This window comes from Pelecanus crispus, chromosome 9 (genome assembly GCF_030463565.1).
Source record: "Pelecanus crispus isolate bPelCri1 chromosome 9, bPelCri1.pri, whole genome shotgun sequence".
NCBI lineage: Eukaryota > Metazoa > Chordata > Aves > Pelecaniformes > Pelecanidae > Pelecanus > Pelecanus crispus.
Genome location: NC_134651.1, coordinates 944,924 through 1,088,178, shown reverse-complemented (window position 1 = coordinate 1,088,178; position 143,255 = coordinate 944,924). Strand labels below are relative to the sequence as shown.

At 52.5% G+C, this 143,255-nt stretch overlaps 1 protein-coding gene across 14 annotated transcripts; it reads right to left on the bottom strand.

Moving 5' to 3' along the window:
• Positions 1 to 26,737: 26,737 nt before the first annotated feature.
• Positions 26,738 to 142,335, bottom strand: MBNL1 (muscleblind like splicing regulator 1). 14 transcript variants are annotated; one of them, XM_075716243.1, is made up of 13 exons: positions 142,288 to 142,303; positions 112,909 to 113,927; positions 111,041 to 111,115; positions 89,230 to 89,235; positions 60,021 to 60,191; positions 52,119 to 52,319; positions 43,812 to 44,069; positions 42,715 to 42,768; positions 41,680 to 41,833; positions 35,900 to 35,935; positions 35,107 to 35,201; positions 31,725 to 31,799; positions 30,106 to 30,145 (listed from the first exon to the last, which is right to left on the bottom strand). In XM_075716243.1, exons 2-12 carry the CDS (start codon positions 113,080 to 113,082, stop codon positions 31,743 to 31,745), a joined length of 1,281 nt encoding a protein of 426 aa, XP_075572358.1. In that variant the 5' UTR covers positions 113,083 to 113,927; positions 142,288 to 142,303; the 3' UTR covers positions 30,106 to 30,145; positions 31,725 to 31,742. The 14 variants fall into 14 exon arrangements, with proteins under 14 accessions (XP_075572368.1, XP_075572366.1, XP_075572358.1 ...); XM_075716244.1 differs by lacking the exons at positions 89,230 to 89,235; positions 111,041 to 111,115 and having other exon boundaries at positions 142,288 to 142,302; XM_075716255.1 differs by lacking the exons at positions 89,230 to 89,235; positions 111,041 to 111,115; positions 112,909 to 113,927 and having other exon boundaries at positions 142,288 to 142,335.
• Between the last annotated feature and the right edge of the window lie 920 nt (positions 142,336 to 143,255).

The following is a 143,255-nucleotide window of genomic DNA, read 5'->3' as shown; positions in this document are numbered from 1 at the left end:
CCTCGCACCTGGCACACGCCTCGGGACGCGGTGCTGGTGCTGCCGGGAAGAGGCTTTGCAGCCAGGAGAAGCGGCGGTGCTGCTGACACGGCTGGGCTGGGTCTCGCCTGCCCCCTCCCCGGCGGCCACGGGACCCACGGGGATGAATCAGCCCCTGCCCTGCTTTCCAGCAGCCCGCGCAGCGATGGCGCACGGGGCGTGGGCAGGGGTTTGGCGAGGCCCCTCGTCCCCGGAGCCGCAGGGCTGCACGCCCGACTCCTCGCCGGGAGCACGGCCTGGCACAGCCACAGCACCGCGTCTGCAGGGCTTCTCCCAGCAGCATTGCCCTGCCCCAGAGGAACGAGTCCCTGCAAAGAGACTGCAAGTTTCTTCGACCAAATTCAGTTCCCCTGTGTCCTGGGTTCGGCTGGGAGAGTGTTAATTTTCTTCCTAGCAGCAGGCACAGTGCTGTGGTTTGGATTTAGGATGAGAAGAATGCTGATCACACGCTGATGGTTCAGTTGTTGCTCAGCACTGCTTATGCCAGGCAAGGACTTTGCAGCTTCCCCTGCTCTGCCAGGGGCACAAGGAGCTGGGAGGGGGCACAGCCAGGAGAGCTGACCCCAACTGCCCCAAGGGCCATTCCATACCATACGGCGTCATGGGCAGTATAGAAACTGGGGGGGTTGGCCGGGGAGCAGCGATCGCTGCTCAGGAACTGGCTGGGCATCGGTCGGCGGGTGGGGAGCAATTGCATTGGGCATCACTTGCTTTGGATATCATTATTATCATTATTATTATTATACTGTTACTATTATCATTACTGTTTTACTTTATTTCAATTATTAAACTGTCCTTATCTCAGCCCAGGAGTGTTTCTCACTCTCACTCCTCCGATTCTCTCCCCCATCCCACCGGGGCAGGGCAGTGAGCGACGGCTGCGTGGGGCTGAGCCGCTGCCTGGGGCTGAGCCCCGCCAGGTACAAACCCGCGACGCCCCTCCGCTCCGATGCACAAGCACCATCTGCAGGCCCCCGACCAAAGGACTTTGTGTGTAAGTGACGCAGAGACCAAATGACCTCGATTTTGAAAACAGGAGTTTCTTTTTCATGAGAAAGTAGTGTGTCTGGTAAAGATTGATGACAAGATAAAGGGGGGGGGGGGGGGGGGGGGGGGGGGCGAGAAAAAAGGCCAGATACGGATGCTTCCTTCACATCTCCCCGGAGAGGCATAGAAAGCATAAAACCTGCTTTTTTACAACTCTCTTGCAGGCAGCTTTTCACCGCCAAGCCCCTGCCGAGCTAACGGCCAGCGGGAGAGCCGGAGACAGCCCCGGGCTCCCGCCACGCACGCCGTGCAGAGCGGGGAAACCTTCCGGCAGGCGCCCTTTCCAGCCGGGATTCGCGTGAACTGGCTGCTTTACCCGAACGGCCACGCACCCCCCGTGCACCCCCAACCCACCCCCCCATGCACCCCCATGCACCCCCACGCACCTGGGTCGGTCACCAGCTCCCCCCCCGAGCCCCTGCCCCGCTGCTGCAGCTACCCTGCGTGCCAGATCCCAAACCAACGCGTTTAAACTTCATCCCCCTTTCCGTGCTTTTCTCTAGTGGATAAAAACTGATTTTTCTAATTTTTTTGTTTTTTTTTTTTTTAAAAGCACTGATTAATATTAAAGTGCACTCCTTAGGGGTTGTTTAAAAAAAGGCAGGGCCTTTGAAGCGGGGGGGGGGCGAACACTGAACTGCACCAAAGCACATAATTTAATTTATATTATCTTGTTTAAATTAATGCTGGGTTTTAAAAGGCTGTTTAAAATCAGGACAAAGAAATCACTGGCAATGTTAACTGTGCCACTTAGAGTAAATAGGCTTTTGCAGGGAAATGTAAAAATAAATACGCTGTTCTTCTAGCGGCCCCACTGATCATTTCATAATGAAAGCAGGCAGGCAGATGAATTTCCTTTCAGTGAAAACACACAGAAAAATGACAGGCTCGTGGTTATTCACTTTAGGTTTTGAAATGAAATTACGGCAATTATTTTGCTCTTCAGAACACAAAATGCAGAATTAATAAAATTCACCGAAGATGGATATTCGGTTATCCAGGTTTAGAGTTTTTTTTGTGGCTGGTGCTGAAGTGATAAACACAGATTCCTTCAGAGAGCCGTCTGCAGCAGTGCTGCCTGCTGGCAGGTCCCTGCTCGGGGCAGTTCTTGAGTTTTTGCTCCGCTCGGGAGCCCGGGGGCGAGGGGTTCCCCTGGGCCGGCCAGGCTGGGCGATGCTCCGCGCTCCAGATGCTCCCGTGCCCCCGGCAGCGCGCGCCACGCGCCAGGGCACCTTTCCCAATTACCGGAGCCGGGAGCGTCGGCGGGTGCCGGCGCGGGGAAAAGGGCCGAGCAGATTCCGCAGGGAGCACGGCGCAGCTCGGCGGGGCTCGCCCGGCTGCCGTGGGCTGCACAGCCCTGGCCTCTGCGCTGGCGGCTTGTTTACAGAAGCTTGCGGACAAACAGCGGAAAAGTTTGTAAACAAAAACCGCTCCGGTTCACAGAGAGCTTTTCCCAGGAAAGGCAGAGCAAAGCGTACGTGACTGGTGTTACCTGTAGTCCACAAACAACCAGAAATTGTTTAGATGAGAAATTTAAAGGGTGGAGCCCAGAGCATGGCTTCGTGTGCTCAGTGTGGGCTCAAAACTCCAAACCAAGCTATTTTTATTGGTCTCCTTCAAACTGCCGGCAGCGGTCCTGCTCATTAAAGCCACCAGCTGAAGGAAGCTGCCGGCCGAGTTACTGACCCTCAAACCATCCTTACGCTCAGCACGAGGGAGCGGGATTGCAACCTGCAGGTAAACATCCGCACGCACACGGGTGACGGTATGTGTTGCAAACCCACTCCGAGTGAATAACATGTGTTCATGTTCCACGGACTGAGGCTTCAGAAATCACGGCTCAAATAAACCAGAAATAATTACGATTCAAAAACCACCTCTCAGAGCAGACCCACCGCGGCGGCTGCGCCGCGGTTTCCTGCACGCCGCGGAGCCCAAGGACGAGATCACCGCCCCCGGTGCCAATGCCGTTAAAAGCTGACGAGCCCCAGGTCTGGCTTTCTCATCTGGATCATCTAACGATGGGAAGTGCCACTCGTGGGGTCCTGACCCTGACCGTGACCCTGCACAGGGCCATCGGCTTTGCCCCGCACCCTGGAGCGGGACCGCCGAGTCCTGCCCGCCCCGTCCCACAGGCAGCCCCGCAGCACCTCCATTTGAGGTGCATTAAGGGCACGATTTATTTTTCCAGCTCACGACTATACATTAGAAAACACACAGGTGAAGGTTTTTGAAAGTACTTTTCTGCTCATAATGGCGAGGTCATTTTTGTTTTGTTTTTTGAAAGCAACAAGCTACCATATGGCATGTATTAAAAGAAATGGAAAAAATGAACTTTGAAACAGTGAAATGCGTCGAAACTGGCTTATTCGAGTGCTTGCAGGAAAGCAGGTCCTTCGGCAGCAGCGTCCTCCAGCAGCCTCCCTGGGTTTTGTCCCTGGGGCCACAGAGGTCTTCAACACTTCCGCGCACGTCCAGACGTTGTACGAAGCAAGCATGGAGGCAGGCGATGATCGGGAAGGTCTGCAGGCTACAGCTTCCGAGCCTGGTCTGCGCCAGAGCCAGGAAAACACCTTTCCTGCAGAAATCAAACCTATGGAAGCGTGTCTCCATCCTGAAGCTCTGCCCGTAGGCGTGAGATGGTGCAGGCGCCCTGGGGACCGTCCCCTCGCCCCAGGACGTCCTTCCCCTCCTCGCCCCGTGTCCCAGCTGCTCCGGTGCACATCGCTCCGCGATGCCCCTCGTGCATGAGCGGAGCATTTTTGCAGGGGGGGGGACTAAATCACCCAAAGGAGACGAGGCAAATCCATAATGCCACCACCGTCTTTGAGTCCCACATGGCACAGCCTCTCCACCGCCCTTCAAACCAGCTGGCCGCTGCCGAAGCTGGGCTGGCACCGCTGCTGGCGGGGGCACCTCGGAGCCACCTCCACGTCCCGTGGGGATCTGCTCTGGGACTGGTTCTGCCAGTTCCACAGTTAAAATTTAAAGCGTTACAGAAGACTTCCTCCTATTTCCCTTTTACGGGGTATTGCTTTAAGGTTCACGCAGCCTTGCAGAAGGAGGTATTAGAACAGCACAAGCTAACATGTTTACAGCTTCACGTTTCAGTTTGAAAATGTGTTTTCTAAACTGACGGCTGTATATTTTCAGACCTTTCCAAAGCGCTTGTTTTTCTTTGTATAGCTTCTGCTTCATTATTCTAATTTAATAAAACCATAGCTAAGGCAGAGAGCCGACTCTTTCTGGCTAATGACAGACTTTGATTTGTTTGTACTCCTTGTTATAGATTTTTCCTAATTACAAGCATTTTTCAGAGGCAGTTGCAAAAATAAACGAGCAGCTGGTTTGAATGTGCAACCTATTATTGTATTTCCTAGAGCTGTGGAAAAAGTATTACATTCACAGTAGGATGGTTTTCAACAGAGGAGGGCAGAAAAGGCATTTTTCCAGTTGGGAGTCCATCTCACCTCCCTCCATCCCTGCAGTGTTACTGCTGAGAAAAAGCTGATTTTTCAGCTTTTCTGTATCCCTGGGGGTAGCCACCCAGCTCAGGGTGCAATGCGTGGGCTCTGCCCGGGACCCTCCATGGGGCAGCCAGGGCAGGGAGGAAGAGGAGCAACATCCCTGGGGTCTGGATGAGCACAGAAGGGACTGCAAACATAGCACAGAATCATAGAATCATAGAATCGTTTAGGTTGGAAAAGACCTTTAAGATCATCCAGTCCAACCATTAACCTACTCTACCAAGTCTACTCTAAGCCAATCAAGGGTAGACTAGACTAAACCATGTCCCGAATGTGCAGTAAGCCATGTGCAGTAGCCTTGCGTGGAAGATGCTTTTCAAAGCAAAGAAAAACACCCACAAAACAGGGCGACTAACTGCGGCGGCTTGAGCCCAGACGGAGAAGCGCACCCAGAGCCCGTGCGGCTCCCGTCTTCTCACGGCGCAGAGAACCCTTCGGCAGCTCGGCTGCTGCCAGGCCACCGGCACTGCCAACGCTGGCCACTCTCCACGCGGGCACCGGCCGCACCAGACCCCCCTCCCAGCTGGACCGCAAATGCAGCAGGTAGGGCCTGCCACGGCGGTACGTGGCAGCGCGCGGACGCCGTCCGAACGGGGGCTTCAGAAATCCACCCACCAAACAAAATACACGAGTCTCAGAGTTGGGTGCGGCGCGACCCAATTCATACGTAGCCATACAACAATTTCCCATTAAATGCTGATGGGAATATCTCCTGCGGTAAATGCAGACATTTTTTTTCCAAGCAGATGACGATATTAACTGCACAAATGTACATATTTCAAAGACGCATGTAAGCTCTTGCAATAAGCGAGCGAGTTTCTGGTTGTGGGCAGGACCATGCTGAAGCAGACCTTCCTTACCAAACACAGTCCTGCTGTTGCCAACCGCAGTTCGGGCCACTTCTTGTCATGCAGTTCATTAGAAATCACGCACATGTTATAAAACTGTATTGCTAAACGCCTGGTTAACTCATCCAAGTCAAAGTCCCTGCATGTTTGATTCGTTCTCCGAACAAAGACTGATTTTCCTATGAAAACAAACCACTACATGCTTCTCTTCAGCCCTTAGGCAAGAGGATTTCTGGAGGTGGTTTTGTTTTTTCTTTTTCCTTAAAAATAACATACTTGATTGGAGAAACCATTTTAAGACTCAAATCAAAAGAAAAATCGATTAGGAGCCTGTGTTCTTTACTAGGGCAAATCAGGAAAAAGTTGTATTTAAATCAAACAGTTCACATTTTCCCTTGTCAATGTGTTGTAGAAGGGCTACGACCCCAGAAAAGCCAGCCAACGCTTAGCAAGTCTGCCTTTTAGCTGCCCCATTTTTTGCAAAGCAGCAAAGAAACGCAGCAACGTGGTCACTGAGATAACGCTGTTGGAATTGCCCTGCTAACTCCTCGCTGCGTCACTGCTCGCTGTAGCAAGGTGCATTAGGTAGTAAATAGTTGGTCTGCATACCAAGGTGCAGAGAAAATGCTGACTATTACACAAGGGAAGGAACCGGACAGCCTTCCACGCGTGCATTGCAGCTATGCATCACCCATAGATTCGCAGCAAAACGCCCACCTGTCCGTCCCTCCCGACGCCCGCCGGTGCGGAGCTGCTCCGCACTTCAACGCTGAAGTGTCTCAGAAGTGTTGTCAAGTGGCGCTTCCCTTCGGTCCCTTGTCTGGAGGATGATTACGTTAAAAAGCCATTAAATGGGAACAATTAGGCGCTCCCGCTGGTACATATGTTGCTCGCTGCCCAGCCGGGGGTGATGCAGGGCAAAGCCGGGACCGGCGCAGGGCTGGGGTGCCACGAGAGCACGCGCTGGGCTGGCTCGCCCACGCCGCCCGCCCAGCTGGCAGGGAAATGGGGGAAGCACTCCAGTGCAGGGGGTGCAAAACCAGCTTTGGGTTTATGCAGCCTTCTGTATTCACATTGCATTTCAAATTGGGGTTTTTCCGGTTGAAATAAAACTCAAGGGCCTTTCTGCGAAGGTGCGTGTGCGTGCAGTCCTGTAGCGGTCGGAGGGAAAAGCGTAAGAGAAGCCGCCTCGGTGCGGGTGAGGAGCGGGCTGTGGCTTTAGGGCGACGCAGAGCCTGCAGACGTGATGCCAGGCGTGCGGGCGATACCAGTGTCCCCCCGTCCCCGGTCCCATGGGCTCGCCGGTGGCCCCGCGGGGTGGCCCCGGTGAAGAACGGCCGGGCTCGGTGGGCGGGAGGCCACTGCTCACGAAGCGGCTGGTCACCAGGAGCAATGCCATCGGGGGAAAGCAGCCGGTCACCAGGAGCAATGCCATCGGGGGAAAGCAGCCGGTCACCAGGAGCAATGCCATCGGGGGAAAGCAGCCGGGCGCAGGGACGGGCAGGGACCGAGGGCAGCGAGGGGCGCGGGCAGAGGCAGCGGCTGGGGCTGGCGGCGGGTGAATCTGCCTTTCGGGTCCACTTTTGTTCTGATGGGCAATAAAAAAAAGACGAGTTTTGCTGACCTGACCCTTCCCAGCAGGATCACATCGGCGTGGAAGCAAGGCTGCCAGCCCCACATGGGCCGGGTGCCGAGGGGGCTTTTCGGGAGGAGGGTGGTTTTTCATTATTCATGGGTTCTGCCGGCTGCCGGAAGCAGGGAGCATCAAGGTTTACTTTGCCAGGATCTGTGCCTCCTGCAGGCAAGGCTTCTTCCAAAAAAAAAAATCCTTCCGCTCCCGCGTCATGAATTTTTTAGCATGATTCATTTAAAAGAGGAATTAATTCCAGTGTGGTTGGCCATGCAGGGCTTTTCTAATAGAAAAGAGGAGGCAGGATTGCTCGTGGGAGGGCAGGGGGCTGCCGAAGGCGAGCCCGGCATCTGCCTCTGGCTGTGACCTGCTCTGACAGGGAACAAATCCCTTCACTTGCCCCTGCTTCAGCTTCCTAGCAAGTTAATGAGGATAATCAGAATTAACCGCCCTGGTAAAGCACTTGGAAATCTAGAAACGCAAAGGGTTGTAAAAGAGCAGAATCTATCGTCGAGGGGGATAACAGAACTTGAACATCCAACAGTTATTATTTATGACCCAGGAGTCAAAAGCTGCAAACGCAGAGTGGGATGCAGCGGTGGGTTTTCGCACCCAGCGCCCGTGCGGTGCGGGGCGAGTGGGCTCTCCGGCCACGGGGCACGAGCAGAGGGCGATGCTCACCACTCCTCAACCGGGAGCAATAAGGAGGAGTCAAAAAGAAGCAGAGGAAGAAAAAAAACCCTCCGAAGCCCAGTTTGAAAACAAGGGGACAGCGTTATCAGGCTCGTTCAAATCATCCCCATGCAGCGCTCCAGGCTTGGGGAAGAGTGGCTGGAAAGCTGCCTGGCCGAAAAGGACCTGGGGGTGTTGGTTGACAGCAGCTGAACATGAGCCAGCAGTGTGCCCAGGTGGCCAAGAAGGCCAACAGCATCCTGGCTTGTGTCAGGAATGGTGTGGCCAGCAGGAGCAGGGCAGGGATTGTGCCCCTGTACTCGGCGCTGGTGAGGCCGCACCTGGAATGCTGTGTCCAGTTTTGGGCCCCTCAGCACAAGAAGGACATTGGGGTGCTGGAGCGTGTCCAGAGAAGGGCAGCGGAGCTGGGGCAGGGTCTGGAGCACAGGGCTGGTGGGGAGCGGCTGAGGGAGCTGGGGGTGTTCAGCCTGGAGAAGAGGAGGCTGAGGGGAGACCTGATCGCTCTGCAGCTCCTGGCAGGAGGGGGCAGGGAGGGGGGTCGGGCTCTGCTCCCAAGGAACAGCGATGGGACGAGAGGAAATGGGCTCAAGCTGCGCCAGGGGAGGTTTAGGTTGGAAATTAGGAAAAATTTCTTCACGGAAAAGGTGGCCAAGCATTGGAACAGGCTGCCCAGAGAGGTGGGGGAGTCCCCATCCCTGGAGGGGTTCAAAAAACGGGCAGAGGTGGCACTTGGGGACATGGTTCAGTCTGGTCTACCCTTGACTGGTTTAGTGTGGGCTTGGTAGTGTAGGTTAATGGTTGGACTGGATGATCTTAAAGGGCTTTTCCAACTTACACGATTCTATGATTCTATGATCCTTGGCTGTCCTCAGAGAGTGTGTAGCCAAATTCTTCGTTTTTCTCCCTGGAGAGCACGCTCGGGTGCCAGCGCCTTTGCTGCTCGCGCTGGGAGGGCCGGGAGGAGCGAGGCGCAGGACGAGGGCTGCAGCGCCCGGCCGGCTGCTGAATCATTTCGAGACCGAGAAACCTCCTTGGCAGATCCAGCCGCAGGAGCATCCGGAGCCGGCCGGGCTGCCACGGCTCGCACCGGGCAGGAAACAGCTTTGACTCTATCTGGTGCCTTCTGCTGCTGCTGCAGCCTGACCGCAACTGCTTTTGGGTTATTTTTGCCTCTTTGAAATGGAAGAGCACCAAAGGAGGGCAGGAGAGGTCTCCTCCAGGGAGCCCTGTCTCTCCACAGCATCTCTGTTTTCTGTTCAAGCTGGCACCAAACAGCAACCCCTTGGGAAAAACTCCTCCGAAATTAGTGGAGGCCTTCAACACGGGATCAAAATAAACCCTCAGCAGTGCATTACACCAGTAAGCAGCACGTACTCAGGTGTGCGGTCACTCAATGTGCATCCCACAGCCCCCGATGGCTGATTTACCTCTCACTACAGCAGAGCAGGGCCCGATACGGGCACGCCAGCGCTGCAGCGCTCAGCCCGCTGCAAACGAGCTTTCCGCGAAGCCGGCTTGTAATTAGACCCCAGCCACCCCCCTCGCTCCACACACAGTCACCGAAGGGCGATGCTTGCAGCCCAGTTTGTGCCCAACGCCAGTTGGGAGTCCCGCGCCAGTGGGCTGCTCTCAACCTGGCTGCAGCAGCAGCATCACAGCGCATTTTAAACCTGGTTAAGGAGATGATTTTTCAGATGCAAATGCAGTGTTCAGACAGTGAGCCAGCCAAACAGACTCGACTCACTCTTCAGGCCAGCCGAGGAGCTCTTCTGTGTCTCCCCTCACGTCCCCAGCACCTCCAGGATCCTGACCGCTTCTCTGCTAACCATGCCCGTTCTGACGATGCATAATTAATGCTGGAAACTGCATTGCGTTACGCATATGAGCTCAGTCTGACCTGTCATTACAGCCAGGGGAAAACCAACCAGTTGGTGCTGCGGAAGCGGCAGCTCCCTCGCAGCAGCTGAAGTCAGAGGGGCGAGCCCAGCAAGGAGGTAAAGCAAAACCAGAGCCTGTGCCTCCTTCTGCTCTTTCATCTCCCTATTGTCCCAGGTAAAGGATTTTAATAGCATCCGTTTAGGGTTGTGGTTTGTTTGGTTTTGTTTTTTTTAAGCACATAGTTTTTATTATTTAAACAATAAAAAAAAAAAAAAGCTTGCGCTATTTGCACAACTGGCAACCACACCTGCAAATGCCCGTCCTTCGCAGTGATGTGAGAAATGTCGCTTGGGTTGTATAATTTGCAGTTCCCACAGTGCGGGAGCAAGTTTCTACGCTAATTCCCTTCGTGCCGCGGCCACTTTTTGTTTTCCCTCTGGCAGCTGCTGTCGCGCAGTGGGCCAGGACCCCCGAGCCCCGTGCCAGCAGGCGGGCTGAGGGGGGCCGGTGCTGACCCCTGGAGCACGGCTGCTGTCCCCTCCGCTGTCCCCAGCGGAGCCACGGGAGACACGGCGCGTCTGCCCGACCAGGAGGGAGCAGGGTCACAGGGCGCGGGGTGGGAGCAGGGGCACGGGGCGAGGGTTTGCCACGGCCCCAGGCGCTGCCAGGCAGCTTTCCCTTTCCATGCCTGCAGCCAGGCTTCCACAGGCGCTGCCCTCTCCTCCCGCCGGCCTCCCCGCGCCTTTCCCAGATATCACGGGGCTTAATTGATGCATTAGGAGTGAAGACCTAAAGTACACACGCTTTCCCAGTAAAGCTAATTTTGCACAAGCCATTAGGGGTTTAAGTGCCGGTGGACGATAACAAGACCGGAAGGTGCAGGGAGCAGCTGCTGCTCTCCTCGCTCGGGATGCCGGGATGCCTCGCAGCCGGCCAGGGCGAGGGCATGCGGGGTGGCTGGCCAGGCTCTGCTCCTGCCCTCACCCTGCCCCGCGGGATGGGATGGATGGGATGGGATGGGAGGGATAGGATGGGATGGGATGGGACAGGATGGATGGGATGGGACGAGATGGGATGGGACGGGATGGGATAGGATGGATGGGATGGGAGGAGATGGGATGGGATGGGATAGGAGGGATGGGACAGAATGGATGGGATGGGATAGGATGGATGGGACGGGATAGGATGGATGGGACAGGATGGATGGGACGGGACAGGAGGGATGGGACGGGACAGGAGGGATGGGACGGGAGGAGATGGATGGGATGGGACCAGCCCCCCCAGTCCCACGCAGCTCCTGGCCCCTCGCACGCCCAGCCCTTGCCAGCAGCAGGACTCCAGAGGCTGGGATCACCCCGGGGCTTCACAGGCAGGTCAAACAATTTTTACTGTTGCAAAATCCCACTTGGTTTTCAAAGGCTGAGAAAAGCAGGCTGTGAAGGCTGCTATGTCATTTGAACTTGCGGCTATTCATACCACAGCCTTTGTTGACACTTCTTATTTATAAATTTTCTTCCCTCCACAACACCCTTCGCTGCAGAAACAGATGTTCCACACAAATAGCTTTGCAAACAGAGTTCTATCTCTTAGGCTAAGTTATCTCACTGACCCCAGATACATGCCTGCTTAATAATTAATGACTGTTTTTAATTACTGGAATACTGTGCAGATTCCTCTGGTGCACCGAAGGAGGAAACCAGACCCGTGCTCGGCATTTTAATAGGAGTCAGCAGACAAGCGGAGCGGCCCGAGCGCGGGGGCAGAGCACGCTCGCCGAGATGCGCTCCCTGTTAGCTGGGCTAACACCCACTGGGAGGTCACACCTTCGAAGTTTTTAAAGTTTGCCACTTCCCACAATTCTGGGCATAGTTTCCAGCCATGGAAAACCAGCGGGCTGTTTATATAAGTCACCAATTTTCAGAGTCACCAAATGCTGTGATTTCCCAGCAGCAGCTTTGGTGGTGCTGGCTGGTGCCTGGCACCTCTGAGGACCATCACATACCTGCTGAAAATGCAAAATAGCGAAAGCGAGCCGCACCTGAAAATGCTTGCCCACGCAGAAAACCGGGGGCGTTTTTCTCCCTCTGTAAAGGGCTTGGACAGGTACATGGGACATGAGAACCCCGACACCTTTCGCCGGTCCCTGGCAGTTCTGCTGCAAAGACCCGTCACAGCTCACTGGCAAGATTAGAGCTGGTCCAAAAAATAAATAAATCGGTATTTCTGTTCCCTGGGAAATTTTGACATATTTTGAAATGAGCTGCGAATTTTTAACATTCATAGTTGCTACTCAGTATTTTGAGTCAAAATATTAATTTTTTCACATTGAATAGTGTTAAAACAAAAAAATGCTAGAGCATGGCTGCGTTTCAAGCTGTTAACAACATTTTACTCTGAAATGTTCCCATAAATAGGAGAGAGTGGATAAATTACTCCATAGGACTTCATAAAACTAACATAAACTCATGAACAAAACTAACAGGAAATGAAACTTCTCCTCACCAAAGCTTAATTGTACACCGATCTCCAAAGCTTTCCTTCTTTAAGCCTGTTTTTAAAAGATCTTTGAAAATTTTCATGTTTTATTTCTTTTTTTTTTTAAAAAAAAAAAGATCTGTGCAGTTTTGCAGAGTGACTGACAAGGAGTTTTCCTTGCTCATTGCATTTACTCCCCTGCTAGTTGCAGTCCCCGGCAAGCGATGGCAAACCTGGGGTTCAGCCTGGGGAGGGGAGAAAATAGTGGGGAAGGTAGCCCGGAGCCGTAACGCAGCTGTCCCGGCGGAGAGACCGTCCCCGTGCTTGAGGTAAAACGTTCACTAAGCAGCCACGAGAGTACCGAGCCCTCCGGCACCGTGGGTGGGGTGGTCCCTTGTCCTCCTCTGGTGAACGCATCGCATATTTTTATGTTATCGCAGTAACGTCTGCATCGGTTTAATGTCAAGCGCGCCGCAGGAACGCGGCTCTCGTGAACGCTCGGTGCCCGTTGTGCGGCCCCGCGTCGCGCCGCCGATGGCTACGTGCCGCCCCATCGCCCGCAGAGGCTCCGACCCTGCCCCTGGGTCCCCCCCCAGCAGCTGCCTGGGCTCTTTTGGGTTGGTTTGTTTGGTTGGTGGGGTTGGTTGTTTTTTTTTTTTAATGTTAACTTCCTCATTTGCCTGCAGTGGCAGTAAATCAAGCTCCTGTGCTGCTGTACTCCTCCCCCCACAAAAATCCAAACTATGGCCGGCGTAAGTCACCCCCGCACGCATCCTGCAGCCCGCGCCGGCCGGCCTCCTCTGGCCAGGGAAGCTAATCAGCTAATTAAGAGATAAGCTCGGCTCTCACAGCCTCTGTAACCCAGTGCATGTCTGACAAGGCAGCATTTAATTAAAACAAATCCCCGCGTGATTTGCAAACAATTTTTTTTTTTTTAATTACAGCGCATTGCCCATCAGAATATTTTTAATGACTTATAAAACACCGCGGCCACCTCCCAGCAGCTGGCGAAGCTCAGGGGTATGCGTTCGTTTTCTTACATCTTTTCTTTTACCCTGCAGAAACGGTCCAAGACCCATCTGAAGAAACAAGTGCCAACATGCCGTGGCGATGCCCGCGGAGGGACTCGGGCGTTACAAGAGCTGCTCGTGGGACCCGGTCCAGCACCGCTCGTCCCCGCTGTGGCCGGGGGGTACCGGGGGCACAGCGCTGCGCGCGGGGGGTCCGGGCGTGAGCACCCCGCTGGCTCCGTCCCAGCGCCGGGGCTGCACCCAAATCCCTGTTGCTGCAGGTTATGCACGGGCGGTAAAAGCCAGCGGCTTCCCTGTGGCCGTGGGTTCAACACTCTGCGTTTCAGCATGCGAGCCTTGCCCAGAGCGGAGCCGGGGGGCTGGCGGCGGCTCTGCGGCACGGCACGGCCACGCTGGAGCAGGTTCGGTAGGAGGACGCGCTCCCCTTATCAAAACCACCTTGACCCAATCACTGCAGCAAGTCTGGGAGGAAGAGAGGTGCGCGAAGCCAACACGCCTCAACTGCGACAAATAGGACAAAATACAAGCTCCAGCATGGTTTTAATGCTCATCTCCCCTTTTCTAGAGAGAAGGTGTGAACACAGCCGTATTTTAGCCCTAATTAAGCCAATCCCGACATATGCAGCGACGAGTGACCTGTGAGACAGGGCGGTGCGCTGCCGGTACGCGCTGTTCTCCAGGAACAATGACATTCGGGATGAAGTGGGAAGCCACCACGCTTGCGGGCAGGCTGCAGCCGTGCGGCACAGACGCTCCACGCCTGGCAGGGAGACAGCTGGGCCTCCTCCGGACTATTAAAAACGAGGGGATGACTCAGCCTCCCCCTCGAAGCGCGGCAGGAGCGGCGCGCGGAGGCGAACCACGTGGCTCCTGCCAGCCGGCGGCAGGCAGAGATGTCCCCATCAGGCACCTCTGGTCCACGGCTGTGGCTGGGGACCGCTGGTCCCCGGGGCTCCGAGCAGCATCCCAGGGGCGCTGGCGCCCGCGGCGCGGAGATGCGCTTGGCAGGCAGCGCGCCTCGCCGAAAGGCATTACCGACTTGGCAGGGGACGCCGCTTTCCAGACAAGAAGAGACACGAAGTTGTTGACACATTTCTTCCTGTTCCCATTCAAAACTGCATCGCAAGCGGTGCTGCGAGAAAGTCACGTGCCGGATTTAACAGATTTCTTCCCAGAATGAGTCTTCGGCTCAGAAGGGTAGGACATGAGGGATTAAAAAATTAATACAAAATTCTGAGAGGACTGTCGCAGCATGCTCAAAATAGGGTGCCAAATTCTTCACCGATTTCTGCCCTGTAGTAGCCTGAACTGGTGCCACTTGGAAAGCAAAAGACTGCAGTAGCAGTTTGGTTCGTGTAATTATTAATATCCACTCTATTGGGAACGTGTTTACAAATAAAGTGCAAGAAAACGTTGCCCATACATCACCAGCGGGTACCTTCAAACTGCAGCATTGCAAACCATCGCCAGGGACTGGGGAGGGGGGAAGAGGGGAGAAAAAAGGGAAAGGATTGGAAGCGTATCCCTTCCCCGCCATCCGTCCGTCTGTCCGGCGGCGTGCCGGAGGGACGCCGACCTGCCCGGCAGAGCGGGGTGCAGGCGCTGCCCTGCAGAAGCACGGCTGTGAGGTACCGGGGAAGGGGAGCGCCGCCAGTTACTGCAAGAGGGTGAAATGTAAAAATGCCAGAAAATAAATCGGGAAGCGGCGAGGCCTACATTTTAGCGCTGAATATGAAATGACGCAGCAGAGGTACGCGAAAAACAAGAGTTTGGTTCCGGCAGTTTCTGATGCTGGGCGCTGCCCGTGGGACATCGCCCCGTGCCTGCGTGTTGGGGCATCTCAAGGCATGGGGCCAGCCCTGTCCTGTCCCGTCCCATCCCGTCCTGTCCCATCCCGCCCCGGGGCGGCACGCGGCCCCGCTGCAGCCCCCGGCTCATGGGGGGCTCCTGGCCGGCAGCCGCAGCGTTAGCCTGGCAGCCATTTGGGGTGGGCAGGACCCCGGGCCGCGGCTCGGGCTGCGGGAGGGGAGCCGGTTGCAGCCCTGCAAGGCTGGGCAAAGCTGCCGGGGCGCTGGGCACAGCCCTGCCTGCCTTCTTGTGAAAAATGAGGGCTTTTGCCGGCGACTGTTGAGCAGGGAGAGAGATGCATGTGTGAACTAGCAGCTGGATTCGCTTTTGCTGTCCTGAAAGCAAAGCGAAGCCTGAATTCCTGAGAAGGAAAAACAGATTGGGAAACAGAAGATTGCCCAATTTACCTACCGGTGAGTCAGAAAGTGGCAAGCCTGGCATGTTTGCTCTCCGGCAGTGAGCGCTTTTTATTTGACTGGAGTACCCGAAGGCAGCCAGCAACTACCGGGGGGGACGCACCAAACCCCTCACTTTGCTGGCAGAGCACGTGCACGCCAGGCTCTGCGCTGGGCTGAGCCGTGCCGAAGGCAGAGATTTCCAAGGGAGCCGGGCTCGGTTTGGCAGCGGCTGCTGCGGCAGCACTGGCTGCATCCCGGCCAGCTGCCTGCCCGGGGCCGGAGAGCCGCGGCGCTGCCCATGCAGCAGCATCCTCGCCCCATGGTCCCCGAGACGCAGCCTGCCTGCGCGACACGGCCACCGCCGGGGAAGGGGACCGTCGTGGACGGCTGCGGTTATGGGGGCTCACAAGAATCGAAAGGCCCAGCATTTTCCTGACCAGTTCCAGCAACGACGGTGAACAACCGCTTTCAGCTTGCAGGGTCATTTTACTGTTGCAATTAATACATTTGTCACCGAGAGTGGGTATGCAGAAGCCTGCCTGCGACGACAGGCCAACGTCCGTGTTTGCCAACACCTAGTTATATGAGGTTCCTCCAAAGGAAAATAATCTGAGTAAATCTGAACACGTAGCTATTAAAGTTCAGTTACTGAGGCAGTGTCGGACACAGAAACTCCTTGAACCCGAGACACGAGTAGGAGCCCGGGTGGCAAGCACTCGCTGTAGCGTCTCGGGCAAGCCAGTGTAGCTAAGGTAAGGCACAGATCAGTGCTTGCCCTCATTTTTTCACGATGTTTAAGGCTATTAATGGACAGCACTCCTGCTTAGGCAGCTCTTCATGGGTCGTGGCCCCCCCGGCACTGCAGTACCCCCTTCCCATGCCCCCGGCACGGGGGGCTGCGCAGGAGCTGCCGGTGGCTCCCGGGGCGCTGGAAGGGAGGTTGGTGCAGCCCGGCTCCACCGACACACCAGCTCCTCCTGCCTCTCTGGCTCTGGGAAGCAAATGCCCTCGCTATTTTATCCTGCTTAAGATCAGCCGGGCGCCGTGCTGGTGCACACCAGGAGCAAGGGGCACCTCTTGGTAATTGCCCTACAAGAGCCGCACCTCTCAGCTGCACCACGCGACCCAGAGGTGCCCGAGCAGAGCGTGCTGTCCTGCCCGGCGGCATCCCCACGTCCCACCCGGCACCGCTGTCCTGCCTGGCGGCATCCCCACGTCCCACCCGGCACTGCTGTCCTGCCTGGTGGCATCCCCGTATCCCACCCAGCACCGCTGTCCTGCCCGCCAGCATCCCTGCATCCCACCCGGCAGTGTTGGCCTGCCCACTGGCATCCCCGTGTCCCACCCGGCACTGCTGTCCTGCCCACCGGCATCCCCACGTCCCACCCGGCACTGCTGTCCCACCCGGCACTGCTGTCCTGCCCGCCAGCCATCCCCGCATCCCACCCGGCACTGTTGTCCTGCCCACCGGCATCCCTGCATCCCACCCAGCACCGCTGTCCTGCTCGCTGGCATCCCCGCATCCCACCCGGCACTGTTGTCCTGCCCGCCAGCATCCCCGCATCCCACCCGGCAGTGTTGTCCTGCCCGGCGGCATCCCCGCGTCCCACCCAGCCCCCAGCCTGTCCTCCCTGCGTGCCCCGGTCCCCACGGCTCAGGGACACCCGGCTGCAGCGTGGCCAGAGTCCCCGAGAGCAGCTGCGGTTACTGACCGATGTCCCAGATGGGCACAGAACGCGAAAGAAAAATCCCAGTAAATTAATTCATATTTAAATCCTGGAGAAAAATGAGACTATCATCAGTAGCGTATTGCACTAATAAAAGACAGAGTTAAACTGAATGCCAAACTGGGGGATCACCCCTGGTCCTCCGGCAGCTCCTGGCTGCCTGCGCTGCCCGCGACGGCACATCCAACCCCAATTCTGCCAATGGGGTTTTTTGCTATGTCTGACCATGAAGACATGGGACAGTTCAGAATCACAGAATCATCGAATCGTTTAGGTTGGAAAAGACCTTTAAGATCATCCAGTCCAAGCATTAGCCCCTGGATGGCCTCCTGGAGCCCCTCAGGGGCTCAGCCAAGGCAGCAAAAGCTGCAAGACTGGAAAAAAGTGGAGACTGCATAAAAAAATTAAAAAATATCAACAGTTGAGATCGGGGGGGGGGGGGGGGGGGGGAAGAAAAAAAATTAAGGCCCCAAAAGTGTGGGAGGCTGAAAGGGGCAGGAGAAGGGCAAAAGGGGGTTGGGAAGGCCAGGAAAAAAGTGGAGGCCAAAAGGAGGTGGGAGGCCAGGAAAAACGGGGTGGGAAGCTGGGGAAAAAAGTTGAGGTCAAAGGGGGTGGGAGGCTGGGAAAAAAGTGGAGGCCAAGAGAGGTGTGGGAGGCCAGGGAAAAAGTGGGGGTCAAATGGGGTTGTGAGGGCAGAAATTGGGTTTAGCTGAAAGGAATGAGATGCTGGGAAAACCCACAAAGCCAGGACAGGCTGGGAGGGGAGCAGCAGAGATGGGCTGAGAAGCCGCGGGAGGCTGGGAAAAAGCCAAGTCTGAAAATTGCAGGGCTGGGGAGGCAACGGGAGTCCGGCGAGGGAGCGGAGGCTGCAGGGAGCGGGAGTCCGAAAGGGAGCGGAGGCTGCTGGAAGGCGCAGAGGATGCGCAGGGGCAGGTTTTGGGTCATGGGCATGCGGAGGGGAGGGAGGCTGGAGGAGGGACTGAGCGGTGATGGGAGGCTGAGAGGGGAGTTTTGGGAGAGGAGGGGGAGCCTGAATCTGTCCTTCATCTACGTGCAGACCCCCGCGCACCCCAGGTGCTGCCCCTCGCCCCCGGGCAGGGTCCCCGTTGCTGCCATCTTACTGCGACGCCGTCGCCAGCGTCGGGCACAGCGCAGCAGCCTCGCGCCGCAGCTGCCCGGCCGTCTTGCTCTCCAGCGGCACCAGAGCTTGGAGATGGGCTGTAAAACATTCCGGAAAATATTGTGGCCTCCATCTTATTTTGAAACCGTGACAGAGAAAGCCCACGTTTCTCTGCCCCGCTGCTCTGTGCTCGCACGTTGCATGGCTGCACACGCCGGTGGCAGAGCTCCAAGAGCTCGCAAGCTGCTGGGATGGGGGTGTCCCCGGCTGTGCCCTACAGCCACAAACGGGAGGGCTGACGGGGCCCCGCAGCAGCGCAGAAACCGCTTGAAACGCTGTAGTGCATGCCTTGGGATGGGGGTGCAGCTTCTCAGCAGCACCGAGCGTGTCCCTGTCCCGCTTCACTCACAGCGCCCGCGTGTCTCGGCGAGCAAATGGTTGCAAATCCCAGGACCGCTTCCCTGAGCCATGAAACGGCCCAAATCCTGCAGCAACCTCCCTCGCTGAGGCACCACCGGCCCCCACCAGCCCCCCGCAGCCCCTGACTGGGTCTATTTAGGGTGTCAAGAGCAGGAAGCTGTGCCAGGGAGGGAGGGAACAATTAAACTTTTTGCACTGCCTGCTCACAGGCTCAGGGACTGCAAACGGGGCACCAGCCCCAGTCAGCAGCTGGTTATCCAGAGCATTTGGTGAGGGGATGGCTCAGGACCTGGAGAAAACCCCCTTCTGCATGGGGACCAGAAGCCTGACCAGAGCTCCTTCCACACGTACCACGTCAGATGCCTGCCCAGAATTCCCTGTGCCCAAATGTGGGCCAGCTGCAACCCCAGACTCAGCCCGTGGTGGATCCACGTGTGGCTACAGAAGGGCTCGCGCTCCGTAAGGAGCATGAGCTGGGAAGCACACGCTCCCTGGAGCACAAGCACCAGAGACGCCCTGCCTGGGTTTTGCGCTACTACAGCTGAAATGATGGAGCTGCTCCGTTCGGTGCCTTGCAAGTTGCCGGCTCGGTCATTTAACTGGAGAACGGAGCTGTAGACACAGTTACAAACTCTGTGGTTTTAGGCCATCTTGGCTTGTCTGTTCAAAACCACTACGGACTGCTCCGCCTTCTCAAGCATGCAATAGGTACAAGGCGACAAACGTCATCTCAGCTGGTTTTGATGAAGTCCCTAATGTACGCACTTACTCCCCCCGACTACTCAAGTGATAAAATACCTCCCCGGCCCTTATCCAAGCAGTTTAAGTAGGCACGCTCAAGCCAAGCTCCAGAATTTTCTTTAAAAATAGTAAAGATCAAAGCGATTCCCTACAAAATACATCAGGCGTTAGCTGCAGCTCCGGGGGGTTTTCCAGGCAGTGGCCGAGCGGGAAGGCTGAAGAGCTTCCCGGTGGCTGCGTGCCTCCCAGCATCAGCCGGCGCTGCTTACAGAGCAAGAGGACAGATAAAGCTTTACATTATGGACCACACGCAATCAAAAAAACCCCAAACCCCAACCACGCAGTGCTTTATTTCCCTCTGCTCCATATGAAGCTGAAGTAGGAGAAGGACAGCTCTCAGCGCTGGGGTCATGGGGCAAACCCTGCCTTCTCTCCTCAAACAGCACCGCTCGGGGAACCTTCACCAGGCAGGGCTGGCTGGCGGCTCCGGGCACGCCTGCGTGCCCGCCGGGCCGGCACCGACACAGGCATCGTCACCCGCACCATCGCCTTCGCACCGCGGTGCCGGCACACGGCCTCCGCCGGCTGCCGAGCCAGCGTCTTCAGGTGCCGTCACCTTTCATTCCGCGCTGTCTCAAGGCTGAGGGCGAGCAGACGCTGGCCCGTGCACCCCCATGAGGCGCCGCCGAACTGCGGCTCTGCCGAGAGCACAGGGGTCTTGGAACAGGCTGCTCCAAGCTGCGTGCAAAGACCAACAGAGATGATTTAATTGCAGACTAAAGCCAAACTCCATTATAGCAACGCACAAACCAGGCGCCAGCTGAAGAGGTAGGCTATGTTCAGGCGTGCGTTACCATCCTGGTTTTCAGCGCTGCATACGGTGAATTCAATATAACCAATAACCCCCCCGACTTCCAACATGCCAGACCCCTGGAAGAGCAGCGGCCGCTCCAGCTGCAGCAGCGAGCGCACCAGCGGGGAAAAGCCTCTGGGGTTCGCTTGCAGCCGCGTAACCCCCTCCGCAGCACCGCGGCGAGGACCGGCGCTCCCGCCAGCCGGGCGCCCGCACGCACTGCGCTTTCTGGTTTAACTCGGCTGCGGCCTCCGCAGCGCCAGCAGAGCCCGGTGAACCGAATGCAAAGGGGTTTCTGAACCGAAGGGGATTTTGCAAAATCGCAGCTTAGCAGGGTCGCAGTGTTGTAGCGATGGAAATGGGTAAAACTCTGTTCTCTGACCAGCTTTCACAGCAAGGTTTTGTGCCCAAGGTGCTGCCGGCTTCGAAGCATGCGGGGATCGCCCGGCCAACTGATTTTGTGTTGCAGATAAAATGCGTAAAAGCGCAACACAGACCCAACGCTTGCACTTCGCTTTAGAGATGCACGCCCTGCAAACAGCTTGGAGTTGTTTTAGAGAATGGACACAGTTAGAGCGACTAATACCTGGTACTGGGAGAAATTAATACAGCAATGTAGCAGTGAGTGAAGCTAGGGAGGAATGCTGGCAGCTGCTCAGATACCCCCAGAACAATTTTATAGGGCAAGTTAGATTCTTGCTAATTCCCTCAAGCTCTCTTCCGTAAGTCGCTCCTTTTCACTCTGTAACTGTGCGTCTATTTTAGGATGAAATTTTCAATTCAGCACAGATGTTCAGAACTAGGTTTCAAGCAGTAACAATCTTTTCACATCATTTTCCTTTTTGCACTAGAAATTACAAACAGAGGAGGGAGCTGGAGCCAGCAGCAGCTGTCGGAGCCCGGGTAAAATGGCACGCTGGATGCGTGTGCCTCCTTTGCTTACAGCTGCCAATGCCGTGGGCCCTGTGACCACGGTCACAGACCCCTTCACCGTCGGGTGTCAGTGCCTCCTGCGTCCCTCCCATCCCAAACCCCACGTTCGGTAACGCGCTGCGAGGCGGGCTGCAACCGCTGGCACTGCGAGGAACGCATTGGACGCTGCACTGGCTGTCGTTCACCAGCTGCTCCTCCAGCCCGGCCGGGGAGCAGCCCATCTTCCCCGGCAGCGCAGCCGCACCCAGCCAGACACCAGAGAGGTTGATCCGTTTAGCACGTGCACAGGGACTAATTACGAAGGTGGCATTTTAAACACAGGAGTTATTTCACCACCAGAGCAGTTTTGCTGCAGGACGCGTGGTACGGGCGCGACAGCCCCGTGAGAAGCGGTGACCGGCTCCGCGCGCTGCAGCAGAAGCGCTCAAGGCCAGCGGTGCCGAGCACGCGGCAAACGGCAAGGACGAGGCACGGGCGGGTGGCTGCCCGCCGCCTCCTGCCCAGGCTCACGGCGCTGCCAGAGCTCAGACCTATTTCCACCCCAGCTGCCGCCTGCGCTGGGCTCGTGGATCAGGTCACCCCCCGGCTCGGCCCTCCTCGCCCCAGAGCATCGCCAAAATCATCCAAACCCAGCGCTCGGCCCCAGCGCCTGCCCGCCACGGGTGATGGTGCTGCATGGGGGGGGATGGCGCGGGGGCTGCAGCACCGCAAGGTGCTTGGGGTGACCCGGGGTGGGGGAAAAAATGCAAACCCGCAGTGCTGGGCTGGATGCACACCCCCCGCGCAGGCTGTTGCCACACTTTCTGACTGGCGGCAGAAACACCCCGTGAAATGAGATGCAGCACATCCCACAGACCAGGAGCACAGCGGCTGTCAGTGCCCGATGCTGCTTTTCATCCACCGCTAACGAGCGCGCGCTAGCTGAGAGAGCTCGGTGCCGAGCCAGGCTCTTCACGCTTCTCGGTCAGGATTTCAGCACCTCACGCTTCCACCGCGGCGGGTCCCATGCACGTGTGCCCATGGAGCAGCTGGAGCCGGCGGCACCCTGGGCTGTGGCACCGCTGCCGCTGCTCGGTGCCGAGCCAGCCCCCAACGCAGCCAGTGTTCAGCATGCCTCTGCCGAAACAGCCGGCGAGCAGCGGGGCGGCTCTGCTCGCGGCAGCAGAGCCAAGCATGCAGGCGGCGAGGGCAGGCGGCGAGGGCAGGCGGCGAGGGCAGGCGGCGAGGGCAGGCGGCGAGGGCAGGCATCGCTGCTCCCGGCTGCTCAGCGCGTGCGGGAAGAGGAGGGAAGGGACAAGCACATCCCCTCCAAAGCCGCCCGGGCTCCGTGCCCTGAGACTGCACGAAGGAACCACCCTGGGCAGGTCCACCGGGATTTGCCAGACCCACACATGAACACCGAGGCAGACTCCACGCTCAGGCGAGCACCGGGAGATTTTCTTCTCTGTGCTGATGGCAAGATGTGGTGCCTGACCCGCGGTGAGCGTGCTATCGGCACAACACCAAAGTCTATTTTTAGCCTGAGCAAGGCAAGCAGCTCGGCCGAGACTTGCCTGCTCAGCGGTGGTCAGCCTGTCGCTCCAGGAGTTTCCCCCATGACACCGCACCCTACTAATGGTAGCAATAGATGCACGGTTCATTTTGTGGCTTAGGGCTCTTAAAAACCAGCTGTACTTGAGAGGAAGGTAGAAAGCAGCAACTTCCACTGCTGACCTTTTCCTGGACCAGAGGTACGCATTTAGAAGAGAAAAAACGAGACGTGGGTGGAAAAGGCAATTAGCAGCACTGCTTTACAGAAGGGTTTGTGCTGGTTTTCTTAAACATCATTTTGCAAAGCCCCTGCAGAGTGTCACGGCCGGGAGGCAGCCGTGGCTGCGCCAGCCCAGCTGCAAAGCTGCTCCCGCGGCTGCGTGCCCGGCCCTGCGCGACACGCTGCGCTCCCTGCTGTGCTGCCCGCGGTGAGTGTAGCCCCAAATACCGTGTGCTCCGTACACAGCTGGGGCTGGATAACCGGCACATCCAGGCAAGGATGGCTTGGGATTAATAACAGCACCGACAGAAGAGCAGAGTAAAAACCGTTCCTTTATAACTGGATCCTTTCTCTGGTGCAGATGCTGCTCTCCAGCATGAGCATCCCACCCCCTTCCCGGCATCTCACCAGCACCCCACGGCTCAGGTGTCCGCACTCAGCCCTGCAATTTCGTTCCCGGTCCCCCAGCCCGGGGGACAGGGTGGGCTCGCTCTCCCGAGCGCTCACACACATCCCGCGTCCTCGGGAAGTGCCGTGAGTGCCTCCCACTGCCGCAGCAGCTGAGGGCACGTGAAAACAGTCGAAGCGGTTTTGCTCTCTCCGCCCCGCAAAGCCAAGGGTCCGCACCGTGCCCGGGGCACCCGCATCCCACCCCTCACAGGGTGCCTGCCAGGGAGGGACCCCGCTCCCGTCGCCCCAAGGGGTGCTGAACGCGCGGTGCTGTGCCACGTGCTGTTTGCGCTCGGAAGAGCATAACCCGTCTTTTCCCATCCCATAATTGCCACTCTCCTCTTGCCAGTATTTAATTGAATGGTTCCCTGTTGGTGCCAGGTAACTGCCCATACACACCGCGACGAGCTTGCTAAATTCCTGCGAGGGGTGAAAGACTCCAAACTGGCTATTCTTAGGTACTGAGAACGCGTACGGGACGAACGCTGTCCAGCTGTACCCCCGGTGTGCTCTCGGGGTGCTTAGGAGTAACTGCACTTTTATTTCCAGTGCATTCCTGAAACATCGTCGTGACCCGTTTCCTCCTGTGGTTTATTAGCACAGGGGTAATGCACCTTCTAACGGCTCCACCGACTCCATGAAAAACAGCACGCTGACTTCGCTACCTGCTTTCAGTTTGTTCCTCGACTCGATTCGAACAAGAGAGACTTTTCCACCTCCCCCAGCCCTGGGTGCCGCAGGCAGCGGGCACCCAGCGCAGGGCACCCTGCTGCAAACGCCGCGGTGCTCGGGTCTCCTCCGGCACACGGCACAGCTCCTTCAGCAGCCGGAGCTTTTGCAGAAGCACCACGAAGCACCGTCGGGTACCGCGGCTCCCACCAGCCATCCCACCCCCCCGGGGCACCAGCCAGCGACACGCAGCGAGAAATAACCAGCGGAAGCAGCTGCGCGTGAGCTGCTCTGGGGCCTTTGAGCCATGCCTTTCCATCGGCCGACAGCTCTGCGCAGCAGCAAACTGGAAAGCGCTTTGGGGGGGGGTGCACTCACGCCGCAGGCAGGTCCCCCCACGGAAGAGCCCCACCACCTCGGGCAGGGCAGCTGCAGGAGGTCCAGCCCCTCTTAACTCCTTAAAAGCAGCATCAAGGGCCCGTTACCATCCTGCGCTCTCATCACTCGCTCTCAGAGCCACCGAAGGCACAAGCCCAAGGGGAATCCCATGGCCCCGCCGCCCCAGCGCCGTCGGCCAGCAGGCAGGCGAGCTGGGCTGGACCTCGGCCAGGCTGAGCCGGCGAGGAGACCCCAGCCAGCGCGGCGCGAGCACCAGGGCAAGGTCTCCCTGCGTGCCCGTGTCCCCCCGCAGCTGCGGATGAGCTGTCTCCCGGAGGATCTACCCCCCCCCCCCCAGGCACCCCAAGCCATGCCCACCCAGCCACCAGCTCCTACCTGCGCACCCAGAGGCCCCCAGCTCCCTCCTGCAGCCACAGCTCCCTCCAGCCCGGCTCCCTCCAGCCCTTCACCCCCAGCTGCTCCCCATCACGCCCACCTCCACCCGGCCCCGGGGCTGCTCAGCATCACCGCAGGCACCTGTGCAATTCTCCAAACCCGCTTTCCCCGCAGCACGGGGGCCGCAGGAGCCGACGCCGCGACGGGTCGCTGCAGCCCACGGCACAGCGCGGTGGCACGGTGGGCACGCAGGCTGAGCCGTGCCGCTCTCCCCGGCCCCGTGTCTTGCTGCGCATCCCTGGGCGCTGCCGGCGGGCAGAGCCGTGCCCGGCCCGGGGCCTCTCCCCAGCGCCAAGGCCGCGCTGGCAGCCAGCGCCGGGCACCGAGGCGCTGCGTGGTGCCGCTGCCGGCACCGCGGAAAGTGGCGTGACCCACTGTTTGGGCGGGAAATAGGCTTTCTTTTTATTACAACTAATACCTGGATGCAAAAGGCGCTCAGAATTATTCTGCTTCCTTCTTCTGGCGCCATTCCCCGCTCTCACGACAAATCACACAAAGGCAATTAAAACTCCTTTTCAGGTTCCTGCTCCTCCTTCCCCAAGGGCTGCGAATCCTCATTTCAGAAAGCTTCCCAGCTGCCGACGCACGTGGATCCCTTTGAACAAAATTCTTTTATTGGGTTTTAACAAGTTACCCTGTTACTGCTCCTGCAGCTGTCACCATCCCAGCCCCGGCCGGCGAGGTGCCACGGCTGCCCGGGCCGCCGGCGTGGCTTTGCAGGAGCTCCTTCTCGCGGCTCTCCCCAGCATCGGAGCGGTTCCGTGTTCTCAGCTCCCCGGCAAGGGCCCCGCCGCGGGCAGAGCTGCTGCTCGGTACCCGCTCACGGGGGCTGCGGCCCCAGCCCCCCGGCACCGCCCGGGCGCGACGGGACAGACCCAGCCCGGCTGCGGCGGAGGGTCCTGCGTGACACCGGCCCCTGCCCCACTTTGCTTTTGGGAGCGCTAACCGAGAGCAGCTGGCGGAGCCGATTAACCACAGGAACCTCCGCGGCCGCCTCCATTGGCTAGAGAGCAAAATAAAGCCGTGTTATTTTTGCTCACTCAGAACATTGGCACTGCTCGACACGTCGTTTTTTAACCCGGCAGCTAAATGGGGTGATAAATTAAAACGCTGGTGTCACCGCAAGTATCGTTGCGAACGCAGCGCGACTGAGCCGGGCGCTCGGCCGATGGGAGCGAGGCGTCCTCGCCTGCCGAGCTGGGAAATGAAATAAATGGAAGCGTCCTTTGATAGGCGAGCTCTTCTGGGAGGTCCCTCAGGCTGCGCAACAAACAGGAGACACCCGAAATCCTCGGGGAAAAAAGGGTTCCGGCGTGTTTCCTTCTCCGAATTAAGGCTGTGGTTTTTTTGGTTTTTTTTTTTTGCTCAGTAATTTGGGTTATCGGAGTGGTCTGTGCGGGACTAACCAACAGCAACGCGTGGAAACGGGGCTCCCTCTAACGTCGGCCGCCGCGGGGCTGCACCCATCCGCCGGCGGCACCGGGCAGGCAGATGCCGAGGGTCCCTTCTTGTACCTGCACCTCGGAAATATTGCCGCGAGAGCGCAGTCACAGCTCCGTCTGGATCCAGGGTACCCCGCTGCTTTGCATTTATCCTCTGGATGGAACAACAGCATCCCGTACACCCAGCAACCTTAACCCCTGTGCTGTGCATTTAACGTGCTGCGCGCTGCTGAAGGAAAAAACCCGATGCCAGGATATAGGCTTTCCCCCCCCCCAAATAAATTCTATCCCTTCAGCCAAGCAAGCATGCAGGTAAAACGAAAAACGTGTACAAAAGAAAGCGGTGCGATTTGGTTTTTTTTTTTTACCTGATATAGAAAAACATAATTAAGAAAGAGAATTTTTATTAGGGCAATTTCACTTTATTTTTTCCATACAGCAAGGTCAACTATAGCAGTAATAATAAAATAAGCATAAAAACAAATTGCAGCCCAGGACAGAGTACATAATTTGGAGCAACTACAAGCAAAAAGTAAGTCTGTGATTACATAATAGTAAAACCAAGCACATCTGTCCTTTCAGCAGATGAAAGTTGCGGGGTTGCAAATAAGTGCAACTTCTTAATTATTCAGTGTGAGTACTGGAGAGATCAGATCGCGTCACGGCCTAATCACGTTTTGCTTTCCCGCTCTGGCTTACCGAATGACAAGGTTTCTTGAACGCTTTCCATTAAACTGCTAAAATTTCCCGGGGTTTGGTTTGGTTTTTTTTTTCACCTGCTAAAAGAACAGGACCACTACAGCAATAAAAAATAATCACATAACAACTACAGCTACGGTGTGCTGTTTGGTTTGCCTGTTCATGATTTAACTCTTTTGTGAAAGTCAGTATTTGTTTTGAAGAATCTTTTTTGTGAACAACAAACCACTGAAATTGTCAGAAACTGGTTTGAATAGCATATATCTTTAATATATTTTTCTGATACTTTAAACATGCAGTAGTTTTTGAATAATGTACGGAATATTTGATCCATGATTTCACCTTGATGGTTTGAAGTACCTGCTTTTTTTTCTTTTTTTTTTTTTTTTTTTTCCTTTTTTTCTTGATTAATGATTTTCAGGCAGATTTGAACCAGTGGAGCTTTTGTCAGTCATGAGATCTCGGAAGGATGGCATATCTTTCCAGCTGAAAAAATCCTGGCAAACTACAAGCTGTCCACATAAAGCAAAGCAACTTTTTTGAAGGGGTATGGAGTGCTAACTCTGTGCCACTTTTGCAAGCAATTTTGTTCAGCCTGTCATTTTATTAGCCTTAACAAAACTCCTTGTAATTATAGACATTTTTATTCAAAATAAGATCTTACTATTATACAGGTTTCTCTCTTTTTTGACTATATACAGAAGTGCAAAAAGTCAACCTTCTCTCTATACGTTCCCACATGCTAAACTGCAGCATAATCAACCCTCAAGAGTTTGCACACACACACGATAATTCTTGTTACGTAAACTTTGAGTATTTGGATTATCAACAAAAAGTCCCTTGATCTATTGATTATGCAGCTTATTTATAACAAGGCCTGATATTCAGGGATTTCAAAAAATATTTAAACAATATTTTAACATTTGAAATGGATACAGTAGAAAATAAATTTTATTCTAATATCTAGGAACTAGATTTTCTCATAACAACTAATTACAAACAAAATAAATCATCAAAATATTACTCAATTGTCTGCCAGGATTGTTGCGATAGCAACAACTTAACTTCTTACTTAGCAATGATTATATAATTATAAGATATCCATATAAAAGATCTTTGTTCTTTTAATGAAAACTAGACAAGAACTAACAATGACTGACATTCTTACATTGTAATATTAAATCAGTAAAATATAAATCATTTCGTTAACAATAATACGAATACTCATATGACACTACATGTAAATTCAAAACTGAGTATGTTATGAAGAAAACTACTTTTTTTTTTGTATTTTGAAAAAGTCCTCAGTAATCTCTAATAAAACAAAATTCTATAAACTGAAATGGTATTCAACTGGTAATAGAAAATGAAAACAATCTAATAAATGTAAGAAATAAAAACTACACTTTTAACAAGAAAAAAATAAGTAATATTCTATAATGTTAAGTAACTACAATAACATGTGAAGTCACCTATACTTTCTTAACACGATTGAAATTACATTGGTATGGGTTTTAACCCGTAATGTAATAATCTAAGGCTTTAATAGATGTACAGTACAATCAGTAAAATCAACACATCATTCTTATACTATAAAGCATCTCTCTCAAGCATAAAAACTCGCAGTAAACTTGGAAGTATGGAGAGTTCTACAACCGAACTCGCGCTTCTTCCACTCCACGCTACGCTACCAGTGACCTGGCCCCCACTTCAGCACTTTGCTGAACAGAGCAAAAATATCCTTTACTAGCTGCAACATCCAAACCACAAAAAGGAATTCCTTTGGATGAATCCATTCTTAAAACTTGAATGCACATCTATTTTTTTGTTTTTATTTTGTAAAGGCTTTCTAAGGCTATAAGCAGTTAATCTGAACAAAAAAAATCACATATAAAACTCACCCGAGTATTTAACCCACCCAATTTCTACGCTAATTAACATCTCCATTTTTTCATATTTTGGTTTGTCATGCATCTGATGTCAGTGCTTCTTTCGTCTTTGTTTAGAGTCACCACGGAAAGCGTGACTTTGATGAAGTAAAAGTGAAACCCATCTCTGCAAAACATTTATAGTCCTTTTGACTTTCGACAGAGGCTATAAATAGAAGCAAAAGAAGTTCCTCAAACATTTGTTACTGTGTCTCAGAAATGGCTTTTCCCTTTCGTATATCATGTTATACAGTAAAATATGCGTAAATATTACACTACAATGCCTTAAAAGAGTTTATATATATGTCCAGTATGGGTTAATTTGTACGGCTAGAGTATCTTCCTTGTGCTGTCTACTGTTACTGTAAGGAATAGTTGGCCATTTCTGAGACAGCTTTGGTTTGAAACAGAATGGTGCCCTTTGACTGATTAGTACTAACAAAGTAAGTGAAAACGTGGTTCTGAAAATAACACTGCAGAAATAATACTCTAAACGGATGTACAGTCTATGGCACTTCATGAGAATCCTTAACAACATGGTATTTAAAGCCATTGATGTGCTTTAAAGTATACACAGTTGTGGTTTTGCTTGGCACATTCATCTCTGTCAGATACCTCTCTTACCACTTCTTACAATCTATTACATTAAAAATATTACTCTTAAACAAAAATTACTGTGCATGCACGCTCTCGTCTATAATGGCAATTTTAAATACAAGGTGCACCTTTGTTATTTGTAAACCTTGAAAGAAATAAACTTACTTTAAAAAATTATATCTTGGTCTACAGACGTACCAATACATAATAGATTTATGGTTACATCATCGTCTGTCTTTTCAAGGTGACATACATGATTATGTAGGAAAGAGACTACATATGCATATTCCAATCCATATGCATACTTCTGCTAGAAAAGAGAGACAATGTTGTAGTTTTTAGACAATAAGATCACCTCAGCACAAATATCAATTAAATGTACAAAGTATATAGGCAACAGTGTGCAGTGGGTTTCCAGGTTCTTGTTTCGTCTCGTTAACATGCAATGTGTGGGTGTCTTAACTGCTGAGGGAGTCTCCGAGTGTTGCTTGACGGTATATACATTATGGCGAATGAGCTTGTCCTCTTCTCAACCCAAACACACTGTCCTTTTCTCTTCAGTTATGATCTAGAAAGGAAAAAAGACAGCATTTTCAACACGGTCGTAACTCCTTGTTAGCGCCGCATCAGCCCAAACGCTGCATCTGCAACCGGGAAATCCGCCACCGAGTACCGGGGAAGCTTGCGCCCAAACCCCGCGGGATTCCCCTTCGGTAACGTTCCTGCCGCAGAGGTTCGCTTCGCGCCCGAACGCTGCAGCGATAAAAGCGCGCAGCACACTGGCCTCCCGCTGCTCCCAAGCCCCCGGCCGTGGGGTCAGGATTTGGGGGGCAGTTTGCAGAGCCCCGAGCCTGGGAGGCAGCTCCCCACGAAGCGCTGCGTGAGCGCTGCCCAGCAGCCCGGGGCCCCTCGCTCTTCCCAGGCCCCGCTGCCGCTGCCCTGCAAAACCTGGGAGCCCAAGCAGTATCCGAGAGGCACCTAAACACCCTTCGAAATCCGGGCCCTATGCTCCCAAGGTAATTCTTCTGGCTTAACTGCCCATCTAGCGTAGCTATTCCTCTGGTCTCTGTTGCCCATCACCTCTAGAGAGTGACTCCTCCTCCACCTCCGGACGGTCTCTAAGATGGGGACCCCACGGTCCCAGCTGACTGCGGAGGGACACCCGGTAGCAAGCTTAGGCTGCAGGCTCGAGGCATCCCACCTGAGTCACTGAAGCGGTGGAAAAATGTTTATGCTAAGCTGAAAGGAGGAACTGCTAGTATAAACCCACTGTGGCACGTCACTTAATCCTCACCCTAAGCAGTAAGTCCACCTTGGCCGAGCCACTCAATAAAAAACACAGCAGAAATGGAGCGCACGGGAGAGAAAGGTGACACAAACGACGTGCTGCGGGTGCTCTTGACGACAACAGGCAATTTAGCGACAGACTGGGAGCTACAGTTTACTCATAGGAAGATATAGGGGGAAAACCCTCCCAAGCTCAGGCACGCAAACCTAGGTTTTAAGCTTTGTGGGATGAAAGGTCAGGGTACGAAAAGCTGCCAGGCGCTGCCTGCAATCGCCGTTCACGCCCGCGCAACGCAGGCATGAACCGCGCCTGCACTGCGGGACCTCTCCTTGCCATGTCACCCGCGCCGGGGAAACACCGCACGGAACGCCTCGTACGCTGACAACCTGCGTTCAGGAGAAATCGGGCTTCAGCGGGGCAGACGACTCAACCTGCATTTTCAGAGATGCTGGCTTGCCAAATTTGGGGGTTTAAAATTAGTTCTTCCTAAAGGCAGCTTAACGTAACCACCACCCCCTAGACCTGGCTCACATGGGTGCTAGAGCCATCATCCTTTATAACCAAAGTGTAAAACTCTCGGTTGAGGCTCTCTGACTTTGCTATTCAGAAGTTTATCCATACGTCTCTGTCCCTTCTATATGTACAACCCCGTACTGGTCCAACACGCCAGCTAACGTGCTCACTGCTAACCGCGGGATCTCTGCTCAGAGCAGAGCGGCACGTCAGGAGTTCGGAGCCTCTTCCCCCGTACCTTATAGTTTTCTCAGAAAGAAAAGAAAAACATTCTGTCCCTGAAAAAGACAAATTACGCACACACAGAGGTAAGAAAACCGCAAGCGACAAGGCATCGGGAACTTACTGTTTGATGACAAAATGTCTACATCTGTGTAACATACTTGTGGCTAGTCAGATGTTCGGCAGATATTATGGGTATCTATAGGTAAAAAATGTAAACAATGAATAACATGTGCAATGAGCCCACCCAGAGACACAGCATTTTGCTACACAACATAAGTTTGGAAAAGTGAGGATCAGCTGTGAGTTGGTGGATTTTATATTGTAACTATAAGTTAAACTGAAGTGCTACAATAGCGACTTAAAACTGGAAAACATTGTGTTAAGTACTACTTGACAAATATAAATAAGTATTATTGGTTGTTTAGGAAACGAGAGAAGTTAAAATCTACAAAAGTCATGCAGTGCAGTAATTGAAAATAGCCCTTTTTGTTGGCCTACACAAAATCCTGTGCTTTCAGCGTATCATTTAAAATGGTAAATTCTACAGTGGCCTCGTTTCAGTCTGATTTTGTGAAATGTTCACTGCTTTCACTGTCTTGGTTTTTGAATGCCAAACCTAAGATGCCCCGAGCTTGATTTTCACGGCTGGTGAAAATCCACTGTGAGGAAGAGCTGCCTGCGCTTCCCACGGCCGCTGCGGGCATCACGGTGGGCCAGCTGAAAAGCTGGGACTCCCCGAAGCAGTGAAACAATTCTCAAAACGTTCGTCTGCGTAAACAGAATTCACTACAGGGCTCTCTTGAAGTGCCCCCTGAACTCAGCTCCCCATTTAAAGAAAAAGAATTAGAATCAGGGTAGATTACCAGCAGCGTAAATAACAAACTCGAATTCTGCATGCCCTCCCTGGGTGCCAGCCGCGCAGCGCCCTGCGCGCAGAGCACGGACCTCGCCGGGCCGGCGCTCGGGAAGGGACAGCACTAAAGCGCGCGGGTGCGGCAGGAACCGTGCCAGCCTTGCGTTACAGACCGGGCCACAACTCCGGCTGGAGGGAGCAGACAGATGCGCCCACCGACAGGGAAGCACGCTGGGGCATACGGCACAGAACTGATCCGTAGCATCGCAAACGGCTGCTGCGCTTGAAAAGACGCTTTCTCCTAGCGGATACTAAGGCTGCCCTGGTGATTCGCAGAGGGAAGGGAATGGGGAGCTTTCCTCTGAACTCAATCTTTTACAGCTCTTGCTGTTGGTTTTTCCACCCCTTGCGCCCTCTCCTCCCCTGGCAACTCCGCACAACGCTACAGCATTGCCAACTTGTACAGAAACGTGCTTCGAGCGTAATGAAGCTTCTCATACCATTTTTTCCTACTGCTGCAGGACAGGCTGCTGCACCCCACTGCGTAGAAGCATCAGGGATAGTGCTGTCGGAACATACCAAGGACCTTCAACACCAGTCAATGAAGATGAAGGGCCAGATCTTAAGACTTTTGGCATGCATGCACATTGCATCGTGTGGCATTAAATAATTTCAGCATTGCTCACATAGTATATACATATATTCATTATATATGTATATATTGAGGTTTGGCTGCAGTACTTTACTAAGTGTGTTATGAGGCTCCAGGGAGGATATGCATGAAATGATCAGATTCTACAACAGAAAGTTTCCCTGTAAGCTACCGGGGAAAGTGCGTGGTTATTTAGACAGATTATTTTAAAAAATAACGATGTTTTTCTGTGGCTTGGCTTGTTCTCACAGCTCTCTGGACTTACGGAGGATATAGAGACGTTTAAATTAATTGTATGGTGCAATAAATTACAATATTAAGAAACTTTGGGCATACAGGTGGTTGCTTGCTTAGGTGACGCGTATGCAGAGGTAGTCATAGCTATAAACGAGCTTTTCAAAATACAAAGCAATTCTTCTGCTGGTTTAAATCCGTGAGTGACACGGTCACTCAGCACACACTTCCCGAGAGCAGAAAGTGCTACGTGCTAAGCAGACTAACCTGAGTATGTTTTGGAACTGTAAAATATCCAGGTCCCTTTTGAGACTCGGGATGTGCACGCCTATGTAACACTGCAAGAGCGTAATTTTTGGAATAATCTTTTCGAGAGACCAGTAAGCAGACAGGTTAACAAAGAACGTACAGCTGGGCGCAGCACAAAATGGTAGTGCTCAGCAGGCAAAGGGGGAAAGGCTCAAAGCCAAAGACTCTGGACTGAATCCTGCGAGAGCCTGCGGCCCGTGGCTCCCTCGGGGCTCTGCAGGAGCCGGCGCCGGCGCCGGCCACCCCCGGCACAGAGGTGCGGGTGCGGCGGGTCACGGGCTGCACGGGTGTTGCTGCTTCACGTCCAGCTGCAGCTGCAACCCTGGCAACTTCGTGATGGGATCTGGGCCCCGTTTAGGGAGTCTAGCTAATGACCTAGGGAGCCGAGTGTCAGCTGAGCCTGCCTTAAAAACTGACATGTATCCGCAGAACTAATTTCACATACAGAACCACACCTGCAGAATGCTAAAGAAAATGTTTAGTTCCCTTTCCTAAAAGGCACACGCGTGATTCCCACTGAGTGGAGAGTGACACCTGCAGATTAGACCAGAACGGATGGTTTCATGACCTAAGGCAATTCTAACTTCCTAGCAAGTCTCAAAAAATCATTTGTTTTTGTAAGAGAAAGAAGAGGGTCTTTTAAAAGTTTTTACTGTTGGGCTTCCAGCCAGATGTACTACAGAAATCCGCATTTTTGACAACCCAGCTAGATAAAAACAACAGGCCATGTTCTGTCCTCTGGCGCAGCCCCTCTGGCCTCTGGCACTCATCTTTGGAGCACAGTTTCTAGCTTTTCGGGGAGGACTTCTAATCGCTTATTTAGTGCAGCATTATTCTTTTATTCCTGAAATACATCCAAACGTGGCAACAATCGGGGTAGCTATTTAGAAAGAAAACCAGATTCTAATGGACGTTTTCTTAATTGACGTCTGCCTACTGCAACAAGTAATCGGCCCCTTCCTAGCAGGATCGCAAGCTGAAACAAAGGTTTACAAGAAGCTTAAATGTTTTTGTTTTGCTCTTGGAAGAGGAGAGTCAGAACATGTTCAGACTGCTCAATTCAGGCTGTTAAAAGTCAGACCCTGCAAGCCCTCTGCACCAAGGTTTTCCTGGCTTTCACTGGAGTTCTGCGCTAAAAGGAACGGTCGGTTTCACGGAAATAGAAATAAATAATGGTGCCGTGTATTATCCCTTCTCTTTGCATCTCTGAGAGCAGAAATAAGCAGCACGGCCCATAAATGTTAAGACTGAGTCAGAAACTCTATTATCGATTATTTTTAGCACCAGAAATGGAACCGCAGCACCTTTTGAGCATGGATTAAGGCTTATTAAGCTGTGCTGCAGGTCTTAAGAGAGAATGTGTAGGCCAACAAGAGGCAAAATCAAAACCCCCATGCTCATTAAAAGCACCGATTTCAAGTTGTCTGTAAGGAACAAAGCTGTAAATTAGCAAACCTGGTTGGCTGTGGCTGTTGCAGCGAAGGGAACACTTGTGGCAGATGTTGTTGCTGCAGACACAGTGGCTGGCGTAGCACCGTGCACCATGGGAACTTTCGGAAGGAAAATCATATAAGCAAACACACAGAAGAGTGTAGCAGTATGGGAACCAGAGCGACATGTGGTAGGACAATTGAGCATGGTATTTATCACAGCAAAAAGCCCGAGACATCATTGCCAGCGCGTGACATGCAATCACAGTGCAAAGCAGGACAACATTCCAGGGAGAAAGAGGGGAGGGAAATGAAAGAGAAAAAAAGAGGAAAATGCTTGTTACCATCAAATCAAGAAAATCGACACAAACAAGCTTAACCATTTCAATACAAAAATCAACAGCAGAATTTTTAAATGCCCTTATATTTACAAATTGTTGTCTTTTAAGAAGTCAACCCAAATATTTACTGCGAACAAAAATTAATCTTGTTGAAGGACAGCATAGGTCTATGTGGCTATAGTAAGATACAGTCTTTATTTAACACAAGATAGTTTCTAAACACTGGAACTCATAGTCCAATCAAAATCCACCAAGGAACAATGTGCAATTCAAACAACGGCTATACAAAATTAACAACGTCCATGTGTCCGTGTCAATTAAATAAAACAATTGCATTTAATTGACAGGTGTTAGTGCAGGAGGCTAAGGGAGATGGATTGGCACGAGAGCTACAAGTTAAAATCTAGCAGTGGATTTTGAGGGTCCGTGAGCTGCACCACAGGTTTAAGATAATCAAGAAACAAAGCTGGCACCTACCAACACTTGTAGCGGGTGTCATGCACAATATTGAGCCTGCCCATCATGCATTGCAACAGGAAGGTGGATTTGGAAAGGGAAAAGAATTAAAACAACCCATCACACGTGTAATTAGAAAATTTCATTTGAACAAAGAAGAAAAATTGTTATTATGGGAACAGTGGCATGTAACTGTCAGCACAATCAAACCATACAATAGCACAGTGATCCATTAGAACCAGTCTTCAGTGAGGGGAAAGAGCCGATCGAACTGTGTGCTGGTATACCGTGTTCGCTTTTCTAGCACCGTGGCTTATTAGCGTGGCTAGGAAAAGTTTTAGCTGTATTTTAAAACTCTTTGAGTCTTAAATCTTTTTGCCTTTTGACATAAGCTTTGCAATGCTCTTTACCCTGGTCTCCTCGGACTAACACACTTTGAAGTTGCACCTGCCTGCAGGTACCTGGGGTCCCCCCCGCTAGGGAGCAGCCGGAGCGAGGGGCGCGCGCTGCTGTGCCCTGTCCCTGCAGCTGCTGGGCGAGCGCGGCGCAAGGCTTGCTCTGCCCGGGGAAGACAGATGAGAGGAGGCAAGCAAGGCGCTCCCTCGTGTGCAGCCTCTTCAGCCGGCGCCCGTCCCGGACGGGCTGGAGCGACGATTCCTCGCAGAGCGATGGCTTGATCTGTACTGTTTCATCACCCGCAGTCTGACTGCTCCAATATTTAGGAAATACAGAGGCAAAACCCGGGTGAATTTGGCATGCAGAACTTTTGTCACATCTGTACGACCCCTGTGAGCTGCCGGTGAAGTGGAAGCGATCCTGACTGTCCTCTGGTCTGTCTGCTGCGCATGCAGGTCAGAGGAGCGACTGAATAGCTCGAGTCTCCCGTGCAGCTCATGGCAGCACCTAAGAACTCTCGTTCAGCGTTTTTTCCTACGTTACTGGATGTGTTTTAAGCTGCTGGGGTTTGGGCTCAAAACCTGCAACTCTCTTTAGGCTGCACAAAAATAATTGAAGTGACAGCGCCTGGTGAATTCTGCCCTGCAACTAGAGGGCCAGCAGCAGTATGGCGTTTTTAGGAACGTTATGGTGTCATTTTTTAAGTATTGCTAAGTCGGTAATTCTGTTTACTTTATATAGCAAAATGCCTTCCACAAGATGGAACTCAGAATCTTCTCTTTTTGCTTCCCACATGATAAAGATACACCGGTATTTCAGAACATCCATTTTTAATGAACGATTAACTTTTTTATTTAACAACTAGCATTTATTAACACTGCTAATTATGCCTGACACAGCAGAAACCGAAATAAACTCTGAAATCCGGGAACAGAGGTTGGAGTGGAAATGGAAACATGTTCTAGAAGCCTGCCAGTGGGAGCCACAGCAATGCTGCTTTCCTTGACATTACGTGACCGTAACAAGGGGGACAGGAAATTGTTTTAGCTGGTGCCAAGCATTGTAGTGGCTTGCACAATCTCAAGAGCATTTAACTAAGCAGGGAGAAAGTCAGTCAGTATAATTACTGCTGGGGACAAGGTTATTCTCTGTCATCACTGTATCTGCAAGGCTACAAAGAAAAGGGCATAATCACGCTTCCTAATTACTCTTCTATTTCTGTGTCATGGAAGAGACTGAAAATACTCAGAGAGAAAGGTTAAATAGAAGAAGGGTAGCTTTTCTGACCTCCCCATGCACGAATCATGGGCGAAGTCAATGGGACCACTTGCAAGATTAAAAAATGGAGCAAAATTTGGCTATAAAGTGCAAACAGCAAGTAAAACTGCTTCCTCGGTCGCTCTTATGCCCTCTCTATGGTGCTACTGAAGTTACACAGAAGAGCCTTTGAGTTGTGTCTCTCTGCAGAAGTGCCCTATTTATAAAGTTGTACATACTTCATTAGGTCTGGAATATCACGTCATCCCATGCATAATTAGGTCTACATGTTAAAGACGAGTTAGATTTTCACAATGACCCTGAAGTATCACTGTAAAGCTTTTCAGCTCAAAATTTTAGTCTGAGTTACCATCATCAACGTTATAACCAGCACACACAGTTTTGAAAGGGAATCAAAGCAAATGAACATAAGGCAGAAATGAAAATACTAGCTAGGGTGCAATAACTTGCAAATATGAAGACATAATGCTGTATGACCCTCTTACCAATAATAAAAATCATTTTTGCTGTGACCTTAATATTCATCTTGACTTCAGAAGCTTTGACTGACTAATGAGAATGCATGAATAATAAATGTTCAGTTTCAAATGTTCCCTAGCTTTTCAGCACAAGGCAGAATTTTAATTCAAGGATGCGCTCAGTTAACTGATCATAACTTCACAACCAGATTATTTCTGCAGTGGAATAAAGCTATTTTTATAAATATTTGAGGTTTACTGGTGTTTTAAGCATTTTTTTCTCTTCTCTCCCTCGTATTATTCCCCTCGGTCTATTTATTCTGTCCAACCTACTAAATCCTAATTAAAAATATCACCACAGACAGCATAAGCACTCCTGTCGAGGTGAAGAGTTGTGCCTGATCTTTCCCTCCCTAACGTTCTGGAGGAGAGCAGTGTTTTTACACAGACCCAGAAGCCCCATGGAGGAAGGTGCCTACACCGATACCACTTCAGGAAAGCATCTGTGCACTGACTGAGTCCCACCGATGAGCAAGTTCCTTCTCTGGAGTTGAAGCTGCAGTAACTAAATAAATATGCAATGCGTTAACTTAACAGCAGAGGTGGCTGAAGCCTCGCCGGTGGCGACGTGGTTCAGGAGCCCTGCTGCAGTTCTGCCCCTTGCAGGTGCACCAGGCCAACAGCTCCTGGGAGCATCCTCTAAACCTGACCCCTTTCTTCCGGAGGATTACCTGTCTCAAAGACCCTCTGGTCACCCAGTTTACATGCACAGGCCAGGAACAGCTGTATCAGCACAACTGAGGAGACACTCAGCTGAGGCCCAGGATGGCAACAAGCACTGGGACATGAATTTCATCTAGTTGCACACAGGAGCTCTCTATCGGCACGTACAAACATAGCCCCGGCCAGCTCACAGTTCCTGCAGGACAAAGAGCGCGTGCAGGAGTAATGAACGCCAAGGCTCTGCAAGTTCACAGACCCCCAGCGAAAAGTTTGCCTGCGTGTCTGCCAAGGCGTCAAGAGTCGGCAGCCAGGACCGAAGTACCAAAACAAGCTCTGAACATCTATTAAGTTGTGCAGAGCCTCCTCGTTCGGTAGACTAACTCCACTTATTTCAACTAGCCAACACCACAAGTGTTCCCAGTTCTTTCTTGCAACACCTTTTAGACTCCCCTCTCAGCCTGGGGACAGCTTCCAGCAGCCAAGGTTTCTGGGAGACCTCAACAGGGGAGCTGTGCAAGGATGGAGCTTTATTTGAGAGCGGTGAGATGGGTATTTAAGAGCATTTAATCATTTAAAGCGTGCCGGAGCGCCAGCATCCATCCGCTGGCATGGGTGATCCCTTTATTTGCTTTCACATGCCCTTGCATACAGGCAGCCAAAAGCAAGCCTTACAATTTAGAAGAGGTATCTGGGTTTGTCTGGAACATGAGTGGAAGACTCTCAAGGGTGAAACATCAAGGGTGAAGTGCCCTGCAGAGAGGAGGGTGCTGCCAAGATCCTCCATAGGGGTACACACCTGTACGTGTAGGTTCTGCGAGCGTCCTGCTCTCCGGACCTGCTGCACTTTCACAAATTGCAGCTGAAGCAACTAGGAATACACACGAGTAATTACACTTTGGGCATCTGAACCTGAAAAATGTCACTTTAATTCAGACCCCACTGAATTAACCTGCCTCTGCCCCATGGCAGTGGAGCTGAGGGCACCCACACTCTCTGCTCTCCCGTCAGTTCAAGGGACTGACGGAGAAACTACTTCCAGGTGACTGCGCACAAACAGGACTGATGCTAGTTAATTTTAAGTGGGGAAAACTAAAAAGGGCAAGGTGGCAAGTAAAATTTTCAAACTTTCGGGAAAGTACTGGATTACTGGAAAGCTCAAACTGCTGCTATCTGAAAAACAGAAAAAGAGAATTTATAGTAGCTCGTGCTAAAAAATCTTTTACTCATTCAACATATACTAAACTTCAGTGGTCAAGAAAGGTCAAATGAAGCATCAAGAACCACTGCGCAAACTCCTGTACGTTTCGGTATGGATTTGCTAGAGGAAGAGCCGAGGTGGGTTGTGTGCCAGCGCCAGCGTGAAGGATCCCGGTCACTGATGTAGTGCAAATGAGGTCTGATGCACACGAACCGTAACCCCGGCTTCTAAGCTCAAAGGGCGTGATTCAAAGCAGAGCGAGTACTTCCAGAAATCATCCAGCTCCTCGCTGATTTAATGGAAGCTGGAAAATTGTGTGGTTCGCTAACTACATCGGTTATGCTTTTCCAAAACACATCTGTGAAATTGTTTAGTATCTACAGGAAGGCCTGTGATTGCACAAGCATTTTCGTATGAATTTAATCTGTGGGCTAGAGACCTGACCTAAAGTTTACTCAACCAGAGTTTTTCTGTTGACTCCAACAAGCTTTGCAACAAGCTTCTACTAATATATTTTAGTGGTAGCAATACATTTTTGGAACCTAAGTAAGTTATTACAATGTACTACATCAAGCAACTGGTTTTTGTGCCATTTAAATTATGTATGTTGGTTGTATGCCAGATTGTACCATCGAGAAGGAACGGTAAAAGGCATTATACTGAATTCCTGGGAAGATACCTGCCAAAACTGTTTAGGATAAAATCCCTAAATTTTTTGTGGTAAAGATTGAATAGTTGTATTTTCTTTTCTCCCCTCCCATCAGCTAGTCAGCATTACAAAGGGCCGTCCTCACAGGCTGCTCCCAATGTTCTGAGTACAGACCTACCAGATGTCCTCTGCGTTTCATCGCTTACCTCCTAGAATGATAGTGCTGTCTTAACGTGGGTTCACATGTAAAAACACTAACTCAGCTGCGTTAACACAGGCATAAATTCACGTGACATACTAGGTATATAATTTTGCACGAAGTGCTGTTTGCAGAACCAAAGCATATATTCCAAATTTAAGTCCCATTTACTTCAGCGGGATTTCTGCTTATGTAAATAGTACAGGCATCAATTCTTCAGCAATTACACTAGGACAAGTATAGATTTGATCACTCTTGAACAAAAGCAAGTGCACCTCGGTTCTGCTTAGGCCAAAATCATCCCTGAGGCTTTAGGTAGAGGCGTGAACCTGGATTTTAGCGGTAGAGGCGTGGACCCTGATTTCTTGTGTAGGTTCATGATCAGCCTATCTGCGACACTGCCTGCCTGTGCCTTTTAGGATCACTGCACCGTAATTAAAATCGAAACCTTCAGGTGTGTGACTCAACAATTGTTGCTAAGCACGTGAAGGCAAAGGGGTCTTACAGCAAAGAGAAACAAATGCAAGAGATGTGTAATGAAGAGAAGTTAATCGGGGGAAAGAGGAACGAGAGAGATTTCGAATTCTGATTTGGGATGACAGAGCATGACGCTGATTTTTATATTAGACCGGAAAACACCCACCCAGCTTCCGAGAGGAGCAGAGAGAAGCCAGCCTTCCTGCAGTCAGCACCTCCTCTGCCCGCGCCTCGCCAGGCACGGCAGCGTCTCAGCCTGGAGAGGCTGCCGGCACCGGCAGCAGCCGCCCCGGCGCTAGCGGCCGCCACGCGAATACCTCTACGCATTCGCCCGCAGGAACAAACCGTCACCTCCTAGCGCCTTTTTTCTAGAATTCCCCCTTCTCCCCGCCCCCCAGAAAAAGGCAAACGAGAAGCACTTACCTGGTGGGATAAAGGCTGTATGCTGCTGTAACTGCATGTTGGCAAGAGCTTGCTGGTATTGGAAAATACCAGTGTTAAAGACTGCGGTGGCACCGTTGGTTTTTTCAAGCGCAGGCCTCTTTGGTAATGGGGGAAGTACAGCTTGAGGAATTCCCTGAATGGTGGATGGGTATAAAAATAAAGTCCAGTAAAAAAAAGAAAAAAAAAAAAAAAAAGGCGGGGTGGGGGGGCGGGAGGGGGGTGTGGGGTGTGGAGGAGGACGGGAGGGAGGGAGAAGAAAAGGAAAGAGAGAAAGGAAAAAAGAAAAATCAGTAGAAGGCAAAAAAACCAGGCAGCACCATGTTTATCCATGAGCAAGCAAGCAGCATAGCAGACTTAACTACCAAATAAAAGGCGAGGTAAAAGATTTACAAGGGAGCGCTACTGTAGCCTACCATTACAGCGGCACAGGTAACGTGTCGGAGCCGTACGTTATAGGAACCGGCATAAATTTTACGCTACGGTCAAGCTTTAGGGTTTCGATCAGGAGCGAGGCTATCGGGGTAGGGGGAAGCAGCACTGCTAGCTCCATGAGGATCAACACGTAGAAGCGATGTTAATAGTCACCGTCCGGAGCGGATGGCAGGGCTGCTGGCGCCAACCCACTCCCCGGGCCCCAGCGCCTGCCCGGGCATGCAGAGCGCGCGCCGCATGCCGGCACCCCCGGGCCGCCTCCGCGCCGCAGCGCCGCGAAGCCATGCCAACGCACCCTGCGCCCGCGGCCGGCCCTGCGCCGCGGCCGCCGCGCGGCACCCTCGGGGAGGGGACGGGGGGACGGGGGGATGGGGGGGGACGGAGGGGACGGGGGGGGGCGGCGGGGCGCAGCGGCGGCGGGGTCCTGCTCTGGGGCCTGGCCCGGCCCGGCCACCCCTGCGCCCCTCGCCGGGGAGGGGGGGTCGGGGAGGGGACCGGGATATTCCATGTCTAGACATTAACCCCAAACTCGACTCTACGATACAGCTACATGCCAAGCTAAAAGGTGAAAGGTCATAGTACCAGGTCAAAGGTTGCCTCGAGGGGTCGCTTCAGTGATTTGACAGCCGACTGAGTCTTAATTAGCAGGCAGCGAGCACATGATGGCAATGGCCAGTGGGGTCAAGCGCATTAACATAAACAGCAAGCAGAGGTGCATCATGGGGGCAGCAGTGCATTTGGGTAGGTGAGAAAAAACAAATAAAAACAAATCACCGGATGCCGTGTACAACGGTAACAAGACTAGGCATGCACGGGGGGCCGGCGGGCGGCCCCCGCGCGGGCAGGGCGGGCGGGGCGGGCAGGACGAGGCCCGCGGCCGCCTCCCGCCCCGGCCCCCCCCCTCCCCGCGGGGCAGGCCGGCCGAGACGCGGGGCGCCCACGGCTACGCAGGAGCGGAAACGGGGCCCCCCGCCAGCGGCCAGCGGCCCGCCGGCCGGCACGGAGCGCCTCCGGGGAGCCCGCGGCTACCGCCTCGCGTCGCCGGCGCTGCCGCTCCCGCTCCTCCTGGCCGCCGCGCCCCAGCGCGCCCCGCTGCGCTCCTCTTCCCACACCCCGCCTCGGGGTGCCGTCCTCTCCTCGCTGGGAAACCGGTCCCCGAGCAGCTCCAGAGCTGGCGGCTGCCACTACGAGGTTTGCCCCGGCGCCCTGCGAGAGCCGCCGGCAGCCCTCGCGCGGGGGCCGGGGGAGGTGGGCTACGGGCAGCGTTAACGCCGTAAGATCGCCTTCAAACTAAGGCTCTGCGAACACGGACTTACGGTAACCGAGATACGGGTTTATCGGTCTGTGCGACTAGATAGACACACATCTACCCACACACAAACATACGATAAACTATATATACATATATGCACACACACGTACACGCACGCACACACGTATGCACACATATATGTACATATAGATACTCTGTACATCGGCAGGCAAAAATTAGTGGAACACCTGAACAGTCTGAAACTACTTAAGAGCAGATCTGGCACCACATGCTGAGAAAGCTCATTGCACCATGTAGTGACTGGGCTCCCCGAGCGCACGCACCCCCCTCCAGCAAGAACAGCTAACGCATCCGTTATTTTCTCTCGGCAACGTACTTCTATTCCAGAGGCGTTTTCCAAACTCACCATGGCAGCTGCAGTCGCTGCTGCCTGGGCAGCTGCAGCTTGGTTAACCTGGTACTGGGCAGCCTTGATCTTGGCTTGCAGATGTGCAGGAGGGTGAAAATATTTGCACTTTTCCCGTGAGCATCTCCCTTTGATGTAATCCATGCAGACGGTGACCGTGTTGTCGTTGGTGTCGATCATCGCGCTGTCGGCGGGGTGAGCAAACCGGCAGTCATTCTCTCCCCTGTTGCAGTTGCCACGCTGGTACTCTCGACATACCTGCGACACCAGGAAAAGAAAATCGCTTAGTTTGGGTGGTGGGCGTCACAGGCACGGCTCGGAGCGGAGCTGGGATTTCTGAATGCCCGCGAGAGCGCCACGAGGACGGGTGCCCGGCCCCAGGAGGAGCAGAGCGGTGGCGGGACGGTGGGCTCGGCTCCCTGGCAGCAGGGACTTGGCTTCTCTAGAGCCACCTCTGATGTCCAAGAGCATCAAAACCCACCAGGATCAGGAGCCAAGCACGCAGCAGGTTTTATTTTGGCTCCTGCTTAGCCGCCCACAGGGCTGTTTTCTGAAGAAACTTGCTGTGGCTAGCTCTCGGTGATCACCCCAAGCACCATGGCGCGTGGACGCAGCCGTGCTCCACCGTGATCTGGCTGTGCCCAAGTTAGCAACGCTCGACGGCGTTAATTAAGGTGACCACCCGCGGGTGCCGGGAGGACGACTGCATGGCCGCTCCCGAGCCGCCCCACCGGACGGGCGCTCTGTGCCCATGCCGGGCAGCCAGCTGCAGCCGTCGGGGCACGTGGCACCGCACCGTCCCCCACGAGAGGGCAAGCCATCGCCCATGGTGGCAGTGGCTGCCCCTCCCGCGCTGCCCCGTGATCGCCCTGCGGATCAGCGGAAGGTGGCCCGAGCTGGGAGAGAGCGAAGGCTGCAGCCAAGAGCGGTCACCAGCCCTGCTGTCACGCCGCCGCCGCGCGACGGCAGCCAAAGCAAGCTGAAGGAATCAGAAACCGCAGGAAGAAACCTGCTTGGCTGGAGAGCATTCCCCTGCAGCATCCCCGCTGCTGGCACGCGGGCTGCAGCCCGGCCCCGAGCCCCCCGGACCTCCAGCCAGCACCAGCGGTGCAGACGCTAACTTCGCCACCAGTCCCACGAGCAGCGGCTCCCTCCTCACCCTCCTCACACACCTTGCAAACCCTGTATTTAAAAAACAAATGGCGTGGGTTCTTTTCACGGTCAGCTCCTCACAGACTGCAAACAAAAACGCGTTTGTCATTTTAGTTTTCCAAAGGCTATAGGAAACAGAAAGGGACAAAAGCAACCAAGTTTGTATAAAAATAAAACCGCTTTAGTAGATGGAATTTCCTTTTAAAGGTGGGTGCCCATGAGCTTGGATCATCAGTATTTCCTCAAGGACCTTGGCTCTGATCCCTGCAACAAGCCAAATTTGGTTGTTATTTGGTTTCCAGCCATGCTAGTGCTCTAGCTGCCTTTTAACCCCTGTGCTGCCGCAAGTACCAGCTGCCCATCATCTAAGACTTACGAAATGACATCCCCGAACGACAAGAGCAATGCCATTGGTGAACCCGCTCGCAGGAAACATCCGTTTCTCCAGGGTCATTCCAGCACGACCCTATTTATAGTCTTTTTCCAAGCGGTGACAAAGACTCTGGATGCGTATTTGCAGCAGAGCCGAAGGAGCCAGTTCAGGCACCTCCACTGCTCTCGTTCATCCCCGTGGGCCTGCTGCTCGTGGCTCGGTGCTTGCAGAACTGTTTCTGCAGCACGCATGAAACAGATTGGGCAAATTCCTCAGCTGGAAAATAACCGCCCGCCTTCCAGGTAATTCTTCAGCCAGACCTGCTCCCTGATCTAGTCCCCATGCAGGGACACGGACTGCTTTGCCGGCCAGCATGCTGGGGAAGGAGCTGGCGCCTGTTTAAGCCACCAAAAAATGCAAGCCTGCTTCTAGCATGTGTTGCGTGCTAGCACCGTCCCTGCTCCCACGAGACTCCTTGGTCTCTCTCCCCACTCTCTCGGGCAGACACCACATGGAGCTGGCACATCCCTGCTTCTCCAGGAGAGCCGTGCTGGGTAGGTCAGCCCCACCACCTGCGCTACGACGTGCTCTCTCTCATCACCTAGGAATACCTTCTGGGCCATGAACCAGTGCCTTCTACCCAAACGCAGGCCTCCCAAATAGACAAAAATGGATAATTGCCTTTCATTATTTGTTTGCAGTCTAGAAGTAAATGTAATTCTTTTCCTCTGAAGATAAAGAAAAGGATGGAACTAATGTCAGTGGACTGTCTTTGCTCTTTGTCTTGTACTGGTGATCCACAAACCCAAGGTCTCAAAACCGCTCCACATGTAAGCAAGAGCTACTCCATTAATAACACAAAGATGATATATATAAATTCATATATAAGTGTGTATATATACAGAAGTATCTATATTCACAAAGAGAGAGAAAGAAAACACATCCACAGATAAGCTAATTTGATCACAGTTAAAAACCAAAGAATGACCAGAAAACTGAAATAGTGAGGCAGACAGCGGTAATCTTCGGCACATCCAGAGCACATTTTCGGAGCGCTGTCACGCAGGAGCTGAGATAAGGCGATGAATGGCTCGCGCTCAGGGCTCCTTAACAGATCTCTGAACGATGGTTTACAGCAGTCAGACACAAACCATCATACTGCCAGTCCTTTTAATCAGTGTGACCAGCAATGGCTTTTCAACCACTGCGATGGTAGCCAAGAATGTTTCCAATTCTTGTTTATTTAAAAGCAAGCATTGAAAATGGTGTTATTTTTTGCCACAGGCATGCAGTAATATATCATTCATCTGCCTGAGTAAAGAGAGGCCGGGAAGCATGATGCGTTGTCTGGTCTTCCAGATCTGGAGAGCCTTTATTTAGTTATTTATTAATTGCCCTGTAATTAGTATCATAATTTTCAACTCAATATGTTAAGAAACATAAACAAAAGCGGGACCTGCTCGTCTCTAGCCTGTCTGCAAGAACGCCGAGTTGGCGCTGCCATATTCCTGATTCACTGTAATTCACTTAACTGGTTCTAACTGTGGGCTGAGTTTATTTTGATCGCCCCGCTGGGATGTGAGTTGCCCACCGTGGTGGGGCGACAACCGCCGCACCTCCCCAGCTGCGGCAGAGGCCCCGCGCTGCTCACCCAAAAGCGGGCAGAGGTTTGCAGGAGGTCAGCAGAGCTGAGATCCCTGCCCTGCCATGAGCAAGTCACACCTCCTGTCTCCTCTGCACCGCAGAGAGTTGATCAAACTGGGCGTATTCTTATCCAGTACCTTCTGAATGTTCAAACAAGCGGCACCGCTGCGGCAGATTTCCTGACTACCCGAGACCCAAAGATCCCCAAGAACTTCTAAGCTGCTTCTTTCTGGCAAAAAATGGTATATATGAAGCAAGCCTGAACCAGCGGCTTGGTTGCGGTCATTCTCAATTCTTGAGTACTTCTAACAGAAAATGACGGCATCCAAACGGAAACAAATGTGTTTTAAATAAAACAGTTAGGCAATGCCTTTCTCTCTCACTTCCCTGTCCTCCTCACTTCTCTTCTAGTTCACTGGAACAGCCACACTTCTGTTCAAGATATTTCTGGCAGGACAGGAGTGTGAGGAAAGCTGTAGGAAAAGCCCCAACCCATGAAATTTCCACCCCGAGATCCAGATTCCTTACGGGAGTGGCTGAACTCACCGGACACCCAAACATCTGCATGCTATCTGTACAGGCAACACGGTCCAAATATGTATGAAATCAATCCTACTGCTAATAACGGTCACTGACTTTAGCTTACGAATATTCATATTAATTCAGGAGACTAGGCACGCTGCCCGACAGGTTTGTGTTGTCTGCCCGCTTTCCTTAAAACCCCAGGTATATGTATTGAAAGCTTTTAGTTGTGGAACATTCTGATTCGGTACCCCAGAACACGTGTGCTAACCTAATTAACACCACAGTACATCATTCTTGAAAATAAGTATTTAAAATTCTTAGCAGAACAAATCATATTCCAAGATTAGATGCTAACATCACAGCGGTTATTTTTCTCAAGGACAGTTCATTCCAAGGGAGAGCGAGCTAAGCCTTATAAAGCTCTCTGATCATGTCATAACAAACGACAATACCGACAGCAATAAGCTCACTTAAAGACAGGTAGATACATGCCGGCTTCTCTGAGACGTAACCATCAGGCCATACAAAATCCTTCCAATCAGTTCTGCATTTCTGTAATCTATAAAGTACACTAAAACGTTCTGCTGTTCATAAAAACGATGTGCTTATTTGGTATTTGTATACTAAATTTGGGTACTCCAGATTAAATGACCAATACACTGGAAAGCACTGGCAAATTATCTTCTCACCTACATATTTCACTACTTAAACGGCATTTGCTGAAGGGGAAGAAGGAGGAGGAGAAGACACTCTCTCCCCCGAACAGATACTGATTTTGTAAGACAGCAGCGTGGTGTGGAATTGCAGAGTCGGTGGGGCAACCTGGATGACCAGTCAAAATAAAAAGCAAAACGTACACAGCCTAAAGGGTAGAAGCAGCTGGATTTCCCTAGGGATGTACATGGTGCAAGGGCTGAGCAGGGCGAAGGGAAGGGCCCCGTAAGGAAGGCTGGGCTGGCACAGCCCTCCTCCAAGGACAAGGGCATCTCCCAAGAGCGGAGCCTACCGAGATAAACGCGATTACAGCAGAGAAGGCTGCTGGGTGCCGACGGAGCCGGGACGTTAGTCAACTGGAGAACACGCCTGAGAAGTAGGTGTCCTGCTCGACCGTGTCCTGGCTGTGAGCTGAGCCCACGGGAGGGCTGGCGCCGCCTCCCCGGCGCTGCCGCGGGCTCTCCCCGGCACGGGGTGCTGCCCCGCGGGAGCTCGGCCAGCGCGCGGGGACCCGGCACGCTCCTGCACCGCCAGCGTTTCCTGCGGCGAACAAAGTCTGCTCCCAGAGGAATCCCGCGCGGTGCCATTTCCCCAGGAAAGGTGACAAGAGAGGCACTCCTCCAAATCCCAGCACTTATCTTCAGGGGTTTCCAACTCTGCCATCATCCATCACCTTCCTTTCCATACACGTTTAAAGCAAAACCACTCAAGCCTTTTTTAAAACTTTTACTGATCTCGGATTGTTTTTGCTGGCTTTTCCTAATTGATAAAAATGGTTTTTACTGCAGACTGTGCCCCTGGGTGTTCCGTGAGAGTAACACTCTCACAACTCCCTCTCGCGCAGAGGAGTTTGGCTCAGCAGCGTATCACTTCTCTAAATAGCTATATAAAGAGAACACAAGCATCCGGAGGAGCAAATCCTGCGCGCTGAAGTCCCGGATTTCATTAGCTCCCCACGCGCTTTGGTCGCAGTCCGCCAGCCAGCAGAAGCCCTGCCCCAGAGGCTCCCCTGAAGAGGCGTCCCCGCGCAGCCCCGCTCGGGCTCCCACCGACGTACGCGCTTCCCTGGCCACGGGCAGAGCTGGGGCTTGGGGCCTTCGGGTACGTCCTGCTCTTGCTCACGAGCACAAAGCTCTCGAGCCCCTGTGTCCCCAGCACCGCTGACCAGCGCCGTGGCCGCCACTCGGGTGGAAGCACAATCAAACACAGCCGCCCACCTCGGCGCTGCGACCCAAAGGGCTCCCCGCCATCGGCATCCTCATCCCGGTACTCATTTCTGAATCTAGCATGATTTAGTTATCAATTTATCTAATTGCATTTTGGTTTTAATCCACCTCTGGCAGGTATCCACCGTGAAACAGAGTCCTCAAAGGAAAAACATCCCTTGGTGGTTCCAAACAGCCACCCGTGCGCCAGCTCTCAGCTCGGTGCGGCTGCCTCTCCTGTAACCTGACCGTGCTTTGGGGAACGCTTTCCTCGGAGAAAACATCTCTAAAAAGGGAAATGATGTGATCCCGCAGAAGGGGAACCTGTGGTGACGTGAGCGCTCAGAATAGTGACAGCGGCAGCGGGAAACGCTCACTGCCAGATGACCCTTCGCACTCCTCCCAGCTCGCAGCCTTCTGAGCGGCAGCTTGTCAGTCAGAGATGCAACTAAGAAAAATGAATTAATTTTCCTTGTGAGGAGAATTAATCCCTGCTAATGCAGCTGCACGGGCAGAAAGAAAAGCATTACAATTACAATTGGCTGCATTTTAAACCAGAGATCCTTCTCGCTCCTCCCATCGTGCTGCCTGAGTTCAGGGACCGTATCCAAGCGCAGAACAACCCACCCACCCCCCGCACCCTCAAGTCTTCGCACCCTCCCCACGCAGAGATGTCGCAGCTCCGGGATCTCCGAGACCCGCCGCTGCCCTAACGCTGCAGGCAAACGCTAGTGCTGAGCGCTGGCTGCCGGGGCGGGGGCTGAGGGCTGAGGGCTGAGGGCAGGGCAGGAGGGCCGGGGCTGCAGGGACGGTCACGGCACAGCTCGGCTCTCCCCACCACCGGTCAAAGCTGCCGCCGGCTGCTGCGCGGTGCCGCAGAGGGAGAGCACCACCGGCCGTGCCATGGGGAGAGCTGGCCTCTCCCAGGCAGCGTGTGCCCTAACAGCCGTGTCCGACAGACAGACGGCGTGACAGCACATCGCCCCGCCTGCTCAGCCTCTCCCATCGCCGCCTTTCAACCGCCAGACCTGACCGGGGCTGCCGAGCGCCTGCACGCAGGCTGTGCTCGCGGGCTGTACATGCAGGCTGTGCTCATGGGCTGTGGTCGTGGGCTGTGGTCATGGGCTGTACATGCAGGCTGTGCTCATGGGCTGTACATGCAGGCTGTGCTTGCGGGCTGTACATGCAGGCTGTGCTCATGGGCTGTGCTCGTGGGCTGTGCTCGCGGGCTGTGCTCATGGGCTGTACATGAAGGCTGTGCTCATGGGCTGTGCTCATGGGCTGTGCTCACAGGCTGTGCTCATGGGCTGTGCTCACAGGCTGTACATGCAGGCTGCGCTCATGGGCTGTGCTCACAGGCTGTACATACAGGCTGTGCTCGCGGGCTGTGCTCACAGGCTGTACATGCAGGCTGTGCTCGCGGGCTGTGCTCACAGGCTGTACATGCAGGCTGCACTCATGGGCTGTGCTCACAGGCTGTACATACAGGCTGTGCTCGCGGGCTGTGCTCACAGGCTGTACATGCAGGCTGCACTCATGGGCTGTGCTCACAGGCTGTACATGCAGGCTGTGCTCGCGGGCTGTGCTCACAGGCTGTACATGCAGGCTGCGCTCATGGGCTGTGCTCACAGGCTGTACATGCAGGCTGCGCTCATGGGCTGTGCTCACAGGCTGTACATGCAGGCTGCACTCATGGGCTGTGCTCACAGGCTGTACATGCAGGCTGCGCTCATGGGCTGTGCTCACAGGCTGTACATGCAGGCTGCGCTCGCGGGCTGTGCTCACAGGCTGTACATGCAGGCTGCACTCATGGGCTGTGCTCACAGGCTGTACATGCAGGCTGCACTCATGGGCTGTGCTCACAGGCTGTACATGCAGGCTGTGCTCGCGGGCTGTGCTCACAGGCTGTACATGCAGGCTGTGCTCGCGGGCTGTGCTCGCGGGCTGTACATGCAGGCTGCACTCATGGGCTGTGCTCACAGGCTGTACATGCAGGCTGCGCTCATGGGCTGTGCTCACAGGCTGTACATGCAGGCTGCGCTCATGGGCTGTGCTCACAGGCTGTACATGCAGGCTGCACTCATGGGCTGTGCTCGCGGGCACGCGGCAGCTGGTGGCACATGGCTGGCTCACCGCCCACGCTGCCGCAGCGCCGATAAGGTGCCGAAAACGCTGTCAGGCCTTTCAGATAAGAAAGATTCAGGGCAAGGGAGAATACCAGCTAGAGAGCACTAGCACTTGTCAGGGTTGTAGCCAGGACGATAAGCCGGGTGCGGGAGGCCGGTGGGGAGTGCTGGCACCATCTGCCCAGGGCAAAAGTAAGAGAGGCTGAAAGCCATCTTTTCCCCAGGTAGCTGAAGCTCTGCCCTTACACCCACCCCCGGTCCTCGGTACCCGTGCCCCTGCCACGTTAACACCTTCTGGGCACACACTAACACAGTTTTGAGGCACTCTTGCTGCTGCAAGGGCTCAATATTTCCATTTCTTTCTGCAACGGAGGGTCAGAAGCAGAACCGCAAGCGCTAACTTACTGTATGATCACTCAGTCACGCCCCATCCTTACCCATCACCAAGATACGACATTATCAGCTGAAGGAACTTGCATTATTTTCTTTCACAAGAAAAATATTTTGATCTAGGAGACGTAATAAATGATACAGCTTGCGAGAGTAAGTTACACATATTGGCTCCTACCTCCAGCCTGTCTGTCCTCATCAGCTTTTGGGCAGCGGCGGCGGCAGCGGCAGGAACCGGGACACCGGGGTTCCCTGTCACCAGCATCGGGGCAGTGGGCAGGATCTCCGCTGGGACCAGGCCTGGGGAGACCGGCCCCAGGTAGGGGTTGAAGGCGGCTGACGCGTTGGTGGCTAAGCTCGGTGCAACGGAAAACATCGGCTGCAATCAGAAAAGAAGAAGAAAGACACTTTGAATAATTATATTTGTCGTGCTGTCAGCATAATAACTTTTTGGCTACCATCTTGAGCACAATGACGCTGAGTTTCTGTTACTAATGGGAAAGAAGCCTTTGTCGTGCTTGCGGGACACGAAGACGCCTGTGCAAACGTTGCACATGAGCAAGACCACGAGGACAGGCAACCCCGCCAGCCTCCGCTGGTTCTCCCGCTCGAGCTTCCCCTGCACGCTCGCAGCACGTGGCAGCTCTGGGAGCAAACTCGCATTTGATGCGCACTTGAGCAACGCCATCGCCAGCGAGCGCTCCTCATGGCCGCGGGAGAAAGTGTGAGGCTCTCGGAGAGACGCGTCCAAAACGTGTACAAACATCCGCTCTCGGGGAAAAAGGCATCTGCACGAGAGCCCCGACACAGCATCAAACCCCACTCAACTGCAGACACAGATAAACACATTTCTGACCCTGATGACAGCCCGCACCGGTTCAAAATTTACAGAGGTTTAATACAGGAACAAAACCAGATGACCATCATCATTTATTTTTACAAAACTAAACAGGCTGTCCACGCAGATATTCAGAAAGAAATACGCTGCATCGAGGATATGCTTTATTTAGACTAAAACGTTAAGCCAGAGAAAGAGAGAGAGTGAGCATGCAAATGCTGGGTTTTTTTGTTTGTTTGCTTATTTCTAAAAAAGAAAGAGGCAGATGCCCTTGTAGGCTATCACGTTGTGAAGATAATTGGATGTAGAAGACCAAATAACGCCATAAGACCAAATGTGGAGCTGTTACACTGCAGTAAAGATTAAATAACTCTCCTGCCCCACTGAATGCAAAGGCACTGTGCTACCAGTGTAATTGCCAAATAAAATTCGGTCCGGAGTCTTTATCTTTAGTATCTAAATAAAGTAGTTACTCAAGGCATTTAGATTTTTCTTCCAAACTAATTTTTAGAGGGAAAAACAACTACGAAGTTAAGGCAGCTCTTTTTCTCTGTTTCATATCTAAGTCAGGCAGCATATAACACCACATGTTTTTGTATTCCTGAGGAAATGACTGAACTGTTTGGAAGCAAGGAACAAGTCCATTTGAAACACTGGACAAAAACACATGCAGAGATTACTGAAGAAAAAAGACTGAAGTTGTGGAAACGGGAATAATTTCTTTAACATCTCTGGTTCTTCATCCGTGTGAATGAAAAACAAACGGGCAAATTTTACAGGAAATGAAACATTACTCTTAAATACATTATTAATTAACTGCACTTTTCACAGTGTGTTATCAGCTATGTAATAACGAACACAGAAAATAAAACTACAAACCAGTCTGTTAGTGTGTAACTTAAGAGATATCAATGTTTGATTTCAGCCCAATATACTCACTGTACAGTAAATAAAAGCCTATCCAATCTATTTTCTACTGAGATCATTTTATACCAATATAAACGCCCTGCAACCTTTAGACCACTGCAGAATAATAGCGCATTTTATCAGAGCCGCTTCACATTATTCTGAAACTCACAGGTATTTTGCAATGTGCTGTACACATGTAAATTAGGAGATTAGAAACTATCCTACAGTCCTAGCAGCCCAGACTGGGAGCCCAGACCGGGGCAGCACGCAACCGCTTCTCGGTAGCAGAGGAGTCTGCAGGGCACAAAGCCTCCCGAACGCTCCTGCACCCAGGAAAAACTTCTGGCAATAGAGTGGCCCCGGAGGAGAGCCGGCACAGCCTGGTCTCCCCAGGGACTGTCTCCAGCTGCCCCAGCACCGGGAGGAACGGGACATCAGGGCACTGCTCCCTCCGCCGCGAGGTCACCCCACGAGCACCGGCCGCGGGTCAGGCTGTGACTGCAGGCTGCGCAGAACGGGGACCCCGGTGCCACGCACGAGAGCAGTGACGGCGGGGCTCCGGGTCAGTCCGAGCCGCCAGGCTCGTCTCCGCTGCTCACTTGTTTTCCAGCGAGCTTTCACGTCCCTGTCTCTAGAAGCAGAGGTAGTGTTTCTCCATCACCATGACCAAACCATACAACCACTTACTGGCCTTGCAGTAGGGCCCTACCGTGCCATGCATCGTGCAAACCAGCTAAACCTCTCCCAAGTAGTGTGGGCTTGGCAGTGTAGGTTAATGGTTGGACTGGGTGATCTTAAAGGGCTTTTCCAACCTAAACGATTCTAGGATTCTATGATTCTAAGTAGTTAGTGATAGGACAAGAGGAAATGGCCTCGGGCTGCATCAGGGGAGGTTTAGGTTGGATATTAGAAAAATTTCTTCACGGAAAGGGTGGTCAAGCATTGGAACAGGCTGCCCAGAGAGGTGGGGGAGTCCCCATCCCTGGAGGGGTTCAAAAATCGGGCAGAGGTGGCACTTTGGGACATGGTTTAGTGGGCATGGGGGTGTTGGGTTGACGGTTGGACTGACAATCTTAGAGGTCCTCTCCAACTTTAATGATTCCTAGTTTTACTTTCATTAAAAACTCATCCATCCACCAAGCCAGGAAACATGAAATTACTACTCTACCCTTAATTGGTTTAGTGGTGGACTTGGTAATGTTAGGTTAATGGCTGGACTGGATGATCTTAAAGGTCTTTTCCAACCTAAACGATTCTGTGATTCTATGATTTAAAGAAAAAGAAAAAAGGAGCTCCTGCAGATCCACAGAGAGAACAGAGGTGAAGGACATAGCCTGGGATGCAGCTCCGTGCTGCCAGATGCCCCACCATCCACGCTGTCCCACCTACTGAGTAATGCTCTAAAAACGCCTGTGCACAACCAACGTGACCCTCACCGCAGGTCTGATCTCCACGGGTCTGCTTTCAAAGGCACTGCTCGCTAACGGGGTCTGTCGGTTGGGAAGGAGACACGGAGGCACCTTTGGAAATTGGCCTCCGCAGCGCAGCAGAGCCACGACTCTTCCCTGGACAGACAGACGGGCTTTCTGCCAGCGCCCCAGCCTGCCGGCCCCGCAGGACCGGCTGCCTGCAGGGAAGGAGCTGGACTCATTTAATGCATCTTTAACAGTCCTCTACCGAGCACCGGCCACGCCGAGGAAAGCGCAGGAGCGTACCACGTACACAGAGAGGAGTGCTGACAGCCTGCAGCTCCTTGTGAATTCCAAACACGCCCGCGGGAAGGTCTGGGACCTTGCTCTGCTGCGGCTTCGCACCTGCAGCATGCAGCCGATCGCTCTGGAGCGCCGGCGCTCTGCAGAAACGCAGCCCGACTACCGGCCCCGCGGTTCAGGCCTGTGTGGAGCAAGCATCCCCGGTGCTGCTGGCGCTCCGCGTGCCACTGGAGGCGAGGAACGGCCCCAGAGTCTCCAGCCACCTTTGCGGTCCATCTCCACTCCTCTGCTCTCACATCTGCATCCTCCTGCGTCTGTTTAGCATTTTTCACATTCTTCCACACTGGAAAAGGCAAATCCACGGTCGGACATTGCTATTGTGGGGCAGCACAACATCACCCACCAATGCGCTAGCACTAACGGATGCGCTAGCACCAACGCATGCACTAATACCAATGGATGCACTAATACTAATGGATGCACCAATACCAACAGAGGCACTAATACCAACAGAGGCACTAGTACCAACGGATGCACTAACACCAACGGAGGCACTAACACCAACAGATGCACTAACACCAACTGAGGCACTAATACCAACAGAGGCACTAATACCAACGGATGCACTAATACCAACTGAGGCACTAACACCAACTGAGGCACTAACACCAACAGATGCACTAACACCAACGGAGGCACTAACACCAACGGATGCACTAATACCAACGGATGCACTAACACCAACGGATGCACTAACACCAACTGAGGCACTAATACCAACGGATGCACTAACACCAACGGAGGCACTAACACCAACGGAGGCACTAATACCAACTGAGGCACTAATACCAACGGATGCACTAACGCCAACGGATGCACTAACACCAACGGATGCACTAACGCCAACGGAGGCACTAACGCCAACGGAGGCACTAACACCAACTGAGGCACTAATACCAACAGAGGCACTAACACCAACGGAGGCACTAACACCAACGGAGGCACTAACACCAACTGAGTCACTAACACCAACGGAGGCACTAACACCAGCTGAGGCACTAACACCAACGGAGGCACTAATACCAACGGATGCACTAATACCAACGGATGCACTAACACCAACGGAGGCACTAACGCCAACGGATGCACTAACGCCAACGGATGCACTAACGCCAACGGATGCACTAATACCAACAGATGCACTAACACCAAGGGAGGCACTAATGCCAACGGAGGCACTAACGCCAACGGAGGCACTAACGCCAACGGAGGCACTAACGCCAACGGATGCACTAACACCAACGGATGCACTAACACCAACGGAGGCACTAACGCCAACGGATGCACTAATGCCAACGGATGCACTAACACCAACGGAGGCACTAATACCAACGGATGCGCTAACACCAACGGATGCACTAACACCAACGGATGCACTAATACCAAAGGCCCAGCCTATCTGAGGCCAACTCCCCCTACCCCAGTTTACAAGCAAGGAGGGCAGAAGCGATGGGAGCAGGCAGAGCCCTTCCTCAGGATCTCAGCGCCTGCTGTCAGCAGGACACGCAATCCCCACACACCGTCTGAAATCCCCTCCCTCGCGTACCAGCTAATGACAGATTAAAAAATGAACTAAAAAGGAAAGATGGGAAAAGTCCGCAGGCGTTACTTGCAACTAAGATAATTAAAACATTTATCAAACAGAAATATGAGTGAAAGGACCCTACTGCTTTTCTTACCAAGTCAGAGTCTCTCATTAAGTTAGTTCACTTACTTTTATTAAAGCATAAGGTATGGATTTTTGTAAAACAAAACAAAGTGACTGAAGCATCTTTAGATGGGATGATATAAATCACTTGCTAGAACACCCTGAAATAACATCTGTTTCAACTGTGCTAAAAAAATAATTTTAAGGCCAAATTAGTAGGATGACATCCATTTGGAAACACTATTGCTGGGACAGCCGATGGGCCTTGCTATGAATCCTCGTATTGAATGAGACTGATTCTGAAAATACAGAGTCTGTAATGTTTGAACTCAAGTGACGTACACAGAAATTACCCAGGCATGGGTAGAAGGTTTGTGCTGCACTTCAAAATACGCTGAATTAAATTTTGCTCGTTAGGGACAGTGTGAGTGCAGCATAAAGGAGAATTTAAATTTGATTCAAATGGTATCCTGACACTAGCCTCGCTTTATTTTAAAAAGGAACTTTAATCCAAAGGACTGCATTAGGGTTTTTTTCATGTTTACCCAAACGTTGGTGTGTGCCTGCACACTGCTTTGTGTAAACCCAAGAGAGCCGCATTTGGTTACAATTCAAGAAACAAACAGGTTAACAGAGAAGAATATTTTAAGCAACAGTCCTTACTGTTGGCTGCGTTTTGACTTAAGCTTTCTCACAGTCCTGTATATGAATTTGCTGGCACTAAGGCTGTATCACTGTACTCAAATCAGGCAATAAAACTGTGGCATGTGCACACGTCTGTTTTGAGCTGCTGAAACTGAAAAATCATTTTGAGGTTGCTCTGGAGTTAAAGCACGTAAAAGTACAGCCTGCTTCTGAGCCGTCTAGCTGCACAGACGCTTAATTTTGTTTCTGATGTGAAAGCCGTCAGCAGCGGGCACCAGCCCCCAGGCAGCCCCACTTCTCCTGCAAGACAGGAGCGAGGAGCAGGCTGCGCGGCGCGGTGCCACGGCATCCCCCGAAGCACGGCGGTGCCGCAGCATTTGGTGTCTGAGCGCTGATGCTGCCGCAGCTCATCTCCGTGCCTCGGTGACACGGGCAACTTTATGTAAAGAAAAGCCAGTCGAAAGAGAGAAAACAAAGCGTTTTTGTTCTCACGCTGTGCTAACAGGTAGTAAAGTCAATTTACTGTGACGATCCTACCACAACACTTTCTGCTTTTCTCCCCGCCGTACGCTTTTTCTCGAAGCAGCCGAGGCATAAAGCTCTGTGGGAGAATAACAGTTATATTAACTGAATCAAATAAGCTACAAAATATTTACTGGTATTCTGTAGACCCACAAAATGTGGGGCCAAATAACCATTTGGCACAGGTATAAGTGTCCTTTCTACTGAGACGATTGTCCCTAAGGATTTAGCCGTATTTTGAGGAGTATTAATTGTCGCTATGTTTTTTGAAATAGAAGTTGAAGAACTCATCTCACAGAGCAAATATAGATTTCCTAATGGAAGGTATCTAGACGTAAATTCAACTCCCTAAATTCTTCCTTTGCCAGCAAGAAAGGAATAAAAGAACTGCCAGACGTGCTAATGCAAACATATTTATTCTGTATAAATATATGTATTTATTCTATATAAATAGAGGTGTTCAAGAAATGGGTAGACGTGGCACTTTGGGACACGGTTTAGTGGTTTAGTTGATGGTTGGACCGATGATCTTAGAGGGCTTTTCCAACCTTAATGATTCCTAGTTTTACCGTCATTAAAAAATAATCCAGCCACCAAGCCAGGAAACATGAAATTATTCCTCTCCCCTTAATTGGTTTAGTGGTGGACTTGGTAGTGTTAGGTTAATGGTTGGACTGGATGATTTTAAGGGTCTTTTCCAACCTCAAACAATTCTATGATTCTGCGATTCTATATCTATTTTTCAACTGATTTTTTCCTTTGCTGCCTTTTTACCCACTGAAAGAGAGCACTCCAGCCAAGGGAGCATTGTTTGCTTTTTATGTAGAATATACCAGCCTCGCTCATACATTAATCAGCACCGGTCTCGCTCGTACATTATTCAGTACCCTCTAATGTCTGAGCTAGAAACTTAAATCAGAAGGGTTCTGGGCCAAATGTATCCATAGGTTAGCTCAGATGACCTCTTGGATTGCATTAGAGAGGGATCTGGCACAGGGTGCTCAGCTCCCAGACGTGTACGTGCGTGGCAGGCTGATGCCCATCGCCTTTACGTTTGCTGAAACGAGGGATTACTGCAGAGCAAGAAACTCGGCCCCGGCGTTCGACTTTGTGCACGCTGCCCTGAGCTTATTTACTAAGGCGTAAGAGAAACAGATACGGTGTACTACATGACCACGTTTTACTGTGACCAGACGAGAGATTTCTGATAGATTCTCCTTCCCCCACCCCTTGGTTTTCTGTGGAAAGCATGATTATCTCTACTTCTCCTTCTTCCTGCCAAGCCTGAGCTGCGGACGTGCGTTGTACATCACTCAGGGCAAGCTTTCTGCTCTGCCTGACAATGTGCTGTGAAAACCAAAGTCCAATTCCAGCAAGGGTCCCCTGAGTGAATGGAAAACATCCAGTAGGAATCTTCTCAAGCCCAGGAATTTCCTAGAGCACGTGAAATTGCAAAGGAAACGCCTATTTATGAAAATCCCACGCAGATCACTCACTTCCTTGATTTTACAAAGTTGCGAAAAATTAATTAACAAAAGATTAACAAAATTAATTAAATTAACAATATTACTTCAGGCAAGGGAGAATTAAGCAGTACAAAGACATACAGACCAGCATTTCGTTGTATTTGATTTCCCCACCAGTCACCGACGTTTGTGGGATTTTACAGGCGTGTAAGCACACCTGCGAACTTAGTTCAACTACAACTCGTTGTACCCATTGATCAAAGCCAAAAAGCGCACATACCACAGGCTGCAACGGGGCACCAGGCATCATGGCGTTGGCAAGCTGCATCTGCTGGGCCAGCATGGCCATATTCTTCTGCTGAATCAGGTTATTGCGTCCATTTATCTCCAGCTGCGTTTTTAAGTGTGGTGGTGGGTGAAGGTATTTGCAGTTTTCCCTTGAACATCGACCCTGAGGAAGACAATTGACACAATTGGCTTAGAAGCTATAGGCGTATCTTCATTCCTTATGTCATCGGCTAAAACAAATACAACGCGTGCTACGGATCGAGGAGGAAAGCCTCCATCTGCTTCTCTAGGCTATCACGTACTGACCAGAGCAACTTGACAATTCTAGCGTCAGCTGCTTGCTTTGCTTTTCTAAGCTATGCACTTATACCGTACAGCTCTAAACAATACCGTTTCTTTTAAAAGTTGCTGCGGGCGAGCAAACATCAGTTGCTTTGAAAATACCGCATGCCCATCCTCTATGGGCACGCGTTTCTGCTCAGCACAAGCTACGCCCACGGGAACTCGGAACGGTTTCCCCCTGCCCACATCGCTGCCCCCAGGAACCAGGTGGCTGCCGAGCCAGAAGCCCAGCAAAAGAAATGCGGTCCGGCTGCGGCAGTGAGCCTACCAAAGCTCACGTGCTACTCTGAGAACGTTAAAGGCTCGCTTCTCCTGCTGCTGTGCAGGGGCACGAGAAGCCCCGAGCGCGCAGCGAGACGTGTGGTCGAAGTAGCGTTATTGCCAGGAGAGCATCAGCTCTGCTCTTCCACTAGACCTGGAATAGAGAAACTTTGAAGAAAACCTCTTACCTACGATGTATTTTTGTTGCAACTGCATAAACCAAACAAGAAAATCAGAATTGACTTGTTTCTAAATTTTTTGTTAAATTCAGATGTGGTAAAGAACAAATTTCATGCACTAATTTTATTTAGGTGAAAGAACGTTCATCCATTTGACAACCATTCACATCAAGAACTAATAAAAAATAATTCTATGCACAATATATATCCAAACCCCACTGTACCTCCTTGCTACCAAGTAAACCAGCTTCGCACACAAGACGACCCTGCTCGGTGAGCTCTGCCAGCGCGGTCTCTCGCTCCGGGCTCCCAGCGGGAGCGGGGTGGCCGGTGTTCGGCACCGCGGGGCGCTCGCCCGGCGGCCGGGGCGCGGGGAGCTGGGCACGAACGCTGACTTCCGAAAACCAGCCCCAAGTGCCCCCTTTGCCCCGGCTCCGCCGCAAAAACCTCTACAAGGAAGGGCAGAGCCTGAGCGAAGGGCACTGCCTGCACCGCCGCTCAGCCACGGAGCGCGGCAGAGGGAGGTCGGGGAAGAGAATCCCCCTCTCCTGGGGAAGAGAATCCCCTCTTCTCATGGCACCTGAGCTGTGATCTCGCGTGCCATGAGACTTCAGAAAGTGCAAATTCATTAATATGGAAGCTTTACACATTAGTTGTTCCTTTAAAATTGCAACACTGGAGCCCATACTTTCACTAGAGGGATGATAACAATAATAATAATAAAAAAAAACCCAACCCAACCCTAAAAAGGAGAATTGAAACCTTTTCTGGAAAAAAACAGATTCCTTAAATTACATTTTTTTTCCCTTTACTCATTCATCTTTGAAATAAATCCAAACAGGAACAATGACAAAGCAAAAGACAGCCTTAATTTAAGCAAGAAACCATTTTTATCAGGAAACAAATTAATTCAATAGAGTTTGACCTTATACTGCAATTTTGCTCAGAAAGTTAAAATGTATTCTTGTTATAAGATCTGCCAGAAATCTAATTTGCACCATGATTTTTGTCTCCCCTTAAGGCTGGGATAAACGGTTTGCTCCTGCCCCCCTCCCAATCCGTCTCTCCTGCTGGCAGTCCAAAGGTCTTAAAACTCATTTTCAGAGTTACTGAGCTGACGTCTGAGCGATCCTGGCACAGGAAGATACACCCGATACAAAGAGAAACGCGTGAAGTTTTGGGGATATCTTCAAGCTACACACCAAGATTCTAGGAAGCCCTATGTATGCGCAGACCACCGCTGTAACGAAGGGCAAAGAGCATCCGTTCATAATCCCTGAGCGTCTTTCCTTGAATGAAATGCATCTTCCATTGCACGACCCCGTCCACCTCCAGAGGCAACGGAGAAGAGCTGAGGCACAGACGACCAGAAACCCCGGCGCAGGCTGCCCCGGCGCTCGGCCGTGCCGTGCTCGCTGCCGCCTTGCCGGCCCCCTGGTTCGTGGCACGAGTCGGAGCTGTCCCCCAAGCCCTTTGGCGTGGGGCCTTCGCCTGCCCCTTTGCCCTGCTTTCGGCTGGGATAGAGTTAATGTTCTTCCTAGTAGCGGGCACGGTGGTGTTGGGCTGATGGTTGGAAGGATGATCTTAGAGGGCCTTTCCAACCTTAATGATTCCTAGTTTTTACTTTCACTATAAATGATCCAGCCACCAAGCCAGGAGGCGTGGGGTTGCTACTCTACCCTTGACTGGTTTAGTGGTGGACTTGGTAGTGTAGGTTAATGGTTGGACTGGGTGATCTTAAAGGGCTTTTCCAACCTCAACGATTCGATGATTCTATGATTCTATGGTTGGACTGGATGATCTTAAAGGGCTTTTCCAACCTCAACGATTCGATGATTCTGTGATTCTAGCAGCTGGCAGAGTGCCGTGTTTCGGATTTAGGATGCGAACAGTGCTGCTAGCACGCTGAGGTGTGTGCAACACCTTACGCAGCCCTGTGACAGGGCTCCCGCAGGCGTTTGCTCGTCGGACTGAGGGTGCTGTGGGCTGTCCTCGGCAGAGCTGACGCGCGGGAAGGCCCACCGAGGCCACTTGCGGGAAAATCTCCCTAATAACACAGCTCCAAATGTTGGAAAGCAATCAAGACGGGGGCCAGATAACGCACAAAAGGTTAAAGCATGACATCTATACTACAGATAAGACGGGGAAAAAAACACGTGCAGCTGGAGCAAGTATTTTTACAGGGGAATGGCGTTTCCTACTGCAAATAAGGATTAGGATACTTCAGTAACAAACATTAACGATTCACAAGTAGAAAAGACAAATTGATGGCGGCAACAGGAATCGTTGTTTAAGGAGCGTGGATTTTATACGCGCCTGTGCGTGTATACACACATACACGCGTGCATACGTGCACCTGCTGGTTGCTGTCCCAGCCGCGGGAGCTCCCCGGGACACCTCCAGCACCGCAGGGCCGTCGCGCCCTGCCACATCCGTGGGGATCAAAGCCAGCACCCGAGAGCCCGGAGCAGCGGCCAGACCCGTGCACCGGCCTGGGGTGGACCGGCCAAAACGATGCGTGGGATGTCTCCCCCCCAGCTTGTCCGTACGCGCAGGGAAAAGCACGCTTTCAGCCTGGGGGGATGCTTTCGGATAAAATGACCCTCAGTTCTCTCCTTTAGCACCTTATGGACAAGAGAGTTCAGTATTTAAGCTGTTTCGCACAAATAAACCAACCTGATTTCAGCATCCCCCCAAAGCATCTCACAATTACATGAAATCATAGAATCTTAGAATCGTTAGGTTGGAAAAGCCCTTTAAGATCACCCAGCCCAACCATTCACCTACACTACCAAGCCCACACTAAACCAATCAAGGGTAGACCAGACTGAACCATGTCCCCAAGTGCCACCTCTGCCCGTTTTTTGAACCCCTCCAGGGATGGGGACTCCACCACCTCTCTGGGCAGCCTGTTCCAGTGCCTGACCACCCTTTCCATAAAGAAATTTTTCCTAATTTCCAACCTAAACCTCCCCTGGTGCAGCTTGAGCCCATTTCCTCTCGTCCTATCGCTGTTCCTTGGGAGCAGAGCCCAGCACCCACCTCACTACGGTAGGTAAAAGGCATGCACTTTGGAACAGCTTGCTTTATGTCAATTTTTCTCTTGATACTAAAACCCATGTTAATTGTTGCTGCTACTAAGTAACACAGGGCAAAATTACACATTTACTAGCTGCCTGGAAGATGGTATCTTACATCAGCGCAGTGTAAAAATCAGACTTAATTACTGCTAAATGGGTAACACGAAACTACAACATGTGTTGCTGGAACCAGAGAGGAGCAATTAATAAACCTGATTCCGAAACGCAGATTAAACTCAGTCTCCTTGTTTCAGTTGTGGGGTTTAGGCTGCTGCACACCTCTCCAGACTGGATCCAAAGACTGGATCGTGACGGCTTAATGTGCTTCATGGTCTCAAATGCTTCAAGGCCAGAAGAAACCACTCCAGTGACCTAATGCAATGTCCTCCGGCTCCTGGGAAACAAGGAGCCCCCTCCGCTGTTTCCCCATCAAGGCCATCATTTCTCTTCACTTAGCAGCTGATCTTTAAGGAGGACAATTTACTCTGAGTTAAAGATACAAGAATATACCACATTCCCAGGTAAACTGTGCTTATGCTTAGTTACCATTAGCTGCTATCAAAAAGTTTACATCTTTCTTATAGAATCATAGAATCATAGAATCGTTTAGGTTGGAAAAGCCCTTTAAGATCATCCAGCCCAACCATTAACCTACACTACCAAGCCCACACTAAACCAATCAAGGGTAGACCAGACTGAACCATGTCCCCAAGTGCCACCTCTGCCCGTTTTTTGAACACTTCCAGGGATGGGGACTCCACCACCTCTCTGGGCAGCCTGTTCCAATGCTTGACCACCCTTTCCATGAACAAATTTTTCCTAATTTCCAACCTAAACCTCCCCTGGCGCAGCTTGAGCCCATTTCCTCTCGTCCTATCGCTAACTACGTGGGAGAAGAGACCAACACCCACCTCACTACAACCTCCTTTCAGGTTCTTGCTTGTATGTTGCTTTGGAGCCTGGTGCAGCATTTAACTTTCAACCTTTTTGAATTTTCAGATCCTAGCGAATTTTCCAAAAGAAATGCAGACTTCTCCGTTTGGGAAATGGCTTTCTTATCTTACATTCCATGGACCTTCAGAAGCAGTCCACAGAGCGGCCCAGAGTCAGAAACCGCAGGCTGAGAACCAGTGTTAAAGATCTCCATCAAGAACAGAGTGCGTTCATCTCCTTTACACTGCGAGCAAGTAGTTTCTTAATTACCTTTTCACCAGATTCTGGTAAGTTCAGTCAACATAGTCTAAGGCAGATTTTTATCTCTCTGAACCTTTTCTGAACCCTTTGCTGTTTTTTTGATCATAAAAAAACGAGTACTATCAGCGAGTAAATTCAGAGAAGCGGAAGTCGAGCACGCTGCCAGCGTCCCGAAGTGCTGCACCAGCACAGCGGTAGGGTTTTACCAGAATCCTGCTGGACTAAAAGTTATTAAAAATGCTCCTGGCTCCTCAGGCACGTTCTTCAGCAGAGGCCGCCCGCAGATCTCTGGACCCTGGAGACAAGCGGGACAGGGCCTCCCCAGCAGCGAAACTTGGGGTGCACGGCGTGACAGTGAGGGGGGATCACTCACCCAGCGCTGCGATATTTGGGCAAAAACCTGTTGCTAAGATCCGGCGGTTACTTCTGCGCTCGGGGCTGCTGCAGGAAGAAAGGCGGCTCTCGCTCAGCTGAGAGCCGGAGCAGCTCCCCGCCAGCACCCGGGAGAAGCGGCTGGGCCGGGCACAGGCGATGCCACCGGAGCCGGCCGTGGACACAGACGCGCCGCGGCGCCGCGGCACCGGGGCACACAGACCCGAGCGAGCCGGGCTTTGCGGCCACGCAGGGCAGCGCCAGCGCGTCCCCGCACGGCAATCCCGCCGTCGCTAACCAGCACCCGCCGGGTACCACGCTCCCGACGGCGGCGTCGCCGCGATGAGCCTTTTGCGCGCGCCCAGCTCGCAAACACGCCCCGCGGAGCGAGGAAGAAGAGGGTGAGCTCGGCCCCTCAGCCGGGTGGCTTGGCATCCTCCCAGCAGGAATGCCGGAGCGGGAGGCTGCGCGGGCCGCGCTCACATGATGTTTTTCTCCAGCTATCGTATCAACAACATTCAGGCAGAGAGCCCAGGCTGAACCGAACAGCCAGCCCGCCTGTCATTAAACAGGGCAGCGTGATGTCTGCAGTATTTCAAGCTGTCTAGCCTTGGCAAAAGCAGGTGGTGGGGACGAGGACAGGGAGGAGCGGGTGGCACTCGCCCGCCGGGCTGCGGTGCCAGGCGTGGGTCCGGTGTTAGCTGCCCAGCGGGGCCGGGGGAGCGGGGGTCCTGCCCCGCTGGTAACGCCTCCTGCCTCGCCCTCCGGCGCTTCCCGTGGCCGGGCGAAATTATTTACAGGTTGCTGGCCCAAGCACACGGCAAGCGCACGCTGAGCTGCGGGGGAGCCGTGGCGGGAGCCGGCTGCCTCCTCAGCACCGTTTGGGAGGCGGGAGGGATGGGGCGGGGGGGCCGCGGGCCCAGCATCGCCCCGGGGGCTCTGTCCGTCCGTCCCCGCCACTGCCAGTGGGATCAGACCCACCTCTGCACGCCCGCCTCATCTACACGCCGTGCAACCACCATGAAACGGCGAGGGCTTGCCAGGGCAGCGCCGACAGTTGTTTGCAAGCTGATCCACCCGCGCGTTACCTTCTGCACCGTTCCTCCTCCCAGCAGCGTCTCCAAGAGCCCCTCTCACGCCCGTGCGTGATGCCGAGCTGGCGTGGCTCCCGTGCCTCGGCGCAGGCAGCTGGCCCCGGCTGCGGGGACACACCGCACCTCCACCCAAAACGCGCGGCGGTCCTCGCCGGCCGCTCGCTCCCTGCTGCTAGCAGCCCGCTCCCACGCGCGGGGGGCACAGGCAGAGTTGCCGCCGGCTTCACGAGCGCTCAGCACAACACCGCCGGCTGTGCCAGCACTGCCGGACGGCACCGGCCCCCGGCACTGCCCCGGGGAAGCTGGGTTTGCATCCCGGCCAAAACGGCGGCAACCAGGTAAGCGGAAAAAAAAAGCGAAAAAAGCCAAACCGGGAGCAGCTGCGAAGACAGCAACTGCAGAAGAGTGGGAGCTGCCGTGCTGCACCAGGAGCCAGCGCGGGGGGCAGCGACCCCGAATGGCCCGGGACGCCGGGGTGCCGGACGGGAGCCATCAAACACGGCTTTTTCACCCCTGCACAGCTTCCTAAGGAATAAAAAACAGACCCCAAAACATACCTGAATAAACTGGTTATTGCTCATCTCAGCTTTTTGCTATGACCTACACACCAAACCCTGCAATCCAGATGTTTTCCTGAAGCCTTTTTGTAAAAACTGCTCGTCAGATTATTGTGCTGAGAGGTTTTTATTTGGAAATAGGAATTAATAAAAATGTATCCGTAGGAGAGTATCTACTTTGTTTATTCATTTGTTGACAGAAAACGCCTGCTTCCTTTGAGGTTTCTATTTATTTCCCTAGGCAGGTGGAAATGAGCAGCGCTGCCTCGCAGCACACGCCTCGCCTTCTCCGAGCGCCAGACAACGGCACTCGCCTTTGTATTTGGGAAACCACTGGGACACGGAAGGGACGGAGCGAAGGGGGCGAACCTTCCTGTGTTATGTTACTACTTCCCAACCACAGGGAAATGTGGTTTTCTCATTTTATGTTTCAAATTCTGTTACAGAAAAATCATTACTTATTGGGGCAGACAGACACATTGTGCAGATTTCTGTTTAAATGACTGGTAAAATACCAGGAAGAAGTATAATCTTTTTAGCCGACAGCAGCTACTATGCAAAGACAGACTTTTAAGTCTTATCTGAATTACGGGGGCAAGTACAAATTTGCTTCTGCTCCCGTTACAGAAGGAAAACTTTTAAAACTCCTGCTGGCTCTCCACTTTTGTCTTAGTTTTTAATATACAAATTTATTTCCTACTCTGTGCATTTCACTTTCATTGCTCCAAAATGCTGGAAAGAAGAACAGCCCACTCCAGTCACGGGATGGGGACGCCCCAGCCGCGTGTGCCTGAGCCCAGCGGTGCTCCGTCCCCTGCAGCGCCGCATCCAGGTGCAGCGCGGGGTTAACCCAGGTCTGGAGAGCAGGAGTCAGGTCCGGAGTTGTTCTTCCCACCTTCCCGCAGACCGCCAGAAGCGCCTCCCAGCTACGCAACTCGGTTTTATTCCCCACAAAGCGGGAGGCATTTCAAGCGGATATTTGCAGGATTGTGGAAGAGAGAACATGCAGTACTCAGACAAAAAGGAAACCATCGTCAATCCTGCCTTGGAAAAATCACCCCCAAAATTCCGCATTCTGAAAATACAGTGTATTTCTACAAGACTTGGATCATCTGACAAACGTGTTGGATTTCAATGTTACGCCTAGATATTTAAGACTTTCACATAGATGAGCAAGACACGAGTCCATTTCTCTGAGGTCACCACCATGTTCTTCTCTACGCCACCATTCTTCCATGAAGTGCAGCACATCCTGTTTTTCAGATCCCACACTAAACGTCAGAAATACAACAGCAATTCTTGCTCTCTGTAAATCATTTCTTTCCAGAAAACACCCTGATTGCACGTTTAATAATGAAAAAGTATTCTGGTGACTCACTTCTGAGATTGCAAGCTCCTTTATCCACTGCAGTTACGGCTTAGGTAATACGGGTGCTAACAATTTTTACTTTTTCCTTGAGGGAATACTTAATGGAATTATCAGCAGAAGTCAATAACTAATTAACAAGAAGATAATTGGAGCTTAGTGAGCTGCAGAGCCCTCTGTGCGACCGCGCCGCCGCCCGGCAGAGCAGCGTGACCCGCCGGCAGCCCGAGGCACACGGTGCGGCGCGGCGGCAGCCCCGACGCTCACCCATGGCCGCGGCGCAGCCCACGGCTTCAGGGAAAACGCTCCGTGCCCTGCAAACGCTGCTTCAAAGGCCGGAGGTGAGCCTTCCGCTCCCCCAGCGGAGATCACCGCAGCAACCCCACTGCTGACAGCGGGTGGGTTGCAAATTAAGGGCACCCAAGTTGCTCTTGTCCAACCATGCGATCCGCAGGGAAGATCGCATCCGATGGGTGCATCGGGTCCAGCTCCTGCACCCGTGGCCCCGGCGTCTCCGGCACACCGCTGCTGTTTTCTGCCTCCGCTCCGGTAAGGTGCGTGTGAACCCCCAATCTCATGCACACTCGGGCCAAAGCACGCGCACTTTGTCCAAGGATCTGCACCGAGGTCCAAAAAGCAGGTCCCGGAGTAGTCTGAGTCCGAGTCGTTGTTATTAGGCCTTCAAAGCTGTTTGAAGAACCTCCAAACGCCTACGGCTTCATCACCTGCATAAACTTTAGACCAATTCAAATTCAAAATAATTACTTTCCAATACCTCTCCTTAGAAACACCGTCTAATCTGTCACACAAAGGAAGAACAGCAAACTTGCCACCCTGGTGGACTTGGCTCCAGTCTAAAACTTTCCTGGAAAGCACAGCCTGGTGATGCAATAAATAAGGTCTAATTAGCAAACTGCTCACACACGGTCATCGCTCCTCCGGGTGCAAGCCGTCGGGACCCCGCGGCGCCTGTGCGAGGGAGCCGCAGGATCCCAGAGCAGCCCCCGCTCAGGGCGCTGCCAAAGCCGAGACGTCCTCCGAAACCCTGCGAGCAAGCAACGGGAGGTTTTCCACACCGAGTCCTGACAGGCTGCAGGAAGGCAGGGAGGGCCCGGACCACCCCGCCGTGGCTGGGCACCCGCGGTGCCGTCACCCGCTGCCACTCCCAACACGAAGCCTCCTCTCCCAGACGCAGCCCCGGGGAGCCCACCACGGCCGCCGCCTCCAGTACCCCCCTGATTCTCAGGCTGAGGTTCCTCAAAGCAGGGCTTACCCTGCGTTTGGTTTGCACAGGGACGCTATGTGCGGCAACATCACGTGCAACTGTTCTCGGTGTTCCCTCTAGCATCCCGACAGGTGCCGGCCGGTGACGGGGCGCGCACAGCCATGGGGGACACCGCTCGGCACGGTGTGGTCGCCACCAAACCCAGGTAACAGGGGAGCGCGGCGGAGAGGTGACGTTGCGCGTGCATTTTTATTTGCAACGTTACCGGCAATTAGACAGATAGTGCCGGGATGCCCGCAGCTGTGGAGAGGGGGCATCCTTTGCAGAAGAGTTGATTCGGGAGGATCAGCAAACATCAGACTGGGCACAGCCAAGTAGAAATACAGAAGAATTTTGCATGGAGAGAGCCTAAATAAAGATCACAGTTACTGCTGTCATTTGATAAACACCGGAGAGTGCACACTGAGCACAGCGGTCCTGCCATCGTGCTTTAAGTTTATCCTTTTGCAGCAGTATAAAACCAGAAAAAACCAAACAGACCCAGCAAGCCAGTGTGTGCCATCGACTCTGCACGTCCCCGCTATGGCACTGACCCCTTACTTCAGTCAGGGCAAGCTGCCTGACTCCAGACGGAGCTTTTCTCTGTGCTGCTGGAGTTAGGTTAATGCTCATCGCCCTCCGCGTATCTGAAGTAAATACATCTGTATGGACGAGTTTCATAAATGCAGTTGGTCTGGGAAAGTCTGAAAACTAAGCTGCGCCAGCCCGCTGGGTGTTTATTTATGCTATTTTTATACCACTGCGGTAGCACAACCCGAGTTACCGAGCACTTGCTACACCACTCTGCGCGTGTTTATACAAGAACTACTGCTCACAAAAGCAAACGGGAAAGCTTCTTGGTTTTCATCAATCCACCAACACCATACCATTAAAATATCACCATAGAAGTCCAGGGGCAGAGGAGAACCGAGAGCACCAACGTGCTCCTCACTGCGTGCGGAGAAATTACTGGAATAAACCCTGGCTCCTTCCCCAAGGTCCCTGGAATAAACCCCTCGCTCTACCCCGAGGTCCCAACACTGGCCCCGTCGCTGCAGGGAGAGGCACAACGCCGTGCTGGCATGGCTTGAGGGGGAGCACGGAGCCCTGCATGGAGCCCTGCAAGGAGCCCTGCATGCAGCACTGCATGGAGCCCTGCACAGAGCCCTGCATGGAGCCCTGCATGCAGCACTGCATGAAGCCCTGCACGGAGCCCTGCATGGAGCCCTGCATGCAGCACTGCACGGAGCCCTGCACAGAGCCCTGCACGGAGCCCTGCATGCAGCACTGCACGGAGCCCTGCACAGAGCCCTGCATGCAGCACTGCACGGAGCCCTGCACAGAGCCCTGCATGGAGCCCTGCATGCAGCACTGCACGGAGCCCTGCAAGGAGCCCTGCATGCAGCACTGCATGGAGCCCTGCACAGAGCCCTGCATGGAGCCCTGCATGCAGCACTGCACGGAGCCCTGCACAGAGCCCTGCACAGAGCCCTGCATGCAGCACTGCACGGAGCCCTGCATGGAGCCCTGCACGGAGCCCTGCACGGAGCCCTGCATGCAGCACTGCACGGAGCCCTGCACAGAGCCCTGCATGCAGCACTGCACGAAGCCCTGCATGCAGCACTGCACGGAGCCCTGCACGGAGCCCTGCATGCAGCACTGCATGGAGCCCTGCACGGTGCCCTGCACAGAGGAGCCCTGCATGGAGCCCTGCACAGAGGAGCCCTGCATGGAGCCCCGCACGGAGGAGCCCTGCACAGAGCCCTGCACGGAGCCCTGCATGCAGCACTGCATGAAGCCCTGCACAGAGCCCTGCATGCAGCACTGCATGCAGCACTGCACGGAGCCCTGCACAGAGCCCTGCACGGAGCCCTGCATGCAGCACTGCATGAAGCCCTGCACAGAGCCCTGCATGCAGCCCTGCATGCAGCACTGCACGGAGCCCTGCACAGAGCCCTGCATGCAGCACTGCATGGAGCCCTGCACGGAGCCCTGCATGCAGCACTGCACGGAGCCCTGCACAGAGCCCTGCATGCAGCACTGCACGGAGCCCTGCACAGAGCCCTGCAAGGAGCCCTGCATGCAGCACTGCATGAAGCCCTGCATGGAGCCCTGCATGCAGCACTGCATTGAGCCCTGCACGGAGCCCTGCATGCAGCACTGCACGGAGCCCTGCACGGAGCCCTGCACGGAGCCCTGCACAGAGGAGCCCTGCATGGAGCCCTGCACGGAGGAGCCCTGCATGGAGCCCCGCATGGAGCCCCGCACGGAGCCCCGCATGGAGCCCTGTACGGAGCCCTGCACAGAGCCCTGCACGGAGCCCCGCACAGAGCCCCGCACGGAGCCCTGCACAGAGCGCTGCACGGAGCCCCGCATGGAGCCCTGCACGGAGCCCTGCACGGAGCCCCGCATGGAGCACCGCACGGAGCCCTGCACGGAGCCCCGCACGCTGCGGCAGGGACACCACCGGCTGCGGATGCCAGGGGGGCCTGCTCGCCCCAACTGCTCGCTTCCGAGCCGAGACCCTCACCTGCAGCCCCGCAGCAGTGCCGCGCTGGGACCGCAGTCGCTTCCCCTTACCCCCGTCAGCTCACAAAATCCTAAAAAAAAAAAAAGGGGACCGTTACCTAAAAACACGGCGTAAGCACAGGACTGATGCAACAACCTTTCCGTTGAGATTTTTAGCATACATTGCTGCTCAGGATGTCCTGGAGCCAAATGAATTCTGCAATTAAAAATTGTTGCTTAGCAACAGGGTTTGAGAAGCAGGAGGGAAAAGCGAGGTGCCCGCGACGGCTGGCCACGGGCAGGCAGGACGGGCGTGAGGAGCTGCCTCTGCCCCGGGGCGCGCAGCCCGCAGCCGGGGCCGGAGCCCTGCCTCGATGGACGTGTCTGCGGGGCATCCAGGCAAAAAAACCCTCCAGTGCTACAGGGAAACAAACACAAACCGCACTCCAAACTCTGCTCTTGCTTATTCCAAAACAAAAGTGAAGGGGAAGAAACACCAGCCCTGTGGAGTTGTTCCAGGTTTTGAGCAAACATTGTTTCCTCGGGTGGTTTTGTGAAATTACGGTTAAACGTATTATCCTGCACGCAGCATTGCTGTCGTCGTCGCTACCATTAAATCAATGAAACAACCTCCACGCCACAGGATGCACAGAACTCTGCTTTTAAACATAAAAGCGTCCATCAGAAACAGGCTTTAGTCTCTGCTGACAGCCTTTGGCAGCCACCACAGCATTTAACCACCTGCAACGTTACGATGGACTCACCAAAGCATTTCTGGGCCATTAGAGTTACCAAGTCCTGCTTTTCAAAACCGGATGTATAACCCTCTAATATTTAACAGGCTATCTCCTAAAAACAAAAGCAGCAGCTTCTTGTGGCCAGCAGACTCTCCTATGTGCTGCACATCCCATCTGCGCTGCGTACGCGTTTAGCACCCCATCGCTATGTAACAATTATTAATGACTGACATAATAAAGCCAATCACTTGTGGGTATTCCCAAGGCTCCACGACAGTGAATGGCGACAGCCGCAGCTGAGGACGCTCGGCTAACGCTTCCTCTCGGCCGGGGGCTCTGCGGGTCGCCAGCACCGCCGTGCCGGCACCGCCGGTCCCCCCGTGCCGCGGGTACCCGACCCACTCGCATCTGGGTGAGCCAGACCTAGCAAACCAGCAGCCGCGCTGAACGGCACAGCTGTAACAGATTAAGTATTTCTGATCCAAAACAAACATGCAAACACCTCCCTCTTTTAGGGAGTATAAATTCCTTCCGACAGCAGAGAGCTTGGCGCGTTAAAACCCGAGCAAGAAGATGGCTGTTACGTAAAATCCGAATATTGCCTGTAAATGGTAAAACTATTTATACTGACGCTTGTGTGTTTTACAGGAAAACATTGAACTACACGTAAGCTATGGTTTGCTTTTTAAAAACAGCTTGCTTTGTCGTAGTAGCTGGCCCACCAAGCATACATTCAGATAAAACTTTTTTAATATTAAAGAAAAAGAGTTACGGGACCTAATTTACTGGCTTGAAGCATACAAAGCGTGGTCCCGGTGAGTCAACGGCTGCGCTTACGCCTCCGAAGCCAGGCAGCGATCCCGAGGCAGGACCACGATGGCCGAGGCACCACGCAGCGCTGATGCGCAGCCCGGTTCCAGACCCAGCCCAACACACACCGCAGGAGCAGTCGCGGCACCCCAGCTCCTCCGCTGCCCCGGGCACGGCCAACCGCCCCTGCGTGGATGGCAGGGGCTTGGGCACTCCCAAAGAACGCCTGCTGGTGAAAAATGCACGGCTTCAGAGGAGGGAGGGGAGAAGAAGTGAGGGCACGGGCCCCGTGAATGCCCCTCGGCCCCCTCCAGACCTGGGCACCGACGGCAGCACCGGAGCTGGTGCTCACTCCCCCTGCAGACACGCTTTTGCCGCTTGAGGTGAAAGCTGAAAATGAATTCGGTTGTTTTCCAGGGGAAAACATCTGTGATTGTTTCTCTTTTGTCCAAAACCACGCACTCCAGGTGTGCGGGGAGCTCGCTTTTTGCTCCCCAGGAGGCATACAAGAGGGTATGGGCATCCTTCACCCTGATGCATCCCTGAGGCTCCTCCGGAGGCTGAGCCGCACAAGCCCACCGCTGACTGCACGCTAACGAGGCGTGTTTCGTCATCAGCCGCTACATGAGCCGTGGGAGCACGCAACCGCGCGGTGCGGCCCTTCTCCAGGGACCAGAGTGCTGCAGGAGGCGCAGATCACACCTCTCGGCAGCGCTCCATGCCAGCGAGCACGCGGGCTTTGAAACGAGAACAACGTACTTATCCGTCCTGGAATGGAAATCCTAGAATCGTTTAGGTTGGAAAAGCCCTTTAAGATCATCCGGTCCAACCATTCACCTACACTGCCAAGTCTACTCTAAGCCAATCAAGGGCAGACTAGACTGAACCATGTCTCCAAGTGCCACCTCTGCCTGTTTTTTGAACGCAAATACTTGATTTCATACTTCGCACAAAACATCCCGAGGATTTGCCCTTTACAACAAATGCTATTTTTTAAATTAGGCTGTTCCAAAACTCGTTAAGACCCCCTCTGCGCTGTGCAGGCCCTGGCAGGCTGGCCCTCGGCACACACCCCTGCACTCCACACCAGCGACTCCCGACAGCGGAGGGACGGGGGCACCTGGGCTCCAGCCCAAAGGTCGACGCAGCTTCTCAAAACAGGATCTGCCCGCAGCCTCGCTGGTTGGCACCTCCTGCGCCGCGGTGATTTCACCCCGCGAGGACAAGCAGGGACGTTGTTGCGTTTTGCTGGTTCTGGAGCCATTTGAGCAGCGCATTCCTTCGCCGGTTCCTCCGCAGCACTGGCACGCCAGAGGAAAACCGTCCAGCTCCAGAGCGCCAGCAGAAGGGCAAATGCCGAGACGGGAAAATCAATGCTTTGTGCCCGAGTGAAAAAGACAAAAAGCATCGGCGCGTTTCTGTTTCTGCATGCGGTTTCAACGCATAAAATGCACATACACTACAGCACGGCAAACCCCAGCAGGCTCCTGTTTCTATGTACGATAACCACGCTCCTGGCACCACCGCGGTCGGGCTACCCCGCGAGCAGGCGTGCCGGTGCAGCTGCCTACAACACACGCGCGGAGAATCAGGCGAGACAAACGCCTACTCCTCGAAACGCGCATTTCTCCGGCGAGTACGGCGAGCGGCCCGGCGACGTGCAGTCAGAGGACTGCAGGCACAGAGGCTGGCAGTGATGGATGCAGCAGTTTATGTCCCTCCCCTCATTAGCAGCTCAAGCCGCTCTTCAGACCTCATCTGTTTCCCCAATTATCGCTGCCACGCTTTGATCCGCCCAAGCACACTTCTCTGGTCTGGAAAATCGCCCCTAAATTAGGCGACAGCCCAATTCCACCTCCCTGCCAGTCCCATCTCCCGCTTCCAGCGGCCACTGAGGCAAGCGGGCTGCCACCAGCCCCACCTTTATACTACGAGCCTCAAAATAATTAAAGAAACTCCTAAGTAAGGTAGAATCCAACCTACAAACCAAGCACAGAGCTGCAGCGCTCGAGGTAACCCCCTCCCGCAGCCGTGGGGTGTGAGTGCTCAGGTCCGACGGCAGCCCGGGGACGGCAGCCCGGGGACGGCACGGTGCCACGGTGCCGAGCTGGTACGGCAACGGAGAGACCCGCAGCCGTGACACCCGCGGCAGAGCCCCTGCGTGCAGAGGGAAAGCAGCAGAAAACGTGATAAGGGGTTGATTAAACAGCAGCGGACAAGAATAAATATTGACAACTGCTGAATTTCTATTAAACAAAGGATTTCACATAAACGCGCGCCGGCCAGTCCCAGCTGAATATCCCTGGCATGAAACACTGAAGCTGAGGAGCACGGCACAGAGTGCAGGGCCGCAGCACCAAGTGACACCAGGAAAGCGGCCGCATCCGTGCCGCGCGTGTGCTGAGGCAAGCTCACGGTGCGCAGCCACCCAGCCCGGTGCGGCCCCGGCACTGCTGCGGCAGCCGGCGGCAGAGAAGCGATGTCCGACCACCCCCACCTCATCAGCCAAAATAACTGACATTAGTAGATTATGAATTTTATATTGCTTAAGTTAATCACAAATGGAAAAAAGAAACAACTGCAGGGGACCGCTGGAAGATGGCACTCGCATGCCCGCTCCCCTTCCCAATTAACTGCAACATTTTTGGTTCGTTAATATTCCTACAAACCTCCATTTGCTTCGGCACCTGCTTTACGTACCCTGTTAGATTACATTTCACCATTTAATAATAATAAACAACAGGTTAACGACTTCCTCAGCACTTGGATAAATCAACCTCTTCAAAGCACCGACGCGCTGCAGACCACACGCTTCACTCGCGTCGCTGCCCCATACGAGCACTCAGGAGGTGCCACGGGCGCCTCTACAAAAGGAGCTGTCCGACTCATTTGAATTTGCTAAGATGCTTTGTCTCACTTTTTTGGCATGATGTGATCTTGGTTATAATAATTAAATCGATTCGGCTACAGGTTTCATACTTTTTCATTATCTTTGTGCATCTTTTCCTATCCAGCGTAGCCATAGAACACCCTGAAGTGACCACTGAACGATGTCTCTGCGTGCGTACCTCGCAGACGAAGGTCTCAAACCCTCTACTTTACCCCTTTGGCTTACACTGCTAATGGCACCCGTACGGGAGGAAACGCAGAGGAGCCGTCGAATTGCCACAAAATTCGATAGGCTTAAAAAAAAGAAGGAAAGAAAACAGAGTAAGCAGACTCCCAGTGTGAACCCAGGAGGAAAGAAAACAGCGCAGCAGCGAATCCTGCCCCGCTGTTTCTGCAGTCTGCCGGGAGCTGCCCCGGGCTTTGCCGGGAGGGCATGCACCTTCTGCTCCGGCCCCGCCACCGCCGGCAATTCAAACGGCACAGCCCCGAGCAGCAGCAGGCGGGGAGAAACAAGGGGAAAGGCAGAACGATCCCCGGCTCCAGGAACAGCGGCACGGGGATGGGGACAGGGATGGGGATGGGGACGTTGACGCCTGCACCGCTTCGCGTTGCACCCTCCTCTTCCCATGCAGCGCCTGCAACGGCGTCACCGAAATGTCCGTCCGGCTCGTCAATCTGTAACCCGGGGAAGGCGGCCGCCGGAGCCTCTGCCAAACCACCCCCAATCTGCTTCCTAACAGCCACTGGCAAATGCGGCAATAGCTTATGGAAATACAAGTATGGTTCTAACCCTTTAATACAATTTGGGATTGATATTTATATTATTACAAGCATTTGCATGTCCACACGTGTCTGTATATACACGCTGTACCTATCAATTCATCAGTATTTATACGCACACCACCCCACTCCCAAGTCACGCAAACCCTGCGGACTGGGCTGGAGTAACACCGGATTTCTTCCCACGTGCCGCTCCACCTGCCCCCCGCAGTGCTGCTCCGCAGGACGGGGGAGTTGCCATTTTCGAGGCCTGTGCAGGAAAACCAAACGCCCCCTCAAGAGCCGGTTATCTCCCAGGGGCTGCACGTGGGTAACGGCGGTATTAGACACCGCAAAACATTTCTAGCAAGGACTTCAGAAACTGCTCGCTCTGAACTCCTACAGCCATAAAATCCTGTTAGAGCAATCTCCGGCAATCCCTAAGATCTTTACTCAAGCATATAATAACTAACATTATAAGAGTAAAGTGAATGACTTGATGTCAAGATCAAGTAAAACACACGCAAGATTTAATCTATTTATCGTTACAGCTTCACGCAGCGCCAGCCAGCACGCGGCTGTGAAGAGAGCAGCGCTGCACAAAGCCTCGCCAGCTGCAGGGACCCAGGGTCGCTTTTATCAACACTTCTGCTCACAGCGCAGAATCTCCCTGGAAAGGACTCGGGGCTCAAACGCAGCCCCTTTGCCATCCAGCCTCTGCGCGTAGGACCTCAGCAGTTCCAAGCAAATGACTAAACCGAGCAGCAAACTGAGGATCCATCGGGTTCCACTGCAACTGTGTAACGGAGGTACTGCAGCGCAATTAGTATTTAACAGTATGTTCAGACTTCCGATTTGCTTCGGTGTGCTATGACAGAAAGCAGGCGAGCTGTCAAACGCGGCATCCAAACTGGGGCAACAAACAGGAGACGGCCCTTGCCCAGCAGAGCTGCTGAAACGGGGCAATGTTACTTACAGCAAATTTCAAAAGGGAATACCACAAGAGGGATGACACCGTGGATGTTATGGTATACTTTTTTATATAGCTGACGTGTTTTAAAATTGTTTAGAAACCTGGGCTGTCTGCAGGGGTGTTCCCACCGCCCCAGCCCCGGGCGTTGGCTGCGCGCTGCCTCCAGCGCCTGCCCGCACACTCGTGATTCCGTGGACTCAAAAGTTACGTTTGATATCTAGTGAGAAAACTATGCTTAAGGTAGATATATGCATATGTAAAATACAAAAAAAACCCCACCTGTAGCTATTTTCATTTGTTTTTGCAGTGCACTGGCACTCCCAAGTCTCTTCCACCCGGTGAAAAGGGGAGGTGGTTGGCATGGTGATCTAAATTGGATAATTAGCGTCCTCACCCAAGCGTAAATACGAAGCAGAATTCTCCAGTATAGGTGCTATATTTAAAACTGAATTGCTACAGTTTAAAAATAAAATCTTGCTTTTGTGATTTCGAGAGAGAGAGAGAGAAACTGCCGTCACCTGCTTCTTACACCTGCAAACAGAGAGTAAGTCGAGGCCAAACACGGCGAGCTCGCCAGCCGTGCCTCTGCGGCAGGAGCAATGCCAGCCCGACGCTCGACGTAGAAAGCTCTTCCCCAAATTGCACAGGCACGACACAGAGCTCTGTTATGGCATCTCTGCAAGAAATTTAACCCGGACCATACAGAAGAGACAAAGCAAACAGGCGGCACGAGAGGGGGCGAGGCACCGTTGCTGCACCGATCCTGCTGCACAGAGCCCCGGGACCGAGCCCGGCGGGGGGCACCCACTGCAGGAGGGACCCCCAGCCCCGGCACCCCCGAAGGCTGCGTTTAGCTCCCACCGACACCCCCAGCCTGGCACCCCCCGCTCAGGGCACCCGGCCCCTCCGGCACAGCGACGGCACCGGCATCCCCGCAGCTGGATGCGGCCCCAGGCGCAAGGGCCCCTTCCGAGCCATGCACGGGGGCTTGGGGCAAGCTCCAGGACGAGGACCAGGAGGGGAGCAGGGAAAGTCTCCCCTCTGCGCACCAAATCATTCACTTTAGGAAGGGGAAGCGCGCTTTCCCCTCCTCTGAGCTCTGACGAGGCGTTATGGCGATCGTACGCCATCGCACCCTTGCTCCCAGACGTGAGCAACGTCAACAGAGCACAGCTGCAAACTGCCACGCTTCCTGCGAAACGGGGGTGATGGGGCAACCAATTCACGACACACCCGCTGCAAAACCAAAAACATCCTTCAAAAAAAGACGTAAAATATTTTCAGAAAATTTCACTTTAATTATACACGCGATTAATGTCCCTCTTTAATCCCTGCATCTCGTTTCCAGCGTGTTGCTCCAACAGCTTTCCACGCCGCCGTAGCTGCGTTCACAGCTGTGCCTGCCTGCACTGCCACTGCTTCTGCAAAGCGCCCGTCTTTTTTGTAATAACAGTACTTGGAAGGCAGTCCTTTACTAACGGGGGAAGCAGCAGGAGCCGGTGAATCCTCAGCAATACATCGCTGGAGCTGCCCACGTTACACCTCACCACCGCTGCTGAGACGTATCCCCGTTTTTCAGGGCACAAAACCGGCGGAGCACTGCAGACCTGTGGCACTGATGTAAAAGCAAGGATAAGCCCAGGAGCTGCTCACGGGCTGCCGCACCACTCCCACAGGACACGAGGCGGAGGCGCATTCGGCAGAGGAAGGCCTGGACGCAGGTGTGCGGGTGCAGCCATGAAGGCGCTGCGAAGGGGAGCCGCTCCCGTGCAGCCAGACAAAAAGCAGGACACTCCCCACCCCGACTCTCCTGCACTATTCCATCTCACCGGGCTGCTTTGGATGGCCGAGATCCTCACGGCTAAATCTCTTCCGTAACATTCTACAACCATCAGATTATTCCGAAGGCTCATTCTGTACTTGCTCCATTAAGAGAAGCGATCCCTACAAACTTCCATGCAGTATTACCCCGTTCCATGCACGTTACTTTGGCTAGCAGATTTTTGCAGTGGCAGTGTTTCATTTCTCCTCAAACCCACCCATGCTGGGTCCCGCGTCGAGTTCGGTTTTAAGCAAATCGCGTATTGTATTACGCAGGTAGTGAACCCTGGGAGGCGCCTCATCTGCCTCCATCCTAATTAATAACTCGGGCGTTGAGGGCTGAAGCGCGAGGTGACGCGAGGACGCGGACTGCAACGCTCTGCCGTGCCGCGCGAGACGGCAGCGGCCGAGCAGCCTGCCAACGCCGTGCCGCCTCTTCTCGCATTTACAGTTAAGGTCATTGCTGAGTAACAAAAAAATTAACGTCCTATCGATAAATTGCTCTTCGCTTTCCAAGAGAACACCAGCGGCCCTCCTTTGGCAATCTGAAGGTCAACTGCTGTCATTATTTCTTGTCTGGGTTTTTACTGAAGAGAGGCTGATTTAAAAGCGTTGGTGAAAACTGCAGCCCCACACCGCTGACGCTGGAAATCACTGCCGGAATCATAACCTGAAAATGCCAACACGTTGACATGTTTGGGGTTTTTTATTGACGTGGTTTCCACAAGAATTACACATTTCTCTATTTTCTTGCTATCCCTTTTGTAGTATTTTTCCTCGCTTTTAGCAAATACAGCATCTTGACACGTTATTTTAAATACAATTAGAATAGATGTGTCAGGCAAAGATTTTATTGATTGAAAAATAATGAATATGGATTGACTTCAGCTATTCCTACGTGTGACTAAAAATTACCCAACAACATTAGTGGGGAAAGTAATTGTGAGAATACTATTTTATTCAAGCGCAGTTAAATGACAAATTCTGATCGAAATACGGAAAATTATTAATTTCAGAATAGGATTTGACTTTACAACTGAGCACGAGTGAGACAAAGCTTTCCGAGTTTGTATTTTGTGCTTCAAGCTTGCGAAGTCAGAGGTGAAGGGATCCGCCAAAGGGTTAATCAGAGGCTGGAAGTCCCAGAACCGAGATTCCTACCCAAGGGCAGGCAGCTCACAGCGGACGGCTCTAACACCTCTTTCCTGCCAGGAGAGACCCCCTGACTCGGGATTAATCAAAGGAGCACTGGGCAAGGCCAGCGACCCTCCGGGGATGCTACCGGCCCCAAACGTTAATGGAAATTACTGGAAGCTGCAGCAGACACTCAGTATTTGGCCAGACTTACCTGCATCGCTCCTGCTGCTCTCCCTCCTTTGGAAGGGACTGCGCTGGGTGCTAATTTCAGCTGATTTTGGTATCTCAAAGCCGTGCTGAAAAATGATCTTATGTTTCAGTCAAACACTGGAAATTTGCCCTCCAAATTTTCAAGAGCTAAATGGTCATTCCCGGCAGCAGCAGGCAGACGAGGTCTCAGCCGGGAGGAGCAGCGGCTCCGCTGCGAGCAGGCAGACTCGCCCAGAGAAGGGAGGAGACGCCTGAGCACGCACCAGCAGCGCAGAGCTGAACCATGCCTCTCCCTGCTGGTACGGTCGCCTGACGGGGAGAGGACCGGTTTCTGGGGAGGACTTGAGGTACTCCTTACAAATCTAAAATTGTTTTCAGATAACTAAAACACTTCGCTGAAACCAAGGTCGGCCACTGAAATGGGAACTGCTCTGTGAATCAATACCAAAGCCCAGGGAAATGATTTCAAATGCATCCTGCCCCGAGACGCCGCTGTCGTTTGAACGTGAAAAGCAGAAAGCGAATCTTCACCAAGCAAACACCAAGCACGGGGCTCTGACGAATCTTTACACAAATAACGAAGAGCGGGTTAGCGGCACTGGGGAAGTAAGTGCTATTTTTACTTGGAAAAGCGAACAGCTACTTTCTCAGTGCTAAAAACTTTTCTCCAAAAGTTTGCAAAGGATAACAAACTTTGAATTACCGGCATGAGAAATGATCTTGAATCTCTTTCAGTAATGCCACACCGAAATCTCCGCTGAGAGACATGCTCTGCTGCTCTGCGCAGCTCTGGAAGAGCTGGCTGGCATTTTTAGTCAAACCAGACAAAATAAACCCAGCACATTTCGCTTGCTAGGAAAAGCCACTAACTGCAGGGCACGGCCGCCCGTTGAAAGGCGCTGGAAGAGGCACGGAGAAGTGACCTGATTTTCAGGAATGCAAACAGCTCTCCGGTCCCTAACCCCCACACGCGCGAGACATTTTACAGTACAGTAAACCTGCTTAGATGGAAACGTATTGCTTCAATAGCATCCAAACCTTTCTACTTAATTACTGCACATACCCGGTGCTGCCAAAACAAACCGAGAGCAGGAGCTATGGAGGGGAGGGGGAGAGGCGTCAGGGGCTGCGACAGCGACTCTCTTGGGCATTACGGCAAATAATCGCATTTTTGCAGCTGCGGGGACACCTCTGCGGGTGCCGCTCGGGCAGAGCTGTGCGACAGCAGAGGACAGGCTGCCTTTGGCAGCTGACACCGAGTTCTGCCTTTGGCAACACCAAAACCTGAAAACTTCTGGCCCTTTTTGTACCGTTTGCTTACACAGTAATCAAATTAAGGCCATTCGGTCTACTGAAAAAGGAAAAAAAAGAGGGACTGAAACAGCGCACACAGCCACACAAGGGAGGCCTGTGCAGGAGGCACGGCTCACATCTACCCTGACTGCGCTGGTTTCAAAGCCCCTTCAGTCTCACGCCACTGCACCACAAACCGTTCTGCCCGAGAGGTAATTTCCACGGGGGCTTCAGCTCCTGAGGTAGGCGAGGATGCCAGGGCTGCGGGACCACGAGCGTCCATCAGGGCAGGCAGAAAGGGGACGCGGCGACCCTCGGGGACGGCGCGAGGTCCCGCGTACAAACCCGCGCCGCCGCCGCACCGCGACTCGCGCCTTGGCAGCGACGGTTTGCTTGTGGTCCACGGTCAGCACGGGGCAATGAAACGGCACAGCGGGGACTGACCTTATGGGCTCGTTTAAAGAGAGACACAAAAGGGAAAAGCAAAACTTCAGAGCGCGTAGAAAAGAAAAGCGCTTAAAGCTTCCAGTGAGGAGAGACGCCAGGCCAGAGGACGTCCCTCTTCCAGCCAGCACCACTGCTGCGACCGGAAGGACAAAACCACAAATGTACTTGGGGAAAGCAGAAAATACTTGCCCTGTCCAACAAGAACTTCAGAAACCAAAAAGCTGAAGAAGTTCTGTTCTGAAAAAGCAAAAAATAATCAGGAAATCTTTTAACAATTTTTAAGGAAAAATGCCACCTGTTTTCCACACGGGCCCGCTGCCCCGTCTCCCAAGGACACCGGGCGCTGCCCCGAGGCGCAGCCGCTCGTGTGACCCCGGTGCCGGCACCCCCGTGTGCCCCACAGCCCCGCAGGCACGGGCTGCCGGAGCCCACAGAAACGCACCTGCGGAGGCAGGTACACGTGCCATGGCAGAACAGGTATTTAATTTAACCGCAGCCCTGGGACGGGCGCTAGGAGGATCCAGAGCGAACAGTCGGTCTGCGTACCCAACCAAGCCAAGAAGTATCAGCATCTGATTATTATTTATTGCACTGATGGAGCTGGAGCTGTCAGACGCTGCTGGAAGCAGAAGTACACCGAACAAAGCGGCAATTAATGCGCAAGCACGCACCAGCACAGGACGAGACCAGCTGTCCAAGGGTCAGCGCGAAATACAGCGCCTCGCCACATCTCACCACGCTGCCTGCGCTGCAATTAGGCAACGACAAAGTCTCCCGCAGCTTGACATCACTACACTTCAGGAGTTATCAACGGCAATGAAATTTCGCAAGACTTAATCAGCAGTTCGACGGGATCTAACGAACCCAGCAGCAGGCACCTGTGAGCAAGGGCAACGCCCGCGCCCCACGCCTCAACGCGCCCGCCGACCAGCAGCAGCCCCTCACAGCCGGCGTGCCCACGGGGCACCGCCGCGGCCCCACGCCTTCCCTCTTGATTTCTACCGGCTGGCAATTAAATACCCCCACCCCTTTAAATTTTTCTTTCCGCCGTTTCTGAAGTGAAAAAATCAATCAGAAAATTAGACTCGAATTTTTCCTTGAATGTGCCAGACAGAACAAACACTGCTCTTCCCTTTTCCCTCTCTACTGCATCATAATTATAACATAACTAAAATTGTTAGCTTTGGCCCTAGCTGAACTTGTTCCACCAAATAGTGAAATTTCTCCTAGAGTTAGACTGATTACTAGAAATCGTACATAAGTTTTATGTAAAGGAATAGTAAACACGCTCCAAGAGGGAACAGGGGAAGGGCTGGCTATATGGCACACAACTCTCGTGGAAACGTCTCTGATTTAAAAAAAATAAATAAATTACCCATCTGCCACAGGATAAGGGCAGGGGATACTTTCTGTTGCTCTTCCCAGCTCCTTCTGCTCTCCTTGCTGCCTGCTGGGCGTGGAAGAAAAGGAGGTGCTTGAAGAGCAGAGGATTTGGTGGAAAAGAGAGATCACACATGAAATTTGTCAGACTGCAAACACAGGGGAGATGCAGAAAGTAGAGTTTTTAAAAAGAGACCTGGAGGCCAGCTCTACGAAACGTGCCAGGAACAGCTGGCGACAGGAAGAGGTGCCCTCAGGACAGGTAAGCAAAGCTCTGGAGAACCGGCAAAATCAGTGCCATGACAGGGAAAAAAGGGCAGGGAACAAAAGAGAAACAATTGATTTTGATAGGTAAGAAAAAAGAGCATGCGGAAAAAGCCCTGCAGAGAGCACACCCCCACAAGGCAAGCGAGCGGAAAGGAGGGGAGAGGCGCGGAGGAACAGGACCGACGAGGAGGAGGAGGAGGAGGAGGAGGAGGAGGAGGAGGAGGAGGAGGAGGAGGAGGAGGAGGAGGAGGAGGAGGAGGAGGAGGAGGAGGACAGAAGCCTTCGCAAGACGAAGGCGGGGAAGCCCAGAGGCTCAGGCTCTGCCCGCACCAGGACAGCAGCACCGGGAAGGCTGCGTCTCCGGTCCCGAGGCGGTGAATGTGGACTGCAGGCAGAAGCCTCTGTAACCACAGCTCACTGGCCACAGCCCAGCCAAATTCCCCATCTTCCTTTAAACCCTCCCCAGGCCAGCACGCATTAAATCCCCTCCGCTCATTAATAGCCCCTTGTTACCCCTGTTCCTTACCTTCAACAGAGAGCAGAAGGCTTCCTCTCGCTCTGCTAAAGATCCAGAAGGCGCCCGCAATTCACATCCCAGCGCCTGCAACACCAGGAGCTGCAGAGAACGCCGAGTCAGCGCCTGCGGGCAGCTGCGGGGCGGCAGCGGGAGCCAAGCCGGGGCAACCTGGGAGGCAGCCCCTGCCAAACGCTAGCCAAAGCGCTCGCGGTGCCGGGTACGGGCGGGCAGCTACTTACGTGGCTGCAAATAAACGACGAGGACTTGCACGGATACCTCCTGCAGGCAAAAAGAGGTGTTTCCTTCCACACACAGCTAAGGGCTGCGCAGGCTGCCCTTTGGCCAAACCAGCCGGGGCAGCCGCCCGTGCCGTGGCCCGTGCCGCGGCCAGCTGGGCAACCGGCGCGGCACCCAACGGTGCTCCTGCCTGGCCACGGAGAGAGCGTGTCCAGCGCACGTGATGTAAGTAAAACAGGAATAACGTTAACTCTACAATACGGGCTCTGATACAAGTACTTACGGCACACTTCAAGCCTTGCCTGCTCTTGTAGAAGAAAACCTCCGGAAGCGGATAGGGAGAAAGCCCACAGAAGCGAGCAGTGCTTCGTTATACGGTCATCGCTCATCAACGTAAAACCCAGGGAGCCTAACTGGCAATAGGTACTGCGCCATATAATTTAGTAAGTGACAGAATTGGGCACATGGAAATGAAAACAATAAAATTAATACCTTTTACAGTGGTACAGTGCTGTCAAAAAGGAAAAAAAAAAAAAGAGGGAGATACTCTCCCCCATGCAGCAAGCCTGCCGCAGTCTGTAGGTGACAAGTGTTCTAATTCTACATGAGAGAAACTATTTTTCGTTCTGTGTTATGCTTCATGCCCAATTTCTGCTGGGCGCTATTCGTTTGCTATCAGCTTTATCTCTATTAACTTTTAGAAAATGTTTCTCTGCAGGAAAGCAAAATCTTAAACTTGTCCGAAGCGAACGTATCGCCGCAGCATGCTGCGGCGCAGCCGGAGCAGCGGGGAGGGGAGGTCGCAGCCCGGTCCATGAACGTCGCAAAACGGGCTCTCTTCCTTCCATTCAGCTGCGCCAGCAGCAGTTCAGATATTACTAGTTAAAGAATTTAGGTATGAATTTCAGACTTTTTTAATAAATCGGCTGATTTTTAGAAAGGCTGAGTGCTTTGTCTGCCGTTCAGTTTGCTGAAATGCCAGGCACCGACACCTCCCTGTGCCCCGCTGGCTCCCATCCCGCTTCTCAAAAACAGGGGACACGCCTCAAGCTGCTTCTAAATGCTCGGGATGTCTGAGTAAGCCCTCGGTGGCAGAGCAAGGCGAGGCCCTGAGTCGGTTACACATGGCCACCCCTAATACACAAAAATAACTTGTTTATCCCTCCCGATGCGTTATTTTTACACCAGCAGCTCCGGGTATCCGTGGCGGTGTGCTGACGCTGCTCCCAGCGAAGGCACGCGGACGGGGCCGGGGGCGTGAGCCCCGCAGGGCGACGGATCGGGGGCATCCCTGTCCATCCCGCCTCGCTGCCGAGGGCTGCCCTGCGGGGCTGGGAAACGTCCTGGTACCCGGCGGGTTTCCGCGGGAAACACCTTCGGCCACTGCCCACCCTGCCAGCCGGCCGCGCAGCCGGGGAGAGCCATCCTCCTCCTCCTCCCGGCACCGGCCAGAGCCTCCAGCCTGCCCTGGGAGCTGCAGAAGGAAAGCCCTGGCCTGAGCTGCTGCTGCTGCCGGAGGAAAAAATGTTTCATTTGCAATCGTCTGGAGGAAAGCCCTCCTAAATCAAAGCATGCCCACGGTTTCCAGCGAGGCAGAAACAATTCCTTCACACACACGAGCAGCATTTATCAGCTCAGGGTAGCTGAGGACAACTTAACGAATGCCCACCCTGGCTGCACCGCCACCGTCGCTTAAGGGAAGAACCCCAGCGCAACTTTGCCTCTGCAGACTGAACGCTGGGTCACTGTGCATTCCTGGAGTCACTGGTTAAAGCTCTTCTGGGGTCGACCTCTGTTTATAAATACTGATTTTGGTGGATACAAGCCCAACTGAGCGAATGCGAACATCCGTCAGGGCTGCTGGTAACAAAGCGCGGCTGGTGAAAGGTACGCGGGAACACAATGGAGCCGGAGCGGGACGGCGGCACAGGAAGCTGCTGGCAAGTAAATATTGCTCAACACACCACCAGTATTGGGGAAAAACTGACAAGAGTGTAATAACAGGAAGCTTAGTCACTTCTGGACAAAAAAAGCAAAGCCTACGAGAGAGGGGTGGAGGGGAGCCGCGCGGCAGGCCGGAGCGGCTGGGCTGGGAGGGCCCGGAGAGCGGAGCTCAGCGGGCAGGGACGCACGAGCAGGGACGCGTGGGCACGGGATGCACGGGCAGGGGACACCGCACCGGCCGGGGCAGGAGGGCTGTCCTGCCCGGGTGCCGGGCCGGGGCGATGGGCAGCCCCGCCGTGGCAAACCCTTCGCGCATTCGGCGAGATCCGCTGCACGGGCTCCGCTCGTCCCCAGGCCACTCCAGCTAGCGACTTGTGCTAGTGACCGAAGTTAAACTGTGAAGCCACAGCCCCAGCTTCTCCTCCCGCCTCCTAAGCACGGAGAGCACCACAGCTGCTCGGCTTGGGGGCAGACACAGAAATACAGCAGTTAGAATTTAAGGATATATTTAATTTTGCACAATTACCATTATCATAGAATCACAGAATCGTTTAGGTTGGAAAAGACCTTTAAGATCATCCAGTCCAACCATTAACCTACACTGCCAAGTCCACCACTAAACCAATTACAGGGAGAGGAATAATTAATTTCACGTTTCCTGGCTTGCTGGCTGGATTAGTTTTTAATGAAAATAAAAACTAGGAATCACTACGGTTGGAGAGGAACTCTAAGATCATCAGTCCAACCATCAACCCAACACCCCCATGCCCACTAAACCATGTCCCCAAGTGCCACCTCTGCCCGATTTTTTTAACCCCTCCAGGCATGGGAACTCCCCCACCTCTCTGGGCAGCCTCTTCCAGGGCTTGACCACCCTTTCCGTGAAGAAATTTTTCCTAATTTCCAATCTAAACCTCCCCTGGCACAGCTTGAGCCCATTCCCTCTCATCCCATCGCTGTTCCTTGGGAGAAGAGCCCAACCCCCCTCCCTGCCCCCTCCTGCCAGGAGCTGCAGAGCGATCAGGTCTCCCCTCAGCCTCCTCTTCTCCAGGCTGAACACCCCCAGCTCCCTCAGCCGCTCCCCACCAGCCCTGTGCTCCAGACCCTGCCCCAGCTCCGCTGCCCTTCTCTGGACATGCTCCAGCAAACCAAAGCCACCATTCAAACCTACCGCAGAAGAGCTCCAGGAGGTGAGCGGAGTACGACCGACGCAGCACAGGACACCCGCCACCTTTCACAGGCAGCGATCGCCTGCTCCTGTGAGGAACCGCCACAGAAACGGCGTTGGAGATGACCGGCGGCTGCACGGGAGCGCGCAGACCACAGTCGAGGAAAGGCGGGCAGACACGGACCGTCGCACCAGGGGTAACCCTGGAGAACATTTTGCTGGTGTACAGAACTAGCACAGTCCTGGAGGCTCCCAAGAAGTGCAGTATCCAGACCATAAGGGTACTTCGCAGAAGCCTCAGAAGTGGGGAGAAAAGTTGAAAAGAACACTAGATTTCCTTGATGGTGATCTTCGACATTGAAAAGTACTCATTACCCTTAAAACACAGTCTGCACTGCTCGCTGATGAAGGGTTAATGGCACCAACTGTTAGTAAAGGGACTATGTCAGAAAAACACAAATCCAAAAATTTTACTACATCATCTGGAGGGGCATGCATAGCAAGAGAGAAATTTAAAATAATTAGAGACTAGATAAAGAAAGCAAGCAAACCGTGCCAAAATGAAGACAAGCGCCATTAATAAAGTTTTTTACTGCTTAGGCAAATGAGGGGAAAAAGGGATGTAATGAACAAACGGTTCAGCAGCAGAGAAATGAAAAAAACAAGTTTACAGTTTAAAAATTACTGCAGTGAAGATCTGTCTATGAGTAATCCAGATTTCAGTGGCAAAAAAGAAGCACCAGTTGACATATTTGATACCGGGAGGAAAAGGGAGAGTTAAAAGTCTTTAACAAAGAACAAGTTTAAGCAAGCAAGGGCGGCAAAGTGTCGTGGGCAAATACAGGCTGATACATCAGGTTTGTTTTACCCAGCAAGTGTGTGCTAAGGCACAATAAAAGCTTCCGAACCGAACAAACAACCTCCCCGTCCCTGCAGGCGAACCGCAGCTGTGGCAAAATCAAGGAACTGGGCGTACGGCTGGAGGCCCGGGCCAGTGAATCCGACCCGCGGAGCAACGCGTGAGACCTCACAGAAAGCACTGCTTCATGATACGTTTTGGGATGCGCTCGTCATGTTTATTCAAAAAAAAAAAAAGCCAAACAAAACCGAACACAACCCTGAAGGGTGTAGCAGCTACATGGGAAAACAAAAGGAAGGAGAGGAGGACGCCAGCCTTCGGTGGTGGGAAGGGAAGCCTGCATCGCCGCGCCAGAAACGCGCGCAGCACGGACACAGCACGCGTGCGGCGTGGCGGGGCCGCGAGGCAGCGCGCAGCAGAGCACGCCCACGGAGGACGCGGCCGCAGCCCGCGGAGGACACGGCCGAGCCGGCGCCGCCTTCGCAAACCTCAGCCGGCGGACGCCGCGCGCAGTCGGCGCTCGCGGCACGATGGGCACGGAGCGGCCCTCCGCAGACCAAAGGGCCGGGGAGCGCCGCAGGCGCCGGCCCCCCCGGACGGCCGGGGCCGGCCAGCAGCGCAGGAAAGCTCTGGAAGCGGCTCCCCGGCCGCGGGCGGCACAGGACGGCGGCAGAGCCACGGACGGACGGCGGGGCTCCGCAGGGCATGGAGCGGGATGGCTGAGCCAGGCAGCACTGGGTCCACCAGCCCGGCCTGTTTCTGCCCGGCTCCAGAGGGGGTCACCCAATGCCACAAGTTAAAATTTTGTTTAATTTCTAATTTGTGGTGGCCAGCTGCGGCTTGCCTTCACGACGCAATAACGAAACACCCGAGGCACGGGCTCAGTCCAGCATCCAGCCACCGCACCCTCCGGTCAGCGTCCGGCTCCACCACTGACACGTCACGGCACGATCCAATAATCGTTAACACTGGGACACGGAAACGCTAATGAAAATCGAAAGTTTCGACCCATAGCGATGAAGAAGTTCTTGCTCAGGGCTCTGTACTGCACCGCCTGAAGCGGAGGGGAAGGGCAGGGCGCTGCTGACCAGGCAGCAAACCTGGGCTCGACAAACCCTGTTACCAGTCATACTTTTTTTTTTTTTTTCCATACAGCTTGGGAATAATTCCCTGCACTAAGTGCTTTCCAGGCCTCGTAACACTGATATTGCAGATCAATATTTTACAGAGATAAAGCTGCGTGATGGATGTATGCGCTAATTAAGCCATATCTAACAAGCAGCGCTGCTGTAATCACACATTCTGTATCCCTTTTAGCTTTTACACCAGAGGTTTGGCCTTGCTCACTTTCTACATAAAACAAAAGGGCAATAAAATGACAGAACAAAAGATCCACTGTAAGTCATAGTGTGCAAATAAAGATAGTATCTATGCTGTCCGTACCAGCGCAGTGCAAATATAGAATCGTTTAGGTTGGAAAAGCCCTTTAAGATCACCCAGCCCAACCATTAACCTACACTACCAAGCCCACACTAAACCAATCAAGGGTAGACCAGACTGAACCATGTCCCCAAGTGCCACCTCTGCCCGTTTTTTGAACCCCTCCAGGGATGGGGACTCCCCCACCTCTCTGGGCAGCCTGTTCCAATGCTTGACCACCCTTTCCGTGAAGAAATTTTTCCTAATTTCCAACCTAAACCTCCCCTGGTGCAGCTTGAGCCCATTTCCTCTCGTCCTATCGCTAACTACGTGGGAGAAGAGACCAACACCCACCTCAACCTCCTTTCATATATATATAATTCTATATATATAATTCATCTATAATTAAGGTTACGAGAAAACCCCACTTGCTCTCAGGAACTCTCTGCCTTCTCTCTGTTAAAGCCCCTGTATAGGCTTTACTCTTAACAATGCAACTGTTAGAGCAAACACACACCCCCGTACATCACGCAGACCTGCGCTGTCAGAACGAGCTGACAGTTCTCACACTTGAGGAGCTGGGCCTCCGTACGGCCCCAGACAACGCTGGAAACGCACGGACCGCGCAGCGCAGCACCGTGGCGGAGCGGGCTGGGAGCTCCGGGCGCAGCCGGGGCCGGTGCCTGTCCCTGCCCGTCCCCCTCGGCTGCAGGCGCATCCCCGCATCCCTCGTCGTTCCGGAGGGGAGGCACCCCGCCGGCAGCCCCGGTACAATTTTGAGATACACGCGTTGTTCTCCTTGGAAAGGATCCGGGTAAAAGCCCGTGCGTGCTCAGAAACGCGGCTGCAGGATGAGCATTCCGTATCAAAGCCTTGAAAAGCTGAACTCTGTCAAAGTCACGTACTGAGGGGGAAAAAAGGCAACGATAGCTCGGGAAAGCTTATGAAATATGTGACAATGACACTACAGGAGCAGAAAGTACAAATAAACAGCAGAAACTGTTTTTCAGCGTCGGTAAGGTCTTACAGAGCATCTGGGCTCTGAAGGAACAAAGAGGTGAGGACTACTCTGCCCTCGCTGTTTTGCTCGAGCTGTTGAACGGAGGTCAATGGACACGAATTACTGGGAAACACAGATGGCAGGATTTATTTTTCTAAAGTTAAATAATCACGAAATATGCCAAAATACCGCTCTGTGGTCGGAATTCCCTTTAGTTGTTTATTTTAACACGGGCACTGACAATTGAAACGTCCTCTCGCGAAAACAAGCTGTCGACAGAAGCCGCAGCTCGGCTCCGGATGGAAGCCGAGTTCCCAGGTCCCGTCAGCGCCCGCTGCCCCAGGGCCGGGCGGGGGTCCCACCCACCAGCGGCAAGGTACAAAACCCCAACGCCACGGTGGGCAGGGCGGGAGGAGCATCTGTTTTACAGAAGCAATCTCTCCGTAGGGAGTGGCATTCCTACTACTGGCAGTTCAAGTTCCTTGTAAGACGTTTCAACAGTTCCACTACCATTCCCGTACACACCGAGAAAAAGAAAATACAACCTCTGCAGATATTATCGGTGGTGCGTACGAGCTCAAAACCATGACGATGACCTGAAGACTTGAACGCTCTCACTCGGAGTGTTCAGCCACATAGCTGGTGGGAAATTAAAAATTTTCCATGTGTGGGAGCCAACTGAACTGACGAAACAAAAAGGAACATTCGGGAGGAAGAGCAGCGTATCGTGACCTCATTTAAGAAGCGCTTTTCCCCCGAGTTCAGCACCTGCGAGGCAGAATCAAAGTCACAGAGGTGAGAGCACCGGCCTCGGGGCTGGGCTGGAGGGCTGCCTTACAGGTGTCTGCTCTTCACAGAATCGTTTAGCTCGGAAAAGACCTTTAAGATCATCCAGTCCAACCATCAAGAACCTAAATTCTCCTTTAATGTGTTTCACACAGACCTATGACGGAGGAAACAACTAATTTCTGAGTATCAAAAGGAAATAAAACCACCATTAAATTCCCCTTTCCCCCCACCTTTCATTTTTTTTAAAAAGTGAGACCAGATTGGCTCCAAAAGTAGTAAAACAAGAAAGAGGTAAAATAGCAAATGAGAACCTTCTACACTGTAACGCCCCTACAATAAACCCAGTTCAGGCTGAAAGCTCTGCCCACCACTGCCGCCGAGCCCTAAGAGCCCCAGCAAGGCATTTCAGGGACGCGGGGACCACTGCAGCCAGGCGCCGGCGTGTGCCCTGCGCCGCCCCAGCGCTCACATCCCGCTCCACCGTGGCACCTCCAAGGGCGACGGCGAAGGACGAGACACGGCTCCACCGGCACGCACCTCCCTCCTCTTCCTCCGCACCAATGAAGCCACTGAACGTCAGGCGTCTCAGCAGCGCTGGCAAAATTCATTTTCCCGCTGCAAGAACGCGGGCTGGAGCCTGTCCACTCCTGTCACAGAAACAGGAGGAGGGTGGAGGAGAGGATGGAGAAGGAGAGATGGGGCCAGAAGCCAAAATGGAAAGAAAGGAGGAAGAAGGCTGGAGGGAGAACTGGCATTGCTGCCCACGGCTGCTCCCACGCCACGCACCGTCCTCCTCCTCAGGCTTCGCAGTACCGACAGCGAGACCAGAGAGCGAGGAGGACCCGAACAGTCGACGCCTTCACGCGCTCCCGGGCCTGTCCCTATCGACAGTCCCCGAACCGGTGCTAGGCAGGCCCTTCAGGAGAGCTCCCTGTCCCCGCCAAGCGCTCAGCGCCGAGCGCTGCCGCCTGGGAACACAGGCTCGGCTTCCAGCGGGTAGATCACCTCCCGGCCATCGGAGCACGCGAAACCACAGAGCGATACCACCGCCACTGGAAACCCCTGCCCTTCTCGGCTCCCCGTTTTTTGAACAAAGTTAAGGAGCAGAAGCTGAACTGAGTAAATTGTCAGGTGATCAGAACTTGAGTAGTCAGTAACATTTAACTACTCGTCATTTAAATAAAACAGAGAGAAAAGGATGAAGCAACTACGGATGATGCTGGACAAGTGACCTTTTGCTGTACTCCAGACAACAATAAAATCCAGCAATACTTTCCAAATTTAAAAATTAAATATGGGTGTATTTTTAGCAACGGCTATTTTCAATTTGTTTAAGCACAAAGCAGAGTTTCTTAATTCACAAAAGGCTTTTCCAGCTGCTGGAGGCTCCTTTTTACATACAAACCTGAAGTCAATACACAAAACACAGCAGCCTGAAAAAAAACCTGAAGGAGCCGCCTGGCACCCAGTTGCTGCAATTCTGGAATAATCCACAGAAAGGCCAAGAATTCAAGAGACGTGGAACAAAATTGCTGGTGTCTAAGGATGCCGCCCCAGTGACCCATGGCCGTTCTATCTCCTTGCTGCAGGCAGGGTCACCGGGTGGATCACGATGATAACAACTCCCTCTCGCCCCAAACTACCGACCTCCCACCCCGAGGGAAATCCCCATTTACGTCCCCAGCGAGTGTCCAGCCCGCACCCCCCTGCCCAGCGCTGCGCCGGGCAGTGCCACGCCACGCAGCGTTCCGGAGGCCGAGGGCTGGGCGCTCCGGCTAAATCTTAGCAGTAACACCCTACGGCGTCGCCCTGCCACCTCACACGGCGAGGCGGCTTCGGGGTGCCTGAAAGGTGTCACTGTCACGCCTTCCGAAAGGCTGCCGGCAGCTCTCTCCCCTCTCGAGCAACGTATACGGGGAAGGAAATTAGGAAAACATTACTTTCCCAAAAGTCTTGAAAACAAACCATCAACGTACTGCAAAAATACGTGCAGCAGTAATACCCATCCATAGGTACAGACCAAGGAAACCCACCGCAACCAACCATAACTTCATCAGAACATGTACAGAGAGAGGAAGAAGTCAGACAGCCAAGGGACGTTTCAGCTCCAGACCCCTTCTGGATTCAGTGGTAGATAAAGCGTAAAACCGACAAGTAATTTTGACAGTGCAATCTACATCATGAAGTTTAATTTTCAAAAACTGCCACGTGAAATAAAATAGATTAATGCCCAAGCTCAGCTATTTTTCAAACCAGCGCCACTAATAAGGGAGAAGAACGTAAGTAGAAATCAAAATCAAATTACTCTCAGGGTCTTTTTTTCCCCCCTTTGAATAACAGTAGGTCCATGAGACAGGCTGCAGGGCGAGACTGGCCTTACAGCAGGGAGATCGAAGAGCTGCTTTGAATACCACCCCGACGTACCTGGAGTGCAGCGGGCTCCCTGCGCCTGCCTTTCCCACCCGTAACGCCGTTGCCAGTTCTGTGCTCTTTCGGACTCGTCTGGGGCTCCAGCGGACCTGCAGCACCAAACGGCCACGCACCGGGAGAGCTGCGCTGGGGTGCTGACCCAAACACCCGCCGTGGCCCCAAGCAGAGCGCCTGACTCAATTACAGCGGGCCGCCCTCGCCACCGTGGCACGACTGACAGCCCCGGAGCACCCAGACCCGCCGCGCCGGTGCAGAGCACCGCAGCCGGTGCAGCACGTCCTGCTCACCACGCGCAGCGACCGCGCCGGCAGCTCCGGAGGGGAAGCGCGAGGGAGCGCAGCGGTGGGCTGCGTCTGGCTGTGCAGGGCCCCAGGGGGTAAAAACTCTTCTCCCAATCGGCCTTCTACCAGCAAACGCCGCAGACGCAGGAATGAGACCTCCCGGGGACCTGCTGATCCTGCCGAAACTTCTGGTTCCCAATGCCCGCGGCGCCTGTGGAGCTGCCGGCAAGCCGTGCTCCTCGAGCCTGGTCCCTACTGGAGACATTGCCCTTCGCCCAGCCTCAACTCGGAGGAAGAAGGGGATGCCTTGCAGCGGGGTGTGAAAGGAAAACGCTGACTAAGCCTTAGCTTTTGTGAAAGCTTTCTTTTTCCTAAAATGTTTTTTTAATCTTTCAAATACTTCCCTGTAAAATTTTTGTTTACAGATTTTGCCAATCCAGAGTTGAAGACAGGTGTTTTAAAAAACTACATAAATAGTTCATCTGTTGCATTTCCTGTACTTTACTAAGCCTTTAAGCTTTACCACTGAAAAAAAAAAAAAATTAGTCAGCGGGTGTCTAATCCTACTCGGGTCACTTGGCATTTCCCTCGTGCCTTTGGAGGGAACAAAACTCTACCCTTACCCCAAAGCACCACTGCTGTTAAGCATAACAAGAGCGCTTCCCCTGCCCTGCACCCACACGTTCTGGGGGGAGCTCTCTTCTGGTTCCCTGCGCGCTGTTGACTGACGCGAAAGAGAGAGCAAGTACAAAAGGATTTTGAAAAACCGCCTGACTTAAAAAACTATACATGATTGTCCTGGTTTGGGCTGGGATAGAGTTAATTTTCTCCCTAGTAGCAGGCACAGTGCTGTGGTTTGGATTTAGGATGAGAATAACGCTGATCACACACTGATGGTTTAGGTGTTGTTCAGCGCTGCTTATGCCAGGCAAGGACTTTGCAGCTTCCCCTGCTCTGCCAGGGGCACAAGGAGCTGGGAGGGGGCACAGCCAGAACAGTTGATCCCAACTGCCCCAAGGGCCATTCCATACCATACGGCGTCATGGGCAGTATAGAAACTGGGGGGGTTGGCCAGGGAGCAGCGATCGCTGCTGGGAACTGGCTGGGCATCGGTCGGCGGGTGGTGAGCAATTGCATTGGGCATCGCTTGCTTTGGATATCATTATTGTTATTATCATTATTATATTGTTACTATTAGCATTACTATTTTACTTTATTTCAATTATTAAACTGTTCTTATCTCAGCCCAGGAGTGTTTCTCACTCTCACTCCTCCGATTCTCTCCCCCATCCCATCGGGGCAGGGCAGTGAGCGATGGCTGCGTGGGGCTGAGCTCCGACAATGATATAGATAGATAGAAGGCCAGAAGAAAGCAATGCGCTCTGATCAGTAAATCCTGCAACAGCTGGAATCCCTCTTGCTACCTACGTCATGCCAACACACGGCACAGGTATTACAAATCACTAGTGCTGATGTGTGCGCACACGCGCGTGCGCACCTGCTCCCAAGTACCGCAAACCTGTCCGCTCGCAGCTAATTAAAGAACGACACCACCTCTCCCTGCCTGGGTGCCAAACGCTTTCATCGGAATCCAAACCCATCGCTGGAACCTCAGGGCAGTTCTGATAACAGCTCTACTTGAATCATCGAATCATTGAGGTTGGAAAAGCCCTTTAAGATCACCCAGTCCAACCATTAACCTACACTACCAAGCCCACACTAAACCAGTCAAGGGTAGACCAGACTGAACCATGTCCCCAAGCGCCACCTCTGCCCGTTTTTTGAACAACATTCATATATGTAATATAGATAGAATACTGAGCATATAGATACAAAGAGTATACCGCCTGTATACGCACATGTACGTGAAGCACAGAGAAAACACTCTGTGGAAAGCTCTGTAACAAGTGACTTTAAACTTCCACTGTAGCCACGTTTTCAGTGCCTAACCACTTAGGTATTTACACATCTAAAATCACCCAAGACATCTAAACAACAAACGTGTGACAAACACTGTGTAAAAATATTTTACATCGTTACAGACACTAAAAATCTCTTCAGCGCATGGCCTGAAACATTAAGAGGCAGCCTCTGCTTCCCTCCCTGTTTTCAGTGCCTTAATTAAGCCAAACGTTAGAAATTTCCAACGCGGCAAAATTACGTGCACTTTCCTCCATATTCAAAAAAATCCGTCAACAGGTATTAAGTTTTCTCTTCAGATATGCTTAAAAACACGCCAGTAACCGTGCTTGCAACTAGGTACAAAAACCTGCCTCGCAAAGAGCTGGCAGCAACTGAGCACCACCACGGCTTCTCACGGAGCTCAAGAGCCTGCCTGCGTGCTGCATCCAACCAACGCATCGCCCTCAACAGTTCAGTTCTCGACGTCGCTTGTGTTTTACTCCTTTTTTTCTCTTCCCCTTCCGTCTGCTCACACTTTGAAAACAGAGTCCCTTCTCCTTTGGCGTATCTTTCAGGTGGCATAAGCATCTGACCTCCTTCACCCTCATGCCCTTGTTTCTGTCTCTCCTTCTAATGTCTGCCTATCTTCTGCTTTGCCTTCTAGTTTGAGATTTAACCACCTCCTTACACATTTTACTTCTGTAAGCTGAAGAACGCCTGCGGCCGTCGCCTCCTCTTCCCCTTTGACTGCTTTCTCTTCTCACTTCCCTCCGACGATCTCCATTTCCGTGCAGGCGGAACGTGGCCTGCGCCATCTCACCCACGAGCGCCTTCCCACGGGCTCAGCGGCGGGGCGAGGAGGGGCGGCCGAGCCTGGCCCCACCGCCCGTTCTCCGCTCGGGGCCGCAGCCCCGGCGCAGGAGGGGCCCGGCAGCGCGGGGGCCACTTCCCCGCGCAGCCCCCGGCCCGCACGCAGCCCCCTGTGCCACGCTCGCCGGACGCGGGCGACGCTGGGACGGCAGCGGTGCGGCGATTTACCCCGGTGCGGGGTTCTGAGGGGAGGCGGCAGCGGCGACGCTTCCCCGGCCACGCCGGTGCCTGCCTGCGGTTTCGGTGAGGCAGCGGCAGAGGCGTCCGTGCCCCCGGCGCTTCCCGCTGGCAGCGGCAGCCGGGCTCCCAGTCTCTGCGGGAGCACGGCGGGGGCCGCGCTCGGAGGCCTGGGCGACGCTGCCGGGCCCGGCCCCGCTCCCACCGCGGCACAAGGAGCGGGGTCGGCGATCCCCACGCTCCTGCCGCCTCCAAGACAAAGCCCAGGGGCGAAGGCACCTTCGGGCGCTCCTGGGAGGAGCCGTCCCACCAGCACCCTGCCCGGTGGAGAACATGGCGCCCACCCAGCGCTGCCCGCCGAGCCAGCCGCCCTTTGCACGGCTGCAGCTCTCCGTCTGAACCGCGTTTTTTCCTCCAAGATGCGAAAGCACGCGTGCAAGGCAGGGGTGAGGGACCGGCGTGCAGCCCGCTCCGCTGACCCCTTCAGCCCCGCCGCGGCTCCTCTTCCCGGCCCCCAGCTCTCCTCCAAAACCCAGTCGTGAATACGCGATCTGCTCTCTGCTTCCACAGCCAAATCTATTGTAAAAATGAGGCGAAATGGCATTAACAATGTACCAGCTTCTTAGCTGGCTATGATTAAGGCCATTTACATAAAAATTTTAGCATCCAAACATCTTTGTTCTTCCAGCCTTGAATTCAAACCAACCAACCCCCTCCTTACAGAACTTCCTGCAAAAATACATCTTGAATGCACTAAAGCAAAGAAAAATAGACCTAAGAAAATTGATTGAATTTCCTATACAACCAACAGAATGAGATAAAGAAACTTCTGATTTCAAGAATTACTTTAAAAAGGAAGGAGTAAGTGCAGTAGCTGCATTCAAAACCTTGCATACAGCGACTAAAATGGTATTTTTCCTTCTGCACCCAGTCGTACCTATTTTTAAAGAAACTACTTGTAACACATTTTGTTCATCTCAATATTCAGTAATGTGATGGCAGTTAAATGAATATTAATTATTATGAACCACTTCATGATATGTTTCTTCCAGATCATTTCGGTATGAGATATTTGAGTTTATATCCAATAAAGTTTCTTTCTATTTCTCCCTTCTTTTTTTTTTCCTAAGTATAAAATCAAGCCATCCATAGTTCAAATAGGAGATATAAAAAAGCAGCCAGAAATTCTAGTATTCTGGACCATAACCAGTACAACTGGCACACCTCCTTAGGAAGAGCAGTTTACCTTGATGTAAAGAAGCCATTATCAACGTATACCTGCAGTGGATAATTAAAAAAGAAACCAAACCAACACCCCCCCCCCCAGCACTTCAAGGAGGTTTTAAAACCAAATAAGAAATAATTCCTGAGTCTTTTTTTTCTGCGTTTTTGAAATCGGCACTTGAATTCATTATCTGCATGATTCAAAACTATTTTTACAAGTAAAATGAGCAACACTGCACACAACTTGCACTTTGGAACGCTCATCTCTGTTCAGAGGAAGCAGGCACGTAAAAAACTGTAATCATTTACAGCCACTTCAGTTAATGCCTTCCAGTGGCACCGACGGAGGGGTCTCGCTCCGAGCATCCCCCACAGGCTGAACTCGCCTCGTCCCGAGCAGCGGGCTGCGAGGTCCTGCTCCGCTGCCAGCCAGCCGAGCGATCGCAAGGTAGCACGGAGACCTCTGAAGAAGGCAGAGCGTGTGAACCAGGCTTTGACTCGGTGCACAATTTAAGCTTGTTTCAGTCAATTTCCAGGCTTTAGGAAAGCCGTATTCCAGGAAAGCTTTAAACACAGTAATCCATGATCTAATAAATCGATGATAGTTGCCAAGAAGCTGGCATTTCTGCCTTCTCACAACGGCATTCTTACCTTTGCCAATTCATTTATTTTAATGATACAAGTAGCTGTACCACAACCAAAAGTCAGCTGCATCACGCTGTGCAAGCATTTCAATTTTGGTTGGTGCATAACCACTGTGCCCTTCTCCCTCACGTACCTATCTAGGCATTTCTGAAAAATTATGCAGGCTATTTATATGGTCAGTCTTATTTTCCAATTGATGTGATAGCACCCATTCTTCTCTCATTCGAGTCACTACGAAAACCGATTTTAAAAAAATAAATAAATAAAATTTACAGGTTTCTCCTCTCCCTTCGGTTTTACTGATGATGCTCCAGAGCGGGTCCTCTCGCCGTGTTAGCAAGAGGCCAGTTTAGCGTGCCGCATCTCACTGGGTGGCCATTTGAGTATTTTTTAAAGCCGTTTACCTGGGCTGACCGAGGTCTGCCACAAGCGCTCCCGAGAGCAAGGCAATGCCCGGCCACCCCGGAGCCACGGGCCGAGCTGGCGGCCGCGCCGGGGGCCGAGGCCGAGCCCAGAGGCCGCAACGGGGAGGGGTCGTCACTGTGCAGACCCCGCCGCCGCCCGCCCCGCCTGCGCTTCCGTCTTGCTCTGCCCCTCCGCTTCGCTTCAGTCCCCGAGCAATGCCTTCCTCCGCGTTCTGAAAGTGGCCCTTGCTTAGCGCATCGATTCGCTTAAACACATCCTGTAGCTGATTTGTTGCCATGAGGCTTATTTAACAATTGCAGGCGGAAGAGTTAATTTCTCACCAACGTTACCACATTTTTATATGCCTTTAGGTTTATTCTTCCTAAAGAGTTCAACAAGCTTCCTTGCAAACCCACCTCCCCTCAGCACAAGCGCTGCTCCATATATTGTGCGCTCTCACAGGGGAGAGAGCAGCAATGGCACCCCCGTGTCCACTGCTCTGTTTGCACGTTCATGAAATCAACGCTAAGATGTTTTCTGAGCACAAAATACAACTTGCAAATAAGAAGTTACAAGTAAGTTACTGGGGGGAAAAGAAACGGCATTTAAATACTTCTAAACACTTTTTCCAGCAATATTTTAAACTATTGTCCAATCCTATATCGATACCACCTTTGCTAGTAGCAGTAGGAAAGTGCAGACAGTTTTACTTTCAATGCAATGAAAAGCTGACTTGACTTTACAGTCTGAAGACCCTTTCAACCAGCGCTCTCAAGAGTTCGCAACAATTTCCAAAAAAGCCAGTTTTAACTGAAGCTGCATGGTACTTCCGCTATAAAAATCCCTTTTTTCCTCCTGTGCAGTCCAGCCACAGAAAAAGATTAAAATCCTTAGTTCTGGTTCCAGTGTGCTTCCCCTTTTGCTGCAGGTACATGTTACCAGTTTGCAGTTCCACGCACATTCCCTTCTGTGCGGCAAACGCTTGGCCCTTGGCCAAGCGAGAAATTCCCCGGCCCAACAAACCCCACCACAAGCCCCCCGCCACCAGCATCAACTGGAAATATTTAAATCACAAATTACCTTTTTTTTTCTATGAAACAATTCCTCGCACTCCACTAGCAAAAAGAACTTTGCATTTTTAAGGTACTTCACTTTGAAATAAAGCTGCCGTGCGTACCCACGGGTGTCCATCCATCCGTCACCTGCGCGCCTTGTGCAAGGGAAACGCCTCACCCTGCTCCGTAAAACACCAGGTACAGCCTCGGCGTTCAATAAACAGGAATAAATAACAGCGTAATAGACACACAGAACTGACTCCTCTGTTTCCTTTGAGGAGGGTCTAGTTTGAGTGTGAAATCTTTAATTATTCAGTTTGCCCAGTCAGGTTTTTCCTAGCTTGCCTGTATTTCTGTTTGGTTGCAATCACTGCAGAAATCCAAGTTGTCCCTTAACTCAGTTCGTTGCAGGGGAGATTTTACCAGGGTACGGGAGAAGCAAGGATATGTTAACGCAAATGATCTTTTCAACGCGCCCTACCACCAGAAAGCTGAATTACAGACACAATTTACCCATCAAAAGCTGGCTCTAAACCCCGATTCCACCGGAGAAAATGAGCCGTGCAGCCTGCCCAGCTTCAGCTCGCCCTGCCTCCAGCTGCACAACGCGCTCTGAACTCAGAGCTGCTGCACGCCGACAGCTGAATTGAAAACATTTCACAGAAGATTATTTTCTTCTGTCTGTTGTTTGCAAAAGACTTCAGTTAAGCGTGCATACTACCTTAACGAACAAAGAAAAAATGTGCACCGTTCCTGACACTGCTATGCTAGCTACTACACAGAGCTAAAAATCTGCCAGGCTCCTGTGAAGTAAAAAAACCTCTCTGTGGGCTGGTCAAGGCTGGAAAGACTTCTCTCAAAATAAACGTGCAACCTCTCCCTCGCCCAGTATAGAAGACTAGCACTGAAATCGCACAGGATTTGAGGCTGAATCCTGTCAGGATAAAGAAATTCACTTGTGCAATGGATTATCAGTCTGTGCTCGTAGAGTGTAACCACGGTTAGAAACTCTTCATGAACCCCGCTTGCTCACTTGCGTGCTCTTACACATGGTTATTCCTTAGACTTCCCTCCAGCACGTATAAAGCACACACTAGCCAAATTTGTTAAAATTCACTCTTGTGTCTTCTTGCAATCTTAACCTAGTAATGTTTATGATCAGCTTGTATTTGTGCTTTCAAGCCCGAGGATGTTTTTAAAAGGATGTACGTCTAGAGAAAGGACAGGGAAAGGGGAAACAACACTGGAAAAGCTGGAAATTGAAGAAACATTAATATTGCTAGGAGCTAAAATGCCATAGGGCTTCCGATGTCCCTGAAGTTCAGCAGGTGGGTACTTCCCTTGGGCAGCAACTCAATCCATCACCAGGAAGTCAAAAAGACTTAAGAAGAGCAGAGAGCAACGACCTTTACTCTTGCGAAGTGGTGGCTACCTACTACGCCTGCAGCTCCCCTGGGCTGGCGCGGCTGCTCCCGGACTGTGTTTTTTCCAGCGTGGCCACAAACCAACGACCCTGCTCCCCAGGTACGCTGCAGGCCCCCGTGTACCTGAGCCGACTCTTGCCCATGACCTGCCCCAGCCATAAAGTGCCATCTTCCACCTCGGGTTCGACAGAGCCTTTGGTCCTACTGGCCCCACGGGCAGCTCCCCCAGCGCAGGTGGCCTCAGAGCCACCCACCTCCCACGGCCCCACGGCCCCCTCGCTACGTTGTGATCCAAAATACATCCCCACGGCCACCTCGCCACATCGGCCGCTCCCCGGCCCCTCGGGCACGTAAGGACCCGCGCCCTCCCGTGCAGCCGGCACGGCAGGATGGACAGCGTGCACGTGCATGAAGCGCAATTTCCGTACTTTGCCATTCCTCTTTTTCAAATTTAAATCTCAGTCTTACAATTACTTATGTTTATATTTAAGCCTGGAAAGCATCCCATTCAACTTCAGTGAAATCATGGCGACAAAGTAAACTGCTTTGTTTCCTCAAAAAGCTGCTCCTTTCTTCAAATAGTACTCTCTTCCGTTTTTACTAACTCTGTACAATTTCGCCAAGTTAGGAATGGTCCAAAGGAATCTGGAGCCGAGGAGAGTCTTTCCAGGAACTTCACGGGACTTGAAGTGCTCTTGAGATGCAAGCTCGATCCAAACCCGCTACCCCAGCTGGCCCCTTCAAACCCTCCTGCTAAAGCACCACACCGCTCCTCAGCAGCCTTTGAGCAAACTTCTGAAGTATCAGCATTTTCCCATCGGAGCAGCACTGGTGTTCCCACCATCCCGTCTCTGAAAAGCAAGAGAACTTTTCAGGATCTCCAGGGTTGAGAGCTGGCAGTCAAAGTGCATTGGGGTGCAAAAGGCTGCTGAGTTCAGCACTTCTATCAGCCGGAAGTTTACGCAGTGACTGGAATATTAAAAAAAAAAAAAAACCAAACCTGCAATCTGAGGAAACAGATCCTGTTTATCACATCAATATATCTGCTACATCCAGGAACGCCTCTGCTCGCTCCGAAGCAGGGACACCACCTCTCGAGGCAGCGCCCACGAAACGCGGCTCCGTTGCTCTGTAATGCAGCAGATCTCGGCTCCGGGCTGGGCACACAGACACCGGGCAGGGCAATGCCCCCGACAGCGCGCATCGGTTCTGCCGTAGCGCACGGGTGACAGAGCCGGCCGGGCAGGAGGCACGCGCCGGACCGCTCTGCCACGGCCCTGCCAGCCCCGCGCCCCTGCAGGGGTGCCGCGGGGGCAGCCCCCGACGGGGACGTGCCGGAGCTCCCGGAGCTCAAACCAGCACTGCCTCGGTATGCCAAGAGTTTCCAGCGCAGCTTCTGCTGGGATCGCATGAAGCGGCGGTCCTCCGAGGTCTCCTACGTTGCTGCTTTGTGTCCAGTTTTGGGCCCCTCAGCACAAGGAGGACATTGGGGTGCTGGAGCGTGTCCAGGGAAGGGCAGCGGAGCTGGGGCAGGGTCTGGAGCACAGGGCTGGTGGGGAGCGGCTGAGGGAGCTGGGGGTGTTCAGCCTGGAGAAGAGGAGGCTGAGGGGAGACCTGATCGCTCTGCAGCTCCTGGCAGGAGGGGGCAGGGAGGGGGGTCGGGCTCTGCTCCCAAGGAACAGCGACAGGACGAGAGGGAATGGGCTCAAGCTGTGCCAGGGGAGGTTTAGGTTGGATGTTAGGAAACATTTCTTTACGGAAAGGGTGGTCAAGAATTGGAACAGGCTGCCCAGAGAGGTGGGGGAGTCCCCATCCCTGGAAGTGTTCAAAAAAGGGGCAGAGGTGGCACTTGGGGACATGGTTTAGTCTAGTCTACCCTTGACTGGTTTAGTGTGAACTTGGTAGTGTAGGTTAATGGTTGGGCTGGATGATCTTAAAGGGCTTTTCCAACCGAAATGATTCTATGATTCTATGCTACTAACGCAGCAGGAGCTCTGGAAGCTGCTGCGTCCCACACCTTGCCATTGCTGATGTGATGCACTCCAGCACCGCTACACCCTGCAGATGGACGTAGCTGGATTTATTATTCCTCTTTAAAAAACCCACTTTATCAGACGTTAATACATTCCTCTATTTGACCAAAATCTTGGAGTTGCTGCCAACTACCTCAACTAGCATGCTGTATCAGTTAAATAACTAGATACTCCCTAATAAAGAGGGTATGTCGTAAGTATTTCAATAAATTCAAACATGAACCCCCAAAAGGTTTTCTTATTTGCATGATCCCACGTTTCACTATGTTACAATTCAGTGTTTATTTAAATCTTATCTCAACAGCAGTAGCCCTTCAAATGGCACTGTGCAAATTAAGGAAAAAGACAGACCTCTGAATCAGAATAAAAGCATCTCTTCTGTTATTCTGTACGGGAACTAATTTAAGTGCTGCTGTGCAGCCCCGGCTGCAGAAACTAAAAGCCTGGATCCCCCAGGCACGGCGAGGGGCTTGCGCAGGGGGAGGCGAGCAGGGACCAGCTGCCGCTGTGCCGCTTGCAGGCACGTTCACCTGCACAAGCCCCATCCCTCACAATTAAGGCTGCCAGCAAGCACGCCAATTAGCGCAGCCGGCAAGGCAGAGACTCGGTGAGGAGGCTTCATACCCTTTAAAGACTGAAAGATCACCCTCTTATTTCCCCCAAGCACTGTCACACAGTCCCGGTGGGAGGAAACACACGGCGAGGCAATCGGCGGACAAAACCAAGCAATTAGTGTCACTGAAATTGCGCGTCGTCTGGGATCCCTGTCCTCGGAACGGGAGAGCTCACCCGATGCCGCAGGCAGCATTCCCCGCGGAAGGTGCTCCAGCCGGCACCGGACTCCGCCTGCTCTGCCTTTTGCTCCCTTTGAAAGCAACGCAGAGGAAAGACGCAGGATATGCAGGAATGCTTTTTAATTGCTTCTCACCAAAGCCTTCTCTGCCCCAAACCTGAGCCTGCGCACCCAGGGCACTGCTGCCCTCCCCATGCCTGGAGCCCGGCCAGCAGCGGGACGGTGCCGGGAGCTGTTCCCAGGGCCAGGACTGCTGCTGCGAAACGGGGAGAGCTGGGCTCTGCGCTGAGCCCGGCCCCACGCATCCCTCCCCAACCCACGGGGAAACGCAACACGGCGCAGAAGGACGCACAAGAACACGGAGAGAGGATTAAAGACGAGTCCATTACTGACCATCCCCAAAACAACGCTGGTTTTTCTCTTAAGAGGGTTGTCACAACCTGACCGGATGGGTAGGAGGGCGGCAGACTTGCCTTGGCTGTGAGACTTCTCCCCCAGCAGCCTGGCCATTCTCGGGCATTCGGCACGGCCCCGACACGGGAGCTATTCCCGACGTGAAGCGCAGGCTTCTAAGCAGCGCCCAGGGCAGTGTTTCCTGAATGGCAGCGATCCGGTTGGGCTACGCAGTCCCAACAAAGAACCATTAATGCTTCTCCAAAGTCAAAAACCAGATGTGATCATTTGGTCTTGAATGCAATTTGTTGCTTCCAACAAATTTGAGAGTCAACCTTGGCAACAAGGCATCTGTATTCAGAAAAACAGAGCAAGAGAGACTGGGGGTCAGCCCAGGAAGGAGACAGGCCTCCCAGGCTGCTTCTGACCGCTCGTTTGAAGACTTGGGACAAATGACTGAATATTCCTGACATCAAGTTTCCCTATTTTATGCCTCTCTAAATCTTCCTTGCAAACCAGTTCAGAATTTCACTGATTTTGACTGCACGCAGCAGAGTTCCTGACCGTACGTAACGGAAACTCACGCTGGTTTCTATTATGTACAGCCTCCAAAAAAATGACAGTGCAAATGATACAATGCATTGTTTTAATTTTTTTTTTTAATTTCTTCCTGCAGATGTAGAGCTGAAACTGTAATATGAACTCTGAACACGGTAGCGAGCCATAACTCTTTTGTCTGAATATCTGATTTCAAAATGGCATTTATATTTCCACAGAGGAACATGCACGGCTTTGATTGGTTTTTTAATGGACTATTTGCCACTCAGCCTAACAATTGCACCATTTTCCCAACGTATTCGCCGCTTTCCCTTTGCTTCCCCTTCTGGAGCTCAGCCTACTGGCAGACGCACAGGCTGAGGGGGAGAAAAATGGCAAATCCGATCTTAGGAATTTGAACACTGTTTATATTTTCATTTTTTTTCCAAGGGTTACTGCTTTATGAGTTTCCTTGGAATCAGACGTGCATCCATCTGCCTCCCGGCCCCGAGCCAAACCTCACCTCTGCGCCCTGAATGCTGTTACTGGGCTGCACTCAAGCGATGCTGTACACCCCAAAGTTAAAATAACTAAAGAGTCACCTGCTGAACTGTCTCTATGTTTCTGGATTTTTCATTCTGCCTTAATTAAAGGACCGACAGAGCCCATGATCTGCCATTCTCACACTATTAGTGAAATACACTTACCATGATTTTCTTTTCTTTGTATTAAAATAAATAAATAAGGTCATTATTCTACACCCTTAGGTAAGTATAACACAAAGGGAAACGCCAAGTCAAAAAAATCATTATTTTTTGAAGCAGCGACGAAGTAGAGAGATTTCAACAATTAACAATTACAGCTCTGAGGTGGTAGAAATAAGGTGCTCACCGAGTTAATCTATAATAATAATAACGCATTTATATATATTTCTAAGGCTTCTCGGTAAAAAGCGGCGTGTCACTTTTACAGAGTTCAGGAGTTTCATGTTTAAAAAGTAAGTACTTCTACACCAGAAGGTAAAATACTAATACACTACGTATTGGGGGATCTTAGATACAAGGCACCAGAGCTTCAAACTCAGACATTACCAGTGAAAAGACTTGAACTTCTAGTCTCTAGCTTTTTCTTAGAATTTCAAGAAAGCAGAGAAATGTGAAAGCTCAGGACTTTTCAGCTGTTGAAGGAAGAGTAGGAAAAAGCTTTTACACTTCATCGGGACGTCCAGCTCCAGCATGAAGTAGCTGCCTTAGCAGGAGCGTAACTTGAGGGCAAAAATTGATTTGAAAGTGGCAGTGCCCGTAGTAAGCGTTAGCTCCAAAGGAATAAACGATTCAGCCCAAATCCTGCACTGCTCACCGAGTCCACCGAAACCGTGCGAGGTTCCGATCAGTCCGAACCGGCGTGTTTTGGATCGCAACAGCCTGCAGCCTGTAGAAAGCCCGCTGCCTGCAGCGCAGAAGCGCCGGCTGACAGCAGCGCCGACCACGACCAGGCAGCAGCGGCAAAAAGACAGCCTGAGTCCACATCACCCTTTCCCCACTCTCTTCCTCCTTGTTTTTATACTTCCAAAAATATACGGCTAGGAAAGACGCCGCGGCAGCCAAAGGATGCGGCGCGCACAGGCAAGCTGCAGGCAGGCTGACGGGGCGTCCTCAGCGCATCTGCAGCCTCCCACACGATTTGCATTTGACATCCATCTCCCCATTGTTAAGACATCTTTATCTCAGTTTTCAGGAAACGTCAGGCGACTATGGGAACATCTGATGAAGTTAATGTGATTTCAAAAATGAATCCTACTTAGGCGTATTTTTCCAAGCAAAAAATGAAGAAAAACATTTTAAAATTATGCTAAAAATCGAATTTCTGTTGCAAACCGGTTTCCTGATTTAGGAACTCAAGAGCTTATTTTTGCTGCAGAGAGTTTAACAGGCTTTTAGGCATCCAAATTTAGGAAAAAAATCCTACGGCATTTAAACAACGCAGAGCTGGAGCTGGAGCTGACTCAGCCACTCAAGCGCACAATCTGAATATACTACATAATCGTTCTTGTTTTAAAATTATCCTCCTAATATCTACGGGCTAGATTATCCCACACGCAGTTATCTTGATTAATGCACTACCCTAAGGACAGCCTTGCAGATTTCATTAGGGCTAATTATGAAGGAGGGTATTCAACAGAGGGATGATAAAATCTTGCTCTGATTGACACGGCCCTGACCTCCTCCTTGCACTACCTCGCCGAGGTCACGGAAACGTACCTCTTCTTCTTCTCCCCCTCGCTTCCAATTAACAGGCAGCAACGGCTGCTCCTCACCAGCTCGGGACGAAGAAAGAGCCCGAGGCGCGCCCGCGGGACGGTGCTGTGCCGCGCTCCGTGCCACGGCGGCAGAGCAGCCCCGGCGGACACCGACACGGCGCCCGCGGGCGGCAACACGACACGGAGAGAGATTGGCAGGGGACGATGCCCCTCTCTAGACCTGCGTATACCGTTTTTGCTTTCATTTCACGGGGAGATGGGGGATAGGAAAAAAAAAAATAAAATAAAATTTTTTTTGCCCAAGCCAAAAGTTCCACTTCTGCAATCTGTTTTTACCTCCTAGGAGCAGACGAGAGGGGCGCCTGCTCGCGGCTGGCTGCACAGCCTGCTGTACCCTGCACAGCACCGCGGAGGGCACCTGGGCCGGGGGCCAAGGTCCGGCGGGCAGAGCTGAAGGGTGCTGCCATTGGACGGGGTCCCCTCAGAAAGGACGTGCTTCGCCTGTTTACGTTCTAAATATAGCGGAGCACACCGGCCATCTCCAGCTCCTGGGCAAGTGCCGCCGTCAGGGGCGGCAGCTCTCCGCAGCGCTCGCACACACCTGCCTGACGGCAGCTAACAGCGCTTTTTCCAAGACACACGAGCGCTAATTCTTGGGAGCAATATGAGCGAAAGACGCATTCGCAGCTTGTAAAAAAAAATTCAGCGACTAAACGTCTGTCTTATGTCTGAAAGACAGTGCAAGGATAGCTGTTTAGCTAATAGTAATATTACATACATTTATAAGAAATCAAGTATTTTAATGTTAAGGTCAATTTTTAGGTGTACTGCTATTTTACTAAAGAGCAAGGACGTTACATCCACACTGAATTACTGAAATATTAAAAATTACTTCTGAATGTCCCAATCAAAAATCTTTTTTTTTTTTTCCTTTGGTAAACTATTAACTGGCCTTCCAGGATCTAGAAAAATCTGGTGTAACATTTCCCCAAATTGTTTTTGCATAACACCTAAAGTTTGTGATTTTGCGGAAAACGTAACAAAATAACTAGTGCTTGTTTAGCTTAGCACCCACAAAAATTGACAGAGAGGTGAAGCAAAACCAAAACTGAGCAACCGCTTTTCTACCCTGCGGATTGGGCAGGGAATTCAACGAAGAGATATTCCATTTTCTGCATAACAAAGGTATTTTCATACATTATAGAAGCCATTTAACTAAAAAAATAAAAAAGGCGCTCAGGAGCAAGCAGCTGGCCGTGCTCCGGCAGCGGCAGCACCGCGACCCGGCCGTGCTCGCCCGGCAGCGAGGGATCCGCCGCATCCCCCGGGAGCCCCTCCAGCACGCAGCGATGGGGGAAGCACCTCAGCCACAAGTAAACCTTTCAGCACCAACACAAGTAAGCACGTCTGCTAAGCAGCGTGTTTTTAGACGCAGATTCCCTCCCAGCTTACAACTCGGCTGCTGCGTTGACTTTACGTGGGCAACAGACTCTCTTCGACAGGGTATTCTGCAGCAACGTAATGCTGCTGTAGCGTTACCTACAGTCAATACCCCGGACCTTGCAGCTCTTCACAAGGTGCCAATTATCCCTTCGCTCAAGAGGAGAGCGGAGCAGCCCTGCTGACGGCAACAGCAGAAGCAGCCGTGCCGCCGGGGCCGGGGAAGCCTGGCCGGTCCCCGCTGCTCTCATCCCGACGCGCCCACGCTGCCGCTCCAGCGCCGCTGGCCGCCTCGTCCAGCGCCGAGATTTTACGGCACTTCCAACGACCGCGGATGTCAGAAACCTGAGCGGGGGACGCTGGCCTACGGCGGACTCGGGCGATGCCTCCCGTAGCGAAGGAGATTCACGTCCGATTAACTCTGCCGTCCCGTTTCAACCCTCTCGGCTGGATCCGCGCTCGGAAACACGCAAGGCCGGCGGGGTAAGGCTGCTGCGACTGCCGTGCGCCGCGCGATCCAACACCCGTTCAGCAGGAAATTAAACCGGGGCATACCGCCGGTGCTGTTTTACCCGTAAATACGTCTTCACTCTCACACCCTCTGACGCAGAGGCACGTCTAAGCCCCCAAGGCCAGGCCGGCGTTTTCGGCAGGCGTGCCGCCATGGGTGCAGCGCTGCGGCCGGCCGCGCACCCTCCGTCACCACCACGGTGCAGCGTCCTCGCAGCGGCGGCCGGTGCCGCGCCATGCCTCAAAGAGGAAGCGCCAGGCGGGCTCGTGGCACTGCTCCTGGCTCCAACGCTTTGTTCATGCATAGAAACACTAAATATCCACGTTTTAAAATGGATTTTTCTCCCCCCCCCCATGCATAATTACTGTAATTTAAAAATAAAACTGAACAACACAAACAAAAGCATTTCAATATCCGTAAGTTAAAACACGGCTGGGGGTGGTGGGGCTGGGTATTTCAGGCCCAAGAGCCTTTTAAATGCTCACCCCCTGCCCTGACCTGAGACAAGACATGTTTTTAAACTCGGGCGCGTTGCAGGATTTCTCTAAAAGCGCTACAAAGCCACTTCCTGGCCGGCTCCCGCTGCGATGGGGGCCCGGCGGCACAGGCGCCCTGCAGCAGCTGCCTACAGCCACAGCTCCCTCCCCAGAGCGCGTCTCTGCCGCCAGCCAACTCCACGCGCTCGGGCTCTGCTCCGCTTCCCGGCATTCGGTCCCAAGAAGAGAAAATTATACTGTAGAAAAAAAAACCTGACAGACATATTTCTGTTGCCCAACTTTTGATTTGTTTTTTTTTTTTTTTATGACTCTACTGAATTAATTCTGCACTGTTTGTGGGATGAGTAATTTAAACGTTAAGATTATTTAACTCATAAAAAATGAAGGGAAGGCGCTGGGATCCACACATTTAATACCTTTTATTGAAACTCCAGCTACAGTAAACCAGCAGCCATATATTTACAGCGCCTAGCTCGGATACACCTCCTAAAAATCACAGCAAGGCTGTAGCCTCTCTGCTACAGCCCTGCTCGCACGTCTAGAGGCACCTTGCCTTCTGCTAAGCGTCGTCCTGCCCTTCAGCAAGCGCATTTGTGAAAAAGACAGGAGATCCACGGCAGTCCCAAACGCAGAAATACAAGCAGGGTGCTCACCCACACCCAAATAACCTAGGGAGGAAAACACTCTTCTAAGATTCACCATCAGCTGTCCAGAGACACCAGCAACCCGCCGGTAGTTACGAGATGGAAACAAATCCTCATATTGCTTACGTGGTTCGTGCTATTAAAAACAAAGAATCCTTACAGTGACTTTGCTGTTTCTACGTGAAGTGCCCTTTATTCCAGCTACAGGCAGGGAATAATTTGGAGGCAAACAAGCAGTCACTGCAGCCATACTGGAGGGAGGATCCGAGCCCTGCCAGGCGTATTTTCCCTTCACTCCCCCTATCCTTCCCCTTCCCCTGAGGAAAACAGCAAAACAAATCAACAAGCATCAATAAAATGAAAGCAGCAGAACATCCCACTGGTGGCAGCCAGCAATTGCTCCCTTTCGGGCTGCGGGGTTTCTCTGGCTACAACTGCTTCTTTCATTAACCGTATATCCTTGAAAAGAATATAATATTTACTCACTTTCAATGAATCAAAGCAGGCGATTACGCGTCCGTTTTCAACTTGGCAGCTTTTCGATGGGTGTGCAAATTTACATTCCGTGTCTGGTCGTGAGCAAGTCCCTCTTTGGAACTCCCTACACACTTCCAGCGTTAGCCATTTTGTGTCCCGAATCGGTGTGACACTAACAGCCATCTTTAGATTTTACAGGTAGTTAAAATTTCCAATAAAACGGACAAACAAGTAGCTGAACTGATAAACTGGAAATGATGAAAGCGCCACCTCCAGAATACTTGGGTTTGTTTGTTTGTTTGTTTTTTTTCCCCCGCTCCCTATTTTAAAAGTACGTGTAAAACGGGGTGGCCGCAATCTCACGGAAAAGATGTGGCACCGGGGGTTCACGGCGTGACACTGCTAATCGCCAGGGGTTTCGCACTCAGAGAACCGCCAGGATTACCAGCAAGGTGAACGTTAAAACGCGTGGCCCGGGACTAGCCTCGCGCGCTCAGCAACCCATCCTGAGCGCCAGCCGGAGCCCACGACGCAAGCATGAAAACGTGGCACACCCTCCGGCGCGGGATTTCCGAGCTGCTGTCGGGAAAGTTGTCTGAAAGGTAATCTCCACGCAGCCGAATTTGCCACGGGGTTCTGCGGTGCGATGGGTATCGATTAGTTTGGCATAGACAGATGCAGCAGTTTAGAGCAACGATCGAGACGGGGTGGGTTGCTTTGCCTTGGGCTTGGGTTTTGGGGGGTTTTTGGGGGTTGCTTTTTTTTTTTTTCTCCTCTCCTTGATTTTCGGGCAGAAGATCTCTGACCTTCACAGCAAACTTTTATTTTTACAGTAAAGCAGCCTGCGGCAAGGCCCGCCAGCGCCCTTCTCTCGGTTTTGGGTGGCAGCGGGGGTGTCTGGCTAGAGGTGGCGGGCGATGCGCTGTCGTCGCGGTCTAGCTGGCAGCAAGCAAGGCAAAAAGCAGCGGCTGCTCTAGAAGCGGTCCCAAGCAGCAGAGACGTCAGGAAAGGCACTTCTTAGTACCAACCTGTAGAGAGAAGAGACACGTTACAATGCGCCGGGCGGCACTCCGGGGCCGTCCCGCCGCGCCGCCGCCCCGCCGGGCACTCACGCCAGCCGCCGCCGGGAGAGGGGCCGCTTCCCCGCGCCGCGCCAGGCATCGCGGGGAGCGAGCCAATGGCGGGGAGCGTTGCAGCGATACGCCGGGCAGGAAGCCAATGGCGGGGGCCGTCTTATGAAAGGTCGCGCCTGTCAAGAGGCTGCCTGCGCCGCTGCCCCGGGCGCGCCCGCCCGACGGGGCTCGCCGGCCGCCGGAGGACGAGCGTGCGGGCCCGGGCTCCTCCCGACACGCAGCGAGGGGGGCGGGACGCGGCGCCGCCGCCGGGAATGGTACCGTCCGCTGCCCGCCGCCCCGCCCCGCCCCGCCCCCGCTGCCTCAGCGGCCGGGCGCACGCAGGGCCCTCGCCGCCCGCCTCGCCGCAGGCCCGGCCCGCAAGGCCGCGGGCTGCCCCCGAGCCCCCCGCTAGCCCCGCCGCTAGCCCCGCCGCTGCCTGCCGCCGTCTGGGGGTCACGGCGTCGTGCAACGCTTCAGGCTGGGGAAGGCCTCCAGGTCGTGCAGCCCAGCCCTTAACCGAGCGCTGCCGAGTGCACGCTGAACCAGTTCAGGGCACAGCAAGAATTCATTTCGTGTTTCCTGCCTTGGCGGCCGGATTAGTTTTTAATGAGTAAAACTGGGAATCGCTAAGGTTGGACAGGCCCTCTCAGATCATCAGTCCAACATCACCCCAACACCCCCATGCCCACTAAACCATGTCCCCAAGTGCCACCTCTGCCCGATTTTTGAACCCCTCCAGGGATGGGGACTCCCCCACCTCTCTGGGCAGCCTGTTCCAATGCCTGACCACCCTTTCCGTAAAGAAATTTTTCCTAATTTCCAACCTAAACCTCCCCTGGCGCAGCTTGAGCCCATTCCCTCTCATCCCATCGCTGTTCCTTGGGAGAAGAGCCCGACCCCCCTCCCTGCCCCCTCCTGCCAGGAGCTGCAGAGCGATCAGGTCTCCCCTCAGCCTCCTCTTCTCCAGGCTGAACACCCCCAGCTCCCTCAGCCGCTCCCCACCAGCCCTGTGCTCCAGACCCTGCCCCAGCTCCGCTGCCCTTCCCTGGACACGCTCCAGCACCCCAATGTCCTCCTTGTACTGAGGGGCCCAAAACTGGGCACAGCATTCCAGGTGCGGCCTCACCAGCGCCGAGCACAGGGGGACGATCCCCTCCCTGCTCCTGCTGGCCACACTGTCCCTGACACGAGCCAGGATGGCGGTCACCACAGACCAGCCTGGCTCTGCATTCACCTAAGAGCTCAGGAAACAACGTGCCCTCCCAAAGAGAAGGACTGCTCAGCACTCTGTTTGTGCCCTCCCGTTAGCATACTGCAGGTGAACGACAAGCTTCGCGATAAGCACCACTCACTTAAAAAAACACCCAGGCATTTAACATCTGGAAATGAGAGGGTAAACCCTTCCCCTCGGGTGCCGCGGTGGAATGGGTGCTTCTCTGTGACAAGTTTCAGATGCCCAGCTTTGCCACAGAAGGCGGGTGCCATGTGTAAATATAACATTATAATAAATTATAACTCTTGTCCCAGCCTGCAGATCTCCAAAAACACAGCCTGCAGATCTCCAAAAAACACAGCCTGGAGTACAGAGCAGAGGGGCACTCGCGGCAGTGCCCGCAGCACGCCGTGGGACACCGGAGCCCACGGGCAACACCGACAATGGGACTTCTCCTGCCAGCACTGCAACCCCCAGCAGCATCCCTCCCACCTGCGTCCAGGGGGAAGGTTGTTCACATCCCTGTCCTTCTAAAGACACCGCTCCACAACCTTCGTATTTCCCCCCCCCAAAGCAGCACCACTGACACTGTCACCAGAAACGCATCCGGGGAAGCAATGCTGGTCAGCGTGGATCCCAACCCATAGATGAGGAAAAACTACGAGGAGCCTTCTTCCAGGGACCGAGTGGTTAGAACAACAAACTACGGGAGAAGTAAAGCACACCTAATACAGCTAATAGATTATAACGGGCACCACGGTTTCCTTGCCAGGACACTTCTAATCGTGCCCACATTTTTAACCCCTGCTAGCAGGAGACAAACAACTGTGCATAATTACTTGCAAGCACAAGTTAACAGCTCTAAGCAGGGATTTTCTCCTGTTCATCAGTTTGGTATACAATCCATACCAAGCATTGATTTTTCCAAATGCTAAGAAGAGTCAGAGCAGCAATTGATGTATTTTACATGCTAAAGCCAAAGCAAGCTAAAGGCCGCATTTTTGAAACAAGGTATTTAGTGTCACTCACATTACAAGAGCAGTCACCCCCTACCATGAAAGAAAGAGAACATGAAGGCGACATACAAAATGAAAACAGATGAAAACTATCTTTTGTGCTCACGTGTAGTGAAAGGGGTAATCTTCCTGGCAAAACTCACGAAACCGTGTTTTATTCCTAGCTTTGTAATAAGTTTTCTATTTGGAGTCAGACTAAGCCACTTACTCGCAGCAAAATCCTGCTCCTGTTGAGGTCAGTGACGTATCTATAACTGCATTAAACACGGCTGAATTTCACCCTTCATTCTTCAGGCTGCCAGCTACAAAAAGAAAAGTATTACTCTGAGGAGCTGCGATGCCTCAGAGGTAAATCTTCTGAATGTGAAGAAATGCTAGATGTATATTTTGTCTGCACAGTTACTTGAAGAAAAATTGTTTTGTCAGAATTTGTTATCTACCTGAAAACACAGCCAGAAACGCCAGCTTTAAAAATAGCCTTCTAGCAAAAATAAAGGCTGACTTCAGACCAGAGGTATATCTTCGATATCTCCACTAAATAAAGGAAGATGTTAGCACAGAATTATAATGTTTTTATCTGCATAAACTCTTTTCCCCTCACTCTGAAATTCTCTTGTGATATTCCAAGCCAGTAAGGAGTCCCCAATAAGCCTCAAATACTAAAGGACACCACTGTCTGCAAAAAACAAGCCCAGCAGATACACGTGACGTGTCTCTTGGGGCTGTCTCTGATAAGCTAGGAAGGACTGCAACAAATCCAGAGGGAGGAACCACAGTGAGAGGACAGGAAGGGGTTGAGTTGATTTTTAGGAGGTTTAATTATTTAATTAAAATTTATTTGGGGGCTGACAGTTTCCAGACTCCACCGAGTAGGTCATTCAGTACTACAGGCTGTTCTTAATCCGCAGGTGGTTTTTGAAGTTCACCTTTTGAAATTTGAAAGTATTTGCTACTTGTCTTGGGAGTGTTGCAACATTGGTTTGGACAAAGCGTAACCTTGCCTTCATTGATTATTGGGAATACAAGGAAAATGAAGCTAAAAACATTGAAAGCAAATTACAAAGTGATTCTCGAAAAGCGAAGAGAGAGAAATAACACTGAGAAGTCATTCCTTAAGAGGGTAAGAGAGATGACTTATTTGTCTGCTGAGCTGGGTCAATGAAAACAATTAAGAAACAACTTCAGAAATCAATGGAAAGGTTATCTGAAAATGCCCAGGAAAGTGAAACTAACAGAGAAAGGACCATGCGATTATGGTTTCTAAGTTCTGATTAAATACGTTCAATTTTTACTACTTCCTGTTATCGCTATAAAGAAACGTTGCACAGCCAGGTTAATGATACATTTTTCCTCCTCTGCTTGCTACAGGAATATAAGGAATCCGAACAGAGTGTCTCACTGCACCGGGAACCATTCCGGAGGAGCCATTGTTTTCACTCTTCCTGTTACTGGGTTTGCTGGACGTTCCTGTTTTCTCTATCTCAATTCACACATGTCTCTTAGAAAGATGTACAAAACCGGACAGGCAAAAAGCACAACACTAAAGAAGAACACGGCAGCGAAGACTGCTATTTTTATGCTCAAAGAAAGTGGAAGCTGAAAACACCAGTCTTAACGACATGAGAACTGTCAGCAAGAACAGATAATTACACAACGTGAACTCATCCTCATGACAATGACTCTAATGAGATAGGAAATGGAATAAAATCAATATTCTATTTACATTGACAGTACAGTCCCAAACCTTGAAATTGCCAAATGGCTGTCTTTTAAATAAAGAAATAAAAAAATTACTGACTGCCTTACAGTATTTTCAAAACACCTCTGCCAAATTCAAAGTTTACCAATAACATATCTCAACATAAAATTTGGAAAAGATACAGCAATTACTTCATGGCACAACGGAGGGATATAATTACAGCACTGTCACAAAATTAAGCAGAAACAATGAGCTAATTAACATCTTGGCCACATAACCACAGTGAAGGATTGGTTAAAGAAAAATACTCTTCAGTAAACTACCGCTGAGCAAACCAAACCGGCCTTGTACTCCAGCTCTGTAGGAACTGTACCCACTACACCGATACGACAGCACGTAAAAGCAAACAGACCCCTCTCTCAATTTTGTACTTTCGCATATATCGTGGGGAAAAGCAGAGCGCAAAGGCAGCGGCACAGAGCAGCCAGCTCTGAAGTGGGGATGCCCCGATACTGTACCACGCGAGATGTATTTCATAGCCCCCCCAGCCCAGCAACTTGGGACGTAAACAGAGCTTGGTAAAATGACAAGCACATATTAGCGTTGAACACTACGCAAGTCCCGCACCAGATTTGTAAAAAACCTGCCAACACTACTTCCATGACCCAGATATTTTGCATTATATACATAGTTTTAGTAGTAGCAGTAGTGGTGGTACTAGTAGTCGTGCTTTAAAGGTTATTTCTGTACTGTTTTAGCTCCAACAGAGTTGCTTGGGAAGGCAGTGCAACCTCCCACTGACTGCAGTGGGCTTCTTAGGCAGATCCCCATCAGACGTATTTTTATCTTGAGCGTATTTCACAGTTTCTGAAACCGTTTTAGCAGAAACACCTAACTGTGACATTACATCTGAATTTAACATATCCAAGTGTACTCTGTTCATGAAAACTGGATAAATACTGAAAAAAGAGGTACTGTCAAGTACGTGCCCCCAACTGCACACACGTTACTGCAGCGTGCAGAAATAAGATATTTCCTTGAAATCAGTTCTCCCAGATTTACGTCCCTAATCAAACTGTGAACCGATTTCTAACAACAGCGTAATGGCACTGACGTACAAATCCCACAGCCCAATCCTTTCTTACTTTAGATTAAATAGAGTAATGCTGTTTTCAAGTCAGAAAGTTATACTGCAAATTCCATAAATGCTCTCTCCTTTAAAGAGTAGACGGTTATGAATTAACCACTATTACAGTAATTAAAAAAACCCTTTAAAGTCAAGAAATACGCCTGTTGAAATTTCTCTTTTTTTATAACCCGTGGTATGTATCAATCTCCTTTACAAAATTTGGGACTTCAGAGACAGGCAGAATTCACATTATCTAACAGCATTAGGTGGGTGTGCATTTATAAACTAAAATAGGGAAAGGTCAGTGTCTATCTCTAGACTAGGAAACGCGTACACCGGCTGCGATGCTGCTCTTTCAACTGGTAAGCCAGAGACACAAAATGGCAGGAAGGACTACTCTGCATTTAATCCATTTTGCTGTCGATTTACGTATTACAAAGCACTCATGTATCCATCCACATCACTGAAGCTGCAAATATTGTTCCTGGTAGTAAAAACATATCCATGCTATAATTCCTTTACCATAAGATCTACATAATATATTTTAGAAATAGGAAGTTCTGTTTTATTCCTGGCATAGGGGAACTTCAACCATAAAATAAGTGACATTTCCCACGCAAGCCTATAAAGAAGTTGTTTATCTTTAAAAATAACAGTAATCTAGCAATTTAACTTAAAGCTCCGAGAAGTAGGGTTTTTTTTTAAAAGAAAACAAACTGAATTGAAATAACCAAAAGCTCTTTTATTAAAATCAGTCTTATGTGCTTGTTCTAATGAATATTAATTTTAAACACCGAGTTTCTATACCAAGACATTTAAGAGGCTATAGCTATACGTAAACAACTATGCCCCCTTCTAAACAGTAAAAAGCTATTTATTAATCAGACTCTTGCACATTAAAGGCATTCTGTCTGACTGACTACGAACGCAGTAAGCCACGTGACGCAGGAGAGGAGCGAGATGAGCCACGTCAGTGGCATCACACCAAGACCAGGCTCCCCCAAACCCAGCGTCTCCCCCGGGGCAGCACGGGGTGCGCGAGCACGGCTGGCCCGGCAGGCCGGTCACTCCCAATCGCCTGCCCCACTCCGTCCCCTGCCACTAGAAAGGCACATTTCACGCCTAAAACGCTCCCTACTCTCTCCTGCACCGCGCGCTTGCGTGACTTAATATTACGCGTTACTGCTCCTGCTTGTTTCAGTGGGAGCAGGCTGGGGTGCCTGTCGATTATGCAGCCAGTTATTAATAAAGAACGCCCCGCGTGCAGCAGTTTCCGGGTGTCTTCCTCAAGAACACAGCCACGTGCCGAACCTCAGGGCAAGTCCCAGGGCTGAGACTCAAAAGTGGGAGGTACCTGCAACAGCGGCAAAAAGGATAGCTACACATCACTGAAAAGCACTCCCATATTGACAGGCGATCTCTGACTGTACATGCATGTATATATAGGTAAAATGTCATATAGAGAGATATAAAACCCATGATTATTAGCATCATCCATGATAACAACTACTACAGAAAAAAGCAATGCCCATGACTCAGCAAGGGAAGGAACTGCTTCCCTCTAACATCGAATTCAGCTGATGCCGATGGTTTCAGGGAGGAAAAGTGACCCGGAGGAGCTCTCACTCGGGTGAGATGCAGCAGACACCCAGCCTAGCTTCTTGCATGTCAGATGCCTTAATAGTATATTTATATTAATTTCATTATATATAATATACCAGTATATTCCCTTTATAACAAGGGAAAATATACCGGCACCTTATTACTACTAAGGTTCTAAATTAAATCTGCGTGTCACCTCTAGAAAGGTTCCCAATTTTAAAATCAGACATACCGTTTCTCACTTCCCTTCCTAAAGCACCTGCCACGTGGCCATGGTTGCAAAGGCTGGCTTTTTCCTTCCCCAGAAACAGCTGGATCCCAGCAGGGGGTAAATTGAGTCTTGAGAGCCCGCTCTGGTGAGCACCAGATGGATTACGGCACATACACGGTCAGTACTAACATTATTATTAATTTATTACTAATAGCATTTGCTCCAGTCAACAAGCTCCTCCGCTTAGCTTCGCTAACTTGCCCCAGTCCGGGCACCCCCGCCGCATTCGTCCTCTGTCACCAAACTCCAGATCTCGAAGCCCTCGCCCGTTCGCACGATGATCGCTTTGTTACGCCAATAATTACGAACTAGGCGTCTGGATGCAGCCACCACATCCTGGCACACGTCAAATTAATGGGCGAGATTAAATCTGAACTTAATGACCAGCAACAGAAAAGGCCGTTCACGCCGTCTGCTCCGAACCGGCACGTCGGCCCCCTCCCCTGCACCGGCACGCACCCCTGCTCACCCTGCGGAGCGGCCGACCGCCGCGGCGGCCAGGGAGCACCGGGGCACCTTCAGCAAAATTCAGCGTGGGGCACCTTGCCACTAACTGCCTGCTGCACGCTCCCAGCGAGGCCAGTCAGAAGTTCTGGTTACGTGCATTGCTTCATCTTGCATCTGACTTGAGGGCAAACAAAAAGGGACACGAAGGCAGATAATGAGGAACACGTTATACAGGCTTCCGCTTTCGACGGCAAGTTAGAACCCGGGTTTCGATGCCCTGGTCACTTCAGCTCAGTAACGGTGAGCCGTGGCAAGGCTGTGACAATCACGTGCTTCTCTCCAAAGATGAGAAAATTGCATGGGAATGGGTGAAAACGGGGTCGCTGATGCGGCAGGGACCGAAGGAGAGCAGCACCGCGCCGGCCAGACCCACGGCAGCGCCAAGCCGGCACCCCGGCACCGCCGAGCGCGCCGCACGCAGCACCTCCCGAGTAAGGGCCCGGGGCACCCGCGCCTCCGAAATCACCCCAGCCTCCAACAATCGCAGCACTGCTGCGCCGGGGACAGCCAGAGCAGCGAAGCATCGCCAGCTTCGTGCGAGGGTGTAACCGCCGAGTCCGCGAACGTGGATCACGAGGCAACGACGGTGCTGGAAAACTACTGCAGCATCTGTTGCGAGATAGGAGATTAAAGCTGACTGCGTTTCAGTTCAAAGCTTTCTGTTTCTCAAAGAATCTCACGCCCCAAATAGAGCATTTTCTATGTTTTAATACATTCTGGCCTCACATTTAATTTGTATTTATCAGTCACATCCTTCCAGGATAGTAAAAACGTATACAACTTACCAGAAAACACAATGAATCTAAACCAATTTCCTTATCTATGCAAGAATCTAAATCTAGAGAATGGGGTTTTTAACTCTCTATGCTCTGTCACCACCCGAGGTATCAGAGATAATTGTTACGCACTAATGTAAGAGCAAAATGATTCTTCTGTTTACAGCAAAACTAATCAAGTTTAGGAGACGCTTTTCTTGACTTAGCAGACACACACAGTGACACATACTTAACAGACTTATTAACACTTATTGGCGTGATTAATTTTGTATCGTGAACCATCTCACCTGAGCTAAATAAATACACGTGTCTTCAGGCATCAAGGAAAAGCTCCAAATTAGCCTCCAGTATTGAAAGGAAACAATAAAAACTGAATGACTATGCCTTATTTTAGGAAAGAAGTGAAAAAGGTCTTTGAGACCCCTTTTTAGAATCAGTATTTGCTGTAATTTATTGTTATGCTTGTTCATCCCTGAACCGCGAGACTTACGTAGCTAACAATAATCATGCAAAACAACCCACTAACAGCCCCTGTTCGGAACAGCTGCTTCTGCACACCACCTCAGCCAGAAGAGCCGCCACGACCGACGGAGGTGAGTTACGAAGGGACTTGGGAGCACGGCTGTTCCAGCGCGCGAGACGGCAGCGATGCAGCCGGCGGCACACCCTCCCGCTGCGGCGGTGCGCCGTGCGCAGGGCTGAAGGCGAGCCTTCCTCCCCAGCTCCGCAGGCTACGACTAGTCGGAAGGAAAAGCAGCTCCTACGTTGTAGCCTTCCCAACATCGGGCTCTCCGATTTCCCGGGAGCAGTCAGGCTCTGGGAATGATATCAAGAGCTGGCTTCGGGGGATGAATTTTGCTAACACTCGCTTTGTTCGTGGACTCCCCGATGTCTGAATGACCCAGCTGGTGTAACGCTGCTTCAGTACGTGCTTGCATGCAACTTTTCTCTCCCTTTTAGCCCTTTGCTGTGGGTAACAAAGATGAACATGGGGGAGGATGAAAAAGAGGTTTCTGGTTACTTCAGCGCCCAGAACGCGGCCCTTCCAGAAGGTCTGTGCTCATACGGGAGGGAGCTGCCACACCGTCACGCCTGCAGCCCTGCGGACAGCGCTGCAGCAGAAACCCCAGCCGGCGCAGGGTCCTGAGGCCACCGAGCGAAAACTGCTTCAGGGACACCATCGGTGTGACCCGCAAAGGCATGCAAGATCACCCGCAGGCTGTTACCACCTGAGCTCGCTAAACTTATCATCTTAAAAAGAAAAAAAGAGCAACCAGCAGCCTCACTGGAAGGCGCGGTGAGCGTGGTGGCACCTTCTGCATCGCCGCAAACGGTAGCTACAGGGGAGTTTCCAGCTCGACCAGTCAGATCTTTAATAATTTTTGTTTCTGGGTTATGGACTGGGTTGTAACCCACTACCATCCTAAGTTTTTATTTACAGCTGTTGCATGGCTGAGCCATCTGAACGATTTCTGAGCTCGATCTTCCACGGAACAACCACGGAACGTCTCAGGCAGAAGGAATGCAGACCCTTCATTACCCTCTTGCATCCTTGTACTCCTTGTGGTCTCATGTTGCGGTAGCCGCTGGATGGCTCTTGCTCCAACAACGCGTGCCTGCGACTCGCCCTCTCAGCCCAGGTCAGGCCGAGGCAGGGCTCCGGCAAAGCCCTGCACACAAGGCTCGCGGTCCGGTCTCCGATACAATCTCCTTCGTGAGAAAGCAGAAGCAAACTGTGTCCTTTTCGCTCGCTCTGTAGCCCAACCTTTTTATCCTCAACCGGTGCCAAATCACAAAACACATAACCTTCAAATTCCATTAACTCTTCTTGCAGAAGAAAGGGCCTCTATATATATTCATGCGATGTAAAAATGGATCACTTTCCCCAAAAAGCCTGCTATGACAGAATAAAAACACCAATCTAAACATGTCCAAGAACCACAGGTGCGGACCAGAGATTTTAGACAATTTTTAAAGTGTCTAAAAGACTCAGGTTATACCCCTGTCATTAGCACTACTTTAAACATTCCTATTTTTCAAACGGTGCAACGTAACAGCTTGAAGAACGACGCCATAGGAAAACCCAACTCAAAAAAGCACTCGCACCCATTTAATGGTGCCACTCGCGTGCTGAGCGCTAATTCTGCAGCCCCTTGTCTATTTTCTTTCCAGAGAAGAGCCGCGGCGCAGGTCCCCCGGCCAAGCAGACAGCGAAGGGGTGAGCCACGTGCCCTCAAGCAAGGGCACCCAGTGATTCCGCACCCACCCCTGCGAGCCCCCCAGCGCCGCCCCAGTTAATGCCCTTAGCGCTGCACAGCAAGGGTAGAGGCTTGCGCAATGCCCAAAACATTGATCCGAACTGTCTGCCTCCACTACTCTTATCTGCCTTCCCGCAGCATTTCTCACATGGAAGACTCCTCTCTATCCTCCACTTGAGTTCTCCTCCATGGGTCCCCTTTTCCATTAATGTACCTGTACAAGCTACCCGAACTGAACAATGCAGCGGAGGAAATTTGGATAAAGCTCAAAAGACTAGCGTTTTCCTTGTATTCTCACTCTTGTCCCTAAAAGCCATTTAAAAATACCGAGTACAAAAGTTTAAAATTCTAGTCTTATGCAAAAAACACGGAATATTTGGAAAATAGCTTCTGAAGAGATTTATGAAAAAGCAGGTTTTATAAAAATGGTGATTAAAGATGGAATGCTTAGAAGTTGTAGAAAACAAAACAAACAAACCCAAAGCAATAATTTTGTCAGTCATGCAGAAAAATGAGTGAAAGAAGTTCAAATTCTTGTATTTTAGTTGCCACCATTAGCTGTATTTAATTAGAAGAATTGAACAGAGCTGCATCTACTTTTCACAAAAAATGGTATCATTAAAGATTTATTTATGGAATATATTTGCACATAAATGCAGGAGCTCAATAAAATGCTGATAAGCAGCAAGCAAGATATTTTCCCAGGGACTTTCTTCTAAGCAGTTTGCAAAGCTAAGTCATAGCAGCCGGCGTCTGCGCTCCCAGAAGAACATTTTCAACTGTTACACATCAAAAAGCTGAAAAGCACATAATTACATTATCAGTATCACAGACTCACTACCTTTGATTTTTCACTGCTTGTGAAAGAAGTCTCAAAGTCAGTTTAAGTTTTGCCTACGTATCGAGCACTGAAGGATTCCCGTATAGAATTACACATGGAATGGATTTCAGTGAAAAACAAAAGTGATCACACGAAGTCAAGAATGCTGCCCAGGCACTAATAGAGTCTTCCAAACACTGGAAGAAACATTTTTTTGTTTGGATTCTTTTTTTTTTTTCCCCCCCCAGCCTCAGAGAGTCACAGAAAACTAGAGTTTATTTCTCACAAGTAAATCATGCTATGTTTATCAGTATGTGCAGTTGACAGGACCTTCCTTCCATGGAAACCAGATGGCACGAGCAACACCGAAATAGCCAGGGTCAGTCGGGACGGCGAGCACCGACCCTGGGGGATCGGCGAGGAGGAGGAAGGGCGGGGGCTCTGCACAGCCAGCCCCAGGGCCGCCGCCACCCCGCCTGCACCTCTGCGAGCAAACTCAGCAGATGCTGGAGCACCGGCTCCCGGGCGCCTGCGCATGCAGAGACCCGTATTTTCTACGGTGAATCCAGGCCCAATTACTGCTGCCTTCAGCTTGGCAACCTGCTCGGAAAACCTGACACATCTGCCTGGTTCAGCGAGCTCCCGGAGCCTGCACGCTCCTCCACGGTGCCGCCGGGGAGCGCGGAGTTTAAAGGCTCGAGGCCTCGGGTACATCTAGACCCAATTAAGGCAGCGAACTTCATTTTATCCTACGGCAATTTACTTAAATTTAAAAGAAAAGCTTATCTCCTTGAACACTGTGTAGGTGTCACTGCAGCAGAGGCAGCGTCACTGCAACGGCAGAGCTAAGGCGGTCTCGGGAGCGAGCTCCCGTCCCCGCGCCCCGCTGCAGGCTGACCCACGGTGGGCTTCGGCCGTGGACCGCCTCCTCCGGCGCAAACGGGGAGCTGGCGGTGCAGGGAATACCGAGAGGGGAGCGGCGGGGGCCCTGCAGAACCGGAGCCGAGAAGCTCGGATCGCTCTCCCTTTTTTAGAAGGACAAATTCCCATTAACTTCTCTGGAAGCAGGATTGGGCCCGGAGCCCAAACATGCTCTGGGTTCCCAAGGCCTTACTCACCGCTCGCAGTCGGGCTCGCTCGCGGGAGAGCCAGCAGCGCAGCAGGAACGCGCGGAGCCGCTCCAGGCAGCGCGGGCAGCGACGGCTGCGGGAGCCCGGGGTCCGGCACCGCGCCGCCCTCCGCTCCTCCCGCCCGCACCGCTGGCATCTTCGCCCGGGCTCGGCCGGAGGAACGATTCCGTGCCTCGCGCTCGCCGCGTGAAACACCGTCCGTGCACCCGACAAACGCTGGTTCTCTCTATCTGCATAGAGGGTGAATGCAGGCGCTGTCAACCGAGCTGCCCACGCAGGCTCTTCGGGCAAACCTGAACTTACAGCCACCCAAGTCAGGATGTGTTATTTATAATGCTTTCGACATTTTACTTTTCTCTCCAAAAAATACCTGCTCCAAGTTCAAGCCCAAGGCATATTTTGCCTTGCCAGATGATCTGCAACCGTCTCATGACTTATTACATATTTATCATCACTAAGCTTAGCAAACAGGGCTGCTAAGTCTATTAATCTTCTGAAACACGAAGTCTCAAACCGTAGAAACAAAACATCTCACTACAAGATATATAAAATGTGGTATAGTGAGATAAGGGGAAAATTCAGTGCGCGCTCTGTTAATTTTTTTCTGCGCCCCCACAAGCAGGACTGACGCGCTTTTGCAAGAACCAACTCTGAATGTAACATTAATGACAAGCACGTAAGTGGAAAAAAAAAAAATGCCTTTTACACAGCAGCCTCCCTGAGCAGCAGACAGCAAGTTATGCTTCCAATAGGAAAAGCTGGACTATATGTAGAAATTTAAACTGCCACCTGTAAATTCAAACAAAGAACCGATAAAATGAGTCAAACACAGCTGGGCTAGCAACGGAGGGCTATGTGAAAGCTCGCTTCTCAAAATGGCAAATGACTAGACATATTTTAACCTGCCTAGTACTTATTTCTTTTTATTGTGCTGAAATTCATTCCGATTCAGCCACCAATATACAGCTTGCACATTTATGCCCCAAAACATTTTCCTGTGAAAACAAATATTTGGCATATTTGCCGAAAGCGTAAGGTCCGAAGAGCAACCGAGGCACTTGCACGCTTTCTGACAGTGCTCAAATAAGGGCTGGAAGCCGCCTCTCCCCGAGGCTCCTTGCCAGCAGCGGCCGGCAGCTCCGGGGGGGAGCGGGGCCGCGCAAAGACGCGGGGAGCCGGGGGGCTGAGCCGGCACGCGGGCCGCGCAGCGCTGCCCGAGCCCCCGCGCTGGGTTAATGCCGACGATGCGCTCGGCTCGTGGCAATGACAGGCTGGCTACGCAAAACTCGCAGCCAGTTCTGGGTTGCTCGGTCCTGGCTTCCTCGGTTTTCCTGTGCAATCTGTAGATTCAAACGAAAATGAACTCTGAGCGCGCTATTTAGCATCCCAGTGACAGAAGTATACTTTTACCTTATAAACTGCTGCTGCTATTTCTAATTAACACCAAATAGCATCCCATTGAAAATTCAAGCTGCATTTAGTGAGAAATTAAGTTGGACTTTAGTGAGGACAGATTACATCTACTGCAAACCTTGACTTTTTTCTTTATAGTACATTAAAAGAGAGTTTTCCCAGCTACCTAAACCAAAGATATTTTGGATAAAAATACTCTTTTGTAACAATGCATCATATGCACGTAATTTGAAACACGGACTATTTCACAGCATAGTAGCTGACAGCAAGCAGACATTTAAAAAAAAAAAAAAAAAAAACTGATCCCAGAGGAAAAGCAATTCTCCTGATACGTAGCTGGATTCCATCCTGGTGTCAGCACCCAGCAGACCCCGACGCAGCCACCAAACAGCCCGACGGGCACGGGCAGCCTCGCGTGTGTCGACCTACACCAGCGCAGCGCTGCTGCTGTCGCTCTCCTGTCGCGTCCACTGACGCTGTGCAAGAAATTTCAGACGAGCCTCAGAGCAGGAAAATTTACTGCTGGTTCTGAACGCACATAACAGCGTAAAACAACGTTTGTCACTGGCTTTATTCTCCAAAAGGAAGCAATGACCGAGACGTTCACCCTGCGCAAACTGCTGAAGGTAGAACGGGAAGGGGCGACATCGTCTGCTCGCCTGAACATCCTTACACGGAACCGCGCTCCACTACAGAATGCCATCTGCAAAACCTTCACCTCTCAACTTCTTCCATTAAATGTGTATTTTCTTTATCTTGGGATGTATTCAAGTTTCATACAACTGTAATACAGTTTTAATGGTCCCTTTCCTCGTTAATTGCTCTGAATTCTCAGTGACACTAATGGGCATTACAATTGCACATATTCACGGCAGAACAGACTCCAAATGTCACGGAGGATAGCAATGAAAACCCATTCACATGTTTATCTTTTCGGTAAATAATTATGGGGTAGTAGGAAGGAAATGTTGTTTACTTTGCTGCATTACTTGGGAAACTAAGTTTACAATATATAATTGTTAATAAAATGAAATAAAAAAAAAATAATCACAGGCAACTGCTCTAATCCCTAAGGAACACAAATAGCGGAGACCACCAAATAGGCAGGCAAAGGAAAGCCCCGGAGCCTCTGCCTGCCCCGGGCCCTCCTGCCGCCCCGCTGCCCTGCACGGGGCTGGGAACAGCAGGGGAGAGTGGAACAGGAGTCCCGGGGGAAGCGATCAAACCCAGCCAGATTCCAGACCTTACAGCTGTTAGGTGTATAAAGCACATTAACCAAAATCCTGGATCTAAGCACCCGAGCTTTGCTCGCGCTCCGGAAGAGCTCTCAGCCCGCTGGCAGCACCGGCACGCTTGCGTGCAGGGTTATTCTGCCACCGCTTCCAAGCGAACGACAGCACAACGCCAGATCACTTCAGGCAACACCTGATCGCTGACACTAGTGTCCTTCCTTGCTCATACTGGAAAACGGTCATAAAAAGATACAGAATACAACCACAGTAAAATTCCTTCTGGACAGGAGCAGTTGCAGGAATTCTTTGATAAATATTCATAGTTAGCGAAGTCATCCTCGGCACGGACAAAAATCGTAAAAATATGACAACAAAAGGGACCGGAACTTTTTTTTGCAGTTTTATCTTAATGAGCCAGTCTTTGCTAATGGCAAAATCACCTCTTCGTAGCATTTGCATTTGAAGCGTGCACAAGGCAAAGGAAAACACATATTAAGCCTTTGAAGGTAATGAATAGCTACTGCAAGGCGTCTTTTATAATCCAACACGTGCGACTTCCTCGGTGTTAGTGCTGTTAGAAAAATGATGGTTGCAGTTTATACATGCGGTTCCTAAGTAGCAATCATCCTCTATTCTGGACATCAAGAGGTGCTAAGGCTCATCCTCCTAATTACAGGCATTCCTGTGTCGTTACCACCTCTGCATTAAATCTGAAGCAGCGGAATAAAACAAGTACTTATATGAAATAAAAACAGAGAGGAAAGCGTATGTTTTAATCTGAACTGGCCACGAGATCTTCATCTACACCACATGCATAAGAACCTTCACTGTGGCCACATAACCCATCCTGGACAATATGGTAAAAACCATTGCAGCTTTAATGGTCTGTCTCCTCTGGGCACCCAAAATAATGGCCCTGTGGAGCAACACCCTTTTGACTGTTTAATGGTTGTTTCAGCCATTTGGTGTGATGCATCACCGTCTCCTGCACTTCAGATTTATTTTCCAGGTTTCCAATATACACGGGCTCCACGTTCGGGGCAGTCCGATTCGCACCCGATGCAGGGATGCAAAGCGATGCAGCTCGGACGCCGCGCAAAGGCCACAGAACAGCACATTTACCAGTCCTCTAAAAACCCCTCGGAGGACAGACTGCAGTGAATGGCATTACAGATTCTTTTCAATAGTATCTTCCGTGCTTAGGAAATTTTGGAAGGTAGCATTTTCAGTGCTCCCGAGACATGCAAACCTGACGAGCACCAGAAACCTCCATGCAAAACAGGTTTTAAAAGAAAGCAACAGCAGCACCTGCTACTTTCAAATGCTTGTCAGCGTGTGGCATTTGTCATGGCGGTGTCCAAAAACGTTAAGTTTATCCAATCCTTGGCCTCGCTATAGGAAGCGGAATGTAGATAAACTCGGTAATCAGTATCTAGTAATACCAGAAAATGATGAACAGCATCTGAGGTTTAGTGAAGCAACAAAGTAGTAGAACTCAAGAGGTGGAGAAACGCAAAACAAAATTAACCTTTCTCCAAAACTGAAAAGGAATGTCTACAGTTAAGGCTTGAAGCAGCTAGATTCACACTTACTTATTTCTGATTGCACTGTTGAACTTCCCAAAGAAGAATGAACTAGGAGCATTTCTGGTCTAAAGCAAAAATCGGCAAAACCCCCCTGAAATTTTTACGTGCCCCCCCAGGCACGCCGCCGCCGCTGCCCGCAGCCCCAGCCTTTCCGAGGCGCCCGTGCTGCGGCTGCTGCGGTGGCGAGGTACTCCAGGAGCCTGCTCAGCACCCTCCCAACCCCCACTCAAGCATCCCGCTTAGGACCACGCTTTCGCCATCTCCTAAGCCTCACCAGGATGAACTGTGCCGAAAGCCCTCACGACGCCGTACGCCGGCTGCAGCGAGTCGCTGGAAGAACACCTTCTGCGCCCTGACTGCCTGCAGAACAGCCTTTGAGCGAAGGCTATCCTGAATTACGATTACTTCCACAATTAGATAATACTATACCAGAGGAATTTTAAATTAAAATTCTCTGCTTCCACTAACGGAACTGTTTTGTTGATACTCCTAAAGAGAGACACTACCTATTGCCTTGTTAATCTACTCAATGTACAACTCCAACAACCTCTGCCATGAGGGGGAAGAACACGGTCAGACAGCTGCCGAGGAGGGTCCGAGCTGCAGGCAGCCGTCGGACACATCCGGACTGGCGATCTCCCGTGTTTGCAGCACAGCTTTCAGAAAAACACGAAGCTCGTGCCGTCCCAGCACGTGGCACAGCTGCGCTTCACAACACTTCTGAGACAGCGAGCATAAAGGAGGATTTTGTGGGTAAATGAAAAGAAATCACAAAGACAGGCTGTTCCCACCGCAGGGAACGCCGGCACTGTGCAGGGAATGTATGGAAACCATACCTTCCGCTGCAGCGGAGGGGAGTTCTCAGAGGACAGCTCTGACACTGCTCCCTGGCTCAAGCGAATTACAACTCGCTCGCATAACGCCCCAATTTTGCCCACTGATTCAACCGCCTCGTAGCACAACTAAGCATCCTTGGCCTCAGACCCTTGCCTGCCGTTCCAAATAAATTTAATCCAGTGATGGCTTTAAGGAAACGGGACAATAAATACGCCCTGTCACTTTCTCCCTCACATATTAGACGAAGAAATCTGTTGTCTGCGTATCTGTCCTCAGCAGCTCGAGTAAATAACGACCGCACAAGCCTGTACGATTGGGTGTCACGTAACGTAGGCAGGCTCACGATTACCGTCCATTCATACATACAACTTACAGGGCAATAAGTTTTCAAAATTTTCTCAAGTCTGGAGACTAACGTTATAAAGCTTAGAATGTCCAGCCATGGCCACCGCTCTTCTATTCAAACACCTTTTGTTTCAGCTAAGCCTAAAGAAGCGTTGCAGCTCAGAAGCCCGGCCTTTAAATCCAGGGAAGTCCGAGTCCATTTTACAACGCCCTAGCGATCCGACGGGAGCTGAGGAAAGCAGAGTGACACAGGCCTCACAAAATTTAAATTGCAAAAGCACACGCTGCAACTGCGGAGCTCAGCTCAGCGTACGGCCAGCACCCCCGGCCCCTCCAGACGGACGTCAGCATGCTCCGCTCCGCCGAAAACCTGACGGGCAGCGCTCCCAGCTCCGCCCGCGCCGCAAGCGGAGACTCCCGACGCCTCGGCTTTCTGCGCTGCTACGTCCCAACCTTCCACGTACGGCAGCTTTGTCACCCAGTTCGGCGAAACCGGGGATGCCAAGCCTTTAATTTCTTTCTCTTTTATGTACTTTAAATTGTCGTAATATTGTGGCATGTCAGCAGGTCTGGCAAGGGTCAGCACCAACCAACAGCAGACAGAGCCCATGCGCCCCGGCGGGAGCCCGCCACCCGTCACCGCTTCCCAGTGCCAGACCTCAGGCTCTCACCCTCAAACTTCCCCTGCAGTAGTAAGTACCACCGGTTAATTATTCATTATGCAAATTACTTCCTTCTTGTCACTTTGGAACACCTTGTCTTTTCACCAGAACTTTTTTTCCATAGTGCCAAGGAAGATAGAGCCCAGCTATTTGTTCAGCGGTGCTATTCGGTATTTACGTGCCTCTCTGCTGTCCCTTACATCTTTGTTAAACCTGCTCTCGCGCAGTTCCACCACCTCCACTTCTTCGTCACCCGTGTCCTTCTGCTACTGCCCTGTTTTGCAGCATGTATTCCCCCCCCCCAAATAAATCACCAAATCACTTCTTTCTCGAATAATTATGTATTTTTCTAAAACAAGCGTTTCGCTCAGACGACATCCCTGCGTTTTTCTCTTCCGCTATACCCGCATCTCAACAAACTGATTTTGTCCGCAGGCGCTGGATGCAAAACAAAGTTCTGAATTCACGAACTTTCTCTAAAAAGGAAGGAAAAGGGGAAAAAAAAAAAAAAAAAAAAAAAAAAAAGCTCTATTTCCACGCTGTTAGTCTAGGAACTCCGGAAAGCAGGGGCAGGCGGGCGAGCGCGTCCCCGGCCGGGCTGGGCCCGCTCCGCCATGTGCCCGCGGCCAGGCTGGCGAGGCCCCCCCAGCCGCCGCCCCGCACTGAGCCCCCGCTGCGGCGGCCCTGCCAGCTCCCCTCTTCCCCAGCACCCCCAGCACCCCCACCCCCGCCGCGCCGCTCCGGCCGGGCAGCCCCGGCCCCCCCCGGCCCAAACCGCCGGGCAGCCCCGGCCCCCCCCGGCCCGCCCGCGCCCCCCTCACGGCAGCCCGGGCCGCCTCAGGCGCCGCGGCCTCCCCCGGCCGCAACCCCCGCCCTCCCCCGCGGGCAGGCGGCTGCCGGGGCAGGCAGGGAGGGGAGGGGAGGGGAGGGCAGGCCGGCGGGGCAGGCAGGGAGGGGAGGGGAGGGGAGGGCAGGCCGGCGGGGCAGGCAGGGAGGGGAGGGGAGGGGAGGGCAGGCCGGCGGGGCAGGGAGGGGAGGGGAGGGCAGGCCGGCGGGGCAGGCAGGGAGGGAGGGGAGGGGAGGGCAGGCCGGCGGGGCAGGGAGGGGAGGGGAGGGCAGGCCGGCGGGGCAGGCAGGGAGGGGAGGGGAGGGGAGGGCAGGCCGGCGGGGCAGGCAGGGAGGGAGGGGAGGGGAGGGCAGGCCGGCGGGGCAGGGAGGGGAGGCCGCCGGGCCGGGCCGGGCCGGGCCGGGCCGGGCCGCGCCGGGGGCAGCGGGCCCCCGGGCACCTGCCGCCGCCCCCGCCGCCACTCACCTCTGGCATGCTGGCGGGCGGGCGGCGGCCCTGCCCGGGCACGGCGGTGGCGGCCGCGGCGGCACGGCCCAGTCAGGGACGCATGCTGACAGCGCCGGCGGGCGGCACGGAGGGAGGGAGGGAAGGAGGGAGGGAGGGAGGCGGCGGCGGCCCGGGCTCCCGGCCCCGGCCCCGGCTTCCGCCGCCGCCCCCGCCCCGCCCGGAAGCGCGGCCCCGCGGGGAGCCCCGGCCCCGCGGGCAGCCCCGGCCCCGGCCCCGGCCGCGCTCACCTAAGGCCGGCGCAGGCTCCGGGCTCCGGGCGGCGCGGCGCGGAGGAGAAGGCGCAGAGCGGCGGCGTGGCGGGCTGCCCTCCCCCGGGGCCGGGCCTCCCTCATCCTCCCCGCGGCGGCGCGGCCCGCCGCCTCATGACTCACGGTGCCCGGGCCCCAGCACGCGTGCCCGGCCCCGCCGCCGCCTCCGGTTTCGGAGGAAAGAAGGAAAAAAAAAAAAAAAAAAAATCAAAAAAGCCGAGCAGGGGGAGGGAAGCGAGTGGAAAATGTCTCCGGCAAAACAGCCCAGCGCCGCTCGCCGCTCGGTTGCCGCCACCGGCCCGCCAGCGTGCCCTCAAACTGCGCTGTCCGTCGGCGTAGGGCTGTTTGCAGCAGCCCCCTCCAAAACAATGCCTTCCCTCCAGCGCGGCCATAGTCCTGCTCCCCTTCCCAGAGCGGGCAAAAAGACCGCGCGCTCGGCCCCTTCCCGCTGCTTGGCAAACGCAGCGCGCCGCAAACCGGTGGCTTGTGCCCGCGGGGTCCCGGCGAGCCCAGCCCGCGGGCTGGCGGCTGCCCCCGGGCTCCGGCTGCCCCCGCCGGCCCGGGCAGGGGGGTCCCCACGCGCCCCCGCGCACGCCGGGGCCACAGCAGGTGGCCGTCACCCACCGCGACGGCCGGGCGCCGCTCCGAGCCTCCCCGGGCCCCGACGCGGCCTTGTCCCGTGGAGACCAGCGCGCCCATCGCCGAGGCGACGCTTCTGCTCTGCTGAGCGTCGCGGGTGCGGGTCCCGCCACGCCGGCGACGCCGACGGCACCGGTGCAGGCAGAGCTGCCCTGACGCAGCCAGGCGCGCCGGGAACGCGTCCCTCGCCGGGACGCTCGCGTCTAGGGCCGCGCGCGAAGGAGTCCCAACAAACCAGCCCGGCGCCAACCCAAGGGGCGGAAAAGGAGAAGGGCGAACGCCTGAGCACGCAGAGAGGCAGGCGGGCTGCCGGGCCGGGCGTGCGCGCCGGCGGACACGCGGGGCCCGGTCCCATCGCTGCCAGCCCGCCAGGGTGCGGAGAGCGGGACGGGAGCTCCGGAGCGGGTGGTGGGGATGAAAGGATGGAAAGAACTGGAAACAGCCCGCCAATGCCAAGACTGGAGGAAGCGGAGCAATGATCTTCCAAGATTTAAGGGCACTATAAAGAGCAGGGAACAATCTTGTCTGTATTTATGGTGGTGACGACAAGAAGATGGGTTTAAACTGCAGCGAGAGAGGTTCAGGCTGGACTTAGAGGGGAAAAAAGGACAGACCAGGGTACTAAATCAAGGTTAGACACTTGTCTGGAGGAGTGATTTAGGTACACTCCATCCCGCCTGGGGCGAGGGAATGGATTAAGTGACCTTTTGTGGTCCTTCTTCCAGCTCTTTCTTCCTCTGACCCTGCCGAGGTTTACTCTTTTTGATCTATACTTCTCTTTTCAAGTGTGCAGTCTGTTCCATCCCCGAGGCTCACAATATACCTCTTACATTGTTAATTCTCTTCTTTTTTTTTTTTTGCCATTTGCCATAAAAGATTCCCGTGTCTTTGAAAACTATGTTTTTCAGTTCTCTGTATTTTACTATTTTAATAAAATCAGTGGCAGGATTCCCTGACTTTGCTTTTGATATCAAGGCAGCAGTCATGTCTTAGCCAAACTGACACCCAAAGCCTACAAATATTTGCAGTGATTCCAGGAGACCTTTTGCTTAGTATTTTATTTTCAAAGTACTATATTGTATGAAGCAACTGTTTATTGATAAGGCTGACTACATTTCGATGCATATACACATACGTTTTCGAAAAAACTCAGTTATTCTCTTTTCCCTTAAACTTTTCATTTCAATTTCTGTTTTCTTCCATAGGGAACAATTCGGAGAACTGTTACCTTACGGCGAGCGCTCCAGCGTTTCCATGCCTCCCTGGTCCCTGTCACTAACCGTAGCGGTAGGCCAATTAGTCAAGACAAGGAAATCCCCGCTTCCCCCTCTGCCCGAGCAGCTCCCACGGGTGCCGGAGCCCAGGCTGATGCCCGGCCCGTGGGTACGCCGGCGGCGGGTTGCCGGATGACCGGCGCGGCCGCCCACGGCTGCTGGCTCCCGCCTCTCCGCGGGAATGACAGCGGGGAACTTCCACAGAGGCTTTAGCTGCTCGTGGGTTTGGAAAGCGCTATCAAATGGACACGTCCCACGCTCGCAGCCCCACCTCCACAGAGCTTTCTCCTCACTTCGCTTGTGAAAATTAAGAGCCATCAAGTAAATGAGTGTTCACGGAGAGAAAGGGCGTGAATGCTATAGATGAGTTCTGCTGCCCCATGCCAAAAAGACATCCTCATGTCTATAAGGAGGCAATTTTTTTCTCAAGTCCTGTAGCTGTTAAGCGTCGGTCCTTCACCGGCAGGGACTGCGGCACGGGGGGCATGCACAGCGAGGGGTTCAAGGGCTGCTGCAAGGGGCTGGGTACCACACACCTCAGAAATTAAAACACAAGAAGCTGCAGAAGGCTTTTCCATGGTTCAGTTCTCAAATGTGGTCTGATCTCCCTTCGAGCTCCCTAACAGCTCAGGCCAGTGCCCCAGTCCAGCTTCACCGAAGGGGCTGACTTAACACCGGGGCACGCGCTGCTCGGGGTGTCCCGGGCCCCGTGTCTCTCTTCCTGCTCGCCTCCTTTTGCGCGGAAACCGGATACTCCGAACGCCTCTGTCCTTTACACCTTACACTCCTTGGTGACTTTATTCTGAATTCCGATCCCTCTATTCTTTACTATTTTCAATGTTACTCTACCGCACCGGATTCTCTCGACTGGAAGCGCACGGTGGCTGCAGCAGCGCTTGGGGCTGGATGCTGTGACAAGCAGCGGTCGTGCAGTGGTGCCCTGTTGCCAGAAAATAAACACATGGCCTCCCTCCCCCCCGAGCAGGCTCCCATTTTCAGACGTGGTTTAATTTCAGCCTGTCTCTGTTTCCGCAGGCTGGGACTCCCATGCCTTGTATTTTTTTTTTAAACTGTGAGGCTGCTGTTCATTCCCAGTCAACATGAACAGCAGACTGTAAGGAAACTACAAGGCACATCGACATCAAGGAAGACAAAGAACAAGACAAAGGCTTTATCTCCAGTATCAGGTGTGTAACTTGCTTGTGTTAAACATCTCTGTCAACGGAGACACCTTGTTCCAACTCTATTCTTGCTACCAAACACCCTGGAGGCTGCAGTTCTGCAAGAACTTTGTCTTCCCACCTTCTCCCTCTCGTGATTGTCTTTTCCCCCCAAATCTTGTAATTTGTCTTTATAATTCTGAGCATCGCTTGTTACCCATATTCAGTTGTTCCAGAATATGTTTATTTTTACCTTACAAATGAAAAAAAATCAGTACTAAAGTGGCATCTCCGCTGCAATTGAATGCTACTTTTATTCATTTATAGATACTGAGCTGCTGTTGACTTCTGAAATTTAAAATGATCGCTCACAATTACATCCACCACATCCTTCAATCCCTAACAAAATAAGCCAAACCACTTTGCTGTTTGCTTTGAAATGTGTTAGGCTCGCAGACTAGAATAATTTTGCCTTTAAATTTGCCTTTTTCCCTGATCCATACTTGGGGCCGAACTGAGCAAAGAGTTATGTTTTGTGAAGTGAGGTGCTAACGCGCTTTTCAGCTTTAATGAATCATTCCTCGCTTCACTTTGGGAGACAAATAGTATTACCCGCTCAAGAGATCGGAACTCCAGCTCTTTCCTTCTTAAGGCTTTTTGTCCTATTATACAGCCTGGCATTAATATAATCAACTTTTCTTTTTGCATGCTCTAATCACAGCCCGCAACAGACCGCACGGCACTTCTGAACCCGTATGAGAAACGGGATGCCTTGGATGCCTGGTATTTTCTGGTTTGGCTTTTTTAGAGAACCCGGAGACTGAAAGGGCATAAGGAAATGCTCCTTTTTCTTTCAGGAAAATATGCCATGAATTTACACTTCTGTTTCAAAGAAGTTTAATCCAGATCAGTAAAAAATTAACGACGATTGGTATCCCGTCGTATTTTTATATTTGCCTGACATACATGCCTTTGCCTGTCGTTACATAAAGCAGCAGCGGTACAGACGTACCCCTCAGATAACATCAGCATCGGTTGCACACGCCTTGATAGTCGCTGGGAACAAATATTGTAATGGATCATTTGTTTCTCTTCCTGTTTCTGTTCTATCACAAAGAAATACGTGAGGCTGTTTCCTTTCTGTATGCTTACATCAGTACGCTGGGCATTGTCAAAGCAGTTGTTCCGGTCAGCGAAGTTTTCTGCACAAACTCCTCGCTGCCCAGATTTCTCTCAAATGACTTCAGTAGGCCAGCGACTGCACAAATGATCTTTTCTATACACAGAGCTAGCTTTAAAAAATAGCTGGGGTCCAAACTGTGCCTGCTTGTCCTGCCTCGGCAGCGCGGGTACGGGGGCACCCAGATGCTCACAGCTGGAATGGCAGCTCCCTGCACAGCTGGAATGGCAGCTCCCTACCCAGCCCCCTCCAGCCCCGGTTTAAAGGGCCTAGCTCTGCAGCCGTTATTTGGTTGCACTGGTAATTAGGTTTATTTAGTTTCATTTTCCCATCACGTCCATTTTCACGTGACGGCACCCAGCGACCTGCCTGCCGGCTTCGGCGCTTGCTGCCTGCCATGGCAGCAGCCCTGCCAGGGAGCCGCCACCGCCGGGCGTTCCTGCTGGCGCTGGCTCCTGCTGGGAGCCCCGCTCGGACACGTCCCGTCCTTGGCAGGGTGCAGGGCCGGCTTGCCTTATCCTTGGGTTTATGGCCTGTTCATCTGTGCTGCCATTTCTCACTGTATCCTGCAAAGTGAACGTATTCCATTGCACGTGGGTTTATGTAGGTGACAGGGGGTTAAACCCTAGAGCACAGATGCCAGCACAAGCTCTGCGGTAACAAGACGACCAGGCAGGGCGCGGTAGAGAGGAAACCGTAAGGAAATCGCAGATCGGGGGGTCTCCCAGATTATCATCTGATAACGATCGTTACCATCTGGGATACCAAACGAGACAATGGACTAATTATCTTCCAGCAAAGAAATGTGTCGTACACTTAGCTTCATATGCCATTCAAACAAAAAGACATCAATTCGGAGACAAGGGAAAAAAAGAAACACGTTGCGTACAGAGAAAGTCTTTTGAGAGACATTTTATGTTTTAGAGTCACTATGTGCTATTACAACTGCAGCAAAAAAAGAGGAACTCTCTTGGCTGAGCTAACGCAGCCCTCGCGCAAGTGAAGCAAGAGTCTGACCTCCGAAAATTGTGCAACGGTTGCCCGCCCTTCCCTCCGGAACCCGTGGAGGAAGGCTGCGGGGCCGGCGGCGACCCAGCCCAGGCCGCTGGAAGCCCCGCAAGCACAGCGGGGGGACACGGATGCGTCCCGGGGGCCGCGCGTGAGGATGGCCGTGGGCATCCTCTTCGCAGCGACGCCTCAAGCAGAACAAAAGCGCTTCCCGCTTCAGCCCCTGCTTCAAAATGACCTGAAGGGAAGAGTTTAAAGCGAAAACTCCGAGTGATGGGTCGTCCCGTAACAGGCGTGGCATTAGGGACATAAGGTGAAAATGTATTTAGATCTTCCCTTTGTCATTGCAAATGAGAGAAATTCTCTGAAAGATGACTTCAGTCTGCAGAATTAAGGACCTTATATTATGGATGCCCTATAGCTCATTTCTAGCCCTCCCTCAGAGATCTGTTTCTTAAGACATTCGGTATGGGCGGGAGAAGGTAACCCGTGATGCACAAACCACGGCTACTTGAAGCGCCAACTCGGCAGCCGTTTTTCAATCATGACTGCATAAAAGCAGCCACCCTGGCAGGCTGCTGCCTCCCCATGCAGCCGCGGGGGCCCTATGGAGGCCTGGTGCCTATAGGCGGGCCGGCGTACGCGCCTGGAGGGGCACAACCCGACGTGCGCCCAGCCGGCGAGCACCAACGCCTCCAGCTCGGCTTGCACCAGCGCTCTGCTTCAAACCCCGGCTCCTGCTCGAGTACGACTGTAAATCGAACAGGAATGTTTTGCTGAAGAAGAACAAAAAAGAGAAGTCAGTTAAGGACCTAATTTAATTCGGAACTAGCTGCAGAAGTCCCTGGACTCCAGCCAGCGGCGTCGCTGGCGCTGGGCGAGAGCAGCCGGGACGAACCGTCAGCGCTGCCCGGTGCCCCGGCGCGCTCCCCGCCTGCGCTGCACCGCGCCGGCGCCCGCAGCACCCCGGCCAGAACGGGCGCAGAAAGCTTTGTTCGGCCGCACAGGCGCTTCCAGCCACGCGCCCGAAAGCAAAGCTTCTCTCCTGAATATTTACAGCAACGTAGCACTTCAAGGCTAACTGCGTGAGGAGCCCCGCAGCCTCCTTAGCGGCCTGCCCCCCGCTCCGCTCCGCACAGCGACGGCGGTGGCACCGGGCTGCTCTCCGCTGCATGCCGGCTGCAGAACGCCCACCCGCGAGGGGTGCTGGGGGCTGCCGGACCCCTGTCTGCTCAACAGGTAAGTAAAAACCACGTGCAAATCCATCTAGCTTGAAATACGCCTTGTGGCTTCATTTTATCATGCCAAATAGCTGGAATACAAGAGTCACAAAATAAAGCTTGTACTCTAATTTTCCTTTTTTTTTTTTTCCTGGCCTTGATTAAAGGCAGATACACAAGTTACTGCAAACGCAGACTAAACACAATTACGATCCTGGAGAAGCTGTTCGCTTCCTTAGGCCGTTACTTGTTTGACACTCATGAAACTCAAGTTCCTTGAAAATGTCAGACATTAAATTTCAGTCTTGCCGATAAAGAAAGCAATCATCACATCTCTTCTAACACAATGCAACTTCTGCAGTAACGAACTTCCGCTTCTGCTTCACAGCAACATGGAGGCCATCGCTTTCACACTACAGTGCTAATTTTTTTTTTTTTCCCCTGTCTTAATGATATTATCTGCATGTGCATTTTAGTAAAGATAATGTACAAATTGCAGACTTGGCCCTTCCACTGTATTGTCCTTTTATTTTAAAGCCTCCTGCAACTATATCAAGTGAAAATATTTTTGTTAAAAGTAGTGTTTAAAAATCTCTCCTAGTCTACAAGCATATAAATGAGCAAAATCCACACTGTTCATTTCACAGCGAATAATTACGATATATGCTACGTCCTTTGCGTTCTCTGTAAAGACGATTTCTTTATTGCTCTGCAGTTGGTGCTGGAGCCCCACTGGCTCCACTTTAACCTCCATGGGGAGCAGCACGGACCCTCGGTCCGGGCGGACCCCGCCTGCCATCCACCATAGTATTTAATCACGGAAAACTGGTGGGACACTCACCGGCAGCAACACGGTTCATGGCAGGAAGCTGAGGGTTCACCGTCTGGGGATTAATGTCATTTGAATTTCTTGCGGGCTTTACCAACGCCGGGGGAGCCGGAGCGGGGCCGGGGAGCGATGCTCCGGGGACGGGCGCCCACCCGCCTCGGCCAGGGCTGGAGGGGACCCCTGCGCGGGGGGAGCAGCGCTCGGCCCCCATTGCGAAACACGCCCGAACGCAGCGCAGCGATGGCGGCGGTGCCTCAGCACCGGCATCCCGCCCGGCCTCCACCAGCACCAGAGAAGGAATGTTAGACCAGCTCAGGGGGCTCGTGAAAGCACGGGAAAATTTTTCTCTCAACTTTTGCAGCGGAGCAAGCGCCGCAGGAGATCAACTGGCAAAACGATAGCAAAGCAGAAGGCAAGAGAACAACGCATCCGCTGCTGCTGCTGCAGCCGGCTCCCGCGCCGGGTTTGTCCCGCGTATTCCTGGGAGCGGGTCGGGGCTCGCGCGGGGTCCCGGGGCAGCTCCGCACCACGGGGGTCCCGCTGCACCCCCGGCAAGCGCCAGGAAGGGTCTGCTTTGGAAGCTGACCGCTACTTTTAATACTCTTACGAACTGCAGTTTTGCTACTTAAACTTTGCGTAACAAAAACTTCCATCTAGCGCTCGCTTCTTTAACCTACTCTTTAAATCTTCCCTAACTTATCTCAAGAGAGCAAGACCTATATGCCAAAGTAGGCGCAATGAAATGCGGACGTAATAAACCAATTTAGCTTTCTGAACAACTTACCGTGTCCCACCAAACTATTCTGCTGCGAATTTGCACGGCCACCAAGGGCCACGAAGCAGGGTAAAAAAGCGTAATTCTTACCTGGGGGGCCGATGCGCGGGGCGCGTTGGCGCGTGCTGCAGCGCTCTGGCAGCGCAGCCACCGCCTCCTCCAGCAGCGCGCAGGGCTAATTACAACATGCTTTTTTTTGCAACAGCAGGATGGTGGCCTAGCGAGAGGGGAAACGGTGAAAGGCCAGAAGAATTACGCTTTCCAAACCCTATAGGTCTAAGGATGTGAAATAAGCTATTTGCAGTAGCATACAGCAGTAACCATGGTTACAGGCTGTGGTTTGCATATGTATTTTCTTAAAGAAGCAAAAATTACTTTCAGCTAATAAAAAAAGAGATGCAAGGGGAAGTGCTTTTGCATTGCAGCCACATCTCGACTTGCAGCGTGGCTCGCTGCCGCGGAAGCTCGCGGCTCAGGCAGAAACGCGCGTTTTGAAACGCGCCGGTTGAAGACGTCTCCGCTGCCGCCCGCCAATCTGCCCGTGGGCATCTGGCGGGGGGCCGGGCTCAGGCCACTGCCCGCAGTCCCTGGAAATGGGGCGATGGTTGGGGCGGTGCCCCCGGGGCTCCCTTCCTGCTGCGAGCCGCAGATAACAGCTGCCCGGCCGCCACTGCCTCCGGCACGCTGCTGGCAGCGCCTGCAGCACGGCCAGCCTCGCTGACCAGAGACGCTTAGACCCAATTTTGTTGTTTCTGCTGCGGCTGCCACCATCGCCGGGCGTCCCGCGCAAGCGACAGCCCTTCCGCCCAAAGCCCTGCAGAGCCAGAGCTTGCTGCGCGCTGCAGAACTTGCTAGAAACGGCCCTTGTTCAACCCAGGGAGGGAAAGGCTATCCCCCCCCCCGGCTTCACCGGTCACCGCCAGCCTTTGCAAAGCCGCAGAGCAGCTCCTGGCCCGGGGCAGCGCTCGGCAGGAGCCGGCTGCCTGCGGCGGGTACGGCACAGGGCAGGAGCGGTGCGTGGGTGGCAGCCGGGGAGCAGCAGCGCGGGCACTGCTGCA

Coding starts and splice junctions, on each gene's coding strand:
- MBNL1 (XM_075716243.1), bottom strand. CDS start 113,082: ATGGCTGTTAGTGTCACACCGATTCGGGACACAAAATGGCTAACGCTG. Junction 35,202..35,899: donor GACACCCGCTACAAGTGTTG/GTAGGTGCCAGC, acceptor TCCTTCCGAAAG/TTCCCATGGTGCACGGTGCT. Junction 31,800..35,106: donor CAACAGCCACAGCCAACCAG/GTTTGCTAATTT, acceptor TTTTACCTATAG/ATACCCATAATATCTGCCGA.